Here is a 144,179-nt window from a genome sequence, read left to right on the forward strand (position 1 = left end):
CAACCACGCTCTTTTTATTTCCACACATCTCTCTTACCCTTACGTTACTTACTCGATCAAACCACCTCACACCACACATTGTCCTCAAACATCTCATTTCCAGCACATCCATCCTCCTGCGCACAACTCTATCCATAGCCCACGCCTCGCAACCATACAACATTGTTGGAACCACTATTCCTTCAAACATACCCATTTTTGCTTTCCGAGATAATGTTCTCGACTTCCACACATTTTTCAAGGCTCCCAAAATTTTCGCCCCCTCCCCCACCCTATGATCCACTTCCGCTTCCATGGTTCCATCCGCTGACAGATCCACTCCCAGATATCTAAAACACTTCACTTCCTCCAGTTTTTCTCCATTCAAACTCACCTCCCAATTGACTTGACCCTCAACCCTACTGTACCTAATAACCTTGCTCTTATTCACATTTACTCTTAACTTTCTTCTTTCACACACTTTACCAAACTCAGTCACCAGCTTCTGCAGTTTCTCACATGAATCAGCCACCAGCGCTGTATCATCAGCGAACAACAACTGACTCACTTCCCAAGCTCTCTCATCCCCAACAGACTTCATACTTGCCCCTCTTTCCAGGACTCTTGCATTTACCTCCCTAACAACCCCATCCATAAACAAATTAAACAACCATGGAGACATCACACACCCCTGCCGCAAACCTACATTCACTGAGAACCAATCACTTTCCTCTCTTCCTACACGTACACATGCCTTACATCCTCGATAAAAACTTTTCACTGCTTCTAACAACTTGCCTCCCACACCATATATTCTTAATACCTTCCACAGAGCATCTCTATCAACTCTATCATATGCCTTCTCCAGATCCATAAATGCTACATACAAATCCATTTGCTTTTCTAAGTATTTCTCACATACATTCTTCAAAGCAAACACCTGATCCACACATCCTCTACCACTTCTGAAACCGCACTGCTCTTCCCCAATCTGATGCTCTGTACATGCCTTCACCCTCTCAATCAATACCCTCCCATATAGTTTACCAGGAATACTCAACAAACTTATACCTCTGTAATTTGAGCACTCACACTTATCCCCTTTGCCTTTGTACAATGGCACTATGCACGCATTCCGCCAATCCTCAGGCACCTCACCATGAGTCATACATACATTAAATAACCTTACCAACCAGTCAACAATACAGTCACCCCCTTTTTTAATAAATTCCACTGCAATACCATCCAAACCTGCTGCCTTGCCGGCTTTCATCTTCCGCAAAGCTTTTACTACCTCTTCTCTGTTTACCAAATCATTTTCCCCAACCCTCTCACTTTGCACACCACCTCGACCAAAACACCCTATATCTGCCACTCTGTCATCAGACACATTCAACAAACCTTCAAAATACTCATTCCATCTCCTTCTCACATCACCACTACTTGTTATCACCTCCCCATTTACGTCCTTCACTGAAGTTCCCATTTGCTCCCTTGTCTTACGCACCCTATTTACCTCCTTCCAGAACATCTTTTTATTCTCCCTAAAATTTACTGATAGTCTCACACCCCAACTCTCATTTGCCCTTTTTTTCACCTCTTGCACCTTTCTCTTGACCTCCTGTCTCTTTCTTTTATACTTCTCCCACTCAATTGCATTTTTTCCCTGCAAAAATCGTCCAAATGCCTCTCTCTTCTCTTTCACTAATACTCTTACTTCTTCATCCCACCACTCACTACCCTTTCTAAACAGCCCACCTCCCACTCTTCTCATGCCACAAGCATCTTTTGCGCAATCCATCACTGATTCCCTAAATACATCCCATTCCTCCCCCACTCCCCTTACTTCCATTGTTCTCACCTTTTTCCATTTTGTACACAGTCTCTCCTGGTACTTCCCCACACAGGTCTCCTTCCCAAGCTCACTTACTCTCACCACCTTCTTCACCCCAACATTCACTCCTCTTTTCTGAAAACCCATACTAATCTTCACCTTAGCCTCCACAAGATAATGATCAGACATCCCTCCAGTTGCACCTCTCAGCACATTAACATCCAAAAGTCTCTCTTTCGCACGCCTGTCAATTAACACGTAATCCAATAACGCTCTTTGGCCATCTCTCCTGCTTACATAAGTATACTTATGTATATCTCGCTTTTTAAACCAGGTATTCCCAATCATCAGTCCTTTTTCAGCACATAAATCTACAAGCTCTTCACCATTTCCATTTACAACACTGAACACCCCATGCATACCAATTATTCCCTCAACTGCCACATTACTCACCTTTGCATTCAAATCACCCATCACTATAACCCGGTCTCGTGCATCAAAACCGCTAACACACTCATTCAGCTGCTCCCAAAACACTTGCCTCTCATGATCTTTCTTCTCATGCCCAGGTGCATATGCACCAATAATCACCCACCTCTCTCCATCAACTTTCAATTTTACCCATATTAATCGAGAATTTACTTTCTTACATTCTATCACATACTCCCACAACTCCTGTTTCAGGAGTATTGCTACTCCTTCCCTTGCTCTTGTCCTCTCACTAACCCCTGACTTCACTCCCCAGACATTTCCAAACCACTCTTCCCCTTTACCCTTGAGCTTCGTTTCACTCAGAGCCAGAACATCCAGGTTCCTTTCCTCAAACATACTACCTATCTCTCCTTTTTTCACATCTTGGTTACATCCACACACATTTAGGCACCCCACTCTGAGCCTTCGAGGAGGATGATCACTCCCCGCGTGACTCCTTCTTCTGTTTCCCATTTTAGAAAGTTAATACAAGGAGGGGAGGATTTCCGGCCCCCCGCTCCCATATATATATATATATATATATATATATATATCTTTCTTTTTTCCTTCATACTATTCGCCATTTCCCGCATCAGCGAGGTAGCGTTAACAACAGAGGACTGGGCCTTTGAGGGAATATTCTCACCTGGCCCCCTTCTCTGTTCCTCCTTTTGAAAATTAAAAAAAAAAATGAGAGGGAGGATTTCCAGCCACCCGCTATACCCCTTTTAGTCGCCTTCTACGACACGCAGGGAATACGCGAGAAGTATTCTTTCTCCCCTATCCCCAGGGATAATATATATATATATATATATATATATATATATATATATATATATATAGAGTAAATGTGAATAAGAGCAAGGTTATTAGGTACAGTAGGGTTGAGGGTCAAGTCAATTGGGAGGTGAGTTTGAATGGAGAAAAACTGGAGGAAGTGAAGTGTTTTAGATATCTGGGAGTGGATCTGTCAGCGGATGGAACCATGGAAGCGGAAGTGGATCATAGGGTGGGGGAGGGGGCGAAAATTTTGGGAGCCTTGAAAAATGTGTGGAAGTCGAGAACATTATCTCGGAAAGCAAAAATGGGTATGTTTGAAGGAATAGTGGTTCCAACAATGTTGTATGGTTGCGAGGCGTGGGCTATGGATAGAGTTGTGCGCAGGAGGATGGATGTGCTGGAAATGAGATGTTTGAGGACAATGTGTGGTGTGAGGTGGTTTGATCGAGTAAGTAACGTAAGGGTAAGAGAGATGTGTGGAAATAAAAAGAGCGTGGTTGAGAGAGCAGAAGAGGGTGTTTTGAAATGGTTCGGGCACATGGAGAGAATGAGTGAGGAAAGATTGACCAAAAGAATATATGTGTCGGAGGTGGAGGGAACGAGGAGAAGAGGGAGACCAAATTGGAGGTGGAAAGATGGAGTGAAAAAGATTTTGTGTGATCGGGGCCTGAACATGCAGGAGGGTGAAAGGAGGGCAAGAAATAGAGTGAATTGGAGCGATGTGGTATACAGGGGTTGACGTGCTGTCAGTGGATTGAATCAAGGCATGTGAAGCGTCTGGGGTAAACCATGGAAAGCTGTGTAGGTATGTATATTTGCGTGTGTGGACGTGTGTATGTACGTGTGTATGGGGGTTGGGCCATTTCTTTCGTCTGTTTCCTTGCGCTACCTCGCAAACGCGGGAGACAGCGACAAAGTATAAAAAAAAAAAAAAAAAAAAAAAAAAAAAAAAAAAAATATATATATATATATATATATATATATATATATATATATATACATATATATACATATACATATATATATATATATATATATATATATACATATATATATATATATATATATATATATATATATATATATATATATATATATATATATATATATATATATATATATATATATGTTTATTTATTTTTCTTTGTAGCTGTCTCCCGCGTTTGCGAGGTATCGCAAGGAAACAGACGAAAGAAGTGGCCCAACCCACCCTCATACACATGTATATACATACACGTCCCCACACGCAAATATACATACCTATACATTTCAATGTACACATATATATACACACACAGACATATACATATATACACATGCATACAATTCACACTGTCTGCCTTTATTAATTTCCATCGCCACCTCGCCACACATGGAATAACATCCCCCTTCCCCCTCATATGTGCGAGGTAGCGCTAGGAAAAGACAACAAAGGCCCCATTCGTTCACACTCAGTCTCTAGCTGTAATGCAATAATGCCCGAAACCACAGCTCCCTTTCCACATCTAGGCCCCACAGAACTTTCCATGGTTTACCCCAGACGCTTCACATGCCCTGATTCAATTCACTGATAGCACGTCGACCCCGGTATACCACATCGATCCAATTCACTCTATTCCTTGCCCGCCTTTCACCCTCCTGCATGTTCAGGCCCAGATCACTCAAATTCTTTTTCACTCCATCTTTCCACCTCCAATTTGGTCTCCCACTTCTCCTCGTTCCCTCCACCTCCGACATATATATCCTCTTGGTCAATCTTTCCTCACTCATTCTCTCCATGTGCCCAAACCATTTCAAATCACCCTCTTCTGCTTACTCAACCACGCTCTTCTTATTTCCACACATCTCTCTTACCCTTACGTTACTTACTCGATCAAACCACCTCACACCACACATTGTCCTCAAACATCTCATTTCCAGCACATCCATCCTCCTGCGCACAACTCTATCCATAGTCCACGCCTCGCAACCATACAACATTGTTGGAACCACTATTCCTTCAAACATACCCATTTTTGCTTTCCGAGATAATGTTCTCGACTTCCACACATTCTTCAAGGCTCCCAGAATTTTCGCCCCCTCCCCCACCCTATGATCCACTTCCGCTTCCATGTTTCCATCCGCTGCCAGATCCACTCCCAGATATCTAAAACACTTCACTTCCTCCAATTTTTCTCCATTCAAACTCACCTCCCAATTGACTTGACCCTCAGCCCTACTGTACCTAATAACCTTGCTCTTATTCACATTTACTCTTAACTTTCTTCTTTCACACACTTTACCAAACTCAGTCACCAGCTTCTGCAGTTTCTCACACGACTCAGCACCAGCGCTGTACCATCAGCGAATAACAACTGACTCACTTCCCAAGCTCTCTCATCCACAATAGACTGCACACTTGTCCCTCTTTACGAAACTCTTGCATTCATCTCCCTAACAACCCAATTCATAAACAAATTAAACAACCATGGAGGCATCACACACCTCTGCCGCAAACCTACATTCACTGAGAACCAATCACTTTCCTCTATTCATACACGTACATATGCCTTACATTCACGATAATAACTTTTCACGGCTTCTAATAACTTTCCTCCCAAACCATGTATTCTTAATTCCTTCCACAGAGCCTCTCTATCAACTCTATCATATGCCTATCATATGGTTCTAACAACTTTCCTCCCACACAATATACTCTTAATTCCTTCCACAGAGCATCTCTATCAACTCTATCATATGCCTTCTCCAGATCGATAAATGCTACATGCAAATCCATTTGCTTTTCTAAGTATTTCGCACATACATTCTTCAAAGCAAACACCTGATCCACACATCGTCTACCACTTCTGAAACCACACTGCTCTTCCCCAATTTGATGCTCTGTACATGCCTTCACCCTCTCAATCAATACCCTCACATATGATTTCCCAGGAATACTCAACACACTTATACCTCTGTAATTTGAGCAGTCACTCTTATCCCCTTTGCCTTTGTATAATGGCACTCTGCAAGCATTCCTCCAATCCTCAGGCACCTCACCATGAATCATACATACATTAAATAACCTTACCAACCAGTCAACAGTACAGTAACCCCCTCTTTTGATAAATTCCACTGCAATACCATCCAAACCCGCTGCCTTACCGGCTTTCATCTTCCGCAAAGCTTTTATTACCTCTTCTCTGTTTACCAAATCATTCTCCCTAACCCTCTCACTTTGCACAGCACCTCGACCAAAACACTTTATATCTGTCACTCTGTCATCAAACACATTCAACAGACTTTCAAAATACTCACTCCATCTCCTTCTCTCATCACCACTGCTTGTTATCACCTCTCCATTAGCCCCCTTCACTAAAGTTCCCGCTTGTTCCCTTGTCTTACGAACTTTATTTACCTCCTATCAAAACATCTTTTTATTCTCCCTAAAATTTAATGATTCTCTCTCACCACAACTCTCATTTGTCCTTCTTTTCACCTCTTGCACCTTTCTCTTGACCTCCTGCCTCTTTCTTTTATACATCTATCACTCATTTGCATTATTTCCTTGCAAACACCTTCCAAATGTCTCTCTATTCTCTTTCACTAATAATCTTACCTCTTCATCCCACCACTCACTACCCTTTCAAATCTGCCCACCTCCCACGCTTCTCATGCCACAAGCATCTTTTGCGAAAGCCATTACTGCTTCCCTAAATACATCCCATTCCTCCCCCACTCCCCTTACCTTCTTTGTTCTCACCTTTTTTCATTCTGTACTCAGTCTCTCCTGGTACTTCCTCACACAAGTCTCCTTCCCAAGCTCACTTACTCTCACCACTCTTTTCACCCCAAACTTCTCTCTTCTTTTCTGAAAACCTCTACAGATCTTCTCCTTAGCCTCCACAAGATAATGATCAGACCTCCCTCCAGTTGTACCTCTCAGCACATTAATATCCAAAATTTACTTTTTCGCACGCCTGTCAATTATCACATAATCCAATAACGCTATTTGGCCATCTCTCCTACTTACACACGTATACTTACTTAAATCTCTCTTTGTAAACAATGTATTGCCATTATATATATATATATATATATATATATATATATATATATATATATATATATATATATATATATATATATATATATATATATATATATATATATATATATATATATATATATATATATATATATATATATATATATATATATATATATATATATATTATCCCTGGGGATAGGGGAGAAAGAATACTTCCCACGTATTCCGTGTGTGTCGTAGAAGGCGACTAAATGGGGAGGGAGCGGAAGGCTGGAAATCCTCCCCTCTCATTTTTATTTTATTTTCCAAAAGAGGGAACAGAGTCGGGGGCTAGTTGAGGATATTCCCTCAAAGGCCCAGTCCTCTGTTATTAATGCTACCTCGCTAATGCGGGAAATGGCGAATAGTATGAAAGAAAAAGATGTTTATATATATATATATATATATATATATATATATATATATATATATATATATATATATATATATATATATATATATATATATATATATATATATATATATATATATATATATATATATATATATATATATATATATATATATATTAAGAATATATGGTGTGGGAGGCAAGTTGTTAGAAGCAGTGAAAAGTTTTTATCAAGGATAAAAACCTACAATCACTGAGAACCAATCACTTTCCTCTCTTCCTACACGTACACATGCCTTACATCCTCGATAAAAACTTTTCACTGCTTCTAACAACTTTCCTCCCACACCATATATTCTTAATACCTTCCACAGAGCATCTCTATCAACTCTATCATATGCCTTCTCCAGATCCATAAATGCTACATACAAATCCATTTGCTTTTCTAAGTATTTCTCACATACATTCTTCAAAGCAAACACCTGATCCACACATCCTCTACCACTTCTGAAACCACACTGCTCTTCCCCAATCTAATGCTCTGTACATGCCTTCATCCTCTCAATCAATACCCTCCCATATAATTTACCAGCAATACTCAACAAACTTATACCTCTGTAATTTGAGCACTCACTCTTATCCCCTTTGCCTTTGTACAATGGCACTATGCACGCATTCCGCCAATCCTCAGGCACCTCACCATGAGTCATACATACATTAAATAACCTTACCAACTAGTCAACAATACAGTCACCCCCTCTTTTAATAAATTCCACTGCAATACCATCCAAACCTGCTGCCTTGCCGGCTTTCATCTTCCGCAAAGCTTTCACTACCTCTTCTCTGTTTACCAAATCATTTTCCCTAACCCTCTCACTTTGCACACCACCTCGACCAAAACACCCTATATCTGCCACTCTATCATCAAACACATTCAACAAACCTTCAAAATACTCACTCCATCTCCTTCTCACATCACCACTGCTTGTTATCACCTCCCCATTTGCGCCCTTCACTGAAGTTCCCATTTGCTCCCTTGTCTTACGCACTTTATTTACCTCCTTCCAGAACATCTTTTTATTCTCCCTAAAATTTAATGATACTCTCTCACCCCAACTCTCATTTGCCCTTTTTTTTTCACCTCTTGCACCTTTCTCTTGACCTCCTGTCTCTTTCTTTTATACATCTCCCACTCAATTGCATTTTTTCCCTGCAAAAATCGTCCAAATGCCTCTCTCTTCTCTTTCACTAATAGTCTTACTTCTTCATCCCACCACTCACTACCCTTTCTAATCAACCCACCTCCCACTCTTCTCATGCCACAAGCATCTTTTGCGCAATCCATCACTGATTCCCTAAATACATCCCATTCCTCCCCCACTCCCCTTACTTCCATTGTTCTCACCTTTTTCCATTCTGTACTCAGTCTCTCCTGGTACTTCCTCACACAGGTCTCCTTCCCAAGCTCACTTACTCTCACCACCCTCTTCACCCCAACATTCACTCTTCTTTTCTGAAAACCCATACAAATCTTCACCTTAGCATCCACAAGATAATGATCAGACATCCCTCCAGTTGCACCTCTGAGCACATTAACATCCAAAAGTCTCTCTTTCGCACGCCTGTCAATTAACACGTAATCCAATAACGCTCTCTGGCCATCTCTCCTACTTACATAAGTATACTTATGTATATCTCGCTTTTTAAACCAGGTATTCCCAATCATCAGTCCTTTTTCAGCACATAAATCTACAAGCTCTTCACCATTTCCATTTACAACACTGAACACCCCATGTATACCAATTATTCCCTCACCTGCCACATTACTCACCTTTGCATTCAAATCACCCATCACTATAACCCGGTCTCGTGCATCAAAACCACTAACACACTCATTCAGCTGCTCCCAAAACACTTGCCTCTCATGATCTTTCTTCTCATGCCCAGGTGCATATGCACCAATAATCACCCACCTCTCTCCATCAACTTTTAGTTTTACCCATATTAATCGAGAATTTACTTTCTTACACTCTATCACATACTCCCACAACTCCTGTTTCAGGAGTATTGCTACTCCTTCCCTTGCTCTTGTCCTCTCACTAACCCCTGACTTTACTCCCCAGACATTCCCAAACCACTCTTCCCCTTTACCCTTGAGCTTCGTTTCACTCAGAGCCAAAACATCCAGGTTCCTTTCCTCAAACATACTACCTATCTCTCCTTTTTTCACATCTTGGATACATCCACACACATTTAGGCACCCCACTCTGAGCCTTCGAGGAGGATGAGCACTCCCCGCGTGACTCCTTCTTCTGTTTCCCATTTTAGAAAGTTAATACATATATATATATATATATATATATATATATATATATATATATATATATATATATATATATATATATATATATATATATATATATATATATATATATATATATATATATATATATATATATATATATATATATATATATATATAATGGAATTATTAAATCATGTCAGCCAAACTTTTCAGCAAGACCCATGTTGAGTTGTGTGGGCTCATTCAAATATGAATCATGTAAATAGTTAGTTTATTAAGCCCACTAACTGGTAATATATCAATTCTACAGTCATGAACAATATAGGTTTAGTTAACATGCTTAATGATATCCATGTTGATTCTTATTTCGAACTGGTTAGCTTTGATGTTTCGTCCTTGTTCGGAAGAGTTCCAGTTGATGACCTATTAGAATTTTTGGTTGATGTTTTGGATTATCTTGATTTACCTGTTTCTAATACGGTGTTTACTGAATTGATAAGCTCGTGTATGAAAGACTGTATATTTCAATTCAGTGGAGTATCAGAAATTTGGTATGGCGATGGATAACCCTATTTCACCAGCATCAAGTAATCTTCACTTGGAGTTGTTTGAAACAAAATTATTAATAGACGTCTTACCTTCTAAGGCGATTTGGTTTAGGTATGTAAATGATGTTCTTTGTGTTTGGCTAACAATGAAAAATTTTCAAACCTTCTACCTTTACTTAACAATTTAGTACCTTCTATCAACCTTACTGTGGAAGTAGAAAGTATTTGTGATACTATCATTAAAATACATAATCCATAGGGGTAGAAACACGTTAAAGTTTAGCATATACAGAAAACCCAGTAATGTTTATTCATATATTCATTATTATTCAGCTTAACATGAGAGAAGTGAATTATGATCATTCCAGTCGATGGTCCTTTGGGCATTACGTATATATTTTTCGGAATTTATTGATGATGAGTTTGAGTGGATATATCTAATTGGATCCAAGTTAAAGTATCCTAGATCTTTCATTGATAAATCTCTTAAGCTGGCAAAGAAATCATTTCATATCTAAACCCAAGCCTCCCCTTGATACCAATAATCTTTTAGTCTTCATTTTTACATTAAATCCTTTAATGTGAATCTAGTTTTCAGCGATAGGAATATTAAAATGAAAATCTTAATCAAAAACTCACCAGAAAATTCTGCGGGATCTGTTTACACTATTCCTTAAAAGAATGGTAACAAACAATTATTTCCCACTTCCACAGTAAAGTTAATAGAAGATACTAAATTGTTAAGTAAAAGAATATTTTCGTTATTGGCCAAATACAAAAATACATCATCTACGTACCTGAACCAAATTGCATTAGAAGGTAAGATACCTTCAGTTTTCCATATGTTGGGTATTATGTTGTGTAGCCAGGCATGGTCGTAGACTTCTGTAAGTGCTTAGATCACAACTAGGCCAGATTATTTTTTGTATAAAACATTGAAATATTGCTAAAGCCTGTAGCAGGAGATTTATTTAAGGATATAATTGCATTGCTTCTTTCAGTGAGAGAGAAGGGTGGATTGATATAGGTTTTTCATAACTCTCCTGATTTCTTTTTTGTGGTAGAGTCTCATGAAGATGTTTGTAGGTTTTCTTGGAGAAAGATATCATTGGAATGGGTCTCAAGTGCTTCATGAGTAGGACAGGGTTGTTATAGCTGGGGATCTTTAACACTCGCCAGAGTTGGTTCTTGTGGGTCTTGTAGTTCATATTGTCCAGGAACGATTGCCACTTTGCAGTTTGTCTTGATGGAACTCACTGTTATGTTGTTATTTGAATTCGTCTGTATTGCATCACTGAACTTTCTGCAGAAGCGGCGGGGCTATTTCAACCCCTTGCCTCATTTGATGTTTCTCGTCTTTTGCCTTCTGCTTCTGATCTTTCCTTGTCTCCCTCTCTTTTCTTAAGACACCACGTCTGATGGATATTTTTTTTGAATACCCAAATGCTTTTAAGTATCTTAGCCTGCCTAAGAACCTCCTGATTAGATGACTCGAAAACGGATTTAACCATAATAGGACCGCTTTTGAATATTCCATCAATTCTTCTTCTCTTATCACAGAAACTACGTGCTGCATTCCTATAGCCACTTGTACTTTTTATTTTTTTACCAAGGATTCCTTAACTTTTCATCCTTTACTCTTTCTCTGTGGTACGATCCTCTTCTAGACCAAATGTCATTAATGATATCCATCTGTGAACCACCTGCTACTATATCAAATGATCTAATTTTCATATCATCCACTTTTCGGCTGTACGCTTGTATTCGTATGAGCGCGTTTGCTTTTTTTTTTTGTATTTTGATATTCAGAAATATGTGTATCCTAACTTATTGGCAAAACATATATAAGTGAACATCCCAGAAAGAAAGTAACTGATATCTAAAAACTTAACTGGAGTTTTTATGTTCTCCGTTAATACCAGAAACATATCATATTTCTATGAATGTATACATGAAGAAACTTTATATATTTTCAACCACTCAAATCATATACTTTATCTCCTACCATGAGAATATTCTGAGGCTGAACTATCTATGTGCATCACTTGGCATCCTGACCAGCTACCGTGGCCTTTACTTCTTTGCAAACCACAGGAACCGCAATATTTTCTTTGTGAAATGCAACTTCTCCTCTGTGGAAAATCGTGGCAAATTGAAGGCTGTCTGGGGAGGCAATGGGTTCCATGCATGGATTGGCTCTCCTCCCCAGACGGTCCTACACAGAGGAGAGCTTTTATCAAGAAGATCATAAATCAATTCTGGCTTGGATATTCCCAGACGCAGAGTAAAGAATTCTTTTTCCGTGTGTGCTGGCCGTGGGGTCTGAACGTTGTCCATGGGTGATCACGGGGCTCCCTGCGGCCGTCTGCCGAGCCTGGTTGTGCTCGAGTCGCGACAAATCCTCTTAGTATGAGTCTGGTACAAGACCCGATGGGCTGTGCAGCTTTATGAGGGAAATGAGGGCGTTACCCGTCGTCACTCTACCACCCGAGAGATTGGCTTTCTCGAAGGGGAAGCGATGCGTAGCTGGTATGTTCAGGGAAAGATTTTTTTTCCTTTCGTTTGAAAGCTTACTGCAACTTTCCCGGCATGGCTGGCGCAGGCCTTGGCTGAGATGGGAGGGCACAGCCACCAAATGGATAAGAGAGGCCTCCAAACCTCTGGCCTAAGAGAGTGAACAGACTCCCGCATTCAGAACGCTGAACAGTTGGGATTCTTACCCTTTCAAGAGGAACCAAGGCGACCTGGCCGCTGCAGCAGACGCTCAGTCGTCAGAGGCACGACCTGCCAGGGTTAGCACCCGGGGAGGGCAGAAAGGCTCGTCACTTCCTCGTCCTTAAAAAGTTCGACACAGTTTCATAAGCTGACCAGGAGCTTTATTTCTTAGCTTTCCTCCGTAAGTTGATCTTCTATGATGGTAATGGAAGGGAAACGTGACCTCTTAAAGAAAATACATCAAAGAACTTTATCTTCTTTGACATTTTCTAACGACTGTTAGAGGTAGTCAAATGCACATGTTGGTGAGAAAATTAGTATATGTATTTTCCGTATGGTCGTACTCCATATTTTCTTGATGATCGTACTCCATATTTTTCAAACTATTGATAAGAATCACCACAGACAACCGATCGTCAACAATCACTAAAGTCATTTTTGCAAAGCATGGCACATGTCTGTAAAATGTTGAATACCAGCATCTCGGATACGATGTCTGATTGCCTTAATTTATTCCTTAGACCGGATCATAAGTATGTCATTTAGAGCATATTCATATCGATAAGAAAAATCATCTGGAAAAAAGAAAACGAAAAAAAGAGTCTTTCTATATAAAACTAGAAGTGGGAGTATCTCTACTCACAACACATCGACAGATATAGCTGACGTATCGCCATCGTTTAAATTTCATACACACTAGTGTTGGATCTCACTATAGCTTTATCATGCGATATATTTGTTATTTTCACGATAACTAAATTCTTCGACATATTTTCAGATATCTAAAATGTCCGTCAAAAATAAGTTTTTGTAAGCTCTTCCAATGTGCATACGGAAATGATTTTCCGCCGTTTGTTAAGCGTTATATGTCTTTTCATTCAAAAGTCAAAGCTAAGTTAAAATATGAAGAACCACTGATGGTCCATCATATATCGGTGATCACACAGACATATCCACAATAAGGAGCAAAATAAAGTTTAAAAGCTGATCTAAATCTACGTTACATCCGCTGTCATATGCCCTATGTCTTTCCATCTAACATTTAATCTACATCTACGCTGAGCTTCACCCATAGTCTAGAGAGAAAGTTTAGTTTTTGAGTATCATAATCTTTGTTCTGATGATGTACTTGTAAAATATAACTGATGGGCGACACCAATTGGACATGTATTATTACAAGCTTCACCCCCATCCCCACCCACCCACCAACACACACACACACACACACACACACACACACACACACACACACACACACACACACACACACACACACACACACCTGTAAATATGACAGCAGCGGACTGAAGACCAAACGTCAAGAACGACCCCCACCGATTAGGTTCAAAGTGCGTCCCTCAGAGGATTGCTTATTACGTTCATATATCTTCACCCATGATGCCACTATCTACAGGCAACTAATGCCTTGCATCAGAAACTTGAATTGTTTATGATATCACAACCGCTGTATTTGTTAGATTATTTCATGAGACGTACATCTGGTTCATAGTCCCGCCCATGTGGCTGAAGGCTTAGTGCGTCCACCTTGTGAGGGCAGGAGATCAGGATTCTTGCCGCGATATTCTACGTAAACTTACCCGAAGTTAAGACTGAGATCGTGGGTCGCCCTAGTGATGACGGTGACTAGGAAGTGGCACATATTACAAAGTTCTTTCTTGTCTCAGATTGTTACATGTCCGTGGTAGCAACTCACACATAATAACTTCAAAACGTTCGTCAACTCAGTCTATACAGAATTCTTGACTACTCATTACCATTTACGTATTTCGTAGCCCCAAGACCTGAGCCCACTGTGGAACAGATGCTCACACTCAGCGCCTCACCAGGCTGGCAGTGACGAGGGGAGCTCGTCTCCGCCAGGGTTATGAGAGCCGACAGCTGAGCCAATCTTACGCTTCAATTTACAAATCGTTTTAGTCATCAATACCATGAGCCTTCTGGCGCAACGTGCAGCAAGTTCCCATTACGGATGAAAGCAAAAACGAGATACTCTCTTAGTGCTTGCCAAAATCTCTCTTTCTTTATATATTCACTTTATAGGTACATATGGTCTTAAGAGATCGTTCCTTTTAATACATAGAATTTCTAGGAACCATAATTATGGTTGTTCGATATCAAAACTCTTATATCTCAGATGTCTCAAAGATTATCAAAATCAGTCTACTTCTCATCTCGTCTCTTTTACAAACGAACATATTATGATAATCAAAGTGAAAGACAATGAATAGCTTCTGACCTTCACACCTAACACTAGTGTTGCACGTATTTATCAGTAGCAGTCAGCTGTTGTATCAGTCTAGCTCAATCTGTCATTAGTATTCATTAGTGGATAGCGTTAACAAATACATTCTTACCACGACAATTAATCTTGACTTACATGTGTTTGAAATCACAAGGTCAAAGGCTATGATCAAGAGGTAAGTTAACCTCTTCATCATGACGATACGACCCTTGGGTATGATAGTATGGCGATGACAATATATCCAGAGGTCGCAGCGTTGTGCTCAACGGGAGAAGCTTTGCCTTGGATCAGCACCTGGGACGCATCAAATTAGTTTTATTTGACAAGTAACTTCAGTAGAATATTACTGTGCGATGTGTGTCAGTTTTGCAGACTACTTTTCCATAATATTTCATTCCGCTTATATAATAAATACCAGGTGTTTGCTAAAACCTAGCCACAGTTGCCCCAAGTGGTCACAAAATCCAATGAATTTTGCTCAGTGGCAACATCTGACGGATTTCTCCTTATATTTTGTCAAGTGAAGGACAGTAAATTGAAATAATACTAAATATATATCACTTATTTTACGAATGAAGGATATAGCTTTAATCACCAAGCAAAATAGTTCGCACTATAAAGACTGAAATATTGAGGGTTTTGGTTATAAGTGATGATTACACGTTATGAATAATCCCTGTATGAATAACATATATCCTAGAAATAGGATTCTGGGGATGTGACAAACAAGGAAAACTTATTACGGCTCGCCTTTGACATATGGGAAGACACATATGCCGAACCGACTCAGTAAAGGCATAGGTGTTAGAGGAGGCGACACTATAAGTTAGTTGTATGACGCATTGTTTTGTTTTATTATCCTCAATGCTTGGCGTGAATAAAATAACAATTGATAATTTTTTTTTTTTTTTTTTTTTTTATACTTTGTCGCTGTCTCCCGCGTTTGCGAGGTAGCGCAAGGAAACAGACGAAAGAAATGGCCCAACCCCCCCCCCCCATACACATGTACATACACACGTCCACACACGCAAATATACATACCCACACAGCTCTCCATGGTTCACCCCAGACGCCTCACATGCCCTGATTCAATCCACTGACAGCACGTCAACCCCTGTATACCACATGACTCCAATTCACTCTATTCCTTGCCCTCCTTTCACCCTCCTGCATGTTCAGGCCCCGATCACACAAAATCTTTTTCACTCCATCTTTCCACCTCCAATTTGGTCTCCCTCTTCTCCTCGTTCCCTCCACCTCCGACACATATATCCTCTTGGTCAATCTCTCCTCACTCATTCTCTCCATGTGCCCAAACCATTTCAAAACACCCTCTTCTGCTCTTTCAACCACGCTCTTTTTATTTCCACACATCTCTCTTACCCTTACGTTACTTACTCGATCAAACCACCTCACACCACACATTGTCCTCAAACATCTCATTTCCAGCACATCCATCCTCCTGCGCACATCTCTATCCATAGCCCACGCCTCGCAACCATACAACATTGTTGGAACCACTATTCCCTCAAACATACCCATTTTTGCTTTCCGAGATAATGTTCTCGACTTCCACACATTTTTCAAGGCTCCCAAAATTTTCGCCCCCTCCCCCACCCTATGATCCACTTCCGCTTCCATGGTTCCATCCGCTGACAGATCCACTCCCAGATATCTAAAACACTTCACTTCCTCCAGTTTTTCTCCATTCAAACTCACCTCCCAATTGACTTGACCCTCACCCCTACTGTACCTAATAACCTTGCTCTTATTCACATTTACTCTCAACTTTCTTCTTCCACACACTTTACCAAACTCAGTCACCAGCTTCTGCAGTTTCTCACATGAATCAGCCACCAGCGCTGTATCCTCAGCGAACAACAACTGACTCACTTCCCAAGCTCTCTCATCCCCAACAGACTTCATACTTGCCCCTCTTTCCAGGACTCTTGCATTTACCTCCCTTACAACCCCATCCATAAACAAATTAAACAACCATGGAGACATCACACACCCCTGCCGCAAACCTACATTCACTGAGAACCAATCACTTTCCTCTCTTCCTACACGTACACATGCCTTACATCCTCGATAAAAACTTTTCACTGCTTCTAACAACTTGCCTCCCACACCATATATTCTTAATACCTTCCACAGAGCATCTCTATCAACTCTATCATATGCCTTCTCCAGATCCATAAATGCTACATACAAATCCATTTGCTTTTCTAAGTATTTCTCACATACATTCTTCAAAGCAAACACCTGATCCACACATCCTCTACCACTTCTGAAACCGCACTGCTCTTCCCCAATCTGATGCTCTGTATATGCCTTCACCCTCTCAATCAATACCCTCCCATATAATTTACCAGGAATACTCAACAAACTTATACCTCTGTAATTTGAGCACTCACTCTTATCCCCTTTGCCTTTGTACAATGGCACTATGCACGCATTCCGCCAATCCTCAGGCACCTCACCATGAGTCATACATACATTAAATAACCTTACCAACCAGTCAACAATACAGTCACCCCCTTTTTTAATAAATTCCACTGCAATACCATCCAAACCTGCTGCCTTGCCGGCTTTCATCTTCCGCAAAGCTTTTACTACCTCTTCTCTGTTTACCAAATCATTTTCCCTAACCCTCTCACTTTGCACACCACCTCGACCAAAACACCCTATATCTGCCACTCTGTCATCAGACACATTCAACAAACCTTCAAAATACTCATTCCATCTCCTTCTCACATCACCGCTACTTGTTATCACCTCCCCATTTACGCCCTTCACTGAAGTTCCCATTTGCTCCCTTGTCTTACGCACCCTATTTACCTCCTTCCAGAACATCTTTTTATTCTCCCTAAAATTTACTGATAGTCTCTCACCCCAACTCTCATTTGCCCTTTTTTTCACCTCTTGCACCTTTCTCTTGACCTCCTGTCTCTTTCTTTTATACTTCTCCCACTCAATTGCATTTTTTCCCTGCAAAAATCGTCCAAATGCCTCTCTCTTCTCTTTCACTAATACTCTTACTTCTTCATCCCACCACTCACTACCCTTTCTAAACAGCCCCCCTCCCACTCTTCTCATGCCACAAGCATCTTTTGCGCAATCCATCACTGATTCCCTAAATACATCCCATTCCTCCCCCACTCCCCTTACTTCCATTGTTCTCACCTTTTTCCATTTTGTACACAGTCTCTCCTGGTACTTCCCCACACAGGTCTCCTTCCCAAGCTCACTCACTCTCACCACCTTCTTCACCCCAACATTCACTCCTCTTTTCTGAAAACCCATACTAATCTTCACCTTAGCCTCCACAAGATAATGATCGGACATCCCTCCAGTTGCACCTCTCAGCACATTAACATCCAAAAGTCTCTCTTTCGCATAATAATAATAATGATAATAGTAATAATAATGATAGTAATAATAATTATAATGGTAATGATGATAATAATATCAATTACAATAATGATAATAATGATAATGATGATGATAATAGTAATAATAATAGTAATAATAATAATAATAATAATAATAATAATAATAATAATAATAATAATAATAATAATGATAATGGTAATAATAATAACAATAATGATGATAACAATGTTAGTAATAATGATACGATGAACTAATTTCCAGAGAGCTTAAGAAAGTTTGAGGGTGGGCGACACGCTTTAAGACAGGTGGAATAAGGGTGGCTGAAGGGTGGCTGGTATGGGAGGGAGCTGGGTGGAATGCAGACATAATCAATGTTTAACAAATAGGCTTTAACACTGGTTGCAGACAGATGGCCATTCAGCAGTTCTCCAGGTCGTAGTGGGTAGGTGGGAAGGGGAGGGGAGGGGGGGGAGGGATTGATGGGGAAGTCTCTCTCTCTCTCTCTCTCTCTCTCTCTCTCTCTCTCTCTCTCTCTCTCTCTCTCTCTCTCTCTCTCTCTCGAGTAAGTAGGTGTTGCCATTTGGAAACGTTATTTACTAACGCACGTCATGACATAACAGAAACAATGGAACGTTATATCAATAGCAAAGACGCTGTTTATTTAGCAATTACAATTGACCAACTTATGATAATCGTGGCACATGTATCTTCTCTCCCCAATCCCTCCCACCCACCCTTTCACTTTCATACCCACTCAGCTCAAGCTCGGTCACAGGAAAGTAGTAAGCTGTCTATATTTCTTTTTTTTTCGAGAATAACTTAACATTTTGCTAGTGTTTTTTGAGGCATCTAAAATGAGCGGGGCACTCTGTATGTGTGAGGATATAAAAGTTTCGGCAACGTGGCACAACAGCCGGCAGCGCCTCCTAGCATATAGACCTCGTTTTGCCAAAGGAAGTAAAACGTTGAATACTTATGGGCACCCTAATGCATCCATGTCTTTAAATCGAATAAGACTTTAAATGTGGACTTATGAATTGCTTTTTATTATTAGGAGCTCTGCAAAGACAAAGAAGACCTGGGGACGCGAGAGGTGGAGGTAGTTGCCAGATACCGCGTTTTTTTTCCGAAACATTATGCAGAATGTGACATCATTACTTGGGGCAACTGTACATTTACCAATTCTGTCCCTGACGTGTCAGACTGAGTATAAATTTAGAGTATTGTTCTCTAGTTGTCCATTTTATAACGTTGGGGAGAGTCTAGTGGGTTATATCAATTAGGCTGTTTGAAGTACTGCAGATTTCAAGGATCTACTTTTACAAAAGGATACTCCGAAGTATCATCTCCAACAATACCAAGGGCACACAACCCAACTACCCAACTCAAACTTGTAATTCATTACAAGATCAGAGACTAAAAGTATTGTTTTGGCCAACAGCACTAACCAAAATCTGAATCCTCCCCAGAGCGTCCACGTAAATTATGGATTCACGTGTCGAGAGGAAGGATGTAAACTCCTTGATAACAAGATTTATGTGAGAGCCACCATCCTCTCCACCACCATCTCTGGACGTATCACGAAGCATCTCCAACAAGCTGTACCCCTGGCGTTAAACATTGACCCAACTAACAAGACAACAGGAGGTAAGATAAAAAGAATCTATATAAATTAGACACTTTGCGTCTTCATATCACAGAAGCTCTCCTTAATATAGAAAAAATACTTACCATCATCCTAATGAACACTACACAGGATCGATCACTACATATCTTCAACACCCAGAGACAAGATCTTTAATGAACTGGTGTTGCAGGTTATCTGACGACGATCATTCTACTGCCTTACCAGATCAGAATAAATGTTGTTGTAACATATAACACGAGGCACAAAAATTAGTATTGTGTAGTCGTTTTTCCTTTTATTTTCCGCAAGCAAAGTATTGATATTAACAAAAATATTTGTTATAACGCCAGAGTTTCCTCTTATCTTCTTTCAATATAAAAGCGACATTGTAAACTAAACTGTATGATGCTACAAACATTTTGATATCTTTGTCAAGATGCTACAGAATACGTATTTCTCAAAGCCACAGTATTTGTAAATATTTGGGCAAATACATATCGACATTTATAGATCTTTTTTTCTATCGTCGTGAAATCTACCCGCTATGTGCCTGCAGAGAGTAAAGATAGAAGAAGAATTTCAGACACATAAGGGGATAAGAAGCAACACAATGCACGTATATCGAATTGAAAGCTTATACCAAACAAAAAGTAATGTAGTATCGCGTTGTCTATGCAATGATGTGCCTCCAAAGCAAAATCTCTTATTTCTTTAAAGATCTAAGACCAACGCGGACCACTCCAGTAAGTCTCATCACTCCATTCATGTAGGTGAAGGTTTCTGTACAGTTCACTCACAGGTCACCTTGCCTCTAGACGTGCTTTTTTCCAACCACTCTGTTGCCACCACTCAGACCAGCCACTCCACTCTGCTCACCCGGCACACTTCTGATGTCGAAATTTACGATTCAGGAGCAATGACTCCACAGGAGCAATATTTTCCAGGCTTTTATACTCTTATCCTTTGAGCTGTTGCATTCTGGGTCAAAACACTAAATATATGAGATGTAAAAGAGTAATGATTTGTTGTGTGAAGAAAAGGTTCGCTGTTAGAAGCAAAAGATTCAATGAACTTGTAACCATAAATTGTAAGACTTTGCAACCATATAAGTTTTTCATTAAGTCTTTGCCCACTCCACACCGACACAAAAGAGCGGTAGGTGAAAGGTGAGGCAACTCAGTTATATGGAATTCTACTTAGAGACGCTGCTGGAGCCTAATAACAGAGCAAACTACGAAATCATAATGACTTACGCATCAAAGCTATCACCCTTACTAAACATAAACGCATTAGTGCATATCTTTGCAAGCAGAAGCACTAACGCCTTGGAGTAAACATTTTGCAAGTTATACGAGGAGGAGGGAGAGCCATGGCATTCGGTCTAGAAATGAGGGAATGCTTATGACGAGACTTTATTTGCTGTTCGCTTAACGCTGGTCGCGCGTTTATACGACTAATATGTACTTTACTGATACTTCATAAGATTTATGATACACTTTATCATTACAACGATTTTAAGTATATTACCCGAAATAGCAGATACAAATTGGTGAATCACTGTAGTAACACCAGCGGAACGTGTCATTTTTATGTTCAGATCCTGAAAATGAAAAAAATGATTGTTTGCTTCCATTACCCACTATTAGTGTATCGAAGTCAGGATGTGAGATTTTAGCCCTTGAAACCGATGTTCATCAATAGCTAACCCAAAAGTGGAAGTGATAACCACACCAAATGGAAGGCACTTGATCACATATCAGTATGAGCTTAACAGTTTGTTAGTAGGTTAACTGCAGAATCACGAAATGAACGCAATTAAAGACAATAGCCTGTACTAATAGCTAACATATACACATTTATGATGACAGTTGGTGTATGGAAACTTTAAGAGCGTCCAGAACAGACAATGAGGAATTTTATTTTTTCACTGTTCAAGTTAAGAGTTCCTGACTCATGTGACCACACGGGACAGTTAATAGATATTTACTGAGCCTGGACGATGTAACACGGTGAGGAGCCACACAAAATTACAAGTAGGGTGACGTAACTCATTCTGAGATGATATTCTTTTTCAAGAAACACTCAAATGTTTTAAAGATATGCAGTGTAAACCACTGAGGTTAGTTTTCTTTTGTTAACTCAGAGAGATTTATGAAAAATATACGTTGTACATTATAGAGATGTTTTCCCAATTCCAGTAAAATATAAACCTCAGAATGATATGCAGATGAAATAAAGATTTTCAAGAAAAAAAGGATACTACCTAAACAAGGGTTAGAAAGATATCTAATAACAAGAACTTTAACACGTGAGTGTCAAACAAAAGAGCTATAATAATTTATTCTTGAAAAAGATTTATTCCTTTTAGTTAAGGACCTTTCCCTATGAGTATATATTCTTACTCATATGATAAAGGTCATAAGAAAATGAAGCACCAGGGTTAATTTCCTTCTCAAATAAATCTAACGTAACACTGTAGAGGGTATATGAAGTTCTTATGATGAATTATTGAAATACATCCATGTCGAAGAAAAGAAAAATTCATGAAAAGGAAATGTTCCTCACAAACACAAGATGTGCAGGTGAATAAGGATCATAATATCTAATGAAAAAAAAGTCAGATAATGAACAATACCTCAGCTTAGATGAAATGCATAAAGAGGATTTTTTTCCATTTACTGAACTCTTCATTTGTGCTAACATTTTCACTCATACCGCAAAAAGCGTCGTACTGTAGAGAGAGAGTTAGGGTAATATTTCATTGAATCACTTTCTGTATAGAATTCAAAGGATAGTCTGTAAGTCTATAGAATGGTTGATATATATCTTTATTGTACTTGCTTGTTTCCAATCTATTGTGTACCTAGGTGATCCCCGAGAGCAATATGATGCTTCGAAAGAAAGAGGAACAGGGACTTTCTCAACGTCTGTGTACGTTTAGAGTAAAAGAGAAAAAAAATGTATACATGTATTTACTGTTAATGATTTGATCATTATAGAATAGCCATATATGTGATGTTCCATACCTTATGAAAGAGAATGTTTGCTCGAGCCTCTCAAGACTGATCTCACGCTATCACTCTTGAAGATCAGTTTATTCTTCAGAGAAGACAGACCTCAGGAAAATATCTTGAAAAGTCTCCAGCGTGATACCGAGGCACATGACCAGCTGCATGCACGTGCTCTTCCCAAGTCTTTCGAGCTTTTGATTGGTTTTCATTTTCCTAAGTTTCCCTATTGGTTAATATTTTCGATGGCTCATATATCTTCCTTAGCGAAGTCATCTGTATTCTATTCACTGCCATACTGAACTGGCTGTGTAATATCATTCGTGCACATGCATTATTTACTACCTTAACCTAGAGTTCACTCATCAGCAGTGTAGAGTGTGAGTAATATTTGTGATCTGAAGGTAAAAACTGATCGCAATGAGCCTTCCCACCCAGAGACGTAGATCACCAGGTGTTATCACGCCAATGAACATTCACGAATTTTGTCTGCTAAATGAGTACATCGCTTGTAACACAAGGTAGGTTAAAGCAATAATAAGAAAGCAGGGAATGCACAAAGGTACTTGAGCTTGCCGTAGGATAAGCATATCACTTAGCTGTATACTTAAACCCACCTTAGTGTTCTCAGGCAACAGTACCACTTACTCGGTGCTTCTCTTATGCCTGTCGCTGTTCATATGAATGCGTTTATGTATTTTGGTATCATTTTTCTTTTCAAAAATTAATGAAGACTCAGCACATATAGTCCTCCTTACACTAATACACAAGCAAAAGCACCTTTCCATTCCTAGACAGCAGTCTCATGAATATGACACGTCGCAGTCCCTCTCTCTACCCTGTCCCTCATTCCCTGGGGATATGACTGGGGGAAGGTGGACAGGGTCACCATACGGTCATAGCGACAGACAGTTATGCGTGTAAATACTCTCACACGTTGTATATCATATTTGAAACACTGTGTTTTCCTGTTACTTATGCGTTACATTAGTCTTAAGCGCACCATGAAATGCTGATAGCAATCCTAAACGAAATATGATTGATTAACGATTGTTATATAACGTATTTTACAATTATTTTGTTGTAATCATTCTTATTTATTCAGATAAGTATCGGAATGCTGTTGCATTACTGAATCGAAAACAGTCATGATTATCTCCGTTATTATTGTGAGCCATATATGATATGGTTCACTCGAGGACAAATGGATAATCTCCAGTTCGTACGACAGCGACGTAAACTGGATGGCCTAACCTGAGGCTCCGAAGTTACCATCACCTTCTATCCTATTTCCAAATAATTTCTCTACTTTGCATCATTTTCAGGAATATATTGTGTGTTATATTGCTTTCATTAGTGCTTATCATTTTCATAAATCCTTTTCCATTTCCGTTCTTGTATTTCCTCCTCTTTCCCTGTCTCACTTCACTCCCTCCCTGTATCTACTGATGTTGCTGTAAGCAGTGGGTCATACATATTTTCCTTATAAAAGGTGATAAAAAATATGATATAGATAAACTAGGGTAGAACTGGACGTGTTAGGTTAGAGGTGAGAGGAAAAGATATCCTTCATAGGTATTGTTAGCAGTGGACGGGAATACGAGTGTGGTCGCTGGGAAGGCTGAGGGACACTAGCAATATAGAGGCACAAGAGGTGTCATGGAGGGATAATGGCTTTACAGAGTGGCACATGAGGTGTCATAGAGGGATAAAGGAAATACAGAGTGGCACAGGAGGCGTCACTAATATTCTCTTGTATCTTTAATACCTAATGAATGAAAGAATAAATCGTTTACCGTGTTTTGGTGATAATGCTAAGAAGACTATGTATTCATTCATACATTATTCCTGAATTAGAAAATGCAGTAGTTATATTATTTCACAGAAGAAGGAGACTTTAAAAACATCCAGAGGAATATGTGGCCAGCTTGATGATAAGTGTGCGGTAAGTTGTGATATCGACTTTCATCCAGCTTATATCTGTCTAAAGTCCATACATCAGCAACCAGTGATGATCCAGAAAATGGTCATTTCATGGAGAGGTGATGGCAACATACTTATTTGTTCAATGCGAAAAACAAATATGATTCATCCAAAAAATTGGGGTAATCTTAAGAGCATACGAATAGTAATATTCAGATAGGAAATATACGTACGTCATTAGCATATAACATTAACATAAAACAATTACTTGGCAGTTGGTCCATCCTCCATTACTATTAATGATATCTTATAGCATACTTGGAACAGGTGCCACGTGATTGTTGTTGACTAGTGGGTTCCCGTGGAAACGTTCCCACTCTGCCATGGTGTGTTCCACCAGCTGCCGAGGTGTACGCCCCTGCCCCAAGCTCCCAAGCGTTAACCACATTTGCCCACCACACATTTTCAATGGGGTTTAAGTCACGCCCCTTACTGAGCCAGTTCAGCAGCTCGACATCCCTCTGTTCCTGGAACCACCGCCAGATGATCCTGGCAGTATGGACAATGAAGTTATCCTGGAAAAAGAAAACAAAAGCCTGGAAACTCATATATCTATACATTTGTGAAGCTGACTGAAGAGGTCGCAGTAATGTAAGTATATAGATAAAAGAAGAATGACTTCTTATGGAAATCATTCTGGAAAATATTTATGAATAAACTTTAGTACTGTATTCTTTAAATCATATAAGCTTACATTATGTACCGCTTGACCGTAATTAGGTCATTTTCATGAAAATATATTGTGTGTACTGAATTTAGCTTACATGCGTGACATACCTACATGACTATAGGCCTCTCAGGATAGGACCTCTAGATACTTGTCGTCTATAAACCTCCCACTCATGTTTGCCAGGTCTCCAGTGCCGTAAGGGTGCAGCTAGCTAGTCTCACCAGTTCCACTTTATGTGTATGTTGGCGGCCATGTTTCATATTGGTTGGTCGCCACCAATGAACACGTCTAATATGTAGTGAAGCCGAATGATTTTTCGTCTGAGAAAATGACCCCATGCCCCAACATGCCAGATCTTCAGTGACAAACGATTGGGTAAACTGTAATCTTGCTTCTCTGTGCTGCTCCACGAGTCTCTTTATCGGCTGGTGTCTTTTGGTGATTACCTGCCCAATTCTACCTCCTAACTGCGTTAACTGGCACGTCTAGATGACGTTCGTCTTTAGCAGCAACAGCATTTGTGGTGGGATGTACCTAGAACTTTTCCAACATTCTTCTATTTTCTTACGACGTTATCGTCCTTGAGTTACCAATTCTACGACGGTCTAAGAGATTCTACCCGAGGCCTTTCACCTCTGCAAGCAACGGTTAAATGTAATCTGAGAGCATTACATCTCCCTTGTTATAACTGTAACCGAGAGACCTTTATCTCTCAACCCAACGATTCTTCCTCGATGTGCAAGTTTCCCTTCAGAGAAGCTCATCTCCAGAGAGGATGATAGCAAGACGAAGTACTAGTGTGACCTGAGCCTTGATAGAATCAGTATCCCTCTCAACACCGCCTGGCGTTGGGCTGCCCGGGATTAGTCACTACCATACGAGCTGTCATTTATTTCCCGTGTACCCACCATTACCCATACCTCATACTAGACATCAAATTATAACAGAGGTAGTAGGGATTGTGTGACTAATACTAGAGGTTTTCCGCTACATATATGAATAGAGCATAATTAATACAACAAAATAACTATAACATATGCTATAATTATTACAACAGAATAACTATAACATATGTTGTACGACAAATCGTTATTCAGTTGTCCCCTTTACTTGGTTAAGTTTATTGTCCAGGTTATGTGCTGCATAAGAAAATGCTATGATGCATCTGTAATGATGACACACGGCCGAGTGTTCCCAAACTATCTGTTGCTCGGAACGGATGATGCAACGCTGTCCCCCAACCCCTTCATCATACCCCAAGGGAGGACAAAGAGAGGATAGAAAGTGATTGCAGCGGTGCCACATACGAGAATACTACCCAAGAAGTGAAACGATAACTTCCGGGGGTGACTGTACAGCAAATCTCCTTGAAGCTCAGGTCTGGGTCACCGTTTGAATAAAGAGCGCCCTGTATGTGTACACGTTAAATGGTGGCTCCTGTAGTTTGGGAATTCAGAGGCATATCGAAGCTAGGAAAACAGACAATAAAAGCCACATTCGTTCACTTTCAGTCTATAGCTGTCATGTGTAATTCACCGAAGCCATAACACCCTATCCACATCCAGGCCCCAGAGACCCCTCCATAGTTTAACTCAGACGCTTCATATGTCCAGCATACTACAACAGTCCAATTCACTATTCCTTGCACGCCTCTCACTCTCCTGTATGCTCATGCTCCGATCGCTCAAAATCTTTTTCAATCCATCCTTCCACCTCTAATTTGGTTTCCCGCTTCGCTTCTTCTTTTCACCTCTGACACATATTTCCTCACTGTCAATCTTTCCTCAATCTTTCTCTCCATATGTCCAAACCACTTCAACACACTCTCGTCTGCTCTGTCAACCGCACTCTTTTTATTTCCCCACATCTTTCTTACCCTTTCGTTACTTAATCAAACCACCTCACACCACATATTCTCCTCACACATTTCATTTCCAGCATATCCACCCTCCTCCGTACAACCCTATCTATAGCTCATGCCTCGCAAGCATATAACATTGTTGGAACCACTATTCCTTCAAACATACCCATTTTTGCTCTCAGAGATAATGTTCTCTCCTTTCACACATTCTTCATCGCACCCAGAACCTTTGCCCCCTCCCCCACCCTGTTACTCACTTCCCTTTCCATGGTTCCATCTGCTGCTAAGGCCACTCCCAGATATCTAAAACACTTCACTTCCTCGAGTTTTTCTCCATTCAGACTTACGTTCCAATTAACTTGTCCTTCAACCCTACTGAACCTTATAACCATGTTTTTATTCACATTTACTCTCAACTTTTCCATTTCACACGCTTTTCCAAACTCAGTCACCAATCTTTGCAGTCTCTCACCCAAATCAGCCACTATAGCTGTATCATCGGCAAAAAACAAATGACTCACCTCCCAAGCCCTCTCATCCATAACAGACTAAATACCCGCCCCTTTCTCCAAAACTCTTGCATTTACCTCCCTAACCAACCCATCCATAAATAGATTAAACAACCATGGGGATATCACACACACCTACCGCAAAACGACATTCTCGGGTAACCAATCACTCTCCTCTCTTCCTACTCGTACACAAACCTGACATCGTTGGTAAAAGCTTTTCTCTGCTTCTAACAACTTACCTCCCAAACTATGTAGTCTTAAAACTTTCCAGAAAGCATCTCTATCAACCCTATCATATGCCTTCTCCAGATTCATAAATGCTACATACAAATCCATTTTTTTGTTTTTAGGTATCTCTCACACACAGTCTTCAAAGGAAAAACGTGATCAACACATCCTCTAACACTTCTGAAACCACGTTGCTCTTCCCCAATCTGTTGTTCTGTACATGCCTTCACCCTCTCAATCAATACCCTCCCATACAATTTCCCAGGAATGCTAGAAAAAAGTTATGCCTCTGTAGTTTGAACACTCACCTTTGTCCCTTTCGCCTTTGTGAGAATGCATACATTCCGCCAATCCTCACGCACATCACCTTGGTCCACTGAAAACTCTTACCAACCATTCAACAACACAGTCACCACCTTTTTAGTAGATTCCACTGTGATACGACTCAAACCCGCCGCCTTGCCGGCTTTCATCTTCCACAAAGCTTTCACTACCTTTTCTCTCTTTACCAAATCATTCTCCTTGACCCTCTTACTTCATATACCACCCCTACCAAAACACCCTATATCTGCGACTCTATCATCGAACACATTAAAAAAGCCTTCAAAATACTCACTCAACCTCTTTTTCACTCCATTACTACCAGTTATCAATTCCGCACTTGCTCCCTTCTCCGATGTTCCCATTATTTCCTTGTCTTACGGACGTTATCTACCCCCTTCCAAAAAAAATCTTTTTATTCACCCTAAAATTTGATTATACTCACACCTCAACTCATATTTGCCCCCTTTTCCAACTGTTGCTTCTTTTCTTGACCTCTTGCCGCTTTCTTTTACACATCTCCTAGGTTTTTCCTGAGAGAAGGCCTTCAAGAAAGAGATACGGAGAAATGAAGATTATTTTCTTGAGATTTCTACATATATCTTTTGATAGATATGTAGTTTTACGTGTGTCTCCGTAGAGATGGAATTTTATTTGCACTACTTCAATGCAAATATCGTCCAAACGCTTCACTGTTCTCTTTCACTAACATTACATCCTCTTCCCTCCGCTCAATACCCTTTCAATTCTCCTAACTTCCCACCTTTCTCATGCCACATGCATCTTTTGCGCAAGCCATCCCTGCTTCCTTAAATACATCCCATTCCTCACCCACTCCCCTCATGTCATTTGCTCTTACCTTTTGTCATTCTACTCTCAATCTCTCCTGAAACACTCTCGCACAAATCTTCCTTCCAAGTTCATTCACTCTCACTACTCTCTTCACCCTAATATTCTCTCTTCTTTTCTTAAACCTTCTACAAATCTTTACCTTCGCCTCCAAAAGGTAGTATTCAAGCATCCTCCAGCTGCCCTTCTCAGCATACTAATATCTAAAAGTCCCTCTTTTACAGTCTTATCAATTAACACGTAGCCCAATAATGCCCTTTGACCACCTCTCTTACCCACACACATATACTTATGTATATCTTTCTTTTAAATCACCCATCACTATATTTCGGTCTCGTACATCAAAGCTGATAATACACGCACTCACCTGTTGTTCCCTGATGATACAGCGCTGGTGGCTGATTCGGGTGAGAAACTGCAGAAGCTGGTGACTGAGTTTGGTAAAGTATGTGAAAGAAGAAAGCTGAGAGTAAATGTGAATAAGAACAAGGTTAATAGGTACAGTAGGGTTGAGGGTCAAGTCAATTGGGAGGTAAGTTTGAATGGAGAAAAACTGGAGGAAGTGAAGTGTTTTATATATCTGGGAGTGGATTTGGTAGCTGATGGAACCATGGAAGCGGAAGTGAATCATAGGGTGGGGGAGGGGGCGAAAGTTCTGGGAGCGTTGAAAAATGAATGGAAGTCGAGAACGTTATCTTGGAACGCAAAAATGGGTATGTTTGAGGGAATAGTGGTTCCAACAATGTTACATGGTTGCGAGGCTTGGGCTATAGATAGAGTTGTGTGGAGGAGGATGGATGTTTGAGAACAATATGTGGTGTGAGGTGTTTGATCGAGTAGGTAATGAAAGGATATGGGAGAAGTGTGGTAATAAAAAGAGCGTGGTTGAGAGAACAGAAGGTGTTTTGAAATGGTTTGGTCACATGGAGAGAATGAGTGAGGAAAGACTGACAAAGAGGATATATGTGTCAGAGGTGGAGGGAACGAGGAGAAGTGGGAGACCAAATTGAAGGGGGAAAAATGGAGTGAAATAGATTCTGTGCGATCGGGGCCTGAACATGCAGAAGGGTGAAAGGTGTGCAAGGAATAGAGTGAATTGGAACGATGTGGTATATCGGGGTCGACGTGCTATCAATGGATTGAACGAAGGCATGTGTAGCATCTGGGGTAAACCATGGAAAGTTTTGTGGGGCTTGGATGTGGAAAGGGAGCTGGGGTTTCGGTGTATTATTACATGACAGCTAGAGACTGAGTGTGAACGAATGTGGCCTTTGTTGTATTCTCCTAGCACTACTTGCGCTAATGCAGGGGGAGGTGGTTGTCATTTCATGTGTGGCGAGGTGGCGACGAGAATGAATAAAGGCAGCAAGTATGAGTTATGTACATGTCTATATATGTATATGTCTGTGTATGCATATATATATATATATATATATATATATATATATATATATATATATATATATATATATATATATATATATATATATATATATATATATATATATATATATATATATATATATATATATGTATATATGAATACGTTGAAATGCATAGGCATGTATTCGTTTCCTTGCTCTACCTCGCTGACACTCAGTCTCTAGCTGTCATGCATAATGCACCGAAACCACAACTCCCTTTCCACATCCTGGCCCCACAAATCTTTCCATGGTTTGCCCAAGAAGATTCACATGCCCTATTCAACCCATTGACAGCACGTCGACCCCGGTATGCCACATCGTTCCAATTCGCTCTATTCCTTGCATGCCTTTCATCCTCCTGTATGCTCAGGCCTCAATCGCTTAAAATCTTTTTCACTCCATCCATCCACCTCTGACGCATATATTTTCTTTATCAATCTTTCCCCACTCATTCTCTCCATTTGACCAAAAGATTTAAATACACCCTCCTTTGCTCTCTCAACCACACTCTTTCTTTACCACACATCTCTCTTACCGTTTCATTACTTACTTGATCAAAAGACCTCACACTACATATTGTCCTCAAAATATTCATTTCTAACACATCCATCTTCCTCCGCACAACCATATATATAGCCCATGCCTCACAACCATATAACATTTGTTAGAACCAATATTCCTTCAAACAGACCCATTTTTGCTCTCCGAGATAACGTTCTCGCCTTCCACACATTCTTTACTGTTCCCAGAACCTTGGCCCCCCCTCACCCACTCTGTGACTCACTTCCGCTTCCATAGTCCCATCCGCTGCCAAATCCACTCCCAGATATCGAAAATACTTCACTCTCTCTAGTTTTTCTCCAATCAAACCTACCTCCCAATTTACTTCTCCCTGAGCCCTACAGTACCTAATAACCTTGCATTTATTTACATTTACTCTCAGCTTTCTTCTTTCATACACTTCACCAAACTCAGTCACCAGCTTCAGTTTCTCACCCGAATCAGTCACCAGCGCTGTATCATCAGCGAACAACAACTAACTCACTTCTCAAGCCCACTCATCCACAACAGACTGTATACCTGCCCCTCTCTCCAAAACTCTTGCATTCACATCCCTAACCATCCTATCCATAAAAAAATTAGGCAACCACGGTTTCATCATACACCCACGCCGCAAGCCGAGATTCACTGGGAATCAATCACTTTACTCTCTTCCTACTCGAACACATTCCTTACATTCTCGATCAAATCTTTTCATTGCTTCTAGCAACTTACCTCCCACACCATATACTCTTAATACCTTCCACTGCGCATCTATATCAACTCCATCATATGCCTTCTCTAGATCTATAAATGCTATATAAAAATCCATCTGTTTATCTAAGTATTTCTCACATATATTCTTCAAAGCAAACACCTGATCCAAACATCCTCTGCCACTTCTGAAACCACACTGTTCTTCCCCAGTCTGATGCTCTGTACATGCCTTGACCCTCTCAGTGAATACCCTTCCATAAAATCTCCTAGGAACACTTAACAAACTTATACCTCTGTAACTTAAACACTCACCTTTATACCCTTTCCCTCTGAACAATGACCTTATACATGCAGTCTGCTAATCCGCAGGTAATTCACCATGAAACATACATACATTAAATATCCTCACCAACCAGTCAACAGCACAGTCACCCCCTTTTTTTACTAAATTCCACTGCAATGCAGTTAAAACCCGCCGCCTTGCCGGCTTTCATCATCTGCAAAGCTTTTACTACCTCTTCTCTGTTTACCAAATCATTTTCCCTAACCCTCTCACTTTGCACACCACCTCGACCAAAACACCCTATATCTGCTACTCTATCATTAAACACATTCAACAAGCCTTCAAAATACCCACTCCATCTCCCTCTCACTTCACCACTACTTGTTACTACCTCCCCATTTGCCCCCTTCACCGATGCTCCCATTTTTCTTTGGTCTTACGCACTTTATTTTCCTCCCTCCAAAACATCTTTTGTTCTAGCTGAAATTTAATGATACTCTCTCATCCTTTCTCTTCACCTCTTGCCTCTTTCTTTTAGACATCTCCCAGTCATATGCACTATTTCCCTTTAAAAATCGTCAAAATGCCTCTCTTTATCCTCTCACTAACAATGCTACTTCTTCTTCCCACCACTCACCACCCTTTCTAATCTGCCCACCTCCCACCTTTCTCATTCCATAGGCATCTTTTGCCTAAGCCATCACTGCTTCCCTAAATACATCCTATTCCTCCCCCACTCCCCTTACGTCATTTGCTCTCACCTTTTCCATTCTTCACTCAATCTCTCCTGGTACTTCCTCACACAAGTCTCGTTTCCAAACGCATTTACTCTCACCACGCTCTTCACATCAACATTCTCTCTCTTTTCCGAAAACCCCTACATATTTTCACCTTCGCCATCAGCAAGATAATGATGAGACATCCCTCCAGATGCCCCACTCAACATATTAACATCCAAAAGTCTCTCTTTCACGCACCTATCAATTAACACGCAATCCAATAAAGCTCTGTAGCCATCTCTCCTACTTACATCTTTATACTTACGTATATCTCTCATTTCAAACCAGTCCTTTTTCAGCACACAAATCTACAAGCTCTTCACCATTTCCACTTAATGCACTGAACACCCTATGTACAACAATTATACCCGTCAACCGCGACATTACTCACCTTTGCATTCAAATCACCCATCACTATAACCAGGTCTCGTGCATCAAAGCTGCTAACACACTTGTTCAGCTACTCCCAAAACACTTAACTCTCATGTTCTTTCTTTTTGCGACCAAGGGCATACGAACAAATAATCACCCATCTCTCTCCGTCCACTTTCAGTTTTACCCATGATAATCTAGAGTTTACTTTCTTTATCACATACTTTATCACATACTTACTCTATCACATACTCCCACAACTGCTGCTTCAGAAGTCCAACTACTTCCTTTGCTCTTGTCCTCCCACCAACCCCTGACTTTACTCCCAAGACATTCCCAACCACTCTTCCCATTTACCATTAAGATTCGTTTTACTCAGAGCCAAAACGTCCAGGTTCGTTTCTTCAAACATACTACCTATTTTGACCTCTTTTTCATCTTGGTTACATCCACACACATTTAGAGGATGAGCATTCCCCGCATGACTCCTTCTTCTGTTTCCCCGGTTAGAAAGTTGAAATACAGGGATGGAGGGTTTCTAGCTCCACACTCCCGTCTCATTTACTCGCCTTCTAGGATAAGTGGGGAATGCGTGGGAAGTATTATTTTTCCTCATCCCCAGGGATATATATATATATATATGTATATATATATATATATATATATATATATATATATATATATATATATATATATATATATATATATATGTATATATATATATATATATATATATATATATATATATATATATATATATATATATATATATATATATATATATATATATATATATATATATATATATATATATATATATATATATATATATATATATATATATACATATATATATATATATATATATATATATATATATATATATATATATATATATATATACATATATATATATATATATATATATATATATATATATATATATATATATATATATATATATATATATATATATATATATATATATATATATATATATATATATATATACATATATATATATATATATATATATATATATATATATACATATATATATATATATATATATATATATATATATATATATATATATATATATATATATATATATATGTATATATATATATATATATATATATATATATATATATATATATATATATATATATATATATATATATATATATATATATATATATATATATATATATATATATATATATATATATATATATATATATATATATATATATATATATCCTAGCGGTTAGCATGCCTGCCTCTTGCACAGAGGTCCCGGGTTCGATCCTGGCTGTTGGAGGTTTGTATGTTCTATGAAGGTGGGCGTTCATATGCACTTTATTTGTATATATATATATATATATATATATATATATATATATATATATATATATATATATATATATATATATATATATATATCTTAATCAGGAAATCAACAGAAAATTCTCTTGTATGCATCTATAAAGTGCCTTGTGGACACTGATAAATTTTATGTTGGTCAGACTGGTAAGGATCTTTCTGTTAGACTTAAGCAACATAAATATAGTATAAGAACGCGACAAAAATCAAATGCCTTGTTTAGCCATGTTAAAAACTATGATCATTGTATTGACTGGAGTAACGCCATCTCAGTTATTAACTCTAACTCTATTACGAAGAGAAATATTATTGAATATTCTATTATCAAATACACAAAGAATTATTATCTTGATATTAGTGATGGTCTATATAAATTAGATAACTTTATTGTTGATAAGATTTGTAAAATGATGTTTATGAACGCTCGTTGTATGTTTTGGACAATCATATGTTTACCAAATGGCGTCCTCCCTTCGACTTTTCGATGTATATCAACTGACTATTATATTTCTCTCTTTTGTCTCCCTTGATAATGTGATTATTACACGAAAGTGCACTTGGGGACTTTTCGTGTTTCATTTTCCCCGTGGACTCATATGAATATCTTGATCACGTGGAAAATTGTGATCCTTTCCAATATATATATATATATATATATATATATATATATATATATATATATATATATATATATATATATATATATATATATATCCCAGTGAATGTAGGTTTGCGGCAGGGGTGTGTGATGTCTCCATGGTTGTTTAATTTGTTTATGGATGGGGTTGTTAGGGAGGTGAATGCAAGAGTTTTGGAAAGAGGGGCAAGTATGAAGTCTGTTGGGGATGAGAGAACTTGGGAAGTGAGTCAGTTTTTGTTCGCTGATGATACAGCGCTGGTGTCTGATTCATGTGAGAAACTGCAGAAGCTGGTGACTGAGTTTGGTAAAGTGTGTGAAAGAAGAAAGTTAAGAGTAAATGTGAATAAGAGCAAGGTTATTAGGTACAGTAGGGTTGAGGGTCAAGTCAATTGGGAGGTAAGTTTGAATGGAGAAAAACTGGAGGAAGTAAAGTGTTTTAGATATCTGGAGTGGATATGGCAGCGGATGGAACCATGGAAGCGGAAGTGAATCATAGGCTGGGGGAGTGGGCGAAAATTCTGGGAGCCTTCAAGAATGTTTGGAAGTCGAGAACATTATCTCGGAAAGCAAAAATGTGTATGTTTGAAGGAATAGTGGTTCCAACAATGTTGTATGGTTGCGAGGCGTGGGCTATGGATAGAGTTGTGCGCAGGAGGGTGGATGTGCTGGAAATGAGATGTTTGAGGACAATATGTGGTGTAAGGTGGTTTGATCGAGTAAGTAATGTAAGGGTAAGAGAAATGTGTGGAAATAAAAAGAGTGTGGTTGAGAGAGCAGAAGAGTGTGTTTTGAAATGGTTTGGTCACATGGAGAGAATGAGTGAGGAAAGATTGACCAAGAGGATATATGTGTCAGAGGTGGAGGGAACGAGGAGAAGTGGGAGACCAAATTGGAGGTGGAAAGATGGAGTGAAAAAGATTTTGAGTGATCGGGGCCTGAACATGCAGGAGGGTGAAAGGCGTGCAAGGAATACAGCGAATTGGCACGATGTGGTATACCGGGGTCGACATGCTGTCAATGGATTGAACCAGGGCATGTGAAGCGTCTGGGGTAAACCATAGAAAGGTGTGTGGGGCCTGGATGTGGAAAGGGAGCTGTGGTTTCGGTGCATTATTACATGACAGCTAGAGACTGAGTGTGAACGAATGTGGCCTTTGTTGTCTTTTCCTAGCGCTACCTCGCACACATGACGGGGGAGGGGGTTGTTATTCCATGTGTGGCGAGGTGGCGATGGGAACAAATACAGGCAGACAGTATGAATTATGTACATGTGTATATATGTATATGTCTGTGTGTGTATATATATGTGTACATTGAGATGTATAGGTATGTATATTTGCGTGTGTGGACGTGTATCTATATACATGTGTATGTGGGCGGGTTGGGCCATTCTTTCGTCTGTTTCCTTGCGCTACCTCGCTAACGCGGGAGACAGCGACAAAGCAAAATAAATAAAATAAATAAATATATATATATATATATATATATATATATATATATATATATATATATATAAACAAACACCCCTGGGCATAGGAGAGATTGAATACTTTCCACGCATTCTTCGCTTATCATAGAAGGCGACGAAAAGGGACGGGACGAGGGCCTAGAATCCTTCCCCTCACTGTATTTTAACTTTCTAAATGGTGAAACAGAAGAAGGTGTCACTCGGGGAGTGCTCATCCTCCTCGAAGACTCAGATTCGGGTGTCTAAATATGGTTGGATGTAAGCAAGATGAGAAAAAAGGAGAGATAGGTAGTATGTTTGAGCAAGGAACATGCATTTTTTGGCTCTTAGTGAAACGAAGGTCAAGGGTAAAGGGGAATAGTGGTTTGCGAATGTTTTGGGAGTAAAGTCAACGGGTTCGTGAAAGGGAAGACCAAGGGAAGGAGTAGCACTCCTACTGAAACAGGAGTGGTGGGAGTATGTGATAGAGTGTAAGAAAGTAAACTCTAGATTGATATGGCTAGAACTGAAAGTGTTGGAGAGAGATGGGTTATTATTGTTGCATATGTACCTGGGCATGAGAAGAAAAATCATGAGAAGCAAGTGCTTTGGGAGCAGCAGCGAGAGTGTGTTGGTAGTTTTGATACACAAGACCGGGTTATTGTGATGGGTGATTTGAATGCAAAGGTGAGTAATGTGGCAGTTGAGGGATTAATTGGTGTACATGGGGTGTTCAGTGTTGTAAATGGAAATAGTAAAGAGTTTGTAGATTTGTGTGCTGATAAAGGACTGGTGATTGGGAATACCTCGTTAGAAAATAGAGATATGCATAAGTATACGTATGTAAGTAGGAGAGATGGCCAAAGAGCGTTATTGGATTACGTGTTTATTGATAGGCGTGCAAAAGAGAGACTTTTGTATGTTAATGTGCTGAGAGGTGTAACTGGAGGGATGTTTGATCATTTTCTTGTGGAAGCGAAGGTGAAGACTTGTAGAGGTTTTCAAAAAGAAGAGAGAATGTTGGGGTGAAGAGAGTAATGAGAGTAAGTGTGCTGGGAAGGAGACTTGTGTGGGAAAGTACCAGGAGAGACTGAATGAAGAATGGAAAAAAGGAGAGAGCCAAGGACTTAAGGGGAGAGGGAAAGGAATGGGATGCATTTATGGAAGAGGTGATGGCTTGCGCAAAAGATGCTTGTGGCATGAGAAGCGTGGGAGGTGGGCAAATTAGAACGGGTAGTGAGTGGTGGGATGAAGTAAGATTATTAGTGAAAGAGAAGAGAGAGGCATTTGGACGAGTTTTACAAGGAAATATTGAAAATGACTGGGAGATTTATAAATGAAAGAGGCTGGAGGTCAAGAAAAAGGTGCAAGAGGTGAAAAAGAGGGCAAATGAAAGTTGGGGTGAGAGTATCATTACATTTTAGGGAGAATTTAAAGATGTTTTGGAAGGAGGTAAATAAGGTGCGGAAGACAGGAGAAGGAACATCGTGAAGGGGGCTAATGGGGAGGTGATAAGAAGAAGTGGTGATGTGAGATTGAGATTGAGTGAGTATTTTGAAGGTTTGTTGAATGTGTTAGATGACAGATTGGCAGATATAGGGTGTTTTGGTCGAGGTGGTGTGTGAAGTTAGGGGAATGATTTGGTAAACAGAGAAGAGGTAGTAAAAGCTTTGCTGGCAAGGCAGTGGGTTTGGATGGTATTGCAATGGAATTTATTAGAAAAAGAGGGGGACTCTGTTGTTGACTGGTTGGTAAGGATATCTTATGTATATATAACTCATGGTGAAGTGCCTGAAGATTTTCGGAATGCATTCATAGAGTCATTGTACAAAGGGAGAGGGGATAAAGGTGAGTCATTAAATTACAGAGATATAAGTTTGCTGAGTATTCCTGGGAAATTATATGGGAGGGTATTGATTGAGAGAGTGAAGGCATGTACAGAGCATCAAGTTGGGGAAGAGCAGTTCGGTTTCAGAAGTGGTAGAGGATGTGTGGATCAGTTGTTTGATTTGAAGAATGTATGTGAGAAATACTCAGAAAAAACAAATGAATTTGTACGTAGCATCTATCGATCTGGAGAAGGCATATGATAGAGTTAATAGAGATCCTTTTGTGGAAGGTATTAAGAATATGTAGTATGGGAGGCAACTTGTTAGAAGCAGTATTTAGTTTTTTATCGAGAATGTAAGTATGTGTACGATTAGGAAGAGAGGAATGTCATTGGTTCTCAGTGAATGTCGGTTTTTGTCAGGGGTGCGTGATGTCTTCATGGTTGCTTAATTTGTTTATGGATGGGGTTGTTAGGAGGGTGAATGCAAGAGTTTTCGAGAGAGGGTCAAGTATGCAGTCTGTTGTGGATGAGAGAGCTTGGGAAGTGAGTCAGTTGTGGTTCGCTGACGATACAGCGCTGGTGTCTCATTCGGATGAGAAACTGCAGAAGCTGATGACTTCTTTGGTAAAGTGTGTGAAAGAGGAAAGCTGAAAGTAAATGTAAATAAAAGTAAGGTTATTTGGTACAGTAGGGTTGAGGGTCAAGTCAATTTGGAGGTAAGTTTGAATGGAGAATAACTGGAGGAAGTAAAGTGTTTTAGATATCTGGAAGTGGATTTCGCAGCGGATGGAACCATGGAAGCGAAAGTGAGTCACAGTGTGGGGAAGGGGGCGAAAATTCTGGGAGCGTTGAAAAATGTGTGGAAGGTGAGAATATTATCTCGGAAAGCAAAATTGGGTATGTTTGAAGGACTAATGGTTCCAACAATGTTATATGGTTGCGAGGCGTGGGTCATAGATAGAGTTGTGTGGAGGGTGGATGCGTTGGAAATGAGATGTTTGAGGACAAAATGTGGTGTAAGGTGGTTTGATCAAGTAAGTAATGAAAGGTTCAGAGAGATGTGTGGTAATACAGAGAGCGTGGTTGGGAGAGCAAAAGAGGATGTCTTGAAATGGTTTGGTCACATGCTTTACATCTTAGATAAAACCTTTTCACTTCTTCTAGCTACCTACCTCCCACACCATATACTCATAAAACCTTCCACAAAGCATCGCTATGAACCCCATCATATGCCTTCTCCAGATCCATAAATGCTACACATAAATCCATCTGTTTTTCTAAGTATTTCTCACATTCATTCTTGAAAGCAAACACCAGATCCACACATCCTCTATCGCTTCTGAAACCACATTGCTCTTCCCCAATCTGATGCTGTGTAAATGCCTTTACCCTCTCAGTCAGTACCTTCCCATATGATTTCCTAGGAATACTAAACAAACTTATGCGTCTGTTATTTAAACACTCACCTTCATCCCCCTTTTTTTTTATGTGTAACGGCACATTGCATGCATTCCACCAATCTTCACGCATCTTACCATGATCCATGCACACATTGAATATCCATAACTAACACTCAACAACACATTCACCACTTTTTTAAAAAATTTCACTGCATTGCCATCCAAACCCAACGCCTTGCCGGCTTTCATCTTCCGGAAAGCTTTCACTACCTCTTTTCAGTTTACCAAAACATTCTCCCTGACCCCTTCACTTCGCACACCACCTCGACCAAAACACCCTATATCTGCCACTCTATCATCAAACACATTCAACAGACCTTCAAAATACTCACTCCATATCCTTCTCACTTAATCACTACTTTCCCCCCACCCCCATTTGTCCGCTTCACCGATGTTCACATTTGTTCTCTTATCTTAAACACTTTGTGTACCTCTTTTTGAAAACCTCTTTTTATTTTCCCTAAAATTTAATGATACCCTCTCACCTTAACTCTCATTTGCCCTCTTTTTCACCTCTTGCACATTTCTTTTGACCTTCTGCCGCTTTCTTTTATCCCTGGGAACTGGGAAAAAAGAATACTGCCCACGCATTCCCAGCGTGTCCAGGAAGATGACTAATGGGGTCGGGACCGTGGGGGCTGGAACCCCGCACCTCCTTGCATTTGAACTTCTAAAAGGGGAAACAGAAGAAGGAGTCACGCGAGGAGTGCTCATCCTCCTTGAAGGCTCAGATTGGGGTGTCTAAATGTATGTGGATGTAACCAAGATGCGAAAAAAGGGAGAAGATAGGAAGTATGTTTGAGGAAAGGAACCCGGATGCTTTAGCTTTGAGTGAAACGAAGCTCAAGGTTAAAAGGGAAGAGTGGTTTGGGAATGTCTTGGGAGTAAAGTCAAGGGTTGGTGAGAGGAAAAGAACAAAGGAGTTAGTAGCACTTCTCCTTAAGCAGGAGTTGTGGGAGTATGTGATAGAGTGTAAGAAAAACTTGGATAGTGGATGGAGAGAGATGGATGATTATTGGTGCCTACGCACATTGGTCATGAGAAGAAAGATCATGAGAGGCAAGTGTTTTGGGAGCAGTTGAGTGAGTGTGTTAGCAGCTTTGATGCACGTGGCCGGGTTACAGTGATGGGGGATTTGAAGGCAAATGTGAGTAATGTGGTAGCTGAGGCTATGATTGGTGTTCATCGGGTGTTCAGTGTTGCAAATTGAAATGATGAAGAGCTTGTGGATTTATTCGCTGAAAAAGAACTGATGATTGAGAATACCTGGCTTAAAAATAGATAATAACTTAAGTATACGTATGTGAGTAGGAGAGATTGCCAGAGGGCGTTATTAGATTATGTGTTAATTGATAGGCGTGTAAAAGAGAGACTTTTGGATGTCACTGTGCTGAGAGGGGCAGCTGGTGAGATGTCTGATCACTATCTTGTGGAAGCGAAGGTGAAGATTTGTAGATATTTTCAGAAAGGAAGAGAGAATTTTGCGGAGACGAGAGTAGTGAGAGTAGGTGACTTTGGAAAGGAGACTTGTGTGCGGAAGTACCAGGAGCGATTGAGTGCAGAATGGCAAAAGGTAAGAGCAAATGACGTAAGGGAAGTGGGGAGGGATGCAATGTAATAAGGAAAGGCGTGATAGTTTGTGCAGAAGGTGCATACGGCATGAGAAATGGGAGAGGTGGGCAGATTACAAAGGGTATATTTTATATATTTTTTATCTATTAAACTTTGTCGCCGTCTCCCGCGCTAGAGAGGTAGCGCAAGGAAACAGACGAAAGAATGGCACAACCCACACATATACACATGCATATTCATACACGTCAACACACGCAAGTATACTTACCTATACATCTCAACGTATACATATATATATACACACACAGACATATACATATATACACAAGCACATTAGTCATACAGTCTGCCTTTATTCATTCTTATCGCCACCCCGCATGTGCGCAAGGTAGCGCTAGGAAAAGACAACAAAGGCCACATTCGTTCACACTCAGTCTCTAGCTGTCATGTATAATGCACCGAAGTCACAGCTCCCTTTCCACATCCAGGCACCACAGAAGTTTCCATGGTTTACCCCACACGCTTCACATGCCATGGTTCAGTTAATTGACAGCACGTCAACCCCAGTATACTACATCGTTCCAATTCACTCTATTGCTTGCACGCATTTCACCCTTCCGCATGTTCAGGCCCCGATCACTCAAAATCTGTTTTGCCCCATCTTTCCACCTCCAATTTGGTCTCCCACTCCTCGTTCCCTCCACCTCTGACACGTATACCTCTTGGTCAATATTGCTCACTCATTCTCTCCATGTGACCAAACTATTTCAAAACACCCTCTTCTGTTCTCTCAATCACATTATTTTTATTACCATACATCTCTCTTACCCTATTATTACTTACTCGATCATACCATCTCACATAACATATTGTCCTCAAATATCTCATTTCCAGAATATCCACCCTCCTTCGCACAACTCTATCTATAGCCAACGCTTCGCCACCATATAAATTTTTGGAACCACTATTCCTTCAAACATACCCATTTTTGCTCTTCGGGATAATGTTCTCGACTTACACACATTCTTCAACGCTCCCAAAACTTTCGACCCCTCCCCCACCCTATGATTCACTTTCGCTTGCATGGTTCTATCCGCTGCCAACTCCACTCCCAGCTATCTAGAACACTTCACCTCCTTCAGTTTTTTCTCCATTCAAACTTACCTCCCGATTAACTTGTCCCACAACCCTTCTGTACCTAATAACCTTGCTCTTATTCACATTTACTCTCAGATTTCTTCTTTCACACACTTCACCAAACTCGGTCACCAGCTTCTGCAGTTTCTCACACGAATCAGCCACCAGCGCTGTATCATCAGCAAACAGCAACTGACGCACTTCCCAAGCTATCTCATCCATAACAGACTGCATACTTGCCCATGTTTCCAAAACTCTTGAATTCACCTCCCTAATAACCCCATCCATATAAGAATTAAACAACTATGGCGACATCACACACCCCTGGCGCAAACCTACATTCACTAAAAACCAATCACTTTCCTCTCTTCCTAAACGCACAAATGCCTTACATCCCCGATAAAGACTTTTCACTGTTTCTAACAACTTGCCTCCCACACAATGTATTCTTAATACCTTCTACAGAGCATCTCTATCAACTCTATCATATACCTTCTCCAGATCCATAATTTCCACATACAAATCCATTTGCTTTTCTAAGTATTTCTCATATACATTCTTCAAAACAAACACCTGATCCACATATCCTCTACCACTTCTGAAACCACACTGCTCTTCTCCAGTCTAATGCTCTGTACATGCATTCACCCTCTCAATCCATACCCTCCCATATACTTTCCCAGCAATACTCAACAAACTTATACCTCTGTAATTTGAGCACTAACTTTTATCCCCTTTGCCTTTGTACAATGGCACTATGCAAGCATTTCGCCAATCCTCAGGCACCTCACCATGAGTCATACATACATCAAATAACTTTACCAACCAGTCAACAATACAGTCACCCCATCTTTTAAAAATTCCACTGCAATACCATCCAAACCCTCTGCCTTGCCGGCTTTCATCCTCCGCAAAGCTTTTACTACATCATCTCTGTTTACCAAGTCATTTTCATTAACCCTCTCACTTTGCACATCACCTCGACCAAAGCACCCTATATCTGCCACCCTATCATCAAACACATTCAAGCAACCTTCAAAATATCACTCCATCTCCTTCTCGCATCACCACTACTTGTTATCACCTCCCCATTAGCCCCTTTCATTAAAGTTCCCATCTGTTCTCTTGCCTTACGCACTTTATATACTTCCTTCGAAAACATCTTTTTATTCTCCCTAAAATTCTCTCACCTCAACTCTCATTTGCCCTGTTTTTCACTTCTTGCACGTTTTCCTTGACCTCCTACCTTTTTCTTTTATACATCTCCCTGTCATTTGTATTATACATATATATATATATATATATATATATATATATATATATATATATATATATATATATATATATATATATATATATATATATATATATATATTCCCATGAGTGCACGGGGAAAATATAACACGATAAGTTTCCAAGTGTACTTTCGTGTAATAATCACATCATCAGGGGAGACACATGAGAGAAATATGACAGTCAATTGATATTCAACGAAGAGACGAAGCTAGGACGCCATTTGGTAAACATGCGATTGTCCAAGACAATATTGGACAATCACATGTTTACCAAATGGCGTCCTAGTTTCGTCTCTTCGTTGTAGATCCACTGACTTATATTTATCTCTTGTGTCTCCCCTGATGATGTGATTATTACACGAAAGTGTACTTGTGAACTTATCGTGTTACATTTTCCCCGTGGACTCATAGGAATATATATATATATATATATATATATATATATATATATATATATATATATATATATATATATATATATATGTTCATTTATTTATTCATTTATTTATTTATTCATTAATTTATTTCCCTTTGTTGCTGTTTCCCGCGTTAGCGAGGTAGCACAAGGTAACAGACGAAAAAAATGGCCCAACCCAACCACATACACATGTATATACATACACATCAACACACGCACGTTTACATACCTATACATCTCAACGTATACACATATATACACACACAGACATATACATATATACACATGTACATAATTCATATGCCTTTTATTCATTCCCATCGCCACCCCGCCACACATGAAATAACAACCCCCTCCCACCCTCATGTGCGCGAGGTAGCGCTAGGAAAAGATAACAAAGGCCACATTCTTTAACACTCAGTCTCTAACTGTCATGTAATAATGAACTGAAACCACATCTCCCTTTCCACATCCAGGCCCCACAGAACTTTCTATGGTTTATCCCAGACGCTTTACATGCCATGGTTCAATCCATTGACAGCACGTTGACCCCGGTATTCTACATTGTTCCAATTCACTCTATTCCTTGCACGCCTCTCACCCTCCTGCATGTTCAGGCCCCGATCACTCAAAATCTTTTTCACTTCATCTTTCCACCTCCAATTAAGTCTCCCACTTCTCCTCATTCCCTCCACCTCTGACACATGTATCCTCTTGGTCAATCTTTCCTCACTCATTCTCTCCATGTGACCAAACCATTTCAAAACACCCTCTTTTGCTCTCTCAACCACACTCTTTTTACTAACAGACATCTCTCTTACCTTATTATTACCTACTCGATCAAACCATCTCACACCACATATTGCCCTCAAACATCTCATTTCCAGTGCACAACTACTTACATGTGACATGGTTAAGTTCGATGTAAATCTCAAAATGAGTCCTGTAGATAAATTTCTAGTACCCCTAGTTTTATATGGGAAGATTGTAATTCGTTGAGAGACGCATTAAAAATTTTGCCCATATTGATTCATGCGCAGATTGATTATGTCCATATCATAAGCGTTAGTTTATGCAACAAGGTACATTAGTTTCTATAAACGTCGAAAACAATATAGCCAAAAATAGTCCTGAATAGTACTACTCGGATATCGGAAGAACTATAAGACGCAGATATAAACTCAACAAGCTTAAGATAATCAGGCTTTGACCTAAGTCTTGCAACACAGTAAAACTTTGCCTGGAAACAGGTAAGACTCATTAAGGAACTTAAGAGAATGTATGAGGCAGGTATTGCATGAGATAGGAATAGATATCCTAAAAGATGTTATACAGATGTCAATAATAAGAAACACATGAAGAGCAAGATAGGATTTTTAGTAAACAAGATTGGAAGCCTTTTTTTGAATAATAAAACAGAGCAACAATCTTGAGCAAGTTTTTTAGTCTGTTTTTATAAGAGAAAGCAGCGACCTGAATTTTGAAACAGTGAAAATAGCACACACAAAATACCAGAAGTTATCGTCACAGTGAGAGACTGATAAGTGTCTAGGTTCTGATCGTTTTTATCCACGAGCAATCTAAAGCGTCATAACCGATAATGCCAAACCGTTAAACTATATTTTGATGCAATAAGTCTCTCCAGGAAGGAATAGTATCGCATGACTGGAGACTGACAGACGTTACTCATAAATTCTAAAAGGGAAGGCGTGAAATGCCTGGCAGTTACTATCCTCTTTGCCTCACATCAATTATATATAAACTTCTGCAGTCGAATATTAGAGCTAATATCGTAGCTTAACTTAAATAACACAATCTGACCAATGATACACAATACAGACGGCACAGATTGCGCCTTACAAACCTCCGTGAATTTTACCATATATCATTCAGTACCCATGTCAACACTAAAGCAATAGACATCATATATCTGGATTTCCAGAAAGCATTTGAGAAAGTCCCCCACATTGATTTGAGGAATAAAGCCCTGGCCTTGAGGATTATTAGTTCCATAGGAAACTGGATACAAGCCTTAACGGTGAATCATCACCGCCATCACATGTGGTTGATTGTAGTGTCCTCCACGTGTCCGTCCATGCGCCTATACTATGCACCATTTATATTAATGATATTAATGTTGTGCTGAATACCTTCTCGTCCAAATGTGTAGATTACTAGAGCATCGGTAATTTGATATTAACGGAAGAAAATAGGCTGAGATTAAAAAGAGGATCTTCTTAAGATAGCTGAATGATCTAGAAAATGGTTCATGACATTTAACCTCAGCAAGTGGCGGCTGTTGCAAGTAGGAAACCTCAGAAAGAAATCGATATGAACTAACGAGCCACAGACAAAAGACTTGCGGATGAGATATAGGATTCACTGTCTCAAACAACTTCAAATCCTCCTAGCATTGTAAAGGAGCTGCGAAGAGAGCAGATAAGATGTTAAGTTTTATCAACAGAAACTTTACTCACGAAATCAAGGATGCGATGTTGTCATTATACCAAATACTAGTTAGGCCCCACCTAGAATATGTAGTTCAGTTCTAGGGTGCCTACTTAAGCCAGGGTATTCTTAAACTGGAATCAGTGTGGCGAAGAACAACTAAATCAATTTCTTCCTTTGCATAACATTCCCTATAAGGACTGACTGCGAGAGATAAATGTGTCAGAGGCGTTTTAGAGGCAAGGCAATGCAATGTTTGACAATACTTTAGATTTAAAAAAAGAATGTCTGAACTGAAAATTTCTTTACAGTTCCGCCAATGCTACCAACCAACGAGAGAAATGGGTTAAAACTTAGAGGTCAACTAGTTAATGTGGATGACCCAAAGTATTTAATCAAGAACTACATTGATGACGCGTGGATTAAGCTCCCCGAACATGTTCAAAGCAAACAGTTCACATCTTTGAAATTAGGGTGGATCATCACTTATCGCTCTGATGTATTGAATTATTCTTTCAATCAGTCATCATAACGTTGCGGCATACTATGTTACCTTAACCACTTATCTCGCCTTACCAACATTGATTAACCCGTGTCACTTACTTTAAGGAAACAATAATTATTATATCATCCTTCCACATCAGGAGTGATATAGGAATGGTACCGTGCGAGGCTGGAGATGAATTACATTCCTTAATGTTGTCTTTATGACAGAACTTGAAGTGGTGCATGTCGTTGATGATAGTTACAGGACAAACTTTATTTATTCTACTGTCCAACTTAACTATAAGAATTTCTTTTAGGAAAATCCTGGAAGGTATTTTTCTACCTATTTGCCATCTAGTGTGTGGCCGGAGGGAGTGGATGGTAAAAAAGCCTTTTCTTCCACTGCTTTTAAGGGGCAGTATTTTTTCCTTTAAGTAAAGCCTAGGCCACCTCACTTGAACCTTGGGTCTGTTTAGTTTGTGTATCTTTGTAATTCTCACTATCATAGCAAAATGAGACCTGGGTTCACTTTCATTATCATAGCACAATGAGACCTGAGCTCAATCTGAGCATTATAGTACACTGACAATCAGGTTTACACTCGGTATCATAGCACAGAAAGACGTAGGCTCAACTTCAGTATCATAGTACAGTGAGACCTAGGTTCACTCTTAACATCACAGTACAGTGCGATGGGTTAAGTTTCAGTATCATAGAACAGTGAGACCTGGGTTAACTCTCAGTATCATAGTACAGTGAGACCTGGGTTAACTCTCAGTATCATAGTACAGTGAGACCTGGGTTAACTCTCAGTATTATAGTACAGTGAGACCTGGGTTAACTCTCAGTATCATAGTACAGTGAGACCTGGGTTAACTCTCAGTATCTTGGCACAGTGAGATCTGGGTTCACTCTCAGCTTCATAGCACTGTAAAAACTGGGCTCACTTTAAGGATCATGGCACCATGAGACCTCGGTTGACTCTCAGCATTTGGATATTCGCCACATCAAACCAATTTCGCCTAGTACCTAATTTACATGGTAATGACCTTTTGGCACCTGAACTGTATACAAAGTACACACTAGACTAATATTGTTAAGGTCACAGTGAGTGAGCAAACAGGCGGGGTCGGCCGAACGGGGGACAATCTGGCTCTAATGTAATTACCTTCGGTTCTTTTCTTATAGTGGCGTACAAAGGTATTGGATCAAGAAGCGTTCTTGTTATTGTTTCTCGAATTTAGGTTTTTGCTTTGGTTGCTAATGATTTTGCTCTCTCTCTCTCTCTCTCTCTCTCTCTCTCTCTCTCTCTCTCTCTCTCTCTCTCTCTCTCTCTCTCTCTCTCTCTCTCTCTCTCTCTCTCTCTCTCTCTCTCTCTCTCTCTCTCTCCTCTTATTCGAAGGCTCAGACTGGGGTGTCTGAATGTGTGTGGATGTAACCAAGACCAAAAGAAAGGAGAGATACGTAGCATGTTTGAGGAAAGGAACCTGGATGCTTTGGCTTTGATCGAAACGAAAGTCAAGGGTAAAGGGGAAGAGTGGTTTGGGAAAGTCTTGAGTGTAAAGTCAGGGGTTGGTGAGAGGACAAGAGCCAAAGAAGGAGTAGCACTACTCCTGAAGCAGATGTGGGCGTATGTGATAAAGTATAAAAAAGTAAATTCTAGATTGATGTGGGTAAAACTGAAAGTAAATAGGGAGAGATCGGTGATTACTGGTGCTTATGCACGTGATCATGAAAAGAAAGATCATGAGAGGCAAGTGTTTTTGGTAACAGCTGAGAATGTGTTTCAGCAGTTTTGATGCAGAGCACCGAGTTTTAGTGATGGGTGATTTAAATGCGAAGGCGAGTAATGTGGCAGTTGAGGGTATGATTGGTGTACATGGGGTAATCAGTGTTATAAATGGAAATGGTGAACAGCTTGAGGGTTTGTATGCTGAAAAAAGACTGGTGATGGGGAATACCAGGCGTAAAATGAGATATACATAAGTACACGTATGTGAGTAGGAGAGATGGTCAAAGGTCATTAGTAGGTTACGTGTTAATTGATTAGAGCGTAAAAGAAAGACTATGGATGTTAATGTGCTGAGAAAGGACATCTGAAGGGATGTCTGATCACTATCTTGTGGAGGCGAAGGTGAAGATTCGTAGAGGTTTTCAAAAAAAAGAGATAATGATAAGGAGAAGAGAGTGGTGAGAGCAAGTGAGCTTGGAAAGGAGACTTGTGTGAGGAAGTAACAGGAGAGATTCAGTAGAGAATAGCAAAAGGTAAGAGAGAATGATGTGAGGGCAATGGGTGAGGAAGGAGATGTATATAAGGAGGCTGAAATGGCTTGTGCAAAAGATGCATCAGGCATGAAATTGTGGAGGTTGAACAGATTCGGAAGGATAGTGAGTGGTAGGATGAAAAAGTAAGGTTGTTAGTAAAAGAGAAAAGAGAGGCGTTTGGAAGGTACTTGCACGGAAGTATTGCAAATAACTGGGATCTGTATAAAACAAAGCGGCAGGTCAAGAGAAAGGTGCAATGGTTAGAAAAGAGAGGGAAATGAGAGTTGGGGTCAGAGAGTATCAGTGAAGTTTAGGGAGAATGAAAAGATGCTTTTAAAGAAGATAAAAGAACATGAGTAAGATAAGACAACAAAATGTGAACGTCGATGAAAGGGGCAAGTGGGGAGGTAATATACATACATATATATATATATATATATATATATATCATGTGATTGTCCAATCACATGTTTACCAAATGGCGTCCAAACTTCGTCTCTTCGATGTATATCAACGGACTGTTATATTTCTCTATTGTGTCTCTCCTGATGATGTGATTATTACAAGAAAGTGCACTTGGGAACTTTTCGTGTTTCATTTTCCCCGTGGACTCAAAGGAATATATATATATATATATATATATATATATATATATATATATATATATATATATATATATATATATATATATATATATATATATATATATATATATATATATATATATATATATATATATATATATATATATATACATATATATATATATATATATATATATATATATATATATATATATATATATATTTTTTTTTTTTTTTTTGCTTTGTCGCTGTCTCCCGCGTTTGCGAGGTAGCGCAAGGAAACAGACGAAAGAAATGGCCCAACCCACCCCCATACACATGTATATACATACGTCCACACACGCAAATATACATACCTACACAGCTTTCCATGGTTAACCCCAGACGCTTCACATGCCCCGATTCAATCCACTGACAGCACGTCAACCCCGGTATACCACATCGCTCCAATTCACTCTATTCCTTGCCCTCCTTTCACCCTCCTGCATGTTCAGGCCCCGATCACACAAAATCTTTTTCACTCCATCTTTCTACCTCCAATTTGGTCTCCCTCTTCTCCTCGTTCCCTCCACCTCCGACACATATATCCTCTCGGTCAATCTTTCCTCACTCATTCTCTCCATGTGCCCAAACCACTTCAAAACACCCTCTTCTGCTCTCTCAACCACGCTCTTTTTATTTCCACACATCTCTCTTACCCTTACGTTACTTACTCGATCAAACCACCTCACACCACACATTGTCCTCAAACATCTCATTTCCAGCATATCCATCCTCCTGCGCACAACTCTATCCATAGCCCACACCTCGCAACCATACAACATTGTTGGAACCACTATTCCTTCAAATATACCCATTTTTGCTTTCCGAGATAATGTTCTCGACTTCCACGCATTCTTCAAGGCTCCCAGAATTTTCGCCTCCTCCCCCACCCTATGATCCACTTCCGCTTCCATGGTTCCATCCGCTGCCAGATCCACTCCCAGATATCTAAAACACTTCACTTCCTCCAGTTTTTCTCCATTCAAACTCACCTCCCAATTGACTTGACCCTCAACCCTACTGTACCTAATAACCTTGCTCTTATTCACATTTACTCTTAACTTTCTTCTTTCACACACTTTACCAAACTCAGTCACCAGCTTCTGCAGTTTCTCACATGAATCAGCCACCAGCGCTGTATCATCAGCGAACAACAACTGACTCACTTCCCAAGCTCTCTCATCCCCAACAGACTTCATACTTGCCCCTCTTTCCAAAACTCTTGCATTCACCTCCCTAACAACCCCATCCATAAACAAATTAAACAACCATGGAGACATCACACACCCCTGCCGCAAACCTACATTCACTGAGAACCAATCACGTTCCTCTCTTCCTACACGTACACATGCCTTACATCCTCGATAAAAACTTTTCACTGCTTCTAACAACTTTCCTCCCACACCATATATTCTTAATACCTTCCACAGAGCATCTCTATCAACTCTATCATATGCCTTCTCCAGATCCATAAATGCTACATACAAATCCATTTGCTTTTCTAAGTATTTCTCACATACATTCTTCAAAGCAAACACCTGATCCACACATCCTCTACCACTTCTGAAACCACACTGCTCTTCCCCAATCTGATGCTCTGTACATGCCTTCACCCTCTCAATCAATACCCTCCCAGATAATTTACCAGGAATACTCAACAAACTTATACCTCTGTAATTTGAGCACTCACTCTTATCCCCTTTGCCTTTGTACAATGGCACTATGCACGCATTCCGCCAATCCTCAGGCACCTCACCAGGAATCATACATACATTAAATAACCTTACCAACCAGTCAACAATACAGTCACCCCCTTTTTTAATTAATTCCACTGCAATACCATCCAAACCTGCTGCCTTGCCGGCTTTCATCTTCCGCAAAGCTTTTACTACCTCTTCTCTGTTTACCAAATCATTTTCCCTAACCCTCTCACTTTGCACACCACCTCGACCAAAACACCCTATATCTGCCACTCTATCATCAAACACATTCAACAAACCTTCAAAATACTCACTCCATCTCCTTCTCACATCACCACTACTTGTTATCACCTCCCCATTTGCGCCCTTCACTGAAATTCCCATTTGCTCCCTTGTCTTACGCACTTTATTTACCTCCTTCCAGAACATCTTTTTATTCTCCCTAAAATTTAATGATACTCTCTCACCCCAACTCTCATTTGCCCTTTTTTTCACCTCTTGCTCCTCTCTCTTGACCTCCTGTCTCTTTCTTTTATACGTCTCCCACTCAACTGCATTTTTTCCCTGCAAAAATCGTCCAAATGCCTCTCTCTTCTCTTTCACTAATACTCTTACTTCTTCATCCCACCACTCACTACCCTTTCTAATCAACGCACCTCCCACTCTTCTCATGCCACAAGCCTCTTTTGCGCAAGCCATCACTGATTCCCTAAATACATCCCATTCCTCCCCCACTCCCCTTACTTCCATTGTTCTCACCTTTTTCCATTCTGTACTCAGTCTCTCCTTGTACTTACTCACACAAGTCTCCTTCCCAAGCTCACTTACTCTCACCACCCTCTTCACCCCAACATTCAATCTTCTTTTCTGAAAACCCATACAAATCTTCACCTTAGCCTCCACAAGATAATGATCAGACATCCCTCCAGTTGTACCTCTCAGCACATTAACATCCAAGAGTCTCTCTTTCGCGCGCCTGTCAATTAACACGTAATCCAATAACGCTCTCTGGCCATCTCTCCTACTTACATAAGTATACTTATGTATATCTCGCTTTTTAAACCAGGTATTCCCAATCATCAGTCCTTTTTCAGCACATAAATCTACAAGCTCTTCACCATTTCCATTTACAACACTGAACACCCCATGTACACCAATTATTCCCTCAACTGCCACATTACTCACCTTTGCATTCAAATCACCCATCACTATAACCCGGACTCGTGCATCAAAACCACTAACACACTCATTCAGCTGCTCCCAAAACACTTGCCTCTCATGATCTTTCTTCTCATGCCCAGGTGCATATGCACCAATAATCACCCATCTCTCTCCATCAACTTTCAGTTTTACCCATATCAATCCAGAATTTACTTTCTTACATTCTATCACGTACTCCCACAACTCCTGTTTCAGGAGTACTGCTACTCCTTCCCTTGCTCTTGCCCTCTCACTAACCCCTGACTTTACTCCCAAGACATTCCCAAACCACTCTTCCCCTTCACCCTTGAGCTTCGTTTCACTCAGAGCCAAAACATCCAGGTTCCTTTCCTCAAACATACTACCTATCTCTCCTTTTTTCACATCTTGGTTACATCCACACACATTTAGGCACCCCAATCTGAGCCTTCGAGGAATATGAGCACTCCCCGCGTGACTCCTTCTTCTGTTTCCCATTTTAGAAAGTTAAAAAAAAAAAATACAAGGAGGGGAGGATTTCTGGCCCCCCGCTCCCGTCCCCTCTAGTCGCTTTCTACGACACGCGAGGAATGCGTGGGAAGTATTCTTTCACCCTTATGCCCAGGGATAATATACATATATATATATATATACATACACACACATACACACACACACACGCACATATACACACACACACACACATACATATATATACATATGAAAAATGTAAGAAACAATTTAGAAAACTGAAACCTCTAGCTTGAAATGAAAAGAAAAAATGAATGTCACATAATGGTTCAACCTCTGGCTATGGAAAAGGAAATGTTTAATTTATTTACACAAAAGTCAATAGTATATATATATATATATATATATATATATATATATATATATATATATATATATATATATATATATATATATATATATATATATATATATATATATATATATATATATATATATATATATATATATATATATATGTATATATATATATATATATATATATATATATATATATATATATATATATATATATATATATATATATATATATATATATATATATATATGTACATATATATATATATATATATATATATATATATATATATATATATATATATATATATATATATATATATATATATATATATATATATATATATATATATATAGGAAACGATCACAATTTTACGCGTGATCAAGATATTCCTATGAGTCCACCGGGAAAATGAAACACGATAAGTTCCCAAGTGCACTTTCGTGTAATAATCACATCATCAGGGGAGACGCAAGAGAGAAATATAAGTCAGTTGATATACGTCGAAAAGACGAAGCTAGGACGCCATTTGGTAAACTTGCGATTGTTCAAGACATACAACGAGCGTTAATAAACTTAATCATTTTACAAATATTATCAGCAATAAAGTTATCTAATTTGTATAGACCATCAGTAATGTTGAGATTATAATTCTTTGTGTATTTAATAATTGATGATTCAATGATATTTCTCGTGGTAATAGAGTTAGAGATAATAACTGAGATGGCATTACTCCAGTCAATATAATGATCATAGTTTTTGACGTGATTAAACAAGTCATTTGATTCTTGTCCCGTTCTTATACTATATTTCTGTTGTTTAAGTGTAAGAGAAGTATCCTTACCAGTCTACCAAACATAGAATATATCACAATTTCCACAAGGCACTTTATAGATGCATCCAAGAGAATTTTCTGGTGAATTCCTCATTAAGATATTCTTTATAGTATTGTTGTTGCTGAAAGCAACATTTACATTAAAGGATTTAAGCAACATGGGAAGTAGAGTATAATTATTATTAAAAGGGAGAACTAAAAGATTCTTGGTGTCAATGGGAAGTTTGGGCTCAACACTATAAAATGATTTCTTTGCTAACTTAAGGGATTTATCAATGAAAAATCTAGGATACTTTAACTTAGATCCAATAGAATAGATCTATCTCTAACTCATCATCAATAAACTCTGGACTATAAATACGTAATGCCCAAGGAACATGGATTGAAATGATGATAATTTAACTCTGTCATGTTGAAATGAGTAATAATGGATATATGAGCATACCCGTAAATACGTAATTCCCTAAGGAACATAGACTGAAATGATAATAATTTAACTCTGTCATGTTGAAATGAGTAATAATGGATATATGAGCATACATTGGTAGGTTTTCTGTATATGCTAAACTTAAACTTGTTTCCTTGCCTATGAATCATGCAATCTAAATATGATAGCATACCATTATTTTCATTTTCTACAGTAAATTTAATGGAAGGTACTAAATTGTTAAGTAAGGGGAGCAATATTTGTAATTTTTCATTTATTGGCCAAGCACAAAGAACATCATCTACATACCTAAACCAAATTCCATTAAAAGGTAAGATATCCTTTAATAATTTTGTTTCAAAAAATTCCATATAAAGTGTTTCCTCACTTTTCGCTAAAGTTCCAGTTCATGACCTTTTAGAATATTTATTTGATATCTTGCATGAAATTCATTTACCAGTTTCAAAGTCTCTTATCATTGAACTGATAAAATTGTGTCTAAAAGAGTGTGTATTTCAATTCAATGAAGAATTTTGTGCTTAAAAATTTGGTATGGCAATGGGTAACCCTCTTTCACCTGCACTAATTAATCTTTATATGGATTTATTGAAACAAAATTTTTTGGATATGGTATTGACTGGAGTAATGCCATCGCAGTTACTAACTCTAACTCTATTACAACAAGAAATATCCTTGAATCTTCTGTTATCAAATACACAAAGAATTATAATCTGGCCTATACAAATTAGATAACTTTATTGTTGATAAAATTTGTAAAATGATGAGTTCATGAACGCTCCTTGTATGACTTGGACAATCGCATGTTTACCAAATGGCGTCCGAGCTTCGTCTCTTCCATATATATCAACTGACTAATATTTCTCTCTTGTGTCTCCCCTGATGATGTGATTATTTCACGAAAGTGAACTTGGGAACTTATCGTGTTTCATTTTCCCGGTGGACTCATAGAAATGTATATTATTTTTTTCATTGTATTTGGTCGTTGTCTCTCACGTTTGCGAGATATTGCAAGGAAACAGACGAAAGAATGGCCCAACCCACCTACATACACATGCATATATATATATATATCTAACTATCTATCTATCTATCTATCTATCTATCTATATATATATATATATATATATATATATATATATATATATATATATATATATATATATATATATATATATATATATATATCTTTCATACTATTCGCCACGTCCCGCGTCAGCGAGGTAGCGTTAAGAACAGAGGGCTGGGCCTCTGAGGAACTATCCTCATCCAGCCCCTTTCTCTGTTCCTTCCTTTGGGAAAAAAAAAAAAAAAAGAGAGGGGAGGATTTTCAGCACCCCGCTCCCTTCCCTTTTAATCGCCTTCTACGACACGCAGGGAATACGTGGGAAGTATTCTTAATCCCCTATCCCCAGGGATATATATATATATATATATGTATATATATATATATATATATATATATATATATATATATATATATATATATATATATATATATATATATAGATATATATATATATATATATATATATATACATATATATATATATATATATCCCTGGGGATAGGGGATTAAGAATACTTCCCACGTATTCCCTGCGTGTCGTAGAAGGCGACTAAAAGGGGAGGGAGCGGGGGGCTGGAAATCCTCCCCTCTCGGTTTTTTTTTTTTTTTCCAAAAGAAGGAACAGAGAATTGGGCCAGGTGAGGGTATTCCCTCAAAGGCCCAGTCCTCTGTTCTTAACGCTACTTGGCTAATGCGGGAAATGGCGAATAGTTTGAAAGAAAGAAAAGAAAATATATATATATATATATATATATATATATATATTTTTTTTTTCATACTATTCGCCATTTCCCGCATTAGCGAGGTAGCGCTAAGAACAGAGGACTGGGCCTTTGAGGGAATATCCTCACCTGGCCCCCTTCTCTGTTCCTTCTTTTGGAAAAAAAAAAAAAAAAAAAAAAAAAACGAGAGGGGAGGATTTCCAGCCCATATATATATATATATATATATATATATATATATATATATATATATATATATATATATATATATATATATATATATATAGAGATAGAGATGCTCTGTGGAAGGTATTAAGAATATATGGTGTGGGAGGCAAGTTGTTAGAAGCAGTGAAAAGTTTTTATCGAGGATGTAAGGCATGTGTACGTGTAGGAAGAGAGGAAAGGGATTGGTTCTCAGTGAATGTAGGTTTGCGGCAGGGGTGTGTGATGTCTCCATGGTTGTTTAATTTGTTTATGGATGGGGTTGTTAGGGAGGTAAATGCAAGAGTTTTGGAAAGAGGGGCAAGTATGAAGTCTGTTGGGGATGAGAGAGCTTGGGAAGTGAGTCAGTTGTTGTTCGCTGATGACACAGCGCTGGTGGCTGATTCATGTGAGAAACTGCAGAAGCTGGTGACTGAGTTTGGTAAAGTGTGTGGAAGAAGAAAGTTAAGAGTAAATGTGAATAAGAGCAAGGTTATTAGGTACAGTAGGGCTGAGGGTCAAGTCAATTGGGAGGTGAGTTTGAATGGAGAAAAACTAGAGGAAGTGAAGTGTTTTAGATATCTGGGAGTGGATCTGGCAGCGGATGGAACCATGGAAGCGGAAGTGGATCATAGGATGGGGGAGGGGGCGAAAATTCTGGGGGCCTTGAAGAATGTGTGGAAGTCGAGAACATTATCTCGGAAAGCAAAAATGGGTATGTTTGAAGGAATAGTGGTTCCAACAATGTTGTATGGTTGCGAGGCGTGGGCTATGGATAGAGTTGTGCGCAGGAGGATGGATGTGCTGGAAATGAGATGTTTGAGGACAATGTGTGGTGTGAGGTGGTTTGATCGAGTGAGAAACGTAAGGGTAAGAGAGATGTGTGGAAATAAAAAGAGCGTGGTTGAGAGAGCAGAAGAGGGTGTTTTGAAGTGGTTTGGGCACATGGAGAGGATGAGTGAGGAAAGATTGACCAAGAGGATATATGTGTCGGAGGTGCAGGGAACAAGGAGAAGAGGGAGACCAAATTTGAGGTGGAAAGATGGAGTGAAAAAGATTTTGTGTGATCGGGGCCTGAACATGCAGGAGGGTGAAAGGAGGGCAAGGAACAGAGTGAATTGGAGCGATGTGGTATACCGGGGCTGACGTGCTGTCAGTGGATTGAATCAAGGCATGTGAAGCGTCTGGGGTAAACCATGGAAAGCTGTGTAGATATGTATATTTGCGTGTGTGGACGTATGTATATACATGTGTATGGGGGTGGGTTGGACCATTTCTTTCGTCTGTTTCCTTGCGCTACCTCGCAAACGCGGGAGACAGCGACAAAGTATAAAAAAAAAGAAATATATATATATATATATATATATATATATATACATATATATATATATATATATATATATATATATATATATATATATATATATATATATATATATATATATATATATATATATATATATATATATATATATATATATATATAAATATATATATATATATATATATATATATATATATATATATATATATATATATATATATATATATATATATATATATATATATATATGTATATATATATATATATATATATATATATATGTATATATATATATATATACATACATATATATATATATATATATATATATATATATATATATATATATATATATATATATATATATATATATATATATATATATATTTTTTTTTTTTTTTTTTTTTTATACTTTGTCGCTGTCTCCCGCGTTTGCGAGGTAGCGCAAGGAAACAGACGAAAGAAATGGCCCAACCCCCCCCCCCCATACACATGTACATACACACGTCCACACACGCAAATATACATACCTACACAGCTTTCCACGGTTTACCCCAGACGCTTCACATGCCTTGCTTCAATCCACTGACAGCACGTCAACCCCTGTATACCACATGACTCCAATTCACTCTATTTCTTGCCCTCCTTTCACCCTCCTGCATGTTCAGGCCCCGATCACACAAAATCTTTTTCACTCCATCTTTCCACCTCCAATTTGGTCTCCCTCTTCTCCTCGTTCCCTCCACCTCCGACACATATATCCTCTTGGTCAATCTCTCCTCACTCATTCTCTCCATGTGCCCAAACCATTTCAAAACACCCTCTTCTGCTCTCTCAACCACGCTCTTTTTATTTCCACACATCTCTCTTACCCTTACGTTACTTACTCGCTCAAACCACCTCACACCACACATTGTCCTCAAACATCTCATTTCCAGCACATCCATCCTCCTGCGCACATCTCTATCCATAGCCCACGCCTCGCAACCATACAGCATTGTTGGAACCACTATTCCCTCAAACATACCCATTTTTGCTTTCCGAGATAATGTTCTCGACTTCCATACATTTTTCAAGGCTCCCAAAATTTTCGCCCCCTCCCCCACCCTATGATCCACTTCCGCTTCCATGGTTCCATCCGCTGACAGATCCACTCCCAGATATCTAAAACACTTCACTTCCTCTAGTTTTTCTCCATTCAAACTCACCTCCCAATTGACTTGACCCTCACCCCTACTGTACCTAATAACCTTGCTCTTATTCACATTTACTCTCAACTTTCTTCTTCCACACACTTTACCAAACTCAGTCACCAGCTTCTGCAGTTTCTCACATGAATCAGCCACCAGCGCTGTATCATCAGCGAACAACAATTGACTCACTTCCCAAGCTCTCTCATCCCCAACAGACTTCATACTTGCCCCTCTTTCCAGGACTCTTGCATTTACCTCCTTTACAACCCCATCCATAAACAAATTAAACAACCATGGAGACATCACACACCCCTGCCGCAAACCTACATTCACTGAGAACCAATCACTTTCCTCTCTTCCTACACGTACACATGCCTTACATCCTCGATAAAAACTTTTCACTGCTTCTAACAACTTGCCTCCCACACCATATATTCTTAATACCTTCCACAGAGCATCTCCATCAACTCTATCATATGCCTTCTCCAGATCCATAAATGCTACATACAAATCCATTTGCTTTTCTAAGTATTTCTCACATACATTCTTCAAAGCAAACACCTGATCCACACATCCTCTACCACTTCTGAAACCGCACTGCTCTTCCCCAATCTGATGCTCTGTACATGCCTTCACCCTCTCAATCAATACCCTCCCATATAATTTACCAGGAATACTCAACAAACTTATACCTCTGTAATTTGAGCACTCACTCTTATCCCCTTTGCCTTTGTACAATGGCACTATGCACGCATTCCGCCAATCCTCAGGCACCTCACCATGAGTCATACATACATTAAATAACCTTACCAACCAGTCAACAATACAGTCACCCCCTTTCTTAATAAATTCCACTGCAATACCATCCAAACCTGCTGCCTTGCCGGCTTTCATCTTCCGCAAAGCTTTTACTACCTCTTCTCTGTTTACCAAATCATTTTCCCTAACCCTCTCACTTTGCACACCACCTCGACCAAAACACCCTATATCTGCCACTCTGTCATCAGACACATTCAACAAACCTTCAAAATACTCATTCCATCTCCTTCTCACATCACCGCTACTTGTTATCACCTCCCCATTTACGCCCTTCACTGAAGTTCCCATTTGCTCCCTTGTCTTACGCACCCTATTTACCTCCTTCCAGAACATCTTTTTATTCTCCCTAAAATTTACTGATAGTCTCTCACCCCAACTCTCATTTGCCCTTTTTTATATATATATATATATATATATATATATATATATATATATATATATATATATATATATATATATATATATATATATATATATATATATATATATATATATATATATATATAAGATATATACATACCTATACATCTCAACTTATACAAATATATGCACACATAGACATATATATATGTACACATGTACAAATTCATACTTGCTGCCCTAAATTATTCCGTCGATACCTCGCCACACATGAAATAACAATCCCCTCCCCCCACATGTGCGCAATGCAGCACTAGGAAAAAACAACAAAGAGCACATTCGTTCACACTCAGTCTCTAGCTGTCATGTATAATGCATAGAAACCACGACTCCCTTTCCACATCCAGGCCCCACACAACTTTCCATGTTTTACCCCAAGCACTTCACATGCCCTTGTTCAACCCATTGCAGCTTGTCGACCCCGGTAAACCACATCGTTCCAATTCACTCTATTCCTTGCACGCCTTTCACCCTCCTTCATGTTCAGGCCTCAATCACTAAAAATCTTTTTCACTTAATGTTTCCACCTCCAATTTGGTCTCCCACTTCTCGTTCCCTCCACCTCTGACATATATATCCTCTTTGTCAATCTTTCCCCACTCATTCTCTCTATGTGACCAAATCATTTCAAAACACCCTCCTCTGCTCTCTCAACCACACTCATTTTATCACCACACATGTCACTTACCCTTTCATTACCTACTCGATCAAACCACCTCACACCACATATTGTCCTCAAGCTTCTCATTTCCAACACATCCACCCTTCTCCGCACAACTCTATCTATAGCTCACGCCTCACAACCATATAACATTGTTGGAACCACTATTCCTTCAAACATACCCATTTCTGCTTTCCAAGATAACGTTCTCGCCTTCCACATATTGTTCAACGCTTCCAGAACTCTCGCCCCCTCCCTCACCCTGTGACTCACTTCCGCTTCCATGGTTCCATCCGCTGCCAGATCCACTCCCATATATCTAAAACACTTCACTTCCTCCAGTTTTTCTCCATTCAAACCTAACTCCCAATTGATTTGTCCCTCAACCCTACTGTACCTCATAACCTTGCTCTTATTCACATTTTCTCCCTCAGCTTTCTTCTTTCACACACTTTATAAAAGTCAGTCACCAGCTTCATCAGTTTTTCACCCAATTCAGCCACCAGCGCTGTATCATCAGCGAACAACAACTGACTCGCTTCCCAAGCTCTCTCATCCAGAACAGACTGCATACTTGCCCGTCTCTCCAAGACTCTTGCATTCACCTCCCTAACAACCCCATCCATGAACAAATAATTAAACAACCACTGCGACATCATGCACCCGTGCCGTAAACCTACATTCACTGAGAACCAATCACTTTCCTCTTTTCCTACTCGTACACATGCCTTACATCCTTGATAAAAACTTTTCACTGCTTCTAACAATTTGCCTCCCATACCATATGTTCCTGATACCTTCTAGAGATCATCTCTATAAACTCTATCACATGCCTTCTCCAGATCCATAAAGGCTACATACAAATGCACTTGCTTTTCTAAGTATTTCTCACATAAACTCTTAGAAGCAAACACCTGATCCACACATCCTTTACCTATTCTGAAACCACACTGCTCTTCCCCAGTCTGATGCTCTGTACATGCCTTCACCATCTCAATCAATACCCTACTATATAATTTCCCAGGAATACTCAACAAACTTATACCTCTGTAATTTGAACACTCACTCTTATCCCCCTTGCCTTTGTGCAATGGCACTATGCAAGCATTCTGTCAATCCTCAGGAACCTCACCATGAGTCATACATACATTAAATAACCTTACTAACCAGTCTGCAACACAGTCACCCCCTTTTTGATAAATTCCGCCCGCAATACCATCCATACTCGCTGCCTTGCCGGCTTTCATCTTCCGCAAAGCTTTTACTACCTCTTCCCTGTTTACCAAATAATTTTTCCTAACCCTCTCACTTTGCACACCACCTCGACCAAAACACCCTATATCTGCTGCTCCATCATCAAACACATTGAACAAACCTTCAAAATAGTCACTCCATCTCCTTGTCACATCATCACTATTTGTTATCACCTCCCCATTAGTCCCCTTCCCTTATGTTCCCATTTGTTCCCTTGTCTTCCGCACTTTATTTACCTCCTTCCAGAACATCTTTTTATTCTCCCTAAAATTTAATGATACTCTCTCACCCCAACTCTCATTTGCCCTCTTTTTCAGCTCTTGCACCTTTCTCTTGACCTGCCTCTTTCTTTTATACATCTCCCAGTCATTTGCACTATTTCCTTGCAAAAATCGTCCTAATGCATCTCTTTTCTCTTTCACTAATAATCTTACTTATTCATCCCTCCACTCACTACCCTTTCTAATCTGCCCACCTCACACGCTTCTCATGCCACAAGCATCTTTTGCGCAAGCCTTCACTGCTTCCCTAAATACAGCCCATTCCTCCCCCACTCCCCTTACGTCCTTTGCTCTTACCTTTTGCCATTCTGCACTCAGTGTCTCCTGGTACTTCCTCACACAATTCTCCTTCCCAAGCTCACTTACTCTCACCACTCTGATCATCCCAGCATTCTCTCCCCTTTTCTGAAAACCTTTACAAATCTTCACTTTCTCCTCTCCAAGATAATGATCAGACACCTTTCAGCACATAAACGTCCAAAAGTGTCTTTCACGCGCCTATCAATTAACACGTAATCCAATAACGCTCTCTGGTCATCTCTCCTACTTACATACGTATACTTATCATCCACAGCAGATTCCATACTTTCCACTTTATCTAAAACTCATGCATTCACCTTCCCAACAACCCCATAAATAAACAAATTGAAAAATCATGGGGACATCATGCAACCGTGCCGCAAACCGACATTCACTGGGAACCAATCACTCTCCTCTTTTCGTACTTGTACACATGCCTTATACCACTGATAAAAACCTCTCGCTGCTTTTAGCAGCTTTCTTTCCTAGACATTTACTCTTAAGACCTTCCACAAAACATCTCTATCATCCTGATCATATGCTTTTTCCAGTTCCACAAATGCTAGATACAAACTCATCTGTTTTTCCAAGTATTTCTCAAACACATTGTTCAAAGAAAACACCTGACCCACACAATAGCTACCACTTCTTAACCACACTGTTCTTGTACAACTTGATGCTTTATATATCCCTTTACTTCTCATTCAATACCCTCACATGTAACCTTTCAGGAATACTTTGAAATATTATGCATCTGTAGTTTAAAAACTCACTTTTATCCCCTTTGCCTTGTACAACGGCACTATACATGCATTCCGCCAATGCTCAAGCACTTCACCTTCATCAGTACATACAGTGAATATCATTACAAAGTAATCTACAACACAGACATCACCTGTCTTGATAAATTGAATTGCAGTACCATCCAAATCCGCCGCCTTGCCGGATTTCATCTTCTGCAAGGCTTCTGCCACCTCTTCTATCTTCACCAAACCACAATCCCTGACTCCTAAACTTTGCACGCCATCACGACCAAAACACCCTACATCTGCCACTATATCATCAAACACATCTAGGATACGTTCAAAGTACTCATACCATCTCCTCACGTCATCACTTCTTGTTATCACTCCCCCCCCCCCTGTTCACTTGTCTTACACACGTAATTTACCTCCTTCCAAAATATCTTTATATTCTCCCTAAACTTTCACGATACTTTCTCATCCCAACTCTCATTTGCCCTCTTTTTGATCGCTTGCAGCTTCCTCTTGATCTCCTGCAGCTTTCTTTTATTCATCTCCCAGTCATGTGTATTCTTTCCCTTTAGGTATCGTTCAAACGCCTCTCTTTTCCCTTTCAATAACAACTTTACTTATTCATCCCGCCACTCACTACCCTTTGTAATCTGTCCACCTCCTACCTTTCTCATGCCACATGCATCTCTTGTAACTGCCATCACTGCTTTCCTATGCACATCCCATTCCCCACCCACTCACCTCACGTCATTCACTCTCACCTTTTGCCATTCTATATCAAATCTCTCCTGGTAATTCTTCACAAAAGTCGGCTCTCCAAACTCATTTCCTATTACCACTTTCTTCTCACCGACATTTTCACTTCTTTATTAAAAGCCTCTACAATTCATCACCTTCTCTTGCACAAGATAGTGACCTAATCCCAACAGCTGCCCCTCTCATCACATTAACATTCAAAAGTCTCTCTTTCACACGTCTGTCAATTAACATAGAACCTAATAATTTCCTTTCACCATCTCTCCTACTCGCATACGTATACTTGTGTACACCTCTCTTTTTAAACCAGGTATTCCTTATCACCATTCTTTTTTCAGCACACAAATCCACAGGTTTTTCAATATTTCCATTCAAAACAGTGAATACCTAATGTACACCAGTGATACCCTTAACTGCTACATTTTTCACCTTGGCATTAAGTCACCCATTAATGATACACGGTTTCGTGCATCAAAACTGCCGACACACTCACTCAGCTGCTCCCAAAACACTTGCCTCTCAAGATCTTTCTTCTCATGAGGTGCATAAGCACCAATAATCACCCATATTTCTCCATCCACTTTCACTTATACTCATATCAATCTAGAATTTACTTCCTTACACTTCATCAGAAACTCCCACAACTCCTGCTTAAGGAGAAGTGCTACTCCTTTCTTACCTCTTCTCCTCTCACCAACCACTGACTTTACTCCCAAGACTTTTCCAAACCACTCTTCCCCTTTACCTTGAGCTTCATTTCACTCAGAGCCAAAACAAGAAGTTTCTTTCCTCATACATAGTACTTACATGGCTTTTCTTCTCATCTTGGTTACATTCACACACATCCAGACACCCCCAATATGAGCCTTCGAGGAGGATGGGCACTTCCCGTTGACTCCTTCTTCTGTTTCCTCTTTTAAAAGTTGAAAAAAAATGAAGGGAAGCTTTCTGGCCCGATGCTCCCGCACCCTTTAGTTATCTTCTACGATACGCGGGGAATGAATGGGATGTATTCTTTCTCCCTTATCACAATATTATATATTATATATATATATATATATATATATATATATATATATATTTCTTTTTTTCTTTTTTTTTTTTTGCTTTGTCGCTGTCTCCCGCGTTTGCGAGGTAGCGCAAGGAAACAGACGAAAGAAATGGCACAACCCACCCCCATACACATGTATATACATACGTCCACACACGCAAATATACATACCTACACAGCTTTCCATGGTTTACCAGAGACGCTTCACATGCCCCGATTCAATCCACTGACAGCACGTCAACCCCGGTATACCACATCGCTCCAGTTCACTCTATTCCTTGCCCTCCTTTCACCCTCCTGCATGTTCAGGCCCCGATCACACAAAATCTTTTTCACTCCATCTTTCCACCTCCAATTTGGTCTCCCTTTTCTCCTCGTTCCCTCCACCTCCGACACATATATCCTCTTGGTCAATCTTTCCTCACTCATTCTCTCCATGTGCCCAAACCATTTCAAAACACCCTCTTCTGCTCTCTCAACCACACTCTTTTTATTTCCACACATCTCTCTTACCCTTACGTTACTTACTCGATCAAACCACCTCACACCACACATTGTCCTCAAACATCTCATTTCCAACACATCCATCCTCCTGCGCACAACTCTATCCATAGCCCACGCCTCGCAACCATACAACATTGTTGGAACCACTGTTCCTTCAAACATACCCATTTTTTGCTTTCCGAGATAATGTTCTCGACTTCTACACATTCTTCAAGGCTCCCAGAATTTTCGCCCCCTCCCCCACCCTATGATCCACTTCCGCTTCCATGGTTCCATCCGCTGCCAGATCCACTCCCAGATATCTAAAACACTTCACTTCCTCCAGTTTTTCTCCATTCAAACTCACCTCCCAATTGACTTGACCCTCAACCCTACTGTACCTAATAACCTTGCTCTTATTCACATTTACTCTTAACTTTCTTCTTTCACACACTTTACCAAACTCAGTCACCAGCCTCTGCAGTTTCTCATATGAATCAGCCACCAGCGCTGTATCATCAGCGAACAACAACTGACTCACTTCCCAAGCTCTCTCATCCCCAACAGACTTCATACTAGCCCCTCTTTCCAAAACTCTTGCATTCACCTCCCTAACAACCCCATCCATAAACAAATTAAACAACCATGGAGACATCACACACCCCTGCCGCAAACCTACATTCACTGAGAACCAATCACTTTCCTCTCTTCCTACACGTACACATGCTTTACATCCTCGATAAAAACTTTTCACTGCTTCTAACAACTTGCCTCCCACACCATATATTCTTAATACCTTCCACAGAGCATCTCTATCAACTCTATCATATGCCTTCTCCAGATCCATAAATGCTACATACAAATCCCTTTGCTTTTCTAAGTATTTCTCATATACATTCTTCAAAGCAAACACCTGATCCACACATCCTCTACCACTTCTGAAACCACACTGCTCTTCCCCAATCTGATGCTCTGTACATGCCTTCACCCTCTCAATCAATAAGTGTGAGTGCTCAAATTACAGAGGTATAAGTTTGTTGAGTATTCCTGGTAAATTATATATATATATATATATATATATATATATATATATATATATATATATATATATATATATATATATATATATATATATATATATATATATATATATACACACACATATATATATTTATCTTGTTTTATTAGACTCCATCGCTATCTCCCGCGTTAGCGAGGTACCGCAAGGAAACAGACGAAAGAATGGCCCAACCCTCCCACATACACATGAATATACATACACGTCCACACACATACATATACATACATATACATTTCAACATATACATATATACATACAGAGACATATACATATACATACATGAACATAATTCATATTGTTGCCTTTATCCATTCTCGTCGCCACCCCGCCACACATAAAATGACATCCCCCTCCCAACGCATGCGCACGAGGTAGCACTAGGAAAATGCTACATTCTTTCACCGAAACCACAGCTCCCTTTCCACATCCAGGCCCCCCCAAATTTCCATGATTTGCCACAGACGCTTCACATGCCCTGGTTCAATCCATTGCCAGCAGGTCGACCTCGGTATACCACATCGTTCCAATTCACTCTATTCCTTGTACGTCTTTCACCCTCCTGCATGTTCAAGCCCCGATCGCTCAAAATCTTTTTCACTCTATCCTTCCACCTCCAGTTATGTCCGTATATATCTATTCATATTTCATTATACTTTGTCGCTGTCTCCCGCATTACCTAGGAACCACAAGGAAACAGACGAAAGAATGGCCCAACCCACCCATATACACATGCATATGCATACACGTCCACACACGCACATATACATACCTATATATCTCAACGTATACATACATATACAAAAATAGACATATAAACACATGTACATAATTCATACTGTCTACCCTTATTCATTCCCGTCGACACCCTGCCACACATGAAATGACAACCCCCTCACCCCGCATGTGCGCGAGGTAGCGCTAGGAAAAGACAACAAAGGCCACATTCGTTCACACTCAGTCTCTAGCTGTCATGTAAAATGTACCGAAACCACAGCTCTCTTTCCACATCCAGGCCCAAGAGAACTTTTCATGCTTTACCCAAGACGCTTCACACCCTCTAGTTCAATCCCTTTACAGCACGTCGACCCCGACATATCACATCGTTCCAATTAACTCTACTCCTTGCACGTCATTCACCCTCCTACATGCTCAAGCCCCGATCACTCAAAATCTTTTTCACTCCATCCTTCCACATCCAATTTGGTCTCCCACTTCTCCTCGATCCCTCCAACTCTGAAATATATATCCTCTTTGTCAATCTTTCCTCACTCATTCTCTCCAAGTGACCAAACAACTTCAAAACACCCCCTTCTGCTCTCTCAACCACACTCTTTTTATTACCACACATCTCTCTTACACTTTCATTACTTACTCGATCAAACTACCTCGCATCGAATTCTGTCCTCAAACATCTCATTTCCAGCACATTCACCCTCCTCCGCACAATTCTCTCTATAGCCCACGCTTCGCAAACATATAACATTGTTGGAACCACTATTCCTTCAAACGTACCCATTTTTGCTTTCCAAGATACCGTTTTCGATTACAAATACTTAAATACTCCCAGAACATTCACCCCCTACCCCACCCTATGATTCACTTCCTCTTCCATCCGCGGCCAAATCCACTCCCGGAAATCTAAAACACTTCACTTCCTCCAGTTTTTCTCCATTCAAACTTATCTCCCAATTGACCTGTCCCTCAACCCTACTGTACCTAATAACCTTGCTCTTATTCATATTTACTCTCAACTTTCTTCTTTCACACACTTCAACAAAGTCAGTGTCAAGCATCTGCAGTTTCACACATGAGTCATCCACCAGCGCTGTATCATCAGAGAACAACAACTGACTTACTTCCCAAGCTCTCTCATCCATAACAGACTGCATACTTGCCCCTCATTTCAAAACCCTTGCATTCACCTCCCTAACAACCCCATCCATAAACAAATCAAACAACCATTGAGACATCAAACACCCCTGCCGTAATCCTACATTCACTGAGAACCAATCGCTTTCCTCTCTTCCTACACGTAAACATGCCTTACATCCTCGGTAAAAACTTTTCACTGCTTCTAACAACTTGGCCCCCGCACCATATATTCTTAATACCTACTACAGAGCATCTCTATCAACTCTATCATATGCCTTCTCCAGATCCATAAATGATACATACAAATCAATTTACTTTACTAAGTATTTCTCACACACAATCTTTAAAGCAAACACCTGATCCACATATGCTCTACCTCTTCTGAAATCACACTGCTCTTCCCCAATCTGATGCTCTGAACATGCCTTCACCCTCTCAATCAATACCCTCCCATATGATTTACCGGCAATACACAACAAACTTATACCCCTGTAATTTGAGCACTAACCATTGTCCCCTTTGCCTTTGTACAATGGCACTATGCAAGCATTCCGCCAATCCCCAGGCACCTCACCAGGAATCATACATACATTGAATAACCTTACCAACCAGTCAACAATACACTCACCCTCTTTTTTAATAAATTCTACTACAATACCATCCAAACCCGTTGCCTTGCCGGCTTTCATCTTCTGCAAAGCTTTTACTACCTCTTCTCTGTTTACCAAATCATTTTCCTTAACCCTCTCTCTTTGCACACCACCTCGACCAAAACACCCTATATCTGCCACTCTATCATCAAACACATTCAACAAACCTTCAAAATACTCACTCCATCTCCTTCTCGCATCACCACTACTTATCATCACCTCCCCATTAGCCCCCTTTACTGAAGTTCCCATTTGTTCCCTTGTCTTACGCACTTTATTTACCTCTTTCCAAAACATCTCTTTATTCTCACTGAAATTTAATGACATTCTTTAACCCCAAGTCTCATTTGCCCCCTTTTTCACCTCTTGCACCTTTCTCTTGACATCCTGCCTCTTTCTTTTATACATCTCCCAGTCATTTACAGTATTTCCCTGCAAAAATCGTCCAAATGCCGCTCTATTCTCTTTCGCTATCAATCTTACTTGTTCATCCCACCACTCACCCTTTCTAATCTGCCCACATCCCACGCTACTCATGCCACAAGCATCTTTTGTGCGAGCCATCACTGCTTCCCTAAATACATCCCATTCCTCCCACAATCCCCTTACCTCCTATGTTCTCACCTTTTTTCCATTCTGTACTAAGTTTCTCATGGTACTTCCTCACAAAAGTCCACACACGGAAATATACATACCTACACAGCTTTCCATGGTTTACCCAAGACGCTTCATATGCCCTGATTCAATCCACTGAAAGCACGTCAACCCCGGTATACCATATCGATCCAATTCACTCTATTCCTTGCCCTCCTTTCACCCTCCTGCATGTTCAGGCCCCGATCACACAAAATCTTTTTCACTCCATCTTTCCACCTCCAATTTGGTCTCCCACTTCTCCTCGTTCCCTCCAGCTCCGACACGTATATCCTCCTGGTCAATCTTTCCTCACTCATTCTCTCCATGTGCCCAAACCATTTCAAAACACCCTCTTCTGCTCTCACAACCACGCTCTTTTTATTTCCAAACATCTCTCTTACCCTTAAATTACTTACTCGATCAAACCACCTCACACCACAAATTGTCCTCAAACATCTCATTTCCAGCACATCCATCCTCCTGCGCACAACTCTATCCATAGCCCACGCCTCGCAACCATACAACATTGTTGGAACCACTATTCCTTCAAACATACCCATTTTTGCTTTCCGAGATAATGTTCTCGACTTCCACACATTCTTCAAGGCTCCCAGGATTTTCGCCCCCTCCCCCACCCTATGATCCACTTCCGCTTCCATGGTTCCATCCGCTACCAGATCCACTCCCATATATCTAAAACACTTTACTTCCTCCAGTTTTTCTCCATTTAAACTTACCTACCAATTGACTTGACCCTCAACCCTACTGTACCTAATAACCATGCTCTTATTCACATTTACTCTTAACTTTCTTCTTTCACACACTTTACCAAACTCAGTCACCAGCTTCTGCAGTTTCTCATATGAATCAGCCACCAGCGCTGTATCATCAGCGAACAACAACTGACTCACTTCCCAAGCTCCTTCATCCCCAACAGACTTCATACTTGCCCCTCTTTCCAAAACTCTTGCATTCACCTCCCTAACAACCCCATCCATAAACAAATTAAACAACCATGGAGACATCACACACCCCTGCCGCAAACCTACATTCACTGAGAACCAATCACTTTCCTCTCTTCCTACACGTACACATGCCTTACATCCTCGATAAAAACTTTTCACTGGTTCTAACAACTTGCCTCCCACACCATATATTCTTAATACCTTCCACAGAGCATCTCTATCAACTCTATCATATGCCTTCTCCAGATCCATAAATGCTACATACAAATCCATTTGCTTTTCTAAGTATTTCTCATATAAATTCTTCAAAGCAAACACCTGATCCACACATCCTCTACCACTTCTGAAACCACACTGCTCTTCCCCAATCTGATGCTCTGTACATGCCTTCACCCTCTCAATCAATACCCTCCCATATAATTTACCAGGAATACTCAACAAACTTATATCTCTGTAATTTGAGCACTCACTCTTATCCCCTTTGCCTTTGTACAATGGCACTATGCACGCATTCCGCCAATCCTCAGGCACCTCACCATGAGTCATACATACATTAAATAACCTTACCAACCAGTCAATAATACAGTCACCCCCTTTTTTGATAAATTCCACTGCAATACCATCCAAACCTGCTGCCTTGCCGGCTTAATCTTCCGCAAAGCTTTTACTACCTCTTCTCTGTTTACCAAATCATTTTCCCTAACCCTCTCACTTTGCACACCACCTCGACCAAAACACCCTATATCTGCCACTCTATCATCAAACACATTCAACAAACCTTCAAAATACTCACTCCATCTCCTTCTCACATCACCACTACTTGTTATCACCTCCCCATTAGCGCCCTTCACTGAATTTCCCATTTGCTCCCTTGTCTTACGCACTTTATTTACCTCCTTCCAGAACATCTTTTTATTCTCCCTAAAATCTAATGATACTCTCTCACCCCAACTCTCATTTGCCCTCTTTTTCACCTCTTGCACCTTTCTCTTGACCTCCTGTCTCTTTCTTTTATACATCTCCCACTCAATTCCATTTTTCCATGCAAAAATCGTCCAAATGCCTCTCTCTTCTCTTTCACTAATAATCTTAGTTCTTCATCCCACCACTCACTACCCTTTCTAATCAACTCACCTCCCACTCTTCTCATGCCACAAGCATCTTTTGCGCAATCCATCACTGATTCCCTAAATACATCCCATTCCTTCCCCACTCCCCTTACTTCCATTTTTCTCACCTTTGTCTATTCTGTACTCAGTCTCTCCTGGGACTTCCTCACACAAGTCTCCTTCCCAAACTCACTTACTCTCACCACCCTCTTCACCCCAACATTCACTCTTCTTTTCTGAAAACCCATACAAATCTTTACCTTAGCCTCCACAAGATAATGATCAAACATCCCTCCAGTTGCACCTCTCAGCACATTAACATCCAAAAGTATCTCTTTCGCGCGCCTGTCAATTCCTCGCGTGTCGTGGTGGGCGGCTGTGGGGGACGGGAGCGGGGGGCCAGAAATGCTCCCCTCCTTTTACTTTTTAACTTTCTAAAATGGGAAACAGAAGAAGGAGTCACGCGGGGAGTGCTCATCCTCCTCGAAGGCTCAAACTGGGGTGTCTAAATGTGTGTGGATGTAACCAAGATGTGAAAAAAGGAGAGATAGGTAGTATATATATATATATATATATATATATATATATATATATATATATATATATATATATATATATATATATATATATATATATATATTGGAAAGAGGGGCAAGTATGAAGTCTGTTGGGGATGAGAGAGCTTGGGAAGTGAGTCAGTTGTTTTTCGCTGATGATACAGCGCTGGTGGCTGATTCATGTGAGAAACTGCAGAAGCTGGTGACTGAGTTTGGTAGAGTGTGTGAAACAAGAGAGTTAAGAGTAAATGTAAATAAGAGCAAGGTTATTAGGTACAGTAGGGTTGAGGGTCAAGTCAATTGTGAGGTAAGTTTGAATGGAGAAAAACTGGAGGAAGTAAAGTGTTTTAGATATCTGGGAGTGGATCTGGCAGCGGATGGAACTATGGAAGCGGAAGTGGATCATAGGGTGGGGGAGGGGGCGAAAATCCTGGGAGCCTTGAAGAATGTGTGGAAGTCGAGAACATTATCTCGGAAAGCAAAAATGGGTATGTTTGAAGGAATAGTGATTCCAACAATGTTGTATGGTTGCGAGGCGTGGGCTATGGATAGAGTTGTGCGAAGGAGGATGGATGTGCTGGAAATGAGATGTTTGAAGACAATGTGTGGTGTGAGGTGGTTTGATCGAGTAAGTAACGTAAGGGTAAGAGAGATGTGTGGAAATGAAAAGAGCGTGGTTGAGAGAGCAGAAGAGGGTGTTTTGAAATGGTTTGGTCACATGGAGAGAATGAGTGAGGAAAGATTGACCAAGAGGATATATGTGTCGGAGGTGGAGGGAACGAGAAGTGGGAGACCAAATTGGAGGTGGAAAGATGGAGTGAAAAAGATTTTGTGTGATCGGGGCCTGAACATGCAGGAGGGTGAAAGGAGGGCAAGGAATAAAGTGAATTGGATCGATGTGGTATACCGGGGTTGACGTGCTGTCAGTGGATTGAATCAGGGCATATGAAGCGTGTGGGGTAAACCATGGAAAGCTGTGTAGGTATGTATATTTGCGTGTGTGGACGTATGTATATACATGTGTATGGGTGTGGGTTGTGCCATTTCTTTCGTCTGTTTCCTTGCGCTACCTCGCAAACGGGGTAGACAGCGACAAAGCAAAAAAAAAAAAGAAAAAAAAATATATATAATATATATATATATATATATATATATATATATATATATATATATATATATATATATATATATATATATATATATATATATATATATATATATATATATATATATATATATATAGCCTATATATATATATATATATATATATATATATATATATATATATATATATATATATATATATATATATATATACATATATATATAGGCTAGAAACCCTCCTCTCCTTGTATTTTAACTATCTAAGACGGGAAACAGATGAAGTCGCGCGGGGAGTGCTCATCCTCCTCGAATGCTCAGAATGGGGTGTCTAAATGTGTCTGGATGTCATGACGATGTGGAAAAAGGAGAGATCGGTAGCATGTTTGAGGAAAGGAACCTGGATATTTTGGCTCTGAGTGAAATGAAGCTCATGGGTAAAAGGGAAGAGTGGTTTGGGAATGTCTTGAGAGTAAAGTCAGGGGTTAGTGAGAGGACAAGAGCAAGGGAAGGAGTAGCACTACTCCTGGAACAGGAGTTTTGGGGGCATGTGATAGAGTGTAAGAAAGTAAAATCTAGAGTGATATGGGTACAACTGAACGTTGATGGAGAGAGATGGGTGATTATTGGTGTATATGCACCTGGGCATGAGAACGAAGATCATGAGAGGCAAGTGTTTTGGGAGCAGCTGAATGAATGTGTTAGTGGGTTTGATGCATGAGACCGGGTTATAGTGATGGGTGATTTGAATGCAAAGGTGAGTAATGTGGCAGTTGAGGGAATAATTGGATACATGGGGTGTTCAGTGTTGAAATGGAAATGGTGAAGAGCTTGTAGATTTATGTGCTGAAAAAGGACAGGTGATTGGGAATCCCTGGTTTGAAAAGAAACATACACATAAGCATACGTATCTAAGTAGGAGAGATGGCCTGAGAGCGTTATTGAATTACGTGATAATTGATAGGGGCGCGAAAGAGAGACTTTTCGATGTTAATGTGCTGAGAGGTGCAACTGGAGGGATGTCTAATCATTATCTTGTGTAGGCTAAGGTGAAGATTTGTAGAGGTTTTCAGAAAAGAAGAGAGAATGTTGGGGTGAAGAGAGTGGTGAGAGTAAGTGAGCTTGGGAAGGAGACTTGTATGAGGAAGTACCAGGAGAGACTGAGTACAGAATGGAAAAAGGTGAGAACAAAGGACGTAAGGGTAGTGGGGGAGGAGTGGGATGTATTTCGGGAGGTAGTGATGGCTTGCGCAAAAGATGCTTGTGGCATTAGAAGCGTTGGAGGTGGGCAGATTAGAAAGGGTAGTGAGTGCTGGGATGAATAAGTAAGTTTATTAGTGAAAGAAAAGAGAGCGGCATTTGGACGTTTTTTCCAGGGAAATGATGCAAATGACTGGGAGATATATGAAAGAAAGACGTAGTAGGTCGAGAGAAAGGTGCAGGAGGAGAAAACGAGGGTAAATGAGTATTGGGGTGAGAGAGCATCATTAGATTTTAGGGAGAACAAAAAGATGTTTCGGAAGGAGGTAAATAAAGTGCGTATGACAAGGGGGCAAATGGGAACTTCAGTGAAGGGTGCTAATAGGGAGGTGACAACAAGTAGTGGTGATGTGAGAAGGAGATGGAGTGAGTATTTTGAAGGTTTGTTAAATGTGTTTGATGATAGAGTGGCAGATATAGGGTGTTTTGATCGTGGTGATGTGCAAAGTGAAAGGGTAAGGGAAAATATTTGGTAAACAGAGAAAAGGTAGTAAAAGCTTTGCAGAAGATAAAAGCATGCAAGACAGCGGGATTGGATGGTATTGCAGTGGAATTTATCAAAAAAGGGAGTGACTTTATTGTTGACTGGTTGATAAGGCTATTTAATGTATTTATGTTTCATGGTGAGGTGCCTGAGGATTGGCGGAATGCTTGCATAGTGCCATTGTACAAAGGCAAAGGGGATAAGAGTGAGTGCTTAAATTACAGAGGTATAAGTTTGTTGAGTATTCCTGGTAAATTATGTGGGAAGGTATTGATTGAGAGATTGAGAGGGTGAAGGCATGTACAGAGCATCTAATTGGGGAAGCGCAGTATGGTTTCAGAAGTGGTAGAGGATGTGTGGATCAAGTGTTTGCTTTGAAGAATGTATATGAGAAATACTTAGAAAAACAAATGGATTTGTTTGTATCATATATGGATCAGGAGAAAGCATATGATAGAGTTGATAGAGATGCTCTGTGGAAGGTATTAAGAATATATGGTGTATGAGGCAAGTTGTTAGAAGCAGTGAAAAGTTTTTATCGAAGATGTAAGGCATGTGTACGTGTAGGAAGATAGGAAAGTGATTGGTTCTCAGTGAATGTAGGTTTGCGGTAGGGGTGTTTGATGTCTCCATGGTTGTTTAATTTGTGTATGGATATGCTTGTTAGGGAGGTGAATGCAAGAGTTTTGGAAAGAGAGGCAAGTATGCAGTCTGTTGTGGATGAGAGAGCTTGGGAAGTGAGTCAATTGTTGTTTGCTGATGATTGAGAGCTGGTGGCTGATTCGTGTGAAAAACTGCAGCAGCTGGAAACTGAGTTTGATAAAGTATGTGAAATAAGAAAGCTGAGAGTAAATGTGAATAAGAGCAAGGTTATCAGGTACAGTAGGGTTGAGGGTCAAGTCAATTGGGAGGTAAGTTTGAATGGAGAAAAACTGGAGGAAGTAAAGTGTTTTAGATACCTCTGAGTTGATCTGGCAGCGGATGGAATCATGGAAGCGGAAGTGAATCATAGGGTGGGGGAGGGGGCGAAAGTTTTGGGAGCGTTGAAGAATGTGTGGAAGTCGAGAACATTATCTTGGAAAGCAAAAATGGGTATGTTTGAAGGAATAGTGGTTCCAACAATGTTATATGGTTGCGAGGCGTGGGCTATGGATAAAGTTGTGCGGAGGAGGGTGGATGTTCTGGAAATGAGATGTTTGAGGACAATATGTAGTCTCAGATGGTTTGATCGAGTTAGTAATAATAGGGTAAGAGAGATGTCTGGTAATATAGAGGGTGTGGTTGAGGGAGCAGAAGAAGGTGTTTTGAAATGGTTTGGTCACATGGAGTAAATGAATGAGGAATGATTGGCCAAGAGGATATATATGTCAGAGGTCGAGAGAACGAGAAGTGGGAGACCTAATTGGAGGTGGAAAGATGGAGCGAAAAAGTTTTTGAGTGATCGGGACCTGTGGATCAGGATGTAAGGCATGTGTACGTGTAGGAAGAGAGGTAAATGATTGGTTCTCAGTGAATGTAGGTTTGCGGCAGGGGTGTGTGATGTCTCCATGGTTGTTTAATTTGTTTATGGATGGGCTTGTTAGGGAGGTGAATGCAAGAGTTTTCGAAAGAGGGGCAAGTATGAGGTCTGTTGGGGATGAGAGAGCTTGGGAAGTGAGTCAGTTGTTGTTCGCTGATGATACAGTGCTGGTGGCTGATTCATGTGAGAAACTGCAGAAACTGGTGACTGAGTTTGGTAAAGTGTGTGAAAGAAGAAAGTTAAGAGCAAATGTGAATAAGAGCAAGGTAATTAGGTACAGTAGGGATGAGGGTCAAGTCAATTGGGAGGTAAGTTTGAATGGAGAAAAACTGGAGGAAGTTAAGTGTTTTAGATATCTGTGAGTGGATCTGGCAGCGGATGGACCCATAGAAGCGGAAGTGGATCATAGGGTGGGGGAGGGGGCGAAAATCCTGGGAGCCTTGAAGAATGTGTGGAAGTCGAGAACATTATCTCGGAAAGCAAAAATGGGTATGTTTGAAGGAATAGTGGTTCCAACAATGTTATATGGTTGCGAGGCGTGAGCTATGGATAGAGTTGTGCGCAGGAGGATGGATGTGCTGGAAATGAGATGTTTGAGGACAATATGTGGTGTGAGGTGGTTTGATCGAGGAAGTAACGTAAGGGTAAGAGAGATGTGTGGAAATAAAAAGAGCGTGGTTGAGAGAGCAGAAGAGGGTGTTTTGAAATGGTTTGGGCACATGGAGAGAATGAGTGAGGAAAGATTGACCAAGAGGATATATGTGTCGGAGGTGGAGGGAACGAGGAGAATTGGGAGACCAAATTGGAGGTGGAAAGATGGAGTGAAAAAGATTTTGTGTGATCGGGGCCTGAACATGCAGGAGGGTGAAAGGAGGGCAAGGAAAAGAGTGAATTGGATCGATGTGGTATACCGGGGTTGACGTGCTGTCAGTGGATTGAATCAAGGCATGTGAAGCGTCTGGGGTAAACCATGGAAAGCTGTGTAGGTATGTATATTTGCGTGTGTGGACGTATGTATATACATGTGTATGGGTGTGGGTTGGGCCATTTCTTTCGTCTGTTTCCTTGCGCTACCTCGCAAACGCGGGAGACAGCGACAAAGCCAAAAAAAAAAAAATAAATATATATATATATATATATATATATATATATATATATATATATATATATATATATATATATATATATATATATAAATATGATGCCTTTATCCATTCTCGTTGCCACCCCGCCACGCATGAAATGAAACCCCCCTTTTCCCTCCTTTGCGGTAGGTAGTGCTAGGAAAAGACAAGGAAGACCAAATTTGTTCACACTCAATCTCTATATGTTATGTGTAATGCAGCAAAACCCCAGCTCTCTTTGTATACAGAGTCATCTCTCTTAGTAAAAATGTATACATAAACATCTTTCTTAGTAACAGTGTATAGATAGATTTCTCTCTTTGTAACAATGTATATCTAAAAATCTCTCTTAATAACAGTGTATACATAGAAATCTCTCTTAGTAACAGTGTATACATAAATATCTCTCTCAGTAACAAATTATAAATAGATATATCTCTTAGTAACAATGTATACATGGACTTCTCTCTTAATAACAATGTATGCATAGACATCTCTCTTAGTAGCAATGTATACATGGACATCTGTCTTCGTAACAATGTATATATAGGCATCTCTCTTGGTAACAAAATTCACATAGACATCTCTCCTGGTAACAATGCATACATAGACATCTGTCTTAGTAACGATCTATACATAGACATCTTTCTTAGTAACAATGCATACATAGATATCTACCCTAGTAATAATATCCATAGACACCTCTCTTAGTAACAGCGTATATATGGACATATCTCATAGTAGCAATGTATACAGTGGCATCTCTCTTAGTAACAAAATATACATAGACATTGCTCTTAGCAGTCATGCATACATACACATCTCTCTTAGTAATAATGTATACATAGACATCTCTCGTAGTAACAATGTATACATAGACATCTCTCTTGGTAACAATGTATACATAGACACATCTCTTATCAACAATGTATGCACAGACATCTCTCTTATTAACAAAATGTACGTAGACATCTCTTTTAGTAGCAATTTATAGATAGACATCTCTTTTAGTAACAATGTATACATAGACGTCTCTCTTAATAACAGTGTATACATAGATATCTCTCTTAGTAACAAAATATACATAGACTTTTCTCTTAGTAATAGATTATACATAGACATTTCTCTTAGTAACAATGCTTACATAGATATCTCTCAGAGTAACAAAATATACATAGACATCTCTCTTAGTTACAATGCATATATATACATCTCTCTTTGTAACAATTTGTTTTCTATTTCAATACATTGTCACTGCCCTATTTTTGTACAACCTGATATTAATTTCTAACAAGTGTTAAATACATCAGCTTACTTTGGTTATGTAATCTACCAAAGACGATTGATTCCATGGGTTTCCACTGTCACCCAACCGCAGTATTCCCTCTAAAAGTGCAAAAGTGCCGCGAGGGACGCTTCCTTAAGGCGCTTGTGTATCCTTATCATCTTTAGAACGTGTGCCAGACCGGAACCTTGAATGCAAACCGAAGCAGCCGGCAGAACTCCTGGGCCATACACGACAAGGAACCACAGATCATGAATTATTACCTCGAAAAACAATATGTGTAACCAGAGTTACTCCATGGGTCTGAATTGAGGCTTATTACCTGCTTTGTGTAACAGCGTCATCCATTTTAGGCTCCCACACGCCGTTATAATTGGTTGGTTCCTGAAGAGAAGAGCCCTCGATGTGTGGGCCAATGTGCCGCCCGCGGCATCGTCAACTGACAATCATTACGTCAACAGTGAGGTTCTTGGAGGTGGGAAGATGCCTCTCTGATTTTCTGTCATTCCTCTATACATTCTCTCTACCTACTGTGGAATTTTTTTTCTGATAACAAACATATGTTACAGCAGAAGACATATTTACTTGTGCAATGTTATCCTTACGTATAAGTAAAGAAAAAGTGTAATAATCAAAAGGCTGCGTGAGGCAATCGTCGCTCTCCCGTCTCCAAATAGAGACAGACATAAGCTGGCAATCAACCAACTTTTCTTTAAATGAGTACTTGAGGCAGCTTCGGGCACCCTCAAGTGTTCCAGCAACACGTCAAGAAAATTGCAAAAGTTCTGGCCTGTGGCTGTGCCGATGGTTGCTTCGATTCATCGTCTGAGGACGGCGGCATATGACCCGAGAAATCCTTCGCTTCCAGTAATGAGAACCGAGTGAAATGTTGCAGTTCTCAGCTTTGTTACCCATCAGCAACCTCATGATGGAGCACTATGAGCAAACCTTAGAGTTTAGTATTAGCTGCTACGGACGAGGACTGTTGTCCGGGCATTATACTTTACGAATTAATGATAACACCCACTGAGTCGTCTGCTTAGCACAGCACACACTCCGGTTAATTACTTAAAAAGATTAAATCAAGTCTTCATGAAACTTTGTACAGCTGTTTCTCATCATAAGACCCATAACTCTCGTTTGTAATATATTTGTGTTATCCCAGTTATATAAGGTTTTATCATGAAACATAACCATGCTCAAGGCATGAAAAAAAAATTTACTTTATATTTTCCTCTAACAGTTTCCCTACACATTCATAATTCACTCCCAAATACTGTGCTACAATGCAAGTGAAAAGAAATTTCCACAAAACATCTTTCTCGTATTGCTTCTTACCTCCCACTTGCTGGATCATTTCTTGCTTGTCTGTATCAGTTTCACAGTCTTTGATATCTCCATGGTTGTTTAATTTGTTTATGGATGGGGTTGTTAGGGAGGTAAATGCAAGAGTTTTGGAAAGAAGGGGCAAGTATGCAGTCTGTTGTGGATGAGAGAGCTTGGGAAGTGAGTCAGTTGTTGTTCGCTGATGATACAGCGCATGTGGCTGATTCATGTGAGAAACTGCAGAAGCTGGTGACTGAGTTTGGTAAAGTGTGTGAAAGAAGAAAGTTGAGAGTAAATGTGAATAAGAGCAAGGTTATTAGGTACAGTAGGGTTGAGGGTCAAGTCATTTGGGAGGTAAGTTTGAAAGGAGAATAACTGGAGGAAGTGAAGCATTTTAGATATCTCGGAGTGGATTTGGCAGCGGATGGAACCATGGAAATGGAAGTGAATCATAGGGTGGGGGAGGGGGCGAAAATTGTGAGAGCCTTGAAGAATGTGTGGAAGTCGAGAACATTATCTCGGAAAGCAAAAATGGGTATGTTTGAAGGAATAGTGGTCCCAACAATGTTATGTGGTTGCGAGGCATGGGCTATGGATAGAGTTGTGCGGAGGAGGGTGGATGTGCTGGAAATGAGATGTTTGAGGACAGTATGTGGTGTGAGGTGGTTTGATCGAGTAAGTAATGATAGGGTAAGAGAAATGTGTGGTAATAAAAAGAGTGTGGTTGAGAGGGCAGAGGAGGGTGTTTTGAAGTGGTTTGGTCACATGGAGAGAATGAGTGAGGAAAGATTGACCAAGAGGATATATGTGTCAAAGGTGGAGGGAACAAGGAGAAGTGGGAGACGAAATTGGAGGTGGAAAGACAGAGTGAAAAAGATTTTGATTGATCGGGGCCTGAACATGCAGGAGTGTGAAAGGCATGCAAGGAATAGAGACAATTGGAACGATGTGGTATACCGGGGTCGACGTGCTGTTAATGGATTGGACCAGGGCATGTGAAACGTCTGGGGTAAACCAAGGAAAGTTCTGAGGGGCCTGGATGTGGAAAGGGAGCTGTGGTTTCGGTGCATTATTACATGACAGCTAGAGACCAAGTGTGAACGAATGTGGCCTTTGTTGTCCTTTCCTAGCACTACCTCGCACACGTGAGGGGGGAGAGGGTTGTTATTTCATGTGTGATGGGGTGGCGATGGGAATGAATGAAGGCAGGCAGTATGAATTATGTACATGTGTATATGTGTGTGTGCCTGTGTGTGTATATATAAATGTGTACGTTAAGATGTGTAGGTATGTGTATTTGCGTGTGTGGACGTGTATGTGTATGCATGTGTGCGTTGGTGGGTTGAGCCATTCTTTTGTCTGTTTCCATGCGCTGCCTCGCCGACGTGGGAGGCGGCGACAGGGCAAAATAGAATGAATATAATAATAATGATAATAATAATATATATAAATATATATATATATATATATATATATATATATATATATATATATATATATATATATATATATAAATATATATATATATATATATATATATATATATATATATATATATATATATATATATATATATATATATATATATATATATATATATATATATATATATATAAATATATATATATATATATATATATATATATATATATATATATATATATATATATATATATATATATATATATATACATAAATATATATATATATATATTTAATGTATGTATGTATGTATGTATGTATGTATGACTCATGGTGAGGTGCCTGAGGATTGGCGGAATGCGTGCATAGTGCCATTGTACAAAGGCAAAGGGGATAAGAGTGAGTGCTCAAATTACAGAGGTATAAGTTTGTTGAGTATTCCTGGTAAATTATATGGGAGGGTATTGATTGAGAGGGTGAAGGCATATACAGAGCATCAGATTGGGGAAGAGCAGTGCGGTTTCAGAAGTGGTAGAGGATGTGTGGATCAGGTGTTTGCTTTGAAGAACGTATGTGAGAAATACTTAGAAAAGCAAATGGATTTGTATGTAGCATTTATGGATCTGGAGAAGGCATATGATAGAGTTGATAGAGATGCTCTGTGGAAGGTATTAAGAATATATGGTGTTGGAGGCAAGTTGTTAGAAGCAGTGAAAAGTTTTTATCGAGGATGTAAGGCATGTGTACGTGTAGGAAGAGAGGAAAGTGATTGGTTCTCAGTGAATGTAGGTTTGCGGCAGGGGTGTGTGATGTCTCCATGGTTGTTTAATTTGTTTATGGATGGGGTTGTAAGGGAGGTAAATGCAAGAGTCCTGGAAAGAGGGGCAAGTATGAAGTCTGTTGGGGATGAGAGAGCTTGGGAAGTGAATCAGTTGTTGTTCGCTGATGATACAGCGCTGGTGGCTGATTCATGTGAGAAACTGCAGAAGCTGGTGACTGAGTTTGGTAAAGTGTGTGGAAGAAGAAAGTTGAGAGTAAATGTGAATAAGAGCAAGGTTATTAGGTACAGTAGGGGTGAGGGTCAAGTCAATTGGGAGGTGAGTTTGAATGGAGAAAAACTGGAGGAAGTGAAGTGTTTTAGATATCTGGGAGTGGATCTGTCAGCGGATGGAACCATGGAAGCGGAAGTGGATCATAGGGTGGGGGAGGGGGCGAAAATTTTGGGAGCCTTGAAAAATGTGTGGAAGTCGAGAACATTATCTCGGAAAGCAAAAATGGGTATGTTTGAGGGAATAGTGGTTCCAACAATGTTGTATGGTTGCGAGGCGTGGGCTATGGATAGAGATGTGCGCAGGAGGATGGATGTGCTGGAAATGAGATGTTTGAGGACAATGTGTGGTGTGAGGTGGTTTGATCGAGTAAGTAACGTAAGGGTAAGAGAGATGTGTGGAAATAAAAAGAGCGTGGTTGAAAGAGCAGAAGAGGGTGTTTTGAAATGGTTTGGGCACATGGAGAGAATGAGTGAGGAGAGATTGACCAAGAGGATATATGTGTCGGAGGTGGAGGGAACGAGGAGAAGAGGGAGACCAAATTGGAGGTGGAAAGATGGAGTGAAAAAGATTTTGTGTGATCGGGGCCTGAACATGCAGGAGGGTGAAAGGAGGGCAAGGAATAGAGTGAATTGGAGTCATGTGGTATACAGGGGTTGACGTGCTGTCAGTGGATTGAATCAGGGCATGTGAGGCGTCTGGGGTGAACCATGGAGAGCTGTGTGGGTATGTATATTTGCGTGTGTGGACGTGTGTATGTACATGTGTATGGGGGGGGGGGTTGGGCCATTTCTTTCGTCTGTTTCCTTGCGCTACCTCGCAAACGCGGGAGACAGCGACAAAGTATAAAAAAAAAAAAAAAAAAAAAAAAAAATATATATATATATATATATATATATATATATATATAAATATATATATATATATATATATATATATATATATATATATATATATATATATATATATATATATATATATATATATATATATATATATATATATATATATATATATATATATACATATACATATATATATATATATATATATATGACTGAGTTTGGTAAAGTGTGTGGAAGAAGAAAGTTAAGAGTAAATGTGAATAAGAGCAAGGTTATTAGGTACAGTAGGGTTGAGGGTCAAGTCAATTGGGAGGTGAGTTTGAATGGAGAAAAACTGGAGGAAGTGAAGTGTTTTAGATATCTGGGAGTATATCTGTCAGCGGATGGAACCATGGAAGCGGAAGTGGATCATAGGGTGGGGGAGGGGGCAAAAATTTTGGGAGCCTTGAAAAATATGTGGAAGTCGAGAACATTATCTCGGAAAGCAATAATGGGTATGTTTGAAGGAATAGTGGTTCCAGCAATGTTGTATGGTTGCGAGGCGTGGGCTATGGATAGAGTTGTGCGCAGGAGGATGGATGTGCTGGAAATGAGATGTTTGAGGACAATGTGTGGTGTGAGGTGGTTTGATCGAGTAAGTAACTTAGGGTAAGAGAGATGTGTGGAAATAAAAAGAGCGTGGTTGAGAGAGCAGAAGAGGGTGTTTTGAAATGGTTTGGGCACATGGAGAGAATGAGTGAGGAAAGATTGACCAAGAGGATATATGTGTCGGAGGTGGAGGGAGCAAGGAGAAGAGGGAGACCAAATTGGAGGTGGAAAGATGGAGTGAAAAAGATTTTGTGTGATCGAGGCCTGAACATGCAGGAGGGTGAAAGGAGGGCAAGGAATAGAGTGAATTGGAGCGATGTGGTATACAGGGGTTGACGTGTTGTCAGTGGAGTGAATCAAGGCATGTGAAGCGTCTGGGGTAAACCATGGAAAGCTGTGTAGGTATGTATATTTGCGTGTGTGGACGTGTGTATGTACATGTGTATGGGGGGGGGGGGGGGGGTTGGGCCATTTCTTTCGTCTGTTTCCTTGCGCTACCTCGCAAACGCGGGAGACAGCGACAAAGTAGAAAAAAAAAAAAAAAAAAAAATATATATATATATATATATATATATATATATATATATATATATATATATATATATATATATATATATATATATATATATATATATATATATAACGTTAAGAACAGAGGACTGGGCGTTTAAGGGAATACCATCACCTGGCCCCTTTCTCTGTTCCTTCTTTTGGAAAATTAAAAAAACGTGAGGGGATGATTTCCTGCCCCCCGCTCCCTCCCTTTAAGTCGCCTTATTCGACACGCAGAGAATAAGTGGGAAGTATTCATTTTTTTTTTTTTTTTTTTTTAATTTTCCAAAAGGAGGGACAGAGGGGGCCAGGTGAGAATATCCCACAAAGGCCCAGTCCTCTGTTCTTAACGCTACCTCGCTAACGCGGGAAATGGCGAATAGTTTAAAAAAGAAATATATATATATATATATATATATATATATATATATATATATATATATATATATATATATATATATATATATATATATATATATACATATATATATTTATATATATATATATATATATGTATATATATATATATATGTGTATATATATATATATATATATATATATATATATATATATATATATATATATATATATATATATATATATATATATATATATATCACTGGGGATAGGGGAGAAAGAATACTTCCCTCGTATTCCCTGCGTGTCGTAGAAGGCGACTTAAAGGGGAGGGAGCGTGAGGCTGGAAATCCTTCCGTCTCTTTTTTTTTTTTTTATTAATTTTCCACAAACAGAGAATAGGCCCAGGTGAGGATATTCCCTCAAAGGCCCAGTCCTCTGTTCTTAACGCTACCTCGCTAACGCGGAAAATGGCGAATAGTTTGAAAAAAAGAAAATATATATATATATATATATATATATATATATATATATATATATATATATATATATATATATATATATATATATATCTAGGTTCCTTTCCTCAAACATACTACCTATCTCTCCTTTTTTCACATCTTGGTTACATCCACACACATTTAGGCACCCCACTCTGAGCCTTCGAGGAGGATGAGCACTCCCCGCGTGACTCCTTCTTCTGTTTCCCATTTTAGAAAGTTAATACAAGGAGGGGAGGATTTCTGGCCCCCGCTCCAGTCCCCTCAAGTCGCTTTCTACGACACGCGAGGAATACGTGGGAAGTATTCTTTCACCCCTATCCCCAGGGATAATATACACATATATATACATATACGCATACACACACATACACATACATACGCACATATACACACACACACACATACATATATATACATATGAAAAATTGGTTCTCAGTGAACGTAGGTTTGCGGCAGGGGTGTGTGATGTCTCCATGGTTGTTTAATTTGTTTATGGATGGGGTTGTTAGGGAGGTAAATGCAAGAGTTTTGGAAAGAGGGGCAAGTATGAAGTCTGTTGGGGATGAGAGAGCTTGGGAAGTGAGTCAGTTGTTGTTCGCTGATGATACAGCGCTGGTGGCTGATTCATGTGTGAAACTGCAGAAGCTGGTGACTGAGTTTGGTAAAGTGTGTGGAAGAAGAAAGTTAAGAGTAAATGTGAATAAGAGCAAGGTTATTAGGTACAGTAGGGTTGAGGGTCAAGTCAATTGGGAGGTGAGTTTGAATGGAGAAAAACTGGAGGAAGTGAAGTGTTTCAGATATCTGGGAGTGGATCTGGCAGCGGATGGAACCATGGAAGCGGAAGTGGATCATAGGGTGGGGGAGGGGGCGAAAATTCTGGGGGCCTTGAAGAATGTGTGGAAGTCGAGAACATTATCTCGGAAAGCAAAAATGGGTATGTTTGAAGGAATAGTGGTTCCAACAATGTTGTATGGTTGCGAGGCGTGGGCTATCGATAGAGTTATGCGCAGGAGGTAAGGATGTGCTGGAAATGAGATGTTTGAGGACAATGTGTGGTGTGAGGTGGTTTGATCGAGTAAGTAACGTAAGGGAAAGAGAGATGTGTGGAAATAAAAATAGCGTGGTTGAGAGAGCAGAAGAGGGTGTTTTGAAATGGTTTGGGCACATGGAGAGAATGAGTGAGGAAAGATTGACCAAGAGGATATATGTGTCGGAGGTGGAGGGAACGAGGAGAAGAGGAAGACCAAATTGGAGGTGGAAAGATGGAGTGAAAAAGATTTTGTGTGATCGGGGCCTGAACATGCAGGAGGGTGAAAGGAGGGCAAGGAATAGAGTGAATTGGAGCGATGTGGTATACCGGGGTTGACGTGCTGTCAGTGGATTGAATCAAGGCATGTGAAGCGTCTGGGGTAAACCATGGAAAGCTGTGTAGGTATGTATATTTGCGTGTGTGGACGTATGTATATACATGTGTATGGGGGGGGGGGGTTGGGCCATTTCTTTCGTCTGTTTCCTTGCGCTACCTCGTAAACGCGGGAGACAGCGACAAAGTATAATAAAAATAATAAAATAAAATATATATATATATATATATATATATATATATATATATATATATATATATATATATATATACATATATTTTTTTTGCCGCTGTTTCCCGCGTTTGCGAGGTAGCGCAAGGAAACAGAGGAAAGAAATGGCCCAACCCACCCCGATACACATGTATATACATACACGTCCACACACGCAAATATACATACCTATACATCTCAATGTACATATATATATACATACACAGATATATACATATATACACATGTACATAATTCATACCGTCTGCCTTTGTTTATTTCCATCGCCACCTCGCCACACATGCAATAAAATCCCCCTCCCCCCTCATGTGTGCGAGGTAACGCTAGGAGAAGACAACAAATGCCCCATTCGTTCACACTCAATCTCTAGCTGTCATGTAATAATGCCCGAAACCACAGCTCCCTTTCCACATCCAGTCCCCAGAGAACATTCCATGGTTTACCCAAACGCTTCACATGCCCTGATTTAATCCATTGACAGCACGTCGATCCTGGTATACCACATCGATCCAATTCACTCCATTCCTTGCCCGCCTTTCACCCTCCTGCATGTTCAGGCCCCGATCACTCAAAATCATTTTCACTCCATCTTTCCACCTCCAATTTGGTCTTCCACTTCTCCTGGTTCCCTCCACCTCCGACACATATATCCTCTTGGTCAATCTTTCCTAACTCATTCTCTCCATGTGCCCAAACTATTTCAAAACACCCTCTTCTGCTCTCTCAACCACAGTCCTTTTATTCCACACATCTCTCTTACCCTTACATTACTTACTCGATCAAACCACCTCACACCACATATTGTCCTCAAACATCTCATTTCCAGCACATCCACCCTTCTGCGCACAACTCTATTCATAGCCCACGCCTCGCAACCATACAACATTGTTGGAACCATTATTCCTTCAAACATACCCATTTTTGCTTTCCGAGATAATGTTCTCGACTTCCAAACATTCTTGAAGGCTCTCAGGATTTTCCCCCCCTCCCCCACCCTATGATTCACTTCCGCTTCCATGGATCCATCCGCTGCTAGATCCACTCCCAGATATCTAGAACACTTTACTTCCTCCAGTTTTTCTCCATTCAAACTTACCTCCCAATTGACTTGACCCTCAACCCTACTGTACCTAATAACCTTGCTCTTATTCACATTTACTCTTAACTTTATTCTTTCGCACACTTTACCAAACTCAGTCACCAGCTTCTGCAGTTTCTCACATGAATCAGCCACCAGCGCTGTATCATCAACGAACAACACCTGACTCACTTCCCAAGCTCTCTCATCACCAACAGACTGCATACTTGCCCTTCTTTCCAAAACTCTTCCAATCACCTCCGTAACCCAGTCCATAAAGAAATCAAACAAACATGGAGACATCACACACCCCTCCCGCAAACCTACATTCATTGAGAAGAAATTACTTTCCTCTCTTCCTACAAGTACACATGCCTTACATCCTCGATAAAAACTTTTCACTGCTTCTAACAACGTGCCTCCCACACCATATATTTTTAGTACCTTCCACAGAGCATATTTATCAAATCTATCATATGCCTTCTCCAAATCCATAAATGCTACATACAAATGCATTTGCTTTTCAAATTAATCCTCACATACATTCTTCAAAGCAAACACCTGATCCACACATCCTCTACCACTTCTGAAACCACACTGCTCTTCCCCAATCTGATGCTCTGTACATGCCTTCACCCCTCTCAATATATACCCTCCCATATAACTTACCAGGACTGCTCAAGAAACTTATAACTCTGTAATTTGAGCACTTATTCTTATCCCCTTTGCCTTTGTACAATGGTACTATGCAAGCATTCCTCCAATCCTCAGGCACCTCACCATGAATCATACATACATTAAATAACCTTACCAACCAGTCAACAATACCGTCACCCCCTTTTTAAAAAATTCCACTGCAATACCATCCAAACCTACTGCCTTGCTGGCTTTCATCTTCCGCAAAGCTTTTACTATCTCTTCTCTGTTTACCAAATCATTTTCCCTAACCCTCTCACTTTGCACACCACCTCGACCAAAACACCCTATATCTGCCACTCTATCATCAAACACATTCAACAAACCTTCAAAATACTCACTCCATCTCCTTCTCACATCACCACTACTTGTTATCACCTCCCCACTTGCGCCCTTCACCGAAGTTCCCATTTGCTATTATTACTATCAGTATCATCATCATCAGTGACAAGCCATGCATCACAAAATTCCACACCCTTCCTTCCTTCACCTTAGGCAACCACACCAAAGACGCAGACACATTTCTACTGCCTTGCTTGCCTGCAGCTTGTCCACGACCACTACAGCCCTGCCTGCACGCGTGCATGCATGTCGTACGACAGCATCAGCAGCAGCACAGAAAAAGAAGTAGTAGTAGAAGCACATTACAGGGGCAACACAGAGATGTGCCAACAATGGGTGGCGGGTGAGGAGGAAGAAGAATATATATATATATATATATATATATATATATATATATATATATATATATATATATATATATATATATATATATATATATATATATATATATATATATATATATATATATATACAAACACGCGAATATAGTGCATATTTACGTGCACCTTTCATAGATCAGATTCTTCCCCGCAACAGCAAGGATTCCAACGTGGACGTTTGCGTGGTAGCTGGGAACGCCAACCTCTCGGCAGTGATCGCCACTAAGAGCAAAAATGACTGTTATGTAACTAGTAATGGAATACCCTTCGTCTCACATCCATGACGAACGGAGTCAAATCCGAACAGGCTTAAATTGCCAGTACTTAACAATTCTAGACAACTTATTCATGGATGTGATAGGAAGGGTATTCGGTAACTACTAATCGAATCGTCATTTCTCGATCAGGAAGATCATAGCCGAGCAGTTAGCGTTTCAAGCTTCCACACGTAAGGTACAGATTCGAATCCTTGCTGTTCCAGGGCATTATGTGTTCTACATATATATACATATATTTCATACGTATTCGCCATCTCCCACGTTAGCCAGGTAGCGTTAAGAACAGGGGACTGAACGTTACAGGGATCATCCTCACTTGGCCTCCTTTTTTGTTCCTTTTGGAAAATTGAAAATGAGAGAGGATGATCTACAGCTCCCACTCCCTTCCCTTTTAGTGGCCTTCTACGACAAACAGGGAATACGTGGGAAGTATTCTTTCTCTCCTTTCCACAGGCTATATTCTACCACACTCAGACACTAGCTGTTATGTGTAATGCACCGAAACCAAATGGCGTCCTAGCTTCGTCTCTTCGATATATACCAACTGACTTATATTTCTCTCTTGTGTCTCGCCGGATGATGTGATTATTAATCGAAAGTGCACTTGGGAACTTTTCGTGTTTCATTTTCCCCATGGATTCATAGGAATATATATATATATATATATATATATATATATATATATATATATATATATATATATATATATATATTTTTTTTTTTTTTTTTTTTGCTTTGTCGCTGTCTCCCGCGTTTGCGAGGTAGCGCAAGGAAACAGACGAAAGAAATGGCCCAACCCACCCCCATACACATGTATATACATACGTCCACACACGCAAATATACATACCTACACAGCTATCCATGGTTTACCCCAGACGCTTCACATGCCTTGATTCAATCCACTGACAGCACGTCAACCCCGGTATACCACATCGATCCAATTCACTCTATTCCTTGCCCTCCTTTCACCCTCCTGCATGTTCAGGCCCCGATCACACAAAATCATTTTCACTCCATCTTTCCACCTCCAATTTGGTCTCCCTCTTCTCCTCGTTCCCTCCACCTCCGACACATATATCCTCTTGGTCAATCTTTCCTCACTCATTCTCTCCATGTGCCCAAACCATTTCAAAACACCCTCTTCTGCTCTCTCAACCACGCTCTTTTTATTTCCACACATCTCTCTTACCCTTACGTTACTTACTCGATCAAACCACCTCACACCACACATTGTCCTCGAAACATCTCATTTCCAGCACATCCATCCTCCTGCGCACAACTCTATCCATAGCCCACGCCTCGCAACCATACATCATTGTTGGAACCACTATTCCTTCAAACATACCCATTTTTGCTTTCCGAGATAATGTTCTCGACTTCCACACATTCTTCGAGGCTCCCAGAATTTTCGCCCCCTCCCCCACCCTATGTTCCACTTCCGCTTCCATGGTTCCATCCGCTGCCAGATCCACTCCCAGATATCTAAAACACTTTACTTCCTCCAGTTTTTCTCCATTCAAACTTACCTCCAAATTGACTTGACCCTCACCCCTACTGTACCTAATAACCTTGCTCTTATTCACATTTACTCTTAACTTTCTTCTTTCACACACTTTACCAAACTCAGTCACCAGCTTCTGCAGTTTCTCACATGAATCAGCCACCAGCGCTGTATCATCAGCGAACAACAACTGACTCACTTCCCAAGCTCTCTCATCCCCAACAGACTTCATACTTGCCCCTCTTTCCAAAACTCTTGCATTCACCTCCCTAACAACCCCATCCATAAACAAATTAAACAACCATGGAGACATCACACACCCCTGCCGCAAACCTACATTCACTGAGAACCAATCACTTTCCTCTCTTCCTACACGTACACATGCCTTACATCCTCGATAAAAACTTTTCACTGCTTCTAACAACTTGCCTCCCACACCATATATTCTTAATACCTTCCACAGAGCATCTCTATCAACTCTATCATATGCCTTCTCCAGATCCATAAATGCTACATACAAATCCATTTGCTTTCTAAGTATTTCTCACATACATTCTTCAAAGCAAACACCTGATCCACACATCCTCTACCACTTCTGAAACCACACTGCTCTTCCCCAATCTGATGCTCTGTACATGCCTTCACCCTCTCAATCAATACCCTCCCATATAATTTACCAGGAATACTCAACAAACTTATACCTCTGTAATTTGAGCACTCACTCTTATCCCCTTTGCCTTTGTACAATGGCACTATGCACGCATTCCGCCAATCCTCAGGCACCTCACCATGAGTCATACATACATTAAATAACCTTATCAACCAGTCAACAATACAGTCACCCCCTTTTTTAATAAGTTCCACTGCAATACCATCCAAACCTGCTGCCTTGCCGGCTTTCATCTTCCGCAAGGCTTTTACTACCTCTTCTCTGTTTACCAAATCATTTTCCCTAACCCTCTCACTTTGCACACCACCTCGACCAAAACACCCTATATCTGCCACTCTATCATCAAACACATTCAACAAACCTTCAAAATACTCACTCCATCTCCTTCTCACATCACCACTACTTGTTATCACCTCCCCATTTGCGCCCTTCACTGAAGTTCCCATTTGCTCCCTTGTCTTACGCACTTTATTTACCTCCTTCCAGAACATCTTTTTATTCTCCCTAAAATTCAATGATACTCTCTCACATTATCATTATTATTATTTTGCTTTGTCGCTGTCTTCCGCGTTAGCGAGGTAGCGCAAGGAAACAGACGAAGGAATGGCCCAACCCACCCACATACACATGTATATACATACATGTCCACACACGCACATATACATACCTATACATCTCAATGTACACACATATGTATACACACACAGACATATACATATATACACATGTACATAATTCATACTTTCTGCCTTTATTTGTTCCCATCGCCACCTCGCCACACATGGAATAACAACCCTCTCCCCCCTCATGTGTGCGAGGTAGCGCTAGGAAAAGACACCAAAGGCCCCATTCGTTCACACTCAGTCTCTAGCTGTAATAATGCACCGAAACCACAGCTCCCTTTCCACATCCAGGCCCCACACAACTTTCCATGGTTTACCCCAGACGCTTCACATGCCCTCGTTCAATCCATTGACAGCACGTCGACTCGGGTATACCACATCGTTCCAATTCACTCTATTCCTTGCACGCCTTTCACCCTCCTGCATGTTCAGGCCCGAATCACTCAAAATCTTTTACACTCCATCTTTCCACCTCCAATTAGGTCTCCCACTTCTCCTCGTTCCCTCCACCTCTGACACATATATCCTCTTGGTCAATCATTCCTCACTCATTCTCTCCATGTGACGAAACCATTTCAAAACACCCTCTTCTGCTCTCTCAACCACACTCTTTTTATTTCCACACATCTTTCTTACCCGTACATTACTTACTCGATGAAACCACCTCACACCACATTGTGTCGTCAAACATCTCATTTCCAGCACATCCACCCTCCTGCGCACAAATCTATCCATAGCCCACGCCTCGCAACCATACAACATTGTTGGAACCACTATTCCTTCAAACATACCCATTTTTGCTTTCCGGGATAATGTTCTCGACTTCCAAACATTATTGAAGGCTCTTAGAATTTTCGCCCCCTCCCCCACCCTATGATTCACTTCCGCTTCCATGGTTCCATCCGCTGCCAGATCCACTCCCAGATATCTAAAACACTTTACTTCTTCCAGTTTTTCTCCATTCAAACTTAACTCCCAATTGACTTGAGCCTCAACCCTACTGCACCTAATAACTTTGCTCTTATTCACATTTACTCTTAACTTTCTTCTTTCCCACACTTTACCAAACTCAGTAACCAGCCTTTGCAGTTTCTTACATATATATAAATATATATATATATATATATATATATATATATGTATATATGTATATATATATATATATATATATATATATATATATATATATATATATATATATATATATATATATATATATATATATATATATATATGTATATATATATATATATATATATATATATATATATATATATATATATATATATATGTTTTTTTTTTTTTTTTTTAAACTATATATATATATATATATATATATATACGTATTCCCTGCGTGTCGTAGAAGGCGACTAAAAGGGGAGGGAGCGGGGGGCTGGAAATCCTCCCCTCTCGTTTTTTTTTTTAATTTTCCAAAGAAGGAACAGAGAATTGGGCCAGGTGAGGGTATTCCCTCAAAGGCCCAGTCCTCTGTTCTTAACGCTACCTCGCTAATGCGGGAAATGGCGAATAGTTTGAAAAAAAGAAAAATATACATATATATATATATATATATATATATATATATATATATATATATATATATATATATATATATATATATATATATATATATATATATATATATATATATATATTCTTTTTTCTTTTTTCTTTCAAACTATTCGCCATTTCCCGCATTAGCGAGGTAGCGTTAGGAACAGAGGACTGGGCCTTTGAGGGAATACCCTCACCTGGCCCAATTCTCTGTTCCTTCTTTTGGAAAATTAAAAAAAAAAAACGAGAGGGGAGGATTTCCAGCCCCTCCGCTCCCTTTCCTTTTAGTCGACTTCTTCGACACGCAGGGGATACGTGGGAAGTATTCTTTCTCCCCTATCCACAGGGATAATACATGGAAAGTTCTGTGGGGCCTGGATTTGGAAAGGAAGCTGTGTTTTCGGTGCATTATTACACGACAGCTAGAGACTGAGTGTGAACGAATGGGGCGTTTGTTGTCTTTTCCTAGCGCTACCTCCCACACATGAGGGGGAGGGGGATGTTATTCCATGTGTGGCGAGGTGGCGATGGTAATGAATAAAGGCAGACAGAATGAATTGTGCACAAGTTTATATATGTATATGTCTGTCTATGTATGTATATGTATACGTTCAGATGTATAGGTATGTATATTTGTGTGTGTAGACGTGTATGTATGTACATGTGTATGGGGGTGGGTTGGGCCATTTCTTTCGTCTGTTTCGTTGCGGTACCTCGCTAACGCGGGAGATAGCGACAAAACAAAATATATAAAAGAAAATAAATAAATATATATATATATATATATATATATATATATATATATATATATATATATATATATATATATTTTTTTTTTTTTTTTGATTTGTCGCTGTCTCCCGCGTTTGCGAGGTAGCGCAAGGAAACAGACGAAAGAAATGGCCCAACCCACCCCCATACACATGCATATACATACGTCCACACACGCAAAGTATACATACCTACACAGCTTTCCATGGTTTACCTCAGACGCTTCACATGCCCCGATTCAATCCACTGACAGCACGTCAACCCCGGTATACCACATCGCTCCAATTCACTCTATTCCTTGCCCTCCTTTCACCCTCCTGCATGTTCAGGCCCCGATCACACAAAATCTTTTTCGCTCCATCTTTCCACCTCCAATTTGGTCTCCCTCTTCTCCTCGTTCCCTCCACCTCCGACACATATATCCTCTTGGTCAATCTTTCCTCACTCATTCTCTCCATGTGCCCAAACCATTTCAAAACACCCTCTTCTGCTCTCTCAACCACGCTCTTTTTATTTCCACACATCTCTCTTACCCTTACGTTACTTACTCGATCAAACCACCTCACACCACACATTGTCCTCAAACATCTCATTTCCAACACATCCATCCTCCTGCGCACAACTCTATCCATAGCCCACGCCTCGCAACCATACAACATTGTTGGAACCACTATTCCTTCAAACATACCCATTTTTGCTTTCCGAGATAATGTTCTCGACTTCCACACATTCTTCAAGGCTCCCAGAATTTTCGCCCCCTCCCCCACCCTATGATCCACCTCCGCTTCCATGGTTCCATCCGCTGCCAGATCCACTCCCAGATATCTAAAACGCTTCACTTCCTCCAGTTTTTCTCCATTCAAACTCACTTCCCAATTGACTTGACCCTCAACCCTACTGTACCAAATAACCTTGCTCTTATTCACATTTACTCTTAACTTTCTTCTTTCACACACTTTAACAAACTCAGTCACCAGCTTCTGCAGTTTCTCACATGAATCAGCCACCAGCGCTGTATCATCAGCGAACAACAACTGACTCACTTCCCAAGCTCTCTCATCCCCAACAGACTTCATACTTGCCCCTCTTTCCAAAAGTCTTGCATTCACCTCCCTAACAACAACATCCATAAACAAATTAAACAACCATGGAGACATCACACACCCCTGCCGCAAACATACATTCACTGAGAACCAATCACTTTCCTCTCTTTCTACACGTACACATGCCTTACATCCTCGATAAAAACTTTTCACTGCTTCTAACAACTTGCCTCCCACACCATATATTCTTAACACCTTCCACAGAGCATCTCTATCAACTCTATCATATGCCTTCTCCAGATCCCTAAATGCTACATACAAATCCATTTGCTTTTCTAAGTATTTCTCACATACATTCTTCAAAGCAAACACCTGATCCACACATCCTCTACCACTTCTGAAACCACACTGCTCTTCCCCAATCTGATGCTCTGTACATGCCTTCACCCTCTCAATCAATACCCTCCCATATAATTTACCAGGAATACTCAACAAACTTATACCTCTGTAATTTGAGCACTCACTCTTATCCCCTTTGCCTTTGTACAATGGCACTATGCACGCATTCCGCCAATCCTCAGGCACCTCACCGTGAGTCATGCATACATTAAATAACCTCACCAACCAGTCAATAATACAGTCTCATCCTTTTTTAATAAATTCCACTGCAATACCATCCAAACCTGCTGCCTTGCCGGCTTTCATCTTCCGCAAAGCTTTTACTACCTCTCTTCTGTTTACCAAATCATTTTCCCAAACCCTCTCACTTTGCACACCACCTCGACCAAAACACCCTATATCTGCCACTCTATCATCAAACACATTCAACAAACCTTCAAAATACTCACTCCATCTCCTTCTCACATCACCACTACTTGTTATCACCTCCCCATTTGCGCCCTTCACTGAAGTTCCCATTTGCTCCCTTGTCTTACGCACTTTATTTACCTCCTTCCAGAACATCTTTTTATTCTCCCTAAAATTTAATGATACTCTCTCACCCCAACTCTCATTTGCCCTTTTTTTCACCTCTTGCACCTTTCTCTTGACCTCCTGTCTCTTTCTTTTATACGTCTCCCACTCAACTGCATTTTTTCCCTGCAAAAATCGTCCAAATGCCTCTCTCTTCTCTTTCACTAATACTCTTACTTCTTCATCCCACCACTCACTACCCTTTCTAATCAACCCACCTCCCACTCTTCTCATGTCACAAGCATCTTTTGCGCAATCCATCACTGCTTCCCTAAATACATCCCATTCCTCCCCCTACTTCCATTGTTCTCACCTTTTTCCATTCTGTACTCAGTCTCTCCTGGTACTTCCTCACACAACTCTCCTTCCCAAGCTCACTTACTCTTACCACCCTCTTCACCCCAACATTCTCTATTCTTTTCTGAAAACCCATACAAATCTTCACCTTAGCCTCCACAAGATAATGATCAGACATCCCTCCAGTTGCACCTCTCAGCATATTACCATCCAAAAGTCTCTCTTTCGCGCGCCTGTCAATTAACACGTAATCCAATAACGCTCTCTGGCCATCTCTCCTACTTACATAAGTATACTTATGTATATCTCGCTTTTTAAACCAGGTATTCCCAATCATCAGTCCTTTTTCAGCACATAAATCTACAAGCTCTTCACCATTTCCATTTACAACACTGAACACCCCATGCATACCAATTATTCCCTCAACTGCCATATTACTCACCTTTGCATTCAAATCACCCATCACTATAACCCGGTCTCGTGCATCAAAACCACTAACACACTCATTCAGCTGCTCCCAAAACACTTGCCTCTCATGATCTTTCTTCTCATGCCCAGGTGCATTTGCACCAATAACCACCCATCTCTCTCCATCAACTTTCAGTTTTACCCATATTAATCGAGAATTTACTCTCTTACATTCTATCACGTACTCCCACAACTCCTGTTTCAGGAGTACTGCTACTCCTTCCCTTGCTCTTGTCCTCTCAGTAACCCCTGACTTCACTCCCAAGACATTTCCAAACCACTCCTCCCCTTCACCCTTGAGCTTCGTTTCACTCAGAGCCAAAACATCCAGGTTCCTTTCCTCAAACATACTACCTATCTCTCCTTTTTTCACATCTTGGTTACATCCACACACATTTAGGCACCCCAATCTGAGCCTTTTAGAAAGTTAGAAAAAAAAAATACAAGGAGGGGAGGATTTCTGGCCCCCCGCTCCCGTCCCCTCTAGTCGCTTTCTACGACACGCAAGGAATGCGTGGGAAGTATTCTTTCACCCCTATCCCCAGGGATAATATACATATATATATATATATATATATATATATATATATATATATATATATATATATATACACACACATACACACACACACGCACATATACACACACACACACACATACATATATATACATATGAAAAATGTAAGAAACAATTTAGAAAACTGAAACTTCTAGCTTGAAATGAAAAGAAAAAAAATGAATTTCACATAATGGTTCAACCTCTGGCTATGGAAAAAGGAAATATTTAGTTTATTTACACAAAAGAAAATAGTGAAATTGGAAAAAATGTAGCTTAGAAATTGAAGCTTATTGATACAGTGGTTAAATTGATGAGAACTACTATTGACTTTTGTGTAAATATGTATATATATATATATATATATATATATATATATATATATATATATATATATATATATATATATAAATATATATATATATATATATATCTAATATTTTGCTTTGTCGCTGTCTCCCTCGTTTGCGAGGTAGCGCAAGGAAACAGACGAAGTAAATGGCCCAACCCAGTTCCATACACATGTATATAAATACACGTCCCCACACGCAAATATACACACCTATACATACCAATGTACACATATATATACACACACAGACATATACATATATACACATGCACACATTCACACTGCCTTTATTCATTCCCATCGTCACCTCGCCACACATGGAATAACATCCCTCTCCCCCTCATGTGTGCCAGGTAGCGCTAGGAAAAGACAACAAAGGCCCCATTCGTTCACACTCAGTCTATATCTGTCATGCAATAATGCCCGCAACCACAGCTCCCTTTCCACATCTAGGCCCCACAGAACTTTTCATGGTTTACCCCAGACGCTTCACATACCATGATTTAATCCATTGACAGCACGTCAACCCCGGTATACCACATCGATCCAATTTACTCTATTCCTTGCCCGTCTTTGAACCTCCTGCATGTTCAGGCCCGATCACTCAAAATCTTTTTCACTCCATCTTTCCACCTCCAATTTGGTGTCCCACTTCTCAACGTTCCCCCCACCTCAGACACGTATATCCTCTTGTTCAATCTTTCCTCACTCATTCTCTCCATGTGCCCAAAACATTTCAAAACATCCTCTTTTGCGCTCTTAACCACGCTCTTCTTATTTCCACACATCTCTCTTACCCTTACATTACTTACTCGATCAAACCATCTCACACCACACATTGTCTTCAAACATCTCATTTCCAGTACATCCACCCTCCTGCGCACTTCTCTATCCATAGCCCACGCCTCGCAACCATACAACATTGTTGGAACAACTATTCCTTCAAACAAACCCATCTTTCCTTTCTGAGATAATGTTCTCGACTTCCAAACATTCTTCAAGGCTCCCAGGATTTTAGCCCCCTCCCCCACCCTATGATTCACTTCCACTTCAATGGTTCCATCCGCTGACAGATCCACTCCGAGATATCTAAAACACTTTACTTCCTCCAGTTTTTCTCCATTCAAGCTTACCTCCCAATTGACTTGACCCTCAACCCTACTGTACCTAATAACCCTGCTCTTATTCACATTTACTCTTAACTTTCTTCTTTCATACACTTTACCAAACTCAGTCACCAGCTTCTGCAGTTTCTCACATCAATCAGCCACCAGCACTGTATCATCAGCGAACAACAATGACTCACTTCCCAAGCTCTCTCATCCCCAACAGACTGAACACTTACCCTCTTTCCAAAACTCTTGCATTCACCTTCCTAACAACCACATCCATAAACAAATTAAACAACCATATATATATATATATTTGTATATATATATATATATATATATATATATATATATATATATATATACATACATATATATATATATATATATATATATATATATATATATATATATATATATATATATATATATATATATATATATATATATATATATATATATATATATATATATATATATATATATATATATACATATATATATATATATATATATATATATATATATATATATATATATATATATATATATAAATATATATATATATATATATATATATATATATATATATATATATATATATATATATATATATATTTATATATATTATATATATATATATATATATATATATATGTATATATATATATGTATATATATATATATATATATATATATATATATATATATATATATATATATATATATATATATATATATATATATATATATATATATATATATATATATATATATATATATATATATATATATATATATATATATATATATATATATATATATATATATATATATATTTATATGTATATATATATATATATATATATATATATATATATATATATATATATATATATATATATATATATATATATATATATATATGTATATATATATATATATATATATATATATATATATATATATATATATATATATATATATATATATATATATATATATATATATATATATATATATATATATATATATATACAAATATATATATATATATGGTTGTTTAATTTATATATATATATATATATATATATATATATATATATATATATATATATATATATATATATATATATTATTTTATTTTTTATTTTTTATTATTTCTATTTTGCTTTTTCGCTGTCTCCCTCGTTAGCGAGGTAGCGCAAGGAAACAGACGAAAGAATGGCCCAACCCACCCACATACCCATGAATATACATACACGTCCACACACGGAAATATACATACCTATACATCTCAATGTACCCCTATATATATACACACACAGACATACACATATATGCCCATGTACATAATTCTTACTGTCTGCCCTTATTTATTCCCATCGCCACCCTGCCACACATGGGATAACAACCCCTTTCCCCCTCATGTGTCCGAGGTAGCGCTAGGAAAATATAACAAAGGCCCCATACGTTCACACTCAGTCTCTAGCTGTCATGTAATAATTCACCGAAAACACAACTTCCCTTCACCTCTGACATTCTTCAAGGCTCCCAGGATTTTCGCCCCCTCCCCCTCCCGATGATTCACTTCCACTTCCATGGTTCCATCCGCTGCCAGATCCACTCCCAGATATCAAAAACACTTTACTTCCTCCAGATTTTCTCCATTGAAACTTACCTCCCAGTTGACTTGACCCTCAACCCTACTGTACCTAATAACCTTGCTCTTATTCACATTTACTCTTAACTTTCCTCTTTCACACACTTTACCAAACTCAGTCACCAGCTTCTGCAGTTTCTCACATGAATCACCCACTAGCGCTGTATCATCAGCGAACAACAACTGACTCACTTCCCAATCTCTCTCATCCATAACAGACTGCATACTTGCCCCTCTTTCCAAAACTCTTGCACTCACCTCCCTAACAACCCCATCCATAAACAAATTAAACAACCATGGAGACATCACACACCCCTGCCGCAAACCTACATTCACTGAGAACCAATCGTTTTCCTCTCTTCCTACACGTACATCCTCGATAAAAACTTTTCACTGCCTGTAACAACTAGCGTCCCACAACATATATTCTTAGTACCTTCCACAGAGCATCTCTATCAACTCTATCATATGCCTTCTCCAGATTCATAAATGCTACATACAGATCCATTTGCTTTTCTAAGTAATTCTCACATACATTCTTCAAAGCAAACACCTGATCCACACATCCTCTACCACTTCTGAAACCACACTTCTCTTCCCCTATCTGATGCTCTATACATGCATTCACCCTCTCAATCAATACCCTCCCATATAATTTACCAAGGTTCACTCAACAAACTTATACCTCTGTAATTTGAGCACTCACTCTCATCCCTTTTGCCTTTGTACAATGGCACTATGCAAACATTCCGCCTATCCTCAGGCACCTCTCCATGAATCATACATACATTAAATAACCTTACCAACCAGTCAACAATATAGTCACCCCTTTTTGATAAATTCCACTGCAATACCATCCAAACCTGCTGCCTTGCCGGCTGTCATCTTCCGCAAAGCTTTTACTACCTCTTCTCTGTTTACCAAATCATTTTCCATAAGCCTTTCTCTTTGCACACAACCTCGATCAAAACACCCTATATCGGCCACTCTATCATCAAACACATTCAAGAAACCTTCAAAACACTCACTCCATCTCCTCACATCACCACTACCTGTTATCAACTCCCCATTAGCCCCTTTCACTCTAGTTCCCATTTGTTCCCTTGTCTTACGCCCTTATTTACCTCCTTCCGAAACATCTTTTTATTCTCCTTCAAATTTAATGATACTCTCCCACCCCAACTCTCATTTGCCCTCTTTTTCACCTCTTGCACCTTTCTCTTGACCTCCTGTCTCTTTCTCTTATACATCTCCCACTCATTTGCATTTTTTCCTTGCAAAAATCGTCCAAATGCCTCTCTCTTCTCTTTCACTATCAATCGTACTTCATCCCACCACTCACTACCCTTTCTTATCAACCCACCTCGCCCGCTTCTCATGCCACAAGCATATTTTGCGCAATCCATCACTAATTCCCTAAATACATCCCATTCTTCCCCCACTCCCCATGCCTCCTTTTGTCTCAACTTTTTCCATTCTGTACTCAGTGTCTCCTGGTACTTCCTCACACAAGTCTCCTTCCCAAGTTCACTTACTCTCACCACTCTCTTCACCGCAACATTTTCTCTTCTTTTCTAAAAACCCCCACAAATCTTCACCTTCGCCTCCACAAGATAATGATCAGACATCCATCCAGTTGCACCTCTCATCACATTAACATCCAAAAGACTCTCTTTTGCGCGGCTCTCAATTATCACGTAATCCAATAACGCTCTCTTGCCATCTATCCTACTTACATACGTATACTTATGTATATCTCACTTTTAAAACCAGGTATTCCCAATCACCAGTCCTTTTTCAGCACATAAATCTACAAGCTCTTCACCATTTCCATTTACAACACTGAAACCCCATGTATACTAATTATTCCCTCAACTGCCACATTACTCACCTTTGCATTCAAATCACCCAACACTATAACCCGGTCTTGTGCATCAAAACCACTAACACACTCATTCAGCTGCTCCCAAAACACTTGCCTCTCATGATCTTTCTTCTCATGCCCAGGTGCATATGCACCAATAATCACCCATCTCTCTCCATCAGCTTTCAGTTTTACCCATATCAATCTAGAATTTACTTTCTTACACTCTTCACATACTCCCACAACTCCTGTTTCAGGAGTAGTGCTATTCCTTCCCTTGGTCTTGGCCACTCACTAACCCTTGACTTTACTCCCAAGACATTCCTAAACCAAACCACTCTTCCCCTTTACCCTTGAGCTTCGTTTCACTCAGAGCCAAAACATCCAGGTTCCTTTCCTCAAACATACTCCCTATCTCTCCTTTTTTCCTCATCTTAGTTACATCCACAAACATTTAGACAACCCAATCTGAGCCTTCGAGGAGGATGAGCACTCCCTGTATGACTCCTTCTTCTGTTTCCCCTTTTAGAAAGTCAAAATACAAGGAGGGGAGGTTTTCTGGCCCCCCGCTCCCGTCCCCTTTAGTCGCCTTCTACGACACGTGAGGAATGCGTGGGAGTATTCTTTCTCCCCTTTCTCCCCTAAATGTATATATATATATATATATATATATATATATATATATATATATATATATATATATATATATATATATATATATATATATATATATATATGACCGACTTCCGCTTCCAGGATTCGAACCTATGGCTCGACCCTTGGTTGCCCGTGAATGCATCTAGGACGTTAACGCTAACCTGTACACCAATGCAGTTTTCGAACCGCTGCCATTTGGTTCATTGATTGGGGCGTTAGTATCTTCGATTCCATGTATAGAGCATGAAGCAGAAATATGACTATATAAATACTTTTTCTCGGATATTCTATGAGTCACACCCGTGAGACCCTTTCGCTTACGGATATGAAACGATACATTGAAGTGGAGTTTAGATTTTTTGTTTTCTTACTACGGTTTTACCTCTGATTTATACAGCAATGAAAATAGATAAGGTACACTGCAATGTCTTTAGAAAAAATCGAATTGAAAAAGTACCCAACAAGAGAAAACCATCTGTAAAGAGAAATTGGCCACGGACTTGGTCGATCATACATGATACAATACTCTTGCTTATCTTTATTACTTTTTTTTGAAGCATCAGCGTTGAATGAAATCAATTCAAGGTTAGAAAGTATAAGAACTATAAAGTGAAAATGATAAGATATCACAGAAAAGTACTATACAAAATGTCACATAATCATCTATTGCACTTAGAAACTATATCGCAGAAGAGTTACAATGTTTTTAGTTAAACAGTAAAAGGCTTTTTTGGTATAAATGAGTTCCTAAATCTATTGGTGCGTTCTATAGGCAGAGACATTCTTCTTCCTGACCTTACAAATAAATAGTAGAGGATGGGTTGCAGCTTGCATGATCTTCTCCACCTGCTTCATTGTACATTCCTTATACAGCATTTCTGATATTTTAATATTTGCACCCAATTTCCTATACTTCTTAACAATTTTCTCAGGTACAATTTATCTTTACTGTTTAGCTTGCCATACTAGGCGGAGATTAGAAAACAGGAAATTGATTCTATAGTGTTGTGCTTATTTCAAGTTTCATCTTAAGAGTGGAGGCATCAGTTGAGATATCTGGTGGAAAGTAGTGGGTGGTGTACAACACTGTGCAGTGAGGAACAGGGTGTGGTGGTGGGTGAAGACACTTTTTGGGGAACCATTTTCGGCATGCTTGTTCTTTATTGTTAATGTGCACTGCGCCTTCTATGGTCTTGTTAGCAGGATAGCTATAGCCTCCCTTGTCTCTTGTTTGCCATGGTGTGATCTCCGTGCACGGTGAACATTACATTTAAGTGTTTGACGAAAGGTTGAGGGAACTTGCAGGGCGGAGCAGAGATGTGAGCCCAACAGAGGTCAGATATGTGAAAGATGCAAGAAAAAGATTAAAAACATTATGTGGTTATGATAAAAAGCTTAACATGATTGAGTCAGAAAACAATGATACATATTTGAAAAATTTGAAAGACTGCAGTAATGTTATGTTGGTAATTCGAGAAAGAAATGACGAAAGACATGATATCGTACGAACATGTATCGCAGTCCCTGAAGCGTATTAGGCCTGGAAAGGCCACGGGACCAGACGGTGTGCCAGCCAAGGCACTAACGTGTTGTGCTGAACAACTGACACCCACACTTCAGTTACTATTTCAGGACTCACTAGATTAAGAGGTAATGCCTGTCATGGGAATTGTCAGAAATAAAGCTAATTGCCAAAATCTCATTTCCTGAAGTGTTCAATGATTATAGGCCTATTGTTTTAACGTCAAATATTATGAAATGTATTGAAGACATAATGAGAAACTATTTGTGTAATAGCATAGATAATTTCAGAGATCCACTGCAGTTTGCGTATTGTAAAAATAGAATTGTGCAGGAAGTAAGTTTCACTTTTATGAATGAGATTATCAAACATTTAGACAGACATAACTCATAAGCAAGAATCTTACACACTGATTCTAGCTCTGCCTATAATACGATTAAGCCACATATTCTGTTAAACAAATCATTAGGGATGGATGTAAACTGTAGCTCACTGAAATGAATCCTTAGCTTTTTACCACAGAGGCCACAGTGTACCAAGGTAGATAACGCTAAGTCCAACATAATTTTACCAATACAGGTGTACCCCAGGGTTGCGTTATGTCCCCCACTTTGTTCAGTTTGTGTACTGTGATCGCAGAAGTGTCTTTAGCAACTGCACTATTGCAAAATATGCTGATGATGCAGTAATCATAAGAAAAATTTAAATGATAATTGTAATGCTTATACGTACCAGACTTAATCATAAATGAAGATGAAAATGTAGAAAGAGCAAATCAGTGCAAGTATCTAAGCTTTATCATAGATGACCAAATAAAAGGTGGTGTAAATACTAATAGGATGTATAAGAAATGTGATCAAAGATTGCACTTTGTACGTATCTTATATGGTCTACATATAGATAACGCAATGATTAATCTTTTTGATAAGTAAGCTATGGAATCAATTTTATGTTTTCAATTACTGCCCGGTATGGCAAGCTAACCAGTAAAGATAAAATCAAATTTGAGAAAATTGTTAAGAAAGTTAGGAAATTGGTGCCAACACTAAAACATTAGATATGCTGCATCAGACATGTGCAGCGAGGCAGGTGGAGAAGATCATGCAAGATGCAGCCCGTCATCCTCTACACCAATACTAGGTGCAGTAGATGATTCTTTATATGATTTTTTATGTGGTACTTTTATTTGATGTCTTTTCCTTTTTATTTTCTAGTTCTTACACTTTCTAACCTTGAATTGAGCTTCTAGCAGTAAAGAATTTCGTTTTGTATCATGTATACAATTTGACAATAATGACTTCGATGTTGGTGATGGGCTTGGGTATCGGAGAGAAGCGGGTAATGGGTATATGGGGTAAGACTAGATGCTATGTATGGAGCTGAATGTTGGGTATGAGGCTGGGTGTTGAGGATGAGGCTACTTGTTGATAATAGAGCTGGGTAGGAGGAAGCTGGGCTAACGTTAAGATGAGGTTGTGTGTCAGAGAAGGGACTCGTAACTAGAAATAGAGCTGGGCGTTCGGGATAAGGTTTGATGTTGATGGTGTTGAGAATGGGGCTAACTGTTGGTGATAATCCTGGATAATAAGGATTAGGCTGAGTATTGGTGGTGGACCTAGATGTTGGGGATGAGGCTGGATGTTGGGGACGAGGCTGGGTGTCAAAATGAGTCTAGAAGAGAGTGAGGAGTAAGTGTCGGTATAGGATGGAGCAGAATCGTGGTCATGTTGAGTACTTGCCTATGGCTCCACGTAGGAAACGTTTGAGCTTTGTATATGATGATGACGGCTTGGGGGATGATGCACTTTAGATGTAGAGGGACGATGCATTGCTGGAGAACAGGTCAAGATGATGAGGCGAAGACAGACAGAGAGAGAGAGAGAGAGAGAGAGAGAGAGAGAGAGAGAGAGAGAGAGAGAGAGAGAGAGAGAGAGAGAGAGAGAGAGAGAGAGAGAGAGAGAGAGAGAGAGAGAGACAGAGAGAGGTTTGTAAATGTTTTTCAGCTAAAGGTAAAATTTATTTTCTCGTCCCAAGGCTCTTTCATGCTGGTAAAGAAATTCATGTTATTTCATGATAAAAATAATTCGTAATTTGTAAATGTAGAAATAGGAAAAGAAATCTCAAAAATGTATTGAGTTTCAAAGTTGTAAAAATTATAGCTGCAAGTGTAGTCAATGTTATTGTATTGCAAGTGGCCTCCACTACATTTCCTGGATGCTGACAACTTCTTCATAGTTTAATTACATGGAAAATTTGCTTTGTAATGGAACACATTTTTCTCTTTCAGTTTGATTAATTGGTACCGTGTGTAAAGGAGGGTTTTGCAAAATAAGAACTAGTTTAGCTCTCTCTCTCTCTCTCTCTCTCTCTCTCTCTCTCTCTCTCTCTCTCTCTCTCTCTCTCTCTCTCTCTCTCTCTCTCTCTCTCTCTCTCTCTCTCTCTCCCAACCTACCTAGTGATCTGCATATATATGTTTTCCTTTTTCTTTTAAATGCTGAACATGAACTGATTAATATGTCTCTGAACCATGACATCCAAGAAAACTTCATTTACTACTTCACAGGTAAATCTTATTGACGAAACACACACACACACACACACACACACACACACACACACACACACGCACACACACACACAACACTTGTCAACTCTCGGTGGGTGAAACGTATTCAGTGTGTCTTACGCGCCAAAGGTCACAGTCCACTGAACTCCTTCCCTTCCACCACCTCATCCACTTCTCGGTGATAACCGATGACCATTGGTCTTAGGCCGCCTCACACTTCACCTTGTTACACGCGAACATCTTTCCTTGGGTTACATTCCACCATCTCATACTTGGGTTACACCAGCCTCACCATCTCCATACTTGAGTAACACCGCCTCACCATCTCATACTTGGTTACACACCGCTGTCCATCTCATACTTGGGTTACACCGCGCCAACATCTTCATACTTGGGTTACACCGCTCACCCATCTTCATACTTGGGTTACACCGCTCACATCTTCATACTTGGGTTACACGCGCCACCATCTTCATACTTGAGTTACACCGCCTCACCATCTTCATACTTGGGTTACAACCGCGCCACATCTTCATACTTGGGTACATCCGCGCCACCATCTTCATACTTGGGTTAAACCGCGCACCATCTTCATACTTGGGTTACACCGCGCCACCATCATCATACTTGGGTTACATCGCGCCACCATCTTCATACTTGGGTTACACCGCGCCACCATCTTCATACTTGGGTTACATCGCGCCACCATCATCATACTTGGGTTACATCGCGCCACCATCTTCATACTTGGGTTACACCGCGCCACCATCTTCATACTTGGGTTACACCGCGCCACCATCATCATACTTGGGTTACATCGCGCCACCATCTTCATACTTGGGTTACACCGCGCCACCATCTTCATACTTGGGTTACACCGCCTCACCATCTTCATACTTGGGTTACACCGCGCCACCATCATCATACTTGGGTTACATCGCGCCACCATCTTCATACTTGGGTTACACCGCGCCACCATCTTCATACTTGGGTTACACCGCGCCACCATCATCATACTTGGGTTACATCGCGCCACCATCTTCATACTTGGGTTACACCGCGCCACCATCTTCATACTTGGGTTACATCGCGCCACCATCATCATACTTGGGTTACATCGCGCCACCATCTTCATACTTGGGTTACACCGCGCCACCATCTTCATACTTGGGTTACACCGCCTCACCATCTTCATACTTGGGTTACACCGCGCCACCATCTTCATACTTGGGTTACACCGCCTCACCATCTTCATACTTGGGTTACACCGCGCCACCATCATCATACTTGGGTTACATCATCATACTTGGGTTACATCGCGCCACCATCATCATACTTGGGTTACACCGCGCCACCATCATCATACTTGGGTTACATCGCGCCACCATCATCATACTTGGGTTACATCGCGCCACCATCTTCATACTTGGGTTACACCGCGCCACCATCTTCATACTTGGGTTACACCGCGCCACCATCTTCATACTTGGGTTACACCGCGCCACCATCATCATACTTGGGTTACATCGCGCCACCATCATCATACTTGGGTTACATCGCGCCACCATCTTCATACTTGGGTTACACCGCGCCACCATCTTCATACTTGGGTTACACCGCCTCACCATCTTCACACTTGGGTTACACCGCCCCACCATCATCATACTTGGGTTACATCGCGCCACCATCTTCATACTTGGGTTACACCGCCTCACCATCTTCATACTTGGGTTACACCGCGCCACCATCTTCACACTTGGGTTACGCTTAACTTCACATAATAGTTTCAACTTCCGATAAGTTTCATTGTGAACGTGATTCCTTGATCAGTGAACTAGTGAACCAGGAACTTAGTATACAGAGCGTGACACTAGCATGCTCTTCGGCCATCTGACAATTGAAGTTGTGTCTCAGCTGACCACAGTGCCTCGGTAACTATTTTCTGAAGGGTCAGAGAAGTGTTATCCTTGTCTAAAACACCAAGACTAACTCCAAGGACTGACCTCCATCACCATAATTAATTTGTAATAACCACTGCTCGTACAAATACAAGAATTTTCCTATACCTACTGATGTTAAAGTTATAAACAATGCATGAAAAATGTACTATCAAGCAATTAGATATCTTAGTTTCCCATCGTCCTGTGTTGATCAACCGCGATTTCACTATAACCATACCACAATGAAGACATTCATCACTTAATCTTCAACTCTATACATGACATACGTCAACAGAGTATCACTGCACTTCAAAAAGTCTGTAACTTTAATCACTAGATTGTCACTATTGAATACAGAATGTATGCCAGCACAATATAACTAAAGCTTAACAAATACGGAACTTAACATCACGTAATGTTCTCCTTTGAAAATATATATATATATATATATATATATATATATATATATATATATATATATATATATATATATATATATATATATATATATATATATATATATATATATATATATATATTCCCATTTTTTTAGAAAGTTAAAAATACAAGGAGGGGATGATTTCTGGCCACCCGCTCCCGTCCCCTCTAGTCGCCTTCTACGACACGTGAGGAATGCGTGGGAAGTATTCTTTCACCCCTATCCTCAGGGATAGTATATATATATACATACACACAGATATACACGCATATATATATATACATATGCAAAATGTTAGAAATAATTTAGAAAACTGAAACTTCTATCTTCAAATGAAATAAAAAAAAATGAATGTCACATTATGGTTCAACCTCTGGCTATGGAAAAGGGAAATGTATAATCTATTTGCACAAACGTCAATAGTAGTTTTCATCAATTTAACCACTGTATCATACTGCCTGGACTACTTCTCTTATCATAAAACTGGAATATTGAATAAGTGAATAAGAGCAAGGTTATTAGGTACAGTAGGGTTGAGGGTCAAGTCAATTGGGAGGTAAGTTTGAATAGAGAAAAACTGGAGGAAGTAAAGTGTTTTAGATATCTGGGAGTGGATCTGGCAGCGGATGGAACCATGGAAGCAGAAGTGAATCATAGGGTGGGGTAGGGGGCGAAAATCCTGGGAGCCTTGAAGAATGTGTGGAAGTCGAGAACATTATCTCGGAAAGCAAAAATGGGTATGTTTGAAGGAATAGTGGTTCCAACAATGTTGTATGGTTCCGAGGCGTGGGCTATGGATAGAGTTGTGCGCAGGAGGATGGATGTGCTGGAAATGAGATGTTTGAGGACAATGTGTGGCGTGAGGTGGTTTGATCGAGTAAGTAATGTAAGGGTAAGAGAGATGTGTGGAAATAAAAAGAGCGTGGTTGAGAGAGCAGAAGAGGGTGTTTTGAAATGGTTTGGGCACATGGAGAGAATGAGTGAGGAAAGATTGACCAAGAGGATATATGTGTCGGAGGTGGAGGGAACGAGGAGAAGTGGGAGACCAAATTGGAGATGGAAAGATGGAGTGAAAAAGATTTTGAGTGATCGGGGCCTGAACATGCAGGAGGGTGAAAAGCGGGCAAGGAATAGAGTGAATTGGATCGATGGGGTATACCGGGGTTGACGTGCTGTCAGTGGATTGAATCAGGGTATGTGAAGCGTCTGGGGTAAACCATGGAAAGCTGTGTGGGGCTTGGATGTGGAAAGGGAGCTGTGGTTTCGGGCATTATTGCATGACAGCTGGAGACTGAGTGTGAACGAATGAGGCCATTGTTGTATTTTATTAGCGCTACCCCGCACACATGAGGGGGGAGGGGGATGGTATTTAATGTGTGGTGAGGTGGCGATGGGAATGAATAAAGGCAGTGTGAATTGTGTGCATAGGTATATATGTATGTGTCTGTGTGTGTATATATATGTGTGCATTGAGATATATAGGTATGTATATTTACGTGTGTGGACGTGTGTGTATATATATGTGTATGGGGGTGGGTTGGTGCATTTCTTTCGTCTGTTTCTTTGCGCTACCTCGCATACGCGGGAGACAGCGACAAAGCAAAATAATAATATAATGATATATATATATATATATATATATATATATATATATATATATATATATATATGTATATATATATATATATATATATATATATATATATATATATATATATATATATATATATATATATATACATATATATATATATATATATATATATATATATATATATATATATATATATATATATATATATATATATATATATATATATATATGTATATATATATATATATATATATATATATATATATATATATATATATATATATATATATATATATATATATATATATGTATATATATGTATGTGTGTGTGTGTGTGTGTGTGTGTATGTGCGTATGTGTGTGTATGTGTGTGTGTGTGTATATGTATATATATATGTATATTATCCCTGGGGATAGGGGTGAAAGAATGCTTCCCACGTATTCCTCGCGTGTCGTAGAAAGCGACTAGAGGGGACGGGAGCGGGGGGCCGGAAATCCTCCCCTCCTTGTATTAACTTTCTAAAATGGGAAACAGAAGAAGGAGTCACGCGGGGAGTGATCATCCTCCTCGAAGGCTCAGAGTGGGGTGCCTAAATGTGTGTGGATGTAACCAAGATGTGAAAAAAGGAGAGATAGGTAGTATGTTTGAGGAAAGGAACATGGATGTTTTGGCTCTGAGTGAAACGAAGCTCAAGGGTAAAGGGGAAGAGTGGTTTGGAAATGTCTGGGGAGTGAAGTCAGGGGTTAGTGAGAGGACAAGAGCAAGGGAAGGAGTAGCAATACTCCTGAAACAGGAGTTGTGGGAGTATGTGATAGAATGTAAGAAAGTAAATTCTCGTTTAATATGGGTAAAATTGAAAGTTGATGGAGAGAGGTGGGTGATTGTTGGTGCATATGCACCTGGGCATGAGAAGAAAGATCATGAGAGGCAAGTGTTTTGGGAGCAGCTGAATGAGTGTGTTAGCGGTTTTGATGCACGAGACCGGGTTATAGTGATGGGTGATTTGAATGCAAAGGTGAGTAATGTGGCAGTTGAGGGAATAATTGGTATGCATGAGGTGTTCAGTGTTGTAAATGGAAATGGTGAAGAGCTTGAAGAGTTATGTGCTGAAAAAGGACTGATGATTGGGAATACCTGGTTTAAAAAGCGAGATATACATAAGTATACTTATGTAAGTAGGAGAGATGGCCAGAGAGCGTTATTGGATTACGTGTTAATTGACAGGCGTGCGAAAGAGAGACTTTTGGATGTTAATGTGCTGAGAGGTGCAACTGGAGGGATGTCTGATCATTATCTTGTGGAGGCTAAGGTGAAGATTAGTATGGGTTTTCAGAAAAGAGGAGTGAATGTTGGGGTGAAGAAGGTGGTGAGAGTAAGTGAGCTTGGGAAGGAGACCTGTGTGGGGAAGTACCAGGAGAGACTGTGTACAGAATGGAAAAAGGTGAGAACAATGGAAGTAAGGGGAGTGGGGGAGGAATGGGATGTATTTAGGGAATCAGTGATGGATTGCGCAAAAGATGCTTGTGGCATGAGAAGAGTGGGAGGTGGGCTGTTTAGAAAGGGTAGTGAGTGGTGGGATGAAGAAGTAAGAGTATTAGTGAAAGAGAAGAGAGAGGCATTTGGACGATTTTTGCAGGGAAAAAATGCAATTGAGTGGGAGAAGTATAAAAGAAAGAGACAGGAGGTCAAGAGAAAGGTGCAAGAGGTGAAAAAAAGGGCAAATGAGAGTTGGGGTGAGAGATTATCAGTAAATTTTAGGGAGAATAAAAAGATGTTCTGGAAGGAGGTAAATAGGGTGCGTAAGACAAGGGAGCAAATGGGAACTTCAGTGAAGGGCGTAAATGGGGAGGTGATAACAAGTAGTGGTGATGTGAGAAGGAGATGGAATGAGTATTTTGAAGGTTTGTTGAATGTGTCTGATGACAGAGTGGCAGATATAGGGTGTTTTGGTCGAGGTGGTGTGCAAAGTGAGAGGGTTAGGGAAAATGATTTGGTAAACAGAGAAGAGGTAGTAAAAGCTTTGCGGAAGATGAAAGCCGGCAAGGCAGCAGGTTTGGATGGTATTGCAGTGGAATTTATAAAAAAAGGGGGTGACTGTATTGTTGACTGGTTGGTAAGGTTATTTAATGTATGTATGACTCATGGTGAGGTGCCTGAGGATTGGCGGAATGCGTGCATAGTGCCTTTGTACAAAGGCAAAGGGGATAAGAGTGAGTGCTCAAATTACAGAGGTATAAGTTTGTTGAGTATTCCTGGTAAATTATATGGGAGGGTATTGATTGAGAGGGTGAAGGCATGTACAGAGCATCAGGTTGGGGAAGAGCAGTGCGGTTTCAGAAGTGGTAGAGGATGTGTGGATCAGGTGTTTGCTTTGAAGAATGTATGTGAGAAATACTTAGAAAAGCAAATGGATTTGTATGTAGCATTTATGGATCTGGAGAAGGCATATGATAGAGTTGATAGAGATGCTCTGTGGAAGGTATTAAGAATATATTGTGTGGGAGGCAAGTTGTTAGAAGCAGTGAAAAGTTTTTATCGAGGATGTAAGGCATGTGTACGTGTAGGAAGAGAGGAAAGTGATTGGTTCTCAATGAATGTAGGTTTGCGGCAGGGGTGTGTGATGTCTCCATGGTTGTTTAATTTGTTTATGGATGGGGTTGTTAGGGAGGTAAATGCAAGAGTCCTGGAAAGAGGGGCAAGTATGAAGTCTGTTGGGGATGAGAGAGCTTGGGAAGTGAGTCAGTTGTTGTTCGCTGATGATACAGCGCTGGTGGCTGATTCATGTGAGAAACTGCAGAAGCTGGTGACTGAGTTTGGTAAAGTGTGTGGAAGAAGAAAGTTAAGAGTAAATGTGAATAAGAGCAAGGTTATTAGGTACAGTAGGGTTGAGGGTCAAGTCAATTGGGAGGTGAGTTTGAATGGAGAAAAACTGGAGGAAGTGAAGTGTTTTAGATATCTGGGAGTGGATCTGTCAGCGGATGGAACCATGGAAGCAGAAGTGGATCATAGGGTGGGGGAGGGGGCGAAAATTTTGGGAGCCTTGAAAAATGTGTGGAAGTCGAGAACATTATCTCGGAAAGCAAAAATGGGTATGTTTGATGGAATAGTGGTTCCAACAATGTTGTATGGTTGCGAGGCGTGGGCTATGGATAGAGTTGTGCGCAGGAGGATGGATGTGCTGGAAATGAGATGTTTGAGGACAATGTGTGGTGTGAGGTGGTTTGATCGAGTAAGTAACGTAAGGGTAAGAGAGATGTGTGGAAATAAAAAGAGCGTGGTTGAGAGAGCAGAAGAGGGTGTTTTGAAATGGTTTGGGCACATGGAGAGAATGAGTGAGGAAAGATTGACCAAGAGGATATATGTGTCGGAGGTGGAGGGAACGAGGAGAAGAGGGAGACCAAATTGGAGGTGGAAAGATGGAGTGAAAAAGATTTTGTGTGATCGGGGCCTGAACATGCAGGAGGGTGAAAGGAGGGCAAGGAATAGAGTGAATTGGAGCGATGTGGTATACAGGGGTTGACGTGCTGTCAGTGGATTGAATCAAGGCATGTGAAGCGTCTGGGGTAAACCATGGAAAGCTGTGTAGGTATGTATATATGCGTGTGTGGACGTGTGTATGTACATGTGTATGGGGGGGGAGGGGTTGGGCCATTTCTTTCGTCTGTTTCCTTGCGCTACCTCGCAAACGCGGGAGACAGCGACAAAGTATAAAAAAAAAAAAAATATATATATATATATATATATATATATATATATATATATATATATATATATATATATATATATATATATATATATATATATATATATCATTTCCAGCACATCCACATTCCTGCGCACAACTTTATCCATAGCCCACGCGTCGCAACCATACAACACTGTTGGAACCACTATTCCTTCAAACATACCCATTTTTGCTTTCCGAGATAATGTTCTCGACTTCCACATATTCTTCAAGGCTCCCAGAATTTTCGCCCCCTCCCCCACTCTATGATTCACTTCCGCTTCCATGCTTCCATTCGCTGCCAGATCCACTCCCAGATATCTAAAACACTTTACTTCTTCCAGTTTTTCTCCATTCAAACTCACCTCCCAGTTGACTTGACCCTCAACCCTACTGTACCTAATAACCTTCCTCTTATTCACATTTACTCTTAACTTTCTTCTTTCACACACTTTACCAAACTCAGTCACCAGCTTCTGCAGTTTCTCACATGAATCAGCCACCAGCGCTGTATCATCAGCGAACAACAACTGACTCACTTCCCAAGCTCTCTCATCCACAACAGACTTCATACTTGACCCTCTTTCCAAAACTCTTCCATTCACCTCCCTAACAACCTCATCCATAAACATATTAAACAACCATGGAGACATCACGCACCCTTGCCGCAAACATACATTCACTGAGAACCAATCACTTTCCTCTCTTCCTACACGTACACATGCCTTACATCCTCGAAAAAACTTTTCACTGCTTCTAACAACTTGCCTCCCACACAATATATTCTTAATACCCTCCACAGAGCATCTCTATCAACTCTATCATATGCCTTCTCCAGATCCATAAATGCTACATACAATTCCATTTGCTTTTCTAAGTATTTCTCACATACATTGTTCAAAGTAAACACCTGATCCACACATCCTCTACCACTTCTGAAACCACACTGCTCTTCCCCAATCTGATGCTCTGTACATGTCTTCACCCTCTCAATCAATACCCTCCCATATAATTTACCAGGAATACTCAACAAACTTATACCTCTTTAATCTGAGCATTCACTCTTATCCGCTTTGCCTTTGTACAATGGCACTATGTACGCAATCCGCTAATCCTCAGGCACCTCACCATGAGTCATACATACGCTAAATAACCTTACCAATAAGTCAACAATCCAGTCACCCCCTTTTTTAATAGATTCCACTGCAGTACCATCCAAACCTGCTGCCTTGCCGGCTTTCATCTTCCGCAAAGCTTTTACTACCTCTTCTCTATTTACCAAATCATTTTCCCTAACCCTCTCACTTTGCACACCACCTCGACCAAAACACCCTATATCTGCCACTCTATCATCAAACTCATTCAACAAACCTTCAAAATACTCACTCCATCTCCTTCTCACATCACCATTACTTGTTATCACCTCCCCATTAGCGCCCTTCACTGAAGTTTCCATTTCCTCCCTTGTCTTACGCACTTTATTTACCTCCTTCCAGAAGATCTTTTTATTCTCCCTAAAATTTAATGATACTCTCTCACCCCAACTCTCATTTGCCCTCTTTTTCACCTCTTGCACCTTTCTCTTGACCTCCTGTCTCTTTCTTTTGTATATCTCCCACTCAATTGCATTTTTTTCCCTGCAAAAATCGTCCAAATGCCTCTCTCTTCTCTTTCACTAATACTCTTACTTCTTCATCCCACCACTCACTACCCTTTCTAATCAACCCACCTCCCACGCTTCTCATGCGTGACGGAGTTTGGTAAAGTGTGTGAAAGTAGAAAGTTGAGAGTTAATGTGAATAAGTGCAAGGTTATTAGGTACAGTTGGGTGGAGGGTCAAGTCAATTGGTAGGTAAGTTTGAATGGGGAAAAAGTGAAGGAAGTTAAGTGCTTTAGATATCTGGGAGTGGATTTGGCAGCGGATGGAACCATGGAAGCGGAAGTGAATCATAGGGTGGGGGCCAGGGGCGAGAATTCTGGGAGCGTAGAAGAATGTGTGGAAGTCGAGAACATTATCTCGAAAAGCAAAAATGGGTATGTTTGAAGGGAAAGTGGTTCGAACAATGTTATATGTATGCGAGGCGTGGGCTATGGATAGAGTTGTGCGCAGGAGGGTGGATGTGTTGGAAACGAGATATTTGGGGACAATATGTGGTGTGAGGTGGTTTGATCGAGTAAGTAATGATAGAGTAAGAGAGATGTGTGGTAATAAAAAGAGTGTGGTTGAGAGAGCAGAAGAGGGTGTCTTGAAATAGTTTAGTCACATGGAGAGAATGAGTGAGGAAAGATTGACCAAGAGGATATATGTGTCAGAGGTGGAGGGAGAGAGAAGTGGGAGAACAATTTGGAGGTGGAAAGATGGAGTGAAAATGATTTTGAGTGATCGGGGCATGAACATCCATTAGAGTGAAAGGCGTGCAAGGAAGAGAGTGAATTAGAAGGATCTGGTATACCAGGGTCGACGTGCTGTAAACAGATTAAACCAAGGCATGTGAAACATCTGGGTAAACCATGGAAGTTGTGTGGGGCCTGGATGTGGAAAGGGAGCTGCGGTTTCGGTGCATTATTACATGACAGGTAGAGACTGAGTGTGAACGAATGTGGCCTTTGTTGTCTTTTCCTAGCGTTACCTCGCACACATGAGGGGGGAGGGGGATGTTATTTCATGTGTGGCGAGGTGGCGATGGGAATGAATAAAGGCAGACAGTATGAATTATATACATGTGTATATATGTACATGTCTGTGTGTGTATATATATGTATATGTCTGAGTGTGTATATATATGTATACCTTGAGATGTATAGGTATGTATATTTGCGTGTGTGGACGTGTATGTACATACATATGTATGTGGGTAGGTTGGGCCATTCAATCGTCTGTTTTCTTGCGCTACCTCGCAACGCGGGACACAGCTACAAAGCAAAATACATAAATATAGATAAATATATATATATAAACATATATATATATATATATATATATATATATATATATATATATATATATATATATATATATATATATATATATATATAATATATATATATATATATATATATATATATATATATATATATATATATATATATATATATATATATATATATATATATATATATATATATATATATATATATATATATATATATATATATATATATATATATATATATATATATATATATATATATATATATATATATATATATATATATATATATATATATATATATATATATATATATGCTTCTGGCATGAGAAGAGTGGGAGGTGGGTTGATTAGAAAGGGTAGTGAGTGGTGGGATGAAGAAGTAAGAGTATTAGTGAAAGAGAAGAGAGAGGCATTTGGACGATTTTCGCAGGGAAAAAATACAATTGAGTGGGAGATGTATAAAAGAAAGAGACAGGAGGTCAAGACAAAGGTGCAAGAGGTGAAAAAAAGGGCAAATGAGAGTTGGGGTGAGAGAGTATCATTAAATCTTAGGGAGAATAAAAAGATGTTCTGGAAGGAGGTAAATAAAGTGCGTAAGACAAGGGAGCAAATGGGAACTTCAGTGAAGGGCTCAAATGGGGAGGTGATAACAAGTAGTGGTGATGTGAGAAGGAGATGGAGTGAGTATTTTGAAGGTTTGTTGAATGTGTTTGATGATAGAGTGGCAGATATAGGGTGTTTTGGTCGAGGTGGTGTGCAAAGTGAGAGGGTTAGGGAAAATGATTTGGTAAACAGAGAAGTAGTAAAAGCTTTGCGGAAGATGAAAGCCGGCAAGGCAGCAGGCTTGGATGGTATTGCAATGGAATTTATTAAAAAAGGGGGTGACTGTATTGTTGACTGATTGGTAAGGATATTTAATGTATGTATGACTCATGGTGAGGTGCCTGAGGATTGGCGGAATGCGTGCATAGTGCCATTGTACAAAGGCAAAGGGGATAAGAGTGAATGCTCAAATTACAGAGGTATAAGTTTGTTGAGTATTCCTGGTAAATTATATGGGAGGGTATTGATTGAGAGGGTGAAGGCATGTACAGAGCATCAGATTGGGGAAGAGCAGTGTGGTTTCAGAAGTGGTAGAGGATGTGTGGATCAGGTGTTTGCTTTGAAGAATGTATGTGAGAAATACTTAGAAAAGCAAATGGATTTGTATGTAGCATTTATGGATCTGGAGAAGGCATATGATAGAGTTGATAGAGATGCTCTGTGGAAGGTATTAAGAATATATGGTGTGGGAGGCAAGTTGTTAGAAGCAGTGAAAAGTTTTTATCGAGGATGTAAGGCATGTGTACGTGTAGGAAGAGAGGAAAGTGATTGGTTCTCAGTGAATGTAGGTTTGCGGCAGGGGTGTGTGATGTCTCCATGGTTGTTTAATTTGTTTATGGATGGGGTTGTTAGGGAGGTGAATGCAAGAGTCTTGGAAAGAGGGGCAAGTATGAAGTCTGTTGGGGATGAGAGAGCTTGGGAAGTGAGTCAGTTGTTGTTCGCTGATGATACAGCGCTGGTGGCTGATTCATGTGAGAAACTGCAGAAGCTGGTGACTGAGTTTGGTAAAATGTGTGAAAGAAGAAAGTTAAGAGTAAATGTGAATAAGAGCAAGGTAATTAGGTACAGTAGGGTTGAGGGTCAAGTCAATTGGGAGGTGAGTTTAAATGGAGAAAAACTAGAGGAAGTGAAGTGTTTTAGATATCTGGGAGTGGATCTGGCAGCGGATGGAACCATGGAAGCGGAAGTGGATCATAGGGTGGGGGAGGGGGCGAGAATTCTGGGAGCCTTGAAAAATGTGTGGAAGTCGAGAACATTATCTCGGAAAGCAAAAATGGGTATGTTTGAAGGAATAGTGGTTCCAACAATGTTGTATGGTTGCGAGGCGTGGGCTATGGATAGAGTTGTGCGCAGGAGGATGGATGTGCTGGAAATGAGATGTTTGAGGACAATGTGTGGTGTGAGGTGGTTTGATCGAGTAAGTAACGTAAGGGTAAGAGAGATGTGTGGAAATAAAAAGAGCGTGGTTGAGAGAGCAGAAGAGGGTGTTTTGAAATGGTTTGGGCACATGGAGAGAATGAGTGAGGAAAGATTGACCAAGAGGATATATGTGTCGGAGGTGGAGGGAACGAGGAGAAGAGGGAGACCAAATTGGAGGTGGAAAGATGGAGTGAAAAAGATTTTGTGTGATCGGGGCCTGAACATGTAGGAGGGTGAAAGGAGGGCAAGGAATAGAGTGAATTGGAGCGATGTGGTATACTGGGGTTGACGTGCTGTCAGTGGATGGAATCAAGGCATGTGAAGCGTCTGGGGTAAACCATGGAAAGCTGTGTAGGTATGTGTATTTGCGTGTGTGGACGTATGTATATACATGTGTATGGGGGTGGGTTGGGCCATTTCTTTCGTCTGTTTCCTTGCACTACCTCGCAAACGCGAGAGACAGCGACAAAGCAAAAAAATAAAAGAATATATATATATATATATATATATATATATATATATATATATATATATATATATATATATATATATATATATATATATAAATGTATATATATATATATATATATATATATATATATATATATATATATATATATATATATATATATATATATATATATATATATATATATATATATATATATATATATATATATATATGTATATATATATATATATATATATATATATATATATATATATATATATATATATATATATATATATATATATATATACATTTATATATATATATATATATATATATATATATATAGGGGAGAAAGAATACTTCCCACGTATTCCCTGCGTGTCGTAGAAGGCGACTAAAAGGGAAGGGAGCGGGGGGCTGGAAATCCTCCCCTCTCGTTTTTTTTTTTTTTTTTTCTGATTTTCCAAAAGAAGGAACAGAGAAGAGGTCCAGGTGAGGATATTCCCTCAAAGGCCCAGTCCTCTGTTCTTAACGCTACCTCGCTATCGCGGGAACTAGCGAATAGTATGAAAAAAAAAAAAAAAAAAAAAATATATATATATATATATATATATATATATATATATATATATATATATATATATATATATATATATATATATATATATATATATATATATATATGTATATATATATATATATATATATATATATATATATATATATATATATATATATATATATATATGAAGGGTTTGTAAGGAATTTGGTGAATTGGAACGATGTGGTATACCGGGGTCGCCGTCCTGTCAATGGATTGAACCAGGCATGTGAAGCGTCTGGGGTAAACCATGGAAAGTTCTGTGGGGCCTAGATGTGGAAAAGGAGCTGTGGTTTCGGTGTATTATTACATGACAGCTAGAGACTGAGTCTGAACGAATGTGTCCTTTGTTGTCTTTTCCTAGCGCTACCTCGTGCACATGATGGGGGAGGGGGCTTTTATTTTCATGTTTGGCGGGATGGCGATGGGAATGAATAAAGGCAGACAGTATGAATTATGTACATGTGTATATTTGTATGTTTGTGTGTGTTTATATATATGTATACGTTGAGATGTATAGGTATGTATATTTGCGTGTGTGGACGTGTATGTATATACATATGTATGTGGGTAGGTTGGGCCATTCTTTAGTCTGTTTCCTTGTGCTACCTCTCTAACGCGGGAGACATCGAGAAAGAAAAATGAATAATATATAAATTCTTTTTTATATTCATTTTGCTTTGTCGCACCACAAGGTGGTGGGAAATCATCAAAATTGATAAAAGCTATAGTTTGTCCCGTCCTTAGGATGACAGAAAGAATATCACTAAACAGGCTCCTATGTATTGTATGATATAACCTTCCAGTAAACTGTAATATGAAATGATCAAATGACTCAGACAGACTCAGAGATTTTTTTGGATCTACAAGTAGCGTTTGGTAAAGCTCATGGTGTAGTACATATGTAGTAATTGACTGTATTAGAACCGTAGGGGTTATCAGAATGGTTGTTCCACTAAACAAGTGATCTTCTGTCTTAAGAAGACTGTCCCGGGTTTGTCCTACCATCTTCTTCCGCACCATCATACACCTTTTGTAATCTCACTTATTTCATTTGTATAGGTCCGGTCGCCGTCTCTTGTCTGTATAATCTTCTTGAATGTGATTATTGCCTTCTAGTTCCTGACATCTTGAAGGCGTTGAGAATCTCCTCCTCACCCTACTACCAGTGAGAGAGAGGGTTCAGACAGTAGTAACACCGGTCTCCTCTACGACATTTGCCTATCAAACAGACCTGACTTTTTTTTTCTATACAAGTGACTAAACCAAAAATCGTGGTCTTTCTCGTAACCTCTCTTTTGTTGAACACCATTTGTTTAGTACTCTCCTGGCTTCTTACTTCTCTTTGCTGTCTGATTGTTCGATATTATTACCTGCTCCCTCCTCTTTCTTTTTCCTTTTCAAGTATATACTTGTTCGCCATCTGTAATAAAGAGGTAATGCCAGGAACAGACAAAGGAAAGGCTTCATTCGCTGACATCAATTCTCTTGCTGTCATGCACCGTAACCATAGCCACTTATTCACATCCACTTTCCTTTCCATGGTTTTCCGCGGCTGCTTCACATGCCCTGGTTCAGTCTGTCGACACCACATTGTTCCAATTCACCTTATCCTGTGCACGCCTTTCACCCTTCTGCATGTTCAGGTACTGAGCACTTCAATATATATTTCTTTCATGCTGTCCTTCCAGCTCCAGTTTGGTCTCCCCTTCTCCTCGTCCTCTTCACTTCTGGCACGTATATCCTCTTTATCAACCTCTCTTCATTCATTCTCTCCATATGTCCAAACTATTTCAGCACACCCTCTTTAGCTGTTACAACCACTCCCTTCTTATAACTACGCCTCTCTCTTACCCTTTTATTACTTACGTGTTATCCTCAAATATTTCATTTTCAACACATCGACTCTCTACACATTCTTATCTATAGCCATGCCACACATTCAAACAAAATTGTTGGAACTACTTTACCTTAAAACACCCAATTTCGCCCTCCCACACAACGGCTTCTCTTTCCACACTTTCCTTAATGCTCCCAGAACCTTCGCCCCCTCACCCATCCTATAACTGACTTCCGCTTCTATGCTTTAATACGCTGTCACGTTTACTCCCAGGTGCCTAAGAACACTCCATTTCCTTCACACTATCTCCATTCAAACTCAAACTTCCAACCAACCTGTCCCTCCCCAATGCTAAACATCATAACCTTGCTTTTATTTATATCTACCCTCAACTTTCTCCTTTCACACACTTTCCCAAATCCAAACACCAACTTTTACCGTTTCTCACTCAAATCTACCACCAGTAATGAGTCATTAGCAAACATCAACTGACTCACTTCCCAGGCATATCTCTTCCATTGCAGACCATATATCCGCCTCTGTCTCCAAGACCTTTGCATTCATCTTCCTCACCACCCCATCCATAAGCAGATTAAACAACCATGCGACACAAACCCCCTTCACCTAGAACCATTCATCCCCTCTCTCTCTGCTCGTACATACGTCTTACACTTTTAAGAAAAACTTTTCACTGCTCCTAATATCTTTCCTATCACGCCATATATTCGTAACACCTTTCACAAAGCATTTCTATCAACTCTATCATAAGCTTTTTCCTGATCCATAAACACCATATACAAATACTTCCGTTTCTCAGGTATTTATCATTTATCAGACACATTCTTCAAGGCAAACACCTGATCCAAACATCCTTTACCACTCCTTATACCACACTGTTCCCATACTTTCCCATACGACTTACCAAGTACAGCAAAGAAATTTATACCTCTGTAACTCTAACATTCACCTCTGTACTCCTGGCCTTTATACACTGGCACAAGACATGCATTCGTCCAGTCTTTCTATACCTTACCATGATCCATAGCTTAGTTTAGTTTATTGACCGCAGCTATATTCAAAATATCATATACATTTAGTACAGAATTTTCAGGACATAATACAATATAAAACATGCGAAGATAACCTGATTAAACAAAACACAAATATACCACTGAAACAACAAACGAGCAAAATACTATTTTGAACAACTCCAATATGTCATGACTTAACCTACAAGTTATATATCATGGAGAAAAAGTATCGACGAAGAAACCTTCAAGTCTGATGATATTATTGATAAGTCCAACTGACATTCGCAGTCAACGGACATTTCTAAACCACATGCCTCTCCGTGTGTACGCGGCCACACACACACAGACACACACAGGTTCCTGGAGTGGAGGGCGGTGACCCGTCTCCACCTTCAGACTATGGTGTCCAGACACAGGGAACCGCGTGAATGCTGTTATACTTTAATTTTGATCTTTGAAACCATTCTTTTTCTTACTACATTTATTCATTTATATCTTAAGAGTTTGATCCCCTTCCCATGATCACTTGATAATGGAGTAGCTCGTCAAGGTAGTTGTTGCTCTTCAGCAAAAGTAAGCTTGTTAAACACTATACAACCTCGTCCTGGAAATATGTACTGGGGTAGGATGGCGGTATATGGCGGAAAGAAGACGAAATTTTTTAAATGATACGAACAATTTATAAATGATTATGTTACGTGAGGTTCAAGCCTGATCTAGCCAAATATATTGACTTAATTTTCTTACAAATTGATAATCTATTCTATTTGAAAATGATACTGAAAGTTGGTGCGTATGTCCTAACATAATCTTGGTGATATGCAAATCATTGTACTATTCCTTCTTCCCAAATTTTTTTGCTGGCCAATTTCTTTAGAGAACACGATAATGTTCAGTCTTTCGAGTCTGAGTAGAGTTTTCAATCTTATCTATGAAATTGTGGAGATTGGAGAAATCTAAGGACAAGATATTGTATACATAACATTACAGTATTAATTGCTATGGACAATCTACCACTCTTCTACTTGATCTTTAAGCAGTTTTTGACACTTTAGCTTCTAAATTCTATACAAAATAAATTGATAGTGAACTATAAAGAAATTTTCTCAAAACTATAATGTCTTCAGAATAAGATTCAGAAGTACAGGACTTCACATTAAGAATATTTTCTTTAAATCAGAGAAAAAAAGGAAGTGCTTAATCTTTAAGCTTCTCAGATTATGTTAAGTTTTATAACGCAAATAGGTATTCATACTAAGCAATCTTTCTGAAATGGTTAAGCTTGAAGTAACAGTAGAACCTTGATAACAATTATGATATGGTGTACGTGCAGGACTATTACCGGTCATATAAGTAATATGAAATACTCAGAAACCTAACCTAGCGCCCGGCAAGTGGTGATCTGAGTAAGGCAACCTTACCTAACTAAACCTAACACTTGGGTAGAGGGGATGGATTAAGGTCGTCTTGCCTACCTAAACCTAACTTAACCTAAATTGACAACCGGCTTATGGTAATCTGATTAAGTTGCCTCATCCTACCTTATATTCACCTAATCCTTATATTCACCACACCCTCATCTTTACTAAAGCCTTATTCAGTACTAAACCCATGATCTTTACATTCATATTCACTTCATCCTTGTGCTCACTTCATCTTCAGTGCTACGGTCATGATCCCTACATTGCATTGGCCCAGCTTAAGTTTACTTTATTTTGATGGTATTTTGTCTCCCACAGACAGACAGACAGACAGACAACAGCCAGACAGACACAAACACTAATATCAATATTTATAGATGAATTGATATCGTTGAAATTAATAATTTGTTTGTTTGTTTGTTTGTCACTGAATCTCTTATTGCCTTGCAGGTGTTTACAGTGTTCCTGTATCATATGCCCCGTGCGCTCTTTGGTGATGCAGCATATCTTAGAGAGGACTTTCCTTAATGCACGTAAGATATTCACCAGAATGATAATACAGAGGTACAATAACTCCAACAAAGAATTGTTCTCTGTTCACGCTGTTATACAAGTGTCCTGCTTGCTAAAATGACTACCAGTACGCTATGTATATGAACGCAAAGAGTGGGTGCTGCCAAATCTAATTTTGAACCATGACGCTTAATGTGAATTATGTTTTTGTTGATTCTGATCCTTATTGAAGTCATGTGCATAGGCTATTGGTCCGTGAGGAAGCTACAACTAGCCAACTCGAGCACTGTTATCATAGTATATTCATTCTTATTCACATCTTAACGTCCAACTACGCAACTTCATAATTAAAATTCTATTGAACTTTCTATTCTATGATATTGTTTTGACTCAATAGCAGTAAGATAAGTGCCTAACGACCACTCAACTATGGATTGCTATATATAATAGCGTTAATTACATGATATTGTTCGGTAATGATATTGTAATAGATGAGGAAACAATTTGAAAAAAGTAATCTCAGGATGTGTTCTCAATATTAATTATCATTCATCGTCTGTTATCAATACGTAACATAGACTTGTACTTTAAGTTCAAGTCTTGGAAATGATCTTGTAATTCCTTCAAGTAACTTCATGAAGGGTAGTCCCAGCACAGATGTATCTATGAGATGAATATGGTATATTTTCTAGGTTCTGACTGTCACGTTCGCTGGCTGGGCACTTGGCTTGTCAACAATGACACGGAAGACAGGAGTGTCGCTTGAGCTCCCACGTGGAAGGTGTTGCTGTGAGAAGGAGATTTTATTCTCTCTTATATTCTCTCTTAGCCTTATAGGACAAAAACTCTACCCTGACCAAAAAGTGCGCATCTAATGGAGACCTGCAAATTGAATATCCTTTTATTGCGAAAACAGTAGCACAGTGTTTAAGAAGTTTTATACAAAGTTTAAGGCTGCATGTGGTGTAGCAGATGAGAAACTATTGCGAAAACGTGAGATGAGAGACATGAGTCTGTTGATTCTTGTGCTTTGTATAGAAACTAGTCTTACAGATTATTTTGAGAGTGTGACGCCGAGGTCAAATGGTATAGACATTGTTGCTGCTGAAGGTTAATGGTTCCAACCACACAATCAATGTGAAACCATAACTTAAATCTGATGACTGTGGATCAGAGATCATATTTACGTAATTCGAAACCAAATTTAGGTGAGTTAGAACAAATTGTAACAATAATGATAAACGTATCAGCACATAAAAGGAAAAGTTACCGTAACAGTATTAACTGATACAGGCAAAGTTATTGCCGTTATCAAGTCGGTTCCTTCAGCCTTATACAGGTGTTCGAGTGAAACTCGCTGACTTTGATACATTAATCAGAAGAAACCTCAGTTGTTCTGAATATTGAACTGGCATAGTATTAGCAGTAAATTAGATACTTTTATTTAGTGAAAAAAAGTAGTTTGAGACCGAAAGAATAAGAATGAACGACAGTAAAATGACGGGGATTCGGTTGTGGTGAACACGTTAATCATAATGCGGTTCGATTTGGCTACTGATGTGGAAACTTGTTGCTGAGATAAATTCCTTTTTCTTTATCTGTACTTTGAGAGCAGAAGAATGAAAGAATCATGAGGTTGAACATTTTTCCTAGGATATTTTCTAGTGTGTCAAGTTACAAAAGTGCCCAACTATCCTGAGTAACTTTTTTGAAAGCCCATTTGCAGAGCTCTTGCTCGATTATGTGGAAAGTCAAACAGCAATCTTGTACCACGTTTTTCCAAAGATTGAAAGTGAAAATGTTTCAGTTGCTGAGGTTATGACCACAACTAATTACATGAAGGAAAACTTATCACCGAAACCAACCATATCCTGCCACATTCAGTCAGGATGATGGTAGGTAAACAAACTTGAACAAGTGGAATGATTCATTGATCAACAGTGATAGATTTTTATGACATATTTCTTTAGTCCTGAGACATGTGGTTAAGTCGCTTTCAAGAGCTTGGATTCATGTAACGAGCCTCATTAAAGCAAGTTTCAAAGTGGTCAGATGTCTTGAAGACAGTGGATTTTGTTACTGAAAAAGGATTTTTTTTAAGTTTAATGTTGAACTATCTCGTGATTGTGATAGTGAGTAGATTGCAAGAGATCAACAAACCAGCGCTGGGTAGAGAAACAGAGATGTAAGCCATCTACGTATGCAATTATTGATTCAGTTCTTGCCGTGTTTCCCTGGAACCTGTTGAACGTGCTTTCTCACATGTGGATAAGGTGTGGATGTTGGAAAAATAACCAAACCCCGACTATCAAGGTCTTATTAGCAACCCAAATTGATTTCAAGCAAACCTCTGGAATTTTACAGTAGTTTAGATTCCACTTTGGTGTTATTGAAGATATCGTCCTATGAAAAGGACGAAAACTTAAAGGTAACCAGGCTGTTTTTGTGCTTTGGATAGATATTGTTAGTTAAAAGTCTAGAATAGAGGCACACTTTTGCGATATATTATCTTGATATTTCCCTCTTGGATTCTTTGTTGCTAGCGTAAAGCTAATATAGGCTTAGGTATAAGAAAATGATTTAAGAGTATGGGATCCTTTAAAACTATCTTTCAATATCTATTAACCCGCGTGTGATAGGGTTGTAAGGGAAAGGGAATATCTGTGGCTAGAGAGATACTTTAATATTGTAGACCGTGGAAATAGATGTTATAGGTGCAGAGGCAGGAGAATGGGGGCGTAAGATTAGAATTTGAATTATCCAAAGTTGACTAAGAAGAGAAAAAGGTGCCAAATAGAGCAGCTCAATCAGTTCGAGAGGGATCAATAGATTGACCAGGTCAGAAAAGATGAGGAAAGGTGGAATTGCAGTTGCCTGAGATGCTTTTGGTTAAGGACCAAAAATGATCTGTCGTTAGAAGTCAGGTCAGCACACTTTACGAATGTGCACCTGGATCTTCGGGGAACAGATTTACTATGAGTCCGGACATAAATGAGATCAATGGGTTTGTGGGGCAGGGAGGATTTTCACGGTCTGGTTACCACGCACCGTCCCTGATGTGATGACAAGCATCAGAACACGAGCAGTCAAACCACGAAGGAAGCGGAAAAGATTTCAAAAGAAGATGGGATGTAGACATCCATCCCAGCCAAAATAACCTCTGCTATACGCTCGACACATCATAATTCATCCCGACTGGAGAAGCAGCACTCATCTTAAGGAATGGGAGCTTCACAGGGACAACCACTGAGCTCTCCCAAAGTGCCAGAGTTAGAGTTTCCGGGGAGGGATGGTGATCGAGCGAGCCCAGTTTGAAGTAGCAGAAATAAGATTATGGTTAGAGGACGCTAAAGGAGGCAGGAATGGTGTATATATAAAGTAGGAGGATTCAGAGATAAAGAAAAAAGCTCGTGTTAGAAGAATGGTCACGACGGTCATGAACTAGGGGAGGGTGTTTGATCAATTGTCCCAGATCATAAAGGAGTGAGTAAGGAAAGGCCAGGGCTATCCCGGGATCGTCCCGGTTACAGCCTAAACCACTCTGCGGTATGCACTGAAGTCCCCATCATAGGGTATTTCAGCGCTTGGAGGAGGAGAAGGCAGCAGAGTCCAGGTGGCAAGCTCAAGTAGTGGAAGAGCTGGACATAGTTGGAGGAATTTGAGGTATGGGAAAATAAACGAAACATAAAGGCAAGATAATGAAAGGTGGAAAGATTTTGAGGCAGATGATGACGATGATGTGGCTGAGGTAAAGGTGGTAGTAACTCTTGGCGTTGATTGGAGGCCTGGGGGTCAGGGGATGGAAGAGTTTTGGAGGCTTTGTGGGTGGGGTTGGGAGGGAGGGAGTCTGTTTTAGGATAGATAAAGTAGGGAATGGGATGTACAGAAGATGTATAAAAGATTCTGGGATCATCCATACAACTACATTGTTATTGGTTTTTTATTTGATGTTTTTGTTTCGTTTGTTTGTGTTGATTATTAAAGGCATCAGACTTTTGTTACGTAACTTATTATCAAAGATTTCTGTTGCTGTATATTTTGTAGTTGTTTATTGATGTTTGTTGTGCTGTTATGTTGGAGTGTGTGTGTATGTGTGTTGGGGTGAAGACTTACCAGGTCTTTGTGTTTTTGGTTGCTTACCCCATCATTTATATTCATTATTTGATTTGTTTGCTAGTTGTTTAATTCCGGTTTGTTTAGATGTTATGGGGTGGGGTGGGGGGTGCCTTACCAGGTCCTTGTGTTTTTTGGTGTCGGATCATTTGATTTTATAATCTGCCTACTACTTGAGAATCTGTAATGGCCTTTTTTTAGGTCATCTTCTCTTTGTACTATCCATTTTTGAAATGTTTCTGTATTTTGTTCTTTGTATCCATCATTCGATGGGAACAGACGTACAAATGGTATGTTCAGCCTTCCATATGCAGGTTCGCATATCTTGTCTTTATTCATTTTTTGTCTTTGTCTTTATTTGCGAGTCAAACGTTTGCTGTCATTTTGTTATGTTGTTTTTCTTAGTGCTTTGTTTGTATTTCTCTGATTGATCACTGTCCTATACTTGTTTCGTATGGTTGGATTTGGATAGATCAAGGATGGCACAACCTCCAACTTGAGTTGTACCGCACGATCACAGTTTTCTCAAGTGGATCGGCAGGATAGGTATTGCTCAACCTCCCCTTGCGTCCCTACAATCACGCTGGGAGGCGGTGAGGTGGGGCTAAAGAGGATGGACTCTGGGACGAACTGCCATGTACTAGAATGGTATGGGGTCCCGCCGCCGAACAAACTTATGAAAGAAGCAGGAGATTTGAATCAATTTGCCAGTATGTGCAAATCATAGAAAAATCAGTCTGGTCAACATAAAGAAATTAAGGAAAAGAGAAGCCATGATACATAAAGTATGTGAAACTTACTGTGACACTTCTGAGTCTGAATCATCTTCAACAGCGGCAGCTGCTGGTTATTCAATGTCTTCAAGACCTGTGCTATGTGACTACAATCAGAAGGGAGCAAAGTGTAAGATGATAATAGGGGGAAAAGAGATAGTTTTTTAGACTGACTCCTGTTCCACTGTCAATATCCTGACTTGCAACCAAAGCAGTCAGGTTCCAGTTGTTATGTGTACTAGAAATTTGTATAGCCCTGCTACCAGCCAGAAATTGATTATTGAATTCACTGTCTTTAAAGGGAATCCTACACCTCTTTTAGAAATAAATGCCAGTCAACAGATGAGGCTATCGGAAGTAGAGAAGGTCAACTTTGAGAGAGTGAACAAGGTAAAGCTAGAGGATAAGTATTTGGATGTGATGAAAGGGTCAGTAGGAACCTTTCCTGGTGTACAGTCTCTCAAAGATGACCCTAACGCTAAATCTCTAATCATGCCAGACAGGCGCATGCCAATATCCATGAAACCTAAGCTAAAGTCAGAATTAGAGTGACTGTCCAGGTTTGATGTAATTGAACCTGTACGTGAGCCAACCCCTTGGGTGAGTCAAGTTGTTATGAGTCCTGAAAAGAGCGAGAAATTCAGGATTTGTATAAACCCGAGAGAGCTGAATAAGGATCTTTAGAGAGAGCACTACACACTTCCCATTCTTGAGGACACCCTTCATGAAGTGGGCCATTCTTGGGTATTTTCAAAAGTTGACTTAGCGTCTGGCTGTTGACATGTGAGACTTGATACTCCTAGCTTTCTGACCACATTCCAAACATGTCATGGTAGATTTAGGTAGATGCATCTACCTTTTGGGTCGAATGTCTCCTCAGAATTTTTTCAAAAACGATTGATTGAGGTATTAGCAGGTTTGAAAGGAGTTGTCTGCATTGCTGATGACATCATAATACATGGAGCTAACATTACTGATCACATGGCAAACCTAAAACGTTTTCTTAAATGTTGTAGAAGAAATGATATCCAACTCGATCAGAAAAAGATGGATTAGCGGTGCGACACCTTAACATCCATGGGACATAAGATAACCAAGGAAGGTCTTCAACCTGATGCTGAAGAAGTAAAAACAATTAAGAACTTTCTGATCCCAGAGCTCAAACCTAGCCTTAGATCATTTCTAGGCATGGTCACTTATGTGTCTAGACGACTCCTTTATGTGTGTAATGTCTTGCACCCGCTCCATATTCTTTGAAATAAATGATGTTCCCTTGGGTTGGTCTGCAGCACAAGAGCAGTCTCTCCAGAAAGTAAAAGACATGATAACTGATGAATCTCTACTAGTATTTTATGACTCTAACCAAGAGTTAACGCAGGAGAATGATGCTAGTGAATATGGACTTGGCTCAGCTCTTCTACAGGAAGGAAAACCTGTAGCTTTTGCAAGTAGATCCTCAAGTGAGACAGAGAAAAACTAAGCTCAAATAGAAAAAAAATAATTTTGGCCTTTGTCTATATGGTCTTGAGAAATTTCACCAGTGCACATACGGTAGTTTTCTTAACGTTATTATGGATCACAACAAACCCGTGATCAACATCAGAGACAAGCCTCTAATCCCGTGCTCTCAGACGGTTACAAGCAATGCTAATGAAAACTCAAAAGTACCACTATAAATTGAGCCACAAATCAGGCAAAGACATCACTGTAGCTGATGCATTATATGAACATACACTACATTTACATTCAAGATGCTTGGTTTTTCGTTCATGGACTGAACAGAAGCAACCAACGATGGTTGCTAATGCCTAATCCATGAAGTCCCTCAGAACACGGAAAGGTAGCCAAGCTTCGAAGGTATGGGTGTTTACCCTGATGCCAACTGAGAAATTCAGTACAATACTTCTGTAATAACTTTCCTTAATCTTGAAAAATAAATCAATCAGAAGGAAAAATAGCCCCAGTCATATGAAGACCGGCTGACCGCATCCTTGCACATTGGGTAGAAAGTGATTTCTTTAAGGGTAGCTCTATGGAAGGCACGGTAGCGACGGAAGAGTTTCATTTGTTCTTTGAAGACGAAAGGCAAGAGCAGCCACCGTGAAAATACAAAGAATTCGGCCAGGGCGCAGTGGTGTGGGCTGCGAGCATGCTTGTGGCAAGTGTTGTTCCCCACAGAGAGGGCAGTGATACGGACGAGACTTGGATCCGACATGAGTCGGTTGTAGGTGGGACATCCCAGTTCCTCAAGATTAACCACTTTAGCGTGGCATTTGAAAACTGTGGTAATGAAAGCCTCGATATATCATTCCTTGAAGCGCAATACGTCGTACTGGTTAAGTACACCATCAAATTCGTTGATGTCGATCGACGAAGTGGGAGGGTCCTGAGACGACGGTGCAGGTCAAGTCGAAAATTGCTGCCTCAGTGCAGTACATTACGTGGGAGTTTTGTGTGCTGACGCCTTCTAAGAAGATGATATCAACTATGGCTGCTCGCATACGCTGGTGCCGTTTAAGGAAGGCCCAATAAAAAGAATCCCCAAATGGTACGGGAGTTGTAGCGTAAGAAACCATTTGAGGGAAAGACCAGCATCATCTGGGAAGGGTAGAAGATTTCAAATAGAATGGCTGGACAGTTGGTGGGCATGGGACGTGAACGCTTCCGTAGCTCTGCATTTTGGAAGATCATGGTTTTTTCTGATCTTGAGTCTACGAAGTAACCTCGGTTATCCTTGCATATATTTTGATATAGGGATTGATGTTTACCCAGATCAAAACAGATCAAATACCCTCAAGTGAAATCAGCAATGAAGATAATTGTGCTGCAAAGTGAAAGAGTGTATACTAAGAAAAAAATCTGTTAAAATCTCCCGTAATGACAATCTTATCCATTACAAATATTTGATAAGTGATCTTAAAGTTGTTCGTCTCCCTTTGGTGTCAGTGCTGGGTACCTATAAATTAATTCTACCGTGATTTCCGTTAGAAATTCACCTTCAGTTTAAACAAAAATGATGTCATCGATGGGATGAAGATGATATTTACCAAAGAAGGTTTAAGAATCAAATATGAAGTCAAAGAAATATATAAAGTGAAGAAGAAGAATTATGCAAAACTACGTTAATTAGAGATGATGTTCAAAAGCAGATATCTAAAATGGAACTAAATCAGTCCCATGGGTCATATGAATTTTCTCCAAGATTCGTAAAGGAGTGCGAGGAAGAAGTTAGCCACTCATTAGTAAATGTATTTATGACATCACCTAGAGCAGGAGTCAGTAGTTTTGGCAAATGGTTACTTACCTATGTTTTAGATACTTCGTAAAGCTTCGCTTTGAAAGCAGAAAACTTCAGCAGGAAACTATTTTAGATATGGTAACAGCAGTAAATAGAGGAAAATAGAGATTAAAGCAGGAAATACATTCCTGAAATATCAACAAAGCATAAAACTTCCACACATAATTTTCTTTTGGTATTTATATGTTCGTGGAGAGTAGCGATTTTGACAAAAAAGAAAAAGAAATAGCTACACTTGGAAACTAACTTTGGGAAATGGATTTTGATTAATTTTCGATGCTTGACATATGTCGTTGTGATTAAATGAATTACCTGTAGAGCTGTATTTGATTTATTGATTTTACCGAATAGTCTCGAATAAGACAATGATACTGCGTAGATCAGGAAAAATGTTGGGTTAATTGAAAGTTCTGTATTACTCTTGTAAAATATCAACAGAACACATAAAAACCTCAATAACCTTACTTAGTTTCCGAAATGATAGGAAAACTCAAACATCACAATCGACTCCTTCAGCTCGTTATCCATAAAGTATTATGACCATGATGTATATTTTGACTAGATTATTGAAAACATTTAAAGCTTGAGTATTAGGGAGGTGTGATGAGGTTTCCATAGGACTTGATCATTTGCAGGAGCATATTACCTCAATCTAATTTAACCAGTATTTTCCCGTATATGCTACTCTCGCCTTTAGTGACGTTATTAGTCAATAATGCAATGATCCGCAGGTATTTCTGTAATGACAACGAAGGATATATTATACCGAGAACATAATCATCCTTGAGTTAAGTGATATGAGGAGCCAAATTGAATTTTCATACGATTTAAACATCGGTACTAAGGGAAAATATCAGTGATTCCTAATTCCTTGAAGAACTAATCCATGTTATGTTAAGCCCAGCTGCAGGTGGATGAATATCAATGTAACGAATCTCTATAAATTAGTTTCGTCTATCTTAATGAATCTCTCTTTTTATGTCATCCTTAGAATGAGTGTATTATTAAATGCAAGATTATCCAACAATTTTGACATAACGCGATAATGAAGAGAGCAATTAAGCGTACATTTAATGGTGGCCAATTATAAATACTTTTTCACTTGCTCTTTTCTTCGTGAGTGTGTGTGATTGACAATTCATTCATATTTGTTTCTGCAGATGTTAGTAAATGGTTGAAATAGGATATAAGCATGAAACTGGCGCTCATCTTGAGTGTGTATGATATTTTTTTTCGTACTATTCGCCATATATATATATATATATATATATAAATATATATATATATATATATATATATATATATATATATATATATATATATATATATATATATATATATATATATATTATATTTTTTCTTTCTTTTTTTTGCTTTGTCGCTGTCTCCAGCGTTTGCGAGGTAGCGCAAGGAAACAGACGAAAGAAATGGCCCAACCCACCCCCATAAACATGTATATACATACGTCCACACACGCAAATATACATACCTACACAGCTTTCCATGGTTTACCCCAGACGCTTCACAAGCCCTGATTCAATCCACTGACAGCACGTCAACCCCGGCATTCCACATCGATCCAATTCACTCTATTCCTTGCCCTCCTTTCACCCTCCTGCATGTTCAGGCCCCGATCACACAAAATCTTTTTCACTCCATCTTTCCACCTCCAATTTGGTCTCCCACTTCTCCTCGTTCCCTCCATCTCCGACACATATATCCTCTTGGTCAATCTTTCCTCACTCACCTCCATGTGCCCAAACCATTTCAAAACACCCTCTTCTGCTCTCTCAACCACGCTCTTTTTATATCCACACACCTCTATTACCCTTAAGTTACTTACTCGATCAAACCACCTCACACCACACATTGTCCTCAAACATCTCATTTCCAGCACATCCATCCTCCTGCGCACAACTCTATCCAAAGCCCACGCCTCGCAACCACCACAACATTGTTGGAACCACTATTCCTTCAAACATACCCATTTTTGCTTTCCGAGATAATGTTCTCGACTTCAACACATTCTTCAAGGCTCCCAGGATTTTCGCCCCCTCCCCCACCCTATGATCCACTTCCGCTTCCATGGTTCCATCCGCTGCCAGATCCGCTCCCAGATATCTAAAACACTTTACTTCCTCCAGTTTTTCTCCATTCAAACTTACCTCCCAATTGAATTGACCCTCAACACGACTGTACCTAATAACCTTGCTCTTATTCACATTTACTCTTAACTTTCTTCTTTCACACACTTTACCAAATTCAGTCACCAGCTTCTGCAGTTTCTCACAAGAATCAGCCACCAGCGCTGTATCATCAGCGAACAACAACTGACTCACTTCCCAAGCTCTCTCATCCACAACAGACTTCATACTTGCCCCTCTTTCCAAAACTCTTGCATTCACCTCCCTAACAATCCCATCCGTAAACAAGTTAGACAACCATGGAGACATCACACACCCCTGCCGTAAACCTACATTCACTGAGAACCAATCACTTTCCTCTCTTCCTACACGTACACATGCCTTACATCCTCGAAAAAACTTTTCACTGCTTCTAACAACCTGCCTCCCACACCATATATTCTTAATACCTTCCACAGAGCATCTCTATCAACTCATATATATATATATATATATATATATATATATATATATATATATATATATATATATATATATATATATATATATATATATATATATATATATATATATATATATATATATATATATATATATATATATATATATATATATATATATATATATATATATATATATATATATATGTAATGTGGCAGTTGAGGGAATAATTGGTATACATGGGGTGTTCAGTATTGTAAATGGAAATGGTGAAGAGCTTGTAGATTTATGTGCTGAAAAAGGACTGATGATTGGGAATACCTGGTTTAAAAAGCGAGATATACATAAGTATACTTATGTAAGTGGGAGATATGGCCAGAGAGCGTTATTGGATTACGTGTTAATTGACAGCCGTGCGAAAGAGAGACTTTTGGATGTTAATGTGCTGAGAGGTGCAACTGGAGGGATGTCTGATCATTATCTTGTGGAGGCTAAGGTGAAGATTTGTATGGGTTTTCAGAAAAGAAGAGTGAATGTTGGGGTGAAGAGGGTGGTGAGAGTAAGTGAGCTTGAGAAGGAGACCTGTGTGAGGAAGTACCAGGAGAGACTGAGTACAGAATGGAAAAAGGTGAGAACAATGGAAGTAAGGGGAGTGGGGGAGGAATGGGATGTCTTTAGGGAATCAGTGATGGATTGCGCAAAAGATGCTTGTGGGATGAGAAGAGTGGGAGGTGGGTTGATTAGAAAGTGTAGTGAGTGGTGGGATGAAGAAGTAAGAGTATTAGTGAAAGAGAAGAGAGAGGCATTTGGACGATTTTTGCAGGGAAAAAATGCAATTGAGTGGGAGATGTATAAAAGAAAGAGACAGGAGGTCAAGAGAAAGGTGCAAGAGTTGAAAAAAGGGCAAATGAGAGTTGGGGTGAGAGAGTATCATTAAATTTTAGGGAGAATAAAAAGATGTTCTGGAAGGAGGTAAATAAAGTGCGTAAGACAAGGGAGCAAATGGGAACTTCGGTGAAGGGCGCAAGTGGGGAGGTGATAACAAGTAGTGGTGATGTGAGAAGGAGATGGAGTGAGTATTTTGAAGGTTTGTTGAGTGTGTTTGATGATAGAGTGGCAGATATAGGGTGTTTTGGTCGAGGTGGTGTGCAAAGTGAGAGGGTTAGGGAAAATGATTTGGTAAACAGAGAAGAGGTAGTGAAAGCTTTGCGGAAGATGAAAGCCGGCAAGGCAGCAGGTTTGGATGGTATTGCAGTGGAATTTATTAAAAAAGGGGGTGACTGTATTGTTGACTGGTTGGTAAGGTTATTTAATGTATGTATGACTCATGGTGAGGTGCCTGAGGATTGGCGGAATGCGTGCATACTGCCATTAAACAAAGGGAAAGGGGATAAGAGTGAGTGCTCAAATTACAGTTTGTTAAGTATTCCTGGTAAATTATATGGGAGGGTATTGATTGAGAGGGTGAAGGCATGTACAGAGCATCAGATTGGGGAAGGGCAGTGTCGTTTCAGAAGTGGTAGAGGATGTGTGGATCAGGTGTTTGCTTTGAAGAATGTATGTGAGAAATACTTAGAAAAGCAAATGGATTTGTATGTAGCATTTATGGATCTGGAGAAGGCATATGATAGAGTTGATAGAGATGCTCTGTGGAAGGTATTAAGAATATATGGTGTGGGAGGAAAGTTGTTAGAAGCAGTGAAAAGTTTTTATCGAGGATGTAAGGCATGTGTACGTGTAGGAAGAGAGGAAAGTGATTGGTTCTCAGTGAATGTAGGTTTGCGGCAGGGGTGTGTGATGTCTCCATGGTTGTTTAATTTGTTTATGGATGGGGTTGTTAGGGAGGTAAATGCAAGAGTTTTGGAAAGAGGGGCAAGTATGAAGTCTGTTGGGGATCAGAGAGCTTGGGAAGTGAGTCAGTTGTTGTTCGCTGACGATACAGCGCTTGTGGCTGATTCATGTGAGAAACTGCAGAAGCTGGTGACTGAGTTTGGAAAAGTGTGTGGAAGAAGAAAGTTAAGAGTAAATGTGAATAAGAGCAAGGTTATTAGGTACAGTAGGGTTGAGGGTCAAGTCAATTGGGAGGTGAGTTTGAATGGAGAAAAACTGGAGGAAGTAAAGTGTTTTAGATATCTGGGAGTGGATCTGGCAGCGGATGGAACCATGGAAGCGGAAGTGGATCATAGGGTGGGGGAGGGGGCGAAAATCCTGGGGGCCTTGAAGAATGTGTGGAAGTCGAGAACATTATCTCGGAAAGCAAAAATGGGTATGTTTGAAGGAATAGTGGTTCCAACAATGTTGTATGGTTGCGAGGCGTGGGCTATGGATAGAGTTGTGCGCAGGAGGATGGATGTGCTGGAAATGAGATGTTTGAGGACAATGTGTGGTGTGAGGTGGTTTGATCGAGTGAGTAACGTAAGGGTAAGAGAGATGTGTGGAAATAAAAAGAGCGTGGTTGAGAGAGCAGAAGAGGGTGTTTTGAAGTGGTTTGGGCACATGGAGAGGATGAGTGAGGAAAGATTGACCAAGAGGATATATGTGTCGGAGGTGGAGGGAACAAGGAGAAGAGGGAGACCAAATTGGAGGTGGAAAGATGGAGTGAAAAAGATTTTGTGTGATCGGGGCCTGAACATGCAGGAGGGTGAAAGGAGGGCAAGGAATAGAGTGAATTGGAGCGATGTGGTATATACATATATATATATATATATATATATATATATATATATATATATATATATATATATATATATATATATATATATATATATATATACATCTTTTTATTATTATATTTTGTCGCTGTCTCCCGCGTTTGCGAGGTAGCGCAAGGAAACAGACGAAAGAAATGGCCCAACCCATCCCCATACACATGTATATACATACGTCCACACACGCAAATATACATACCTACACAGCTTTCCATGGTTTACCCCAGACGCTTCACATGCCTTGATTCAATCCACTAACAGCACGTCAACCCCGGTATACCATATCGCTCCAATTCACTCTATTCCTTGCCCTCCTTTCACCCTCCTGCATGTTCAGGCCCCGATCACACAAAATCTTTTTCACTCCATCTTTCCACCTCCAATCTGGTCTCCCTCTTCTCCTCGTTCCCTCCACCTCCGACACATATATCCTCTTGGTCAATCTTTCCTCACTCATTCTCTCCATGTGCCCAAACCATTTCAAAACACCCTCTTCTGCTCTCTCAACCACTCTCTTTTTATTTCCACACATCTCTCTTACCCTTACGTTACTTACTCGATCAAACCACCTCACACCACACATTGTCCTCAAACATCTCATTTCCAGCACATCCATCCTCCAGCGCACAACTCTATCCATAGTCCACGCCTCGCAACCATACAACATTGTTGGAACCACTATTCCTTCAAACATACCCATTTTTGCTTTCCGAGATAATGTTCTCGACTTCCACACTTTCTACAAGGCTCCCAGAATTTTCGCCCCCTCCCCCACTCTATGATCCACTTCCGCTTCCATGGTTCCATCAGCTGCCAGATCTACTCCCAGATATCTAAAACACTTCACTTCTTCCAGTTTTTCTCCATTCAAACTCACCTCCCAATTGACTTGACCCTCAACCCTACTGTACCTAATAACCTTGCTCTTATTCACATTTACTCTTAACTTTCTTCTTTCACACACTTTACCAAACTCAATCACCAGCTTCTGCAGTTTCTCACATGAATCAGAATGAATCACAATGTTGCGCGTGATCAAGTATATTCTTATAAGTCCACGGGGAAAATGAAACACAATCCAAGTGCACTTTCATGTAATAGTCACATTATCAGGGGAGATACAAGAAAGAAATGTAAGTCAGCTGATATACAACGAAGAGACGTAGCTAGGACGTCATTTGGTAAACATGTGATTGTCCAAGACAGACAACGAGTGTATTATAAACTTACTATGTGGGAAAGAAGGTGAATTGTTTACAAATCTTATCAACAATAGATTTATCCAATTTTTATAGAACTTCATTAATATTAAAGGTATGATTCTTTGTGTTTTTAATAATAGAAGATTCAATGATATTTCTCGTGGTTAGGGGGGTTAGAGTTAATAACTGAGATGGCATTAGTCCAGTCAATACAATGATCATAGTTTTTAACGTGATTAAACAAGTCATTTGATTCTTCTTCTGTTCTTATACTTTACTTATGTTGCTTAAGTCTAACAGACAGATCCTTACTACTCTGCCCAACATAAAACTTATCACAATTTCTACATGGCACTTTATAGATGCATCCAGTAGAATTTTCTGGTAAGTTCCTGATTAAGATATGCTTTGTAGTATTATTGTCGCTGAAGGCAGCATTTGAATCAAAGAATTTAAGCAACATGGGAAGTAAAGTAAAACTATTAATAGAAGGGAGAACTAAAAGATTCTTGGTGTCAATGGGAGGTTTGGTCTTAACTCTATAAAATGATTTCTTTGCTAACTTAAGGGATTTATCAATGAAAGATCTAGGGTACTTTAACTAACAATATTTCTTCTGAAACTCATCATCAATAAACTCTGGAATGCAAATCTGTAATGCCCTGAGGTATATAGATTGAAATGATGATAACTTAACTCTGTTATGTTGAAAAGAGTAATTATGGATATATGAGCATACATTGGTAGGTTTTCTGTATATGCTAAACTTAAACTTGTTTCCTTGCCAATGGATCATGCAATCTAAAAATGGTAACATACCATTATTTTCATTTCTACAGTAAATTTGTTAGCTTTGATGTTTCTTCATTTTTCACAAAAGCTCTAGTTGATGACCTTTTAGAATATTTATTTGATGTTATGGATGATATTCATTTACATGTTTCAAAGTCTGTTTTCACTGAACTG

The sequence above is a fragment of the Panulirus ornatus genome, chromosome 4 (genome assembly GCF_036320965.1).
Source record: "Panulirus ornatus isolate Po-2019 chromosome 4, ASM3632096v1, whole genome shotgun sequence".
Taxonomy (NCBI): Eukaryota; Metazoa; Arthropoda; class Malacostraca; order Decapoda; family Palinuridae; genus Panulirus; species Panulirus ornatus.